Source organism: Ornithorhynchus anatinus, chromosome 7 (genome assembly GCF_004115215.2).
Source record: "Ornithorhynchus anatinus isolate Pmale09 chromosome 7, mOrnAna1.pri.v4, whole genome shotgun sequence".
NCBI classification, from domain to species: Eukaryota; Metazoa; Chordata; class Mammalia; order Monotremata; family Ornithorhynchidae; genus Ornithorhynchus; species Ornithorhynchus anatinus.
In genome coordinates, this window is record NC_041734.1 from 232,428 (window position 1) to 365,023 (window position 132,596).

Below are 132,596 nucleotides of genomic sequence, written 5' to 3' on the forward strand. Positions count from 1 at the left end.
TGCATTCATTTGAAGGTTTTCTGTCCGTGAGAGCTCTTAACCTTCCAGACCGGGTGATTTATTCGTTCATAGTGATATGTCAGGATTTGAATTATAGGAGTAATAACTTAACTTTTAATAAATGAGCAATATATTTCAAACTAGTTCTCGCAAAGGGCAATCAAAACGAGCAGCTCGAAGCTGACAGCAGGACGCTGCTTTCTCACCACCTCATAGCCACAGGCCACATGGCAGTTCGATTCCATTTGTAGGTGTTTTTACGCTACAGAAATCCTGGAAACTGTCAGCCAAGGATTAGTGGATTCAATCTTTTTGCACACACAGTGAAGTGGTGCAGAGAATTGAGAGGATTTGCACTCTCTCTGTTTCCCTCTCTCTGTCTTCCTCCTCCCCCTGCCCAAAATTGTTGACTGCATTCTTGGAGTGTCACAATATTCAGCACAGGAGACATCTATGATCCAATCCATAGGGTGCATTTCCCACAGACGAAAATGCAGTAACTCGGGTTGCGTATCAGAACCGGTCACCGTGATGCCGAGTCATTGTGTCTAAGTTGAAAATGACACCGGAAATCCCTCGCGCCCTCCCATCCCCCAGACCCTTCCGCCTTCCCTGAGCCTGGAGTCTTTCCTAAATACTGGGTGTCCCAATCAGGCCAACGATGTTTCAGTTTCCATCCAGGTCAACGTAGTTTCAGTGTCCACCCAGGGAAACATTAATGTGATCTCCAACCAAGGCTGACTGTTTCAGTCTCCATCCAGGCAGATATAGTTTTGGTCTCCAACCAGGTAGACGATGTTTGGGTCTCTAACCGGACCGATACTGTTTAAGTCTCCCTCCAAGCAGGTGTCATTTTGGTCTCCAACCAGCCAGACGTGGTTTCCGTCTTCATCCAGGCCGACGTCTCCATCTAGGCAGACGTTGTTTCGGTCCCATTTACAACTACAAAATGCCTGTGTTTGACACTGGCTCACGGAGAATTACCATTACTCTCTTTTAGTTTTTCTCTTTGAATCATTTAGCAGAAATAGCAGGAAAAATATTTCAGCTGCTTCATGAGCTACTGGTATGGTTTGACATTAGTTTTGCACACATTCTTCCCAGAGCATGTCGGTGGGAACCAGTGTGAACAGGGAAACAGAGGCACTGTTGCAATGGCAGGACCACAAGATGATAAGTATTTTGGGGAACTTTAGTCAACTCAGAATGTCAAGGTTTCGCCTGTAATACCACTTAGCCTCCTGGGCCATCCCTACCCTCACTGTTGTGCTCTTTGACACCGAATGCCCTAGTGATTTACATCTCCAGCCCTGACCTCTCTCTTTCCCTGCAATCTCGCATTTCCTCCTGCCTTCTAGACACGTATGTCCCGCCGACACCTTAAACACGAACTCCTTATCTTCGCACTCATCCCGTCTTTCCCACCACTGAAGACAACACCACTATCCTCCCTACCACACAACCCCGTAACCTTGGCATTGTCCTCAACTCATCTCTCGTATTCCACCCACGTATTCAATCTGTTACCAAACCCTGTTGGTTCTACCTTCACAACGTGGCTAAAATCCCCCCTTTCCTCTCCATCCAAAATGCTACCACGTTAATCCAAGCCATTATCTATCCAGCTTTGACTACTGCACCTGCCTCCTGACTGACCTCCCAGCCTCCTATCTCTCCCCATTCCGATCCAGACTTCACTCTGCCACATGAATCATTTATCAACAAAAACATACAGTTCATGTTGCCCAACTCCTCAAAAAACCCCCACTGGCTGGCCATCCACCTCCACATTAAACAGAAACTCCTTACCAATGGCTTTAAAACATTCAATCGGCTCACCCGACCCTACCTCATCTCATCAGTCTCCTACTATAACCTAACCTGAACACTCCATTCCTGTAGTATCAGCTTATTCTCTCTGAGCCCCGATCTCATCTATCTCACTGCCAACCCCTTTCCCACATTCTCCCCCTAACCTGGAACTTCCTCCCGGTCTATATACACCAGACCACCACTCCCTCCACCTTCAAAACATTACTAAGGTCACATCTCCTCCATGAGGCCTTCTCTAATAAACCCTCTTTTCCCTGGCTTGCTCTTTCTTCTGTGTCATCTATGTACTTCAATCTGTTCATTCATTCAGTCATAATAATAATAATAATGTTGGTATTTGTTAAGCGCTTACTATGTGCCGAGCACTGTTCTAAGCGCTGGGGTAGACATAGGGGAATCAGGTGGTCCCACGTGGGGCTCACAGTCTTAATCCCCATTTTACAGATGAGGGAACTGAGGCACAGAGAAGTTAACTGACTTGCCCACAGTCACACAGCCGACAAGTGGCAGAGCTGGGATTCGAACTCATGAGCCCTGACTCCAAAGCCCGTGCTCTTTCCACTGAGCCACGCTGTCATATTTACTGAGCACTCACTGTATGCAGAGCACTGTACTAAGCACTAGGAAGGCACAATACAGCAATAAAAAGAGACAATCCCTGCACACAGCGGACTCTGATATTCGCTCGACACCTACCCCACAGCACTTACCTTTAAATTATATATTATAAAGTATTTCTTTATTCATATTAATGTCTGTCTCTGCCTCTAGACTGTCAGCTCCTTATGGGTAGGGCACGTGTCTGCTAATTTTGCTGTACTGTACTCTCCCAAAGCTTAATACAGTGAACATAGTAAACGCACAATAAATACCATCAATTGATGGATCGATTGATTCTTTCAAGTGCGTGTTTCCTGCAGCCTGATGATTCTTGAACCTCCAGAAAGGTTCACCGATGTGAATCCCCCACCGGGATGGGCTTGTTCGACAGATGAATCCCCATTTGTCTGTCGGAATGCTTGTTCAACTCTGAGATGTGAGCGCCTCCAAATTACCGGCCTTCCAAGGGACCACGAGAACTCTGGGCCAAAAATGGAACTTCAAATTCTAAGGTCTGCAACATCTTGGATCCTCTGACAAAAGATGAGTCGGATGTAAGAATCAGCCAAGTCCTGAAGTGAGAATGTTCACTGAATGGTCTATTCGGTGGTTTTCCTGCCAGATTACTTGAAAATTCTGTTTTATCACATGAAATGTGTGGAGAGCAGTGCATCTGATAATTGTCGGAAAAACCACCAGGTTCAAAAGTGGCTTCTTCAGTAATAGACCCATTTATCGAATGATGCTGAGGGAGATGTCCACCCTGAGTGGGCTCTCCTGTGGCCAGGCACTGAGCCGCATCGAGAAGAAAAACGCAAGTGGGAGGGCTCGTGGCGGGAACCTGGGAGGTCCTGGCTGAGGTTGGAGGGACAAGCCCAGATCTCACTGCTGGACCCCTGCCTTGGACCCTCATTCACTACCTCGGTTGGGGCCAGGCCGGATGCTGGAATTTGAAGAATCTAAATTCTGGGAGCAGCCACATTCCAGCATCAGTTTCCCAAGCTGCAGAGGGCCCGATGGCATGGCTGGAAAAATCAAGGCTGTCCGTTATAACTCAGAAAGTCAACGCACCACCGCTCTCCCCATCTTCAAAACCCTACTAAAATCATATCTCCTCCAGGAAGCCTTCCTTGACTAATGACTAACTTCCCTCTTGACTGTAAGCTGGTCATGAGCAGGGAACATGTCTACCAACTCTGTTATATTAATAGTAATAATAATGATAATGATATTTGTTAAGCACTTATGTGCCAAGCACTGTTCTAAATGCTGGGGTAGATACAGGGTAATCAGGTTGTCCCACGTGGGGCTCACAGTCTTAATCCCCATTTTACAGATGAGGTAACTGAGGCGCAGAGAAGTTAAGTGACTTGCCTAAAGTCATACAGCTGATAAGTTGCAGAGGCAGGATTAGAACCTCTGATTCCCAAGCCCAAGCTCTTTCCACTAAGCCACGCTGCTTCTCTACATTGTCCTCTACCAAGTGCTTAGTACAGTGCTCTGCACGCAGTAAGTGCTCAGTAAATGCCATTGATTGATTGATTAAGTCTCGTTTCCCCACCCTGTTTGCCCTCCTTTCTGCGTGGCCTATGCACTTAGGTCTGTACCCCTTCGGCACTTTGATACTCCACCACTCCCAACCCCACGGTCAGTTAAGTCAGTCCATCTTATTTATTAAGCACTAACTGTGTGGAGAGCACTCTACTAGGCACTTGGGAGAGTACAATATCACACAGCACTTATGGCCATATCATTATTCTCTGCCGCTTCCTGTATCTGTAATTTCTTTCATGTCTGAATCCTCCACTAGATTGTCAGCTCCTTGAGAGCAGGCAGTGAGTCTACCAACTGTATTATATTTTACTCTCGGAAGCACTGTGTACAGTGCCCTGCACACAGTAAGGGTTCAGTGCATACACCGTTGATAGATTGATGAAGTCCTGCAGCACTACAGGGCCATAAATACTGCCTCAGACTTCTGTTTCCATAGGCAACTCACTGACCAACAACGATTGCGGTGATAGACGAGGAAGTCCAAAATCAGATCAAGAAAGCCAGGACATCCCGTGGTGGATGTTCAGACAGAGGGTGGGGACAGTGTGGCATCAAACTCCAGACCCGACTCAAGAGCTGGTAGTCATGGAGCACCCGGCCCGCCTCCACAGACGCCACTTCCGGCTCTTAAGCAGTTCCAGCAGTGTCTCTGAGGGTCAGAGCGCAGCATCAGATGACGGGACCGAATCCCCAGTGACCGGGCTGTAGCCTGACGTCAGTCCCGTGGCACTGAAGCTCTGCTCACCCCCTGCCACCAAGCTGCCGTGGGTGGGGCTCGTGAGAATGATTGACAGCAGGATACTCAGCTGCTCGAAGGAGAGCTGAAATTGAAAGCCAGGAAGGTAGAAAAAATGTTTTAAGGATACAGTCCATCAGTCAACGAGTCGATTTTATGGAGTGACCACCTACTGCACTCACTGTACTAAGTCCGCCTGGGAGAGCACAATACAGTAAATAGACACAGCCCCTGCCCTCGAGGAGCTTACAATCTAACCGGGGAGGTGGACACAAAAATAAATTTCAGAAAGAAGAAAGACGGAGAAGGGGATATGGGCATGAGTTAGCGCTTATGCTTCTTGTGGCCAGGGAACATTTCTACCAACCTTGTTTCATTGTACTCTCCTGAGAGCTTTGCAGAGTGCTCTGTGCATTGTAAGCAATCAATCAAACGAAATCTCAGGCAATGCCACAAAGCAGCTAAAAACCTGGAACCGAGGCTGGCACGTGGCCATCCGGACCGTGGCTGCCGTGCTGGAGCAGTAGCTCCGTCAGGGTCGGGAGACCAGGAGGCCAAAGCAGAAATGGTCCCGAGCACCACAAATGGTAAATACGCCAGCACAGCAAGGATGGGCCTGAGTGTGTATGTGTGTGAGTGTGTGTGCGCATGGGAGAGAGGGAAAGAGAGAGTTTGAGTGTGCAGTGTGGCCAGTATCTTGGGTCCCACATTGGCCTTCCCGACCTCAACCACGCACAGCCGTGGGCCTATTTAACCATCATTCATTCATTCAATTGTATTTATTGACCATTAACTGTGTGCAAAACACTTTACTATGTGCTTGGGAGAGCACGATATAACAATAAACAGACACATTTCCTGCCCACAACAAGCTCGCAGTCTAGAGAGGGAGAGAGGCATTAATATAAATAAATAAATAAATTCCAGCTATGTACATAAATGCTGTGGAGCTGAAAGTGGAGATGAATAAAAGGAGCAAGTCAGGGTGATACAGAAGGGAGAGGAAGAAGAGGAAAGGAAGGCTTAGTCAGGGAAGGCCTCTTTGAGGAGATGTGCCCTCAAAGAGGCTTTGAAGGTGGGGAGATTAATGCAGCGTGGCTCGGTGGAAAGAGCCCGGGCTTGGGAGTCAGAGGTCATGGGTTCGAATCGCAGCTCTGCCACCTGGCAGCTGTGTGACTGTGGGCAAGTCACTTCACTTCTCTGTGCCTCAGTTACCTCATCTGTAAAATGGGGATTAACTGTGAGCCTCAAGTGGGACAACCTGATTACCCTGTATCTACCCCAGCGCTTAGAACAGTGCTCTGCACATGGTAAGCGCTTAACAAATACCAACATTATTATTATATGAGGAGGGAGGGCATCCCAGGCTAGAGGCAGGATGTGGGCAAGAGGTTGGCGGCAAGATAGACAAGATCGAGGTACAGTGAGAAGGTTGGCATTACAGGAGCCAAGTGTGTGGGCTGGATTGTAGTAGGAGAGTAGCAAGGTGAGGTAGAAGAGGGCAAGGTGACTTCTCCGCCCCTGTCCTCTCCCCCTCCCTTCAGGCTCGCATCTCCTCCTGCCTCCGGGACGTCTCCACCTGGATGTCGGCCCGCCACCTAAAACTCAACATGAGCAAGACTGAGCTCCTCATCTTCCCTCCCAAGCCCGGTCCGCTCCCAGACTTCTCCATCACCGTGGATGGCACGACCATCCTTCCTGTCCTGCAGGCCCGCAATCTCGGTGTCATCCTTGACTCGTCCCTCTCGTTCACCCCACACATCCTATCCGTTACCGAGACCTGCCGGTTTCACCTCTACAATATCACCAAGATCCGCCCTTTCCTCTCCACCCAAACGGCTACCTTACTATTACGGGCTCTCGTTATATCCCGGCTAGACTACTGTGTCAGCCTTCTCTCTGACCTCCCTTCCTCCTCTCTCGCCCCGCTCCGGTCTATTCTTCACTCCGCTGCCCGGCTCATCTTCCCGCAGAAACGATCTGGGCATATCGCTCCCCTTCTTAAACAACTCCAGTGGTTGCCTATCGACCTCCACTCCAAACAAAAACTCCTCACTCTAGGCTTCAAGGCTCTCCATCACCTTGCCCCTTCCTACCTCTCCTCCCTTCTCTCTTTCTACCGCCCACCCCGCACGCTCCGCTCCTCTGCCGCCCACCTCCTCGCCGTCCCTCGGTCTCGCCTATCCCGCCGTCGACCCCCGGGTCACGTCCTCCCGCGGTCCTGGAACGCCCTCCCTCCTCACCTCCGCCAAACCGATTCTCTTTCCCTCTTCAAAACCTTACTTAAAAATCACCTCCTCCTAGAGGTGTTCCCAGACTGAGCTCCTCTTCCCCCTCTACTCCCTCCACCATCCCCCCTTTACCTCTCCGCAGCTAAAGCCTCATTTTCCCCTTTTCCCTCTGCTCCTCCACCTCTCCCTTCCCATCCCCACAGCACTGTACTCGTCCGCTCAACTGTATATATTTTCGTTACCCTATTTATTTTGTTAATGAATTGTACATCGCCTCGATTCTATTTAGTCGCCATCGGTTTTTACGAGATGTTCTTCCCCTTGACGCTGTTTAGTGCCATTGTTCTTGTCTGTCCGTCTCCCCCGATTAGACCGTAAGCCCGTCAAACGGCAGGGACTGTCTCTATCTGTTGCCGACTTGTTCATCCCAAGCGCTTAGTACAGTGCTCTGCACATAGTAAGCGCTCAATAAATACTATTGAATGAATGAATTCTCCGAGCACCAGGAACTGCTGGATAGGCCACTACAGGTGGTATGTCCACAAGAGTGTTTATCACTGCCCAACAGGTTCAGAGCGAGGCCAGGGTTGACCTCTGCCCATCCGTTGTCAGCTGGCTCGAGGGGAACTCTGCAGCTCCCTGCACCATGAGGCAGCCCAAGCTCCACCATGGGCCGGGGCTGGGTGGGGAAGGCGACGACAGGGGGCCGGGGCACCCACCCCCCCGCCGCTTCACGTGGTTGTGGCATGGAAAGGAAGGCCTGGGGCTCCTTGCGCAATCCTTTCATCTGCCAGCGGTTTCTCAAACTTGTTTTCAGCAAGCCCCGGGATGGGAAGGAATTGTGGTTTTCAGCAAATTCTAGGCAGCAGCCCGGTGGGTTTGTTCTTTTTGCTGTTGGCTTGGGTCAGAGTACAAAATCAAGCCTCTCGCTGTCTAGTGATGGTTTTAAAAGGCCTCAATATGCTGCCGGTGTCCATGTTGTGTGAGCTCCGGTTTAGCTGATATTGACTTTGTTGGCTGTTGGTGGGTTTGCTGAAGGGTGTGGGGTGGGGAGAATCAAGCTACTTTGATAAACTAAATTCTGCCAAGTCTCCGGAAGGGTGTGGCACTCCTTAGTTTTTCCCTTTTCTGTGTCGTGTGCCTTTTGGTACTGGGGAGAGGATAAGAGCATTGGGATACTGGTACCCAAAGTGTTAAAATGTGACTAGTGTGGGAGTGTTGAACAGAGCACAGGGCTGGGAGTCTAGAGACTTGGGTTCTAGTCCATGCTCCATCACTCACCTGCCTTGTGACCTTGGACAAGTCACTTCACTTTTCTGGACCTTGGGATCTCTGTCTGAACAATGGGGACAGGATCTCTGTACTCCCTCTTACCCTGGGAGCCCAGTGTAAGACAGGGACTTTGTCGGACCCAATTATTTTGTATCCAACTCAGCATATAGAGCAGTGCTTGACCCTTAGCACTGAATAGACTCTAAGTTCGTGTGGGCCTGGAATGTGTCTAACAACTCTCCCAAGCGTTTAGTTCTTTGGTCTGAACATATTAAATGATCAATAAATTCCACTGATGACCATTGATGGAGAATAAATACCATGAAACAAGACCAACAAACAAGCCTAGAATCCCAGCCTTTTCTTAAACTTGAAACCCATATATTCATTCATTCAATAGTATTTATTGAACGCTTACTATGTGCAGAGCACTGTACTAAGCGCTTGGGATGAATATACAAAATCAGATTCATTATACTGCACGTTCTCCCTGCTGGGTCAGTACATGGAGTGTTTTTCGGCCTGTTATGAAGCATCTTGTCCTTTGGAAGCTTACCCCAGCACAGCCACATCCGACATCTCTGCCTTTTCCCCGCCATATATGCTGTCAGATCTGTCGGCGTCTGCTTTCTGTCAGCGGCTGCCATGCCGGTGTCTGCCTGGGGCCCGGTGGTACGTGGGAGATGCCGGCAAGCTGCCGGCAAATGGACTGGGCTTTTTGCTCTTTTTTTCTGTCTCAATTTTCCTGGTCTGAACCCCGGAGGCGCACATTTCCCAATGCTCTCTAAATAGGGGAACGGGTCTGGCGGAAATGGAGCGTCGATGTCGGTTCTGGGAGTCCTTCGGGTTTGCCTCTGAATCCCTTTCCAGCTAAAGGGGGGGAATCTGGTCAATTAAGAGAAGCAAGCGAGCAAGCAGGCGATAGTATTCATTGAGCACACGCAGCATGCAGAGTGCTGAAGGAATACTTGTTTAAGCCAAGCATTCACCGTAAAACACATCACAAGGAATTGTTGTAGTAAACCAGTCAGTGAGAGAATTTGGTTAGCTTTGCATTTCAAATGCTGAAGCTTCGTAGGGATGTGGGCATGATTCCTGGAGAAGAATGCTAATGGAGAGCAGAAGCTATAAATATGAGTCGGGCCCGGAGGCCCGGAGAATGATTGCCAAAATAGCTGAACACAACAGCCATCGTTGTGGGCTGGGAACGTGTCTACAAGCTCTGTTGCATTGTGCTCTCCCAAGCGCTTAATACAGTGCTCTGCACCCAATAAGTGCTCAATAAATACCATTATTGATGGTGATGGTGATGAATATCCTTGCATTTTCAGGCTTGGATGATTTAAACCAAATAAAGAGATTCACATTATTTGGTTCTACTGGATGACAGTTGAATCCATTTACTTACAAGTAGTTGGTTGAATCGTGAACTGGAGGCCAAGTTTTAGCCCCAGAGAGCCCCGGTTACCTTAAATGGGGTGAGCGGGATAGGTCCAGAGCGGGGGATATAAAGAGAAAGGGAGAGAGGGGAAGAAAGAGGGAGAAGGGGAAAGAGGAGGGAAAGGAGGAAGGAGAGAGAGGAGACAAGGGGAAATGAGAAGAGGAGCAGATGGGTGAGAGGAAGTACTTACCCGTTCCTCCGTCACTTCTACTCAGTGGAGACAAGGCCTTGTTTGCCTGGGGTCTGCGCCACTGCTTCTATATGAGAATCGAGGCAGTATGGCCCAGTAGACAGAATATGAGGCTGAGAGGTAGGAGGCCCCAGTTCTAGTCTCAGCTCAGCTCCAGGCCTGCTCTGTGACCTTGGCTTGTTGCTTAACCCCTCTGAGCCTCAGTTTCTTCCTCTCCTGCTCTCCCTCCACTGTAGATGGTGGGACTGGGGCCGAGTCCGATCTGATTTTCAGTTCTTTCGCTTCGGGCAGTCTGACGGTGCCTCTCAGCTCAGACTGTCCTGAGCTGCGGGTGATCCAGGGGGGTTTGAATGCCGTTGGAGGTTCGGTGGCTGCCCAGGCAGACTGGAGTCGCCGTCACCTGGTCTGGTTCCAGCCGGGATCATCTCATCTGCCCCCGTGTCTTTCTATGAGAGTAAAGCGAGGTCAGATGTGTGTGTGGCAGCCATGCTGGAGGAAGGACCTATGGGAATCCTAAGAGTTTTTATTGGGGAACCCCCAGAGAACTCCTCTGGGGAGGCCAGAGCATACTAAAGCCACTGGCAACCAGATGAAGAATAGGGTGCCTAGTGATCATGAGAGCAATTTCCCAGATCAATCGATTGATTGATTGATACTTCATAAGTGTATACTATGTGCCAGGCACTGTACTAAGCACAAGTTGGGCCCAGTCCATGTTCCACACGGGGCTCATAGTCTTAATGCCCGTTTTACAGATGACCTAACTGAGGCTCAAAGAAGTGAAGTCACTTGCCCAAAGTCACACAGCAGACAGACAGCAGACCTGGGATCAGAACCCAGCTCCTTCTGACTCCCAGTCCTGTGCTGTAATAATAATAATGTTGGTATTTGTTAAGCGCTTACTATGTGCAGAGCACTGTTCTAAGCGCTGGGTTAGATACAGAGTAATCAGTTTGTCCCTCGTGAGGCTCACAATCTTAATCCCCTTTTTACAGATGAAGTAACTGAGGCATAAAGAAGTTAAGTAACTTGCCCACAATCACACAGCTGACAAGTGGCAGAGCGGGGATTCGAAGCCATGACCTCTGACTCCCAAGCCCGTGCTCTTTTCACTGAGCCACGCTGCTTCTGTAGCCACTAGGCCTCGTTGCTTTACTCTGGATAATAATTTTATGCAGCATCAATACAGCTTGTGCTTAGCCCAGAGCTAAGTACTCAGTAAACACTCTTAGTGACTACCCATGTGGTTATGGGATAGTGTGTCCAATTTGGGCCCAGAGAGCTGGTAAGAACAGAGACTATTCCTTTGGATCCCAGCCCTGCAGTAAGGAATTCAAAGATCCTGTCAGCCCCACAATCAGTTAGAGTTCATCCAGTTCCCCCCTCTTTTTACTCCCCGTGGAACCCAGGATCAAAGCAGAAAGTCTCAGCCAGCATTTTCACTGGCTCCAAGTTTTCTTGGTTTGGGATGTCAGCTTAAACTTTCTTTTGATGCTATTCACCAAGACTGTTTATCTCTAAAAGCAAATATTTGAACGGGATTCAGTGCCAGGCCCCCCGAGCCAGTCCTGTGACCCAAGAAGCCCTGAAGGACACCTCCCCAAGTCAGCATCTCCAGGCTCTCACATCCTGCCGAGTGAAGGAGTGGACCCCGCGGGGTCTTCAGTCACATGGTCCGAAGGGACCCAAACAATTACTCTTTCCTCCTTCAAAGACTTACTGAAGGCACATCTCCTCCAAGAGGCCTTCCCTAACTAAGCTCTCCTTTCCTCTTCTCCCACTCCCTTCTGCGTCGCCCCGACTTGCTCCCTTTATTCATCCTCCCTCCCAGCCCCACAGAACTAATGTCCATATCTGTAATTTTATTTATCCCCTCCAGACTGTAACCTCATGGGCAGGAAATGTGTCTGGTTTTTTTTTTATTATACTATACTCTCCCAGGCACTTAGTACAGTTCACCGCACAAAGTAAACCCTCAATAAATATGATTGACAGACTGACTGACTCTCAGAACACAAGCAAGGTGGTCATCCTAAATCTTCCTAATGGCACGGTGGACCTCAGGGAGTGGGATTCTTGGGCTCTGCAGGCTTCTCCCTTATCTGTACTCTGCACCGTGTAAGTGTGCTATGGGCAGGGAACTTGTCTACCGACTCTGCTGTACTGTCCTCTCCCTAGCTCTAGGTACAATGCTCTGCACACAGTGAACGCTCAGCGTGGCTCAGCGGAAAGAGCACGGGCTTGGGAGTCAGAAGGCATGGGTACTAATCCCGGATCCTCCACGTGTCAGCTGTGTGACTTTGAGCAAGTCATTTAACTTCTCTGGGCCTCAGTTCCCTCATCTGTAAAATGGGGATTAAAACTGTGAGCCCCACATGGGACAACCTGATCACCTTGATTCCCCACCCCAGCACTTAGACCAGTGCTTTGCACATAGTAAGCGCTTAACAAATACCATCATAATCATTATTATTAATAAGTACCATTGATTGATTGATTAAAGTGGGACGGGAAAGACTGACAACGTTGCCTGAGCCTCCAGTGGTGCAGCCAACCCCCAGACCTCGGCTCCATCAGGGTAGAGGAGTTCACCTCCTCCCCTTCCAGCATTCCTGGTAGGTCAGTGGAGCTGGACTTCACAGGCATAGCTAAAAAGTGGTCCCAAGGTACAAGTTTAGTAAACAGCTACTCTGGGATAGAGAAGCAGCACGGCCTTGAGGAAAGAGCCCGGGTTTGGGAGTCGGAGTCGTGTTCGGCAGCCGCTGGCCTGCCGCGTCACCTTGGGCAAGTTAGTTATCTTCTCTGTGCCTCAGTTACGTCAAATGTAAAATGGGGATTCAGTCCTACTCCCCCCTAATTAGATTGTGAGCCCAATGTGCAACAGGGACTGTGTCTGGCCTGATTAACTTGAATCTACCCCACCGCTTAGTTCAGTGCTTGACATGTAGTAAGCACTTAGCAAGTACCATAATTATTATCGTTATTATTATTATTATGCAAACCTGGGTCGTGGCTCTGGTCTGCCTCTGTATCCACCGAGGAGACCAATTCTTCAGAGCCGGCTAAAGCGGGCCTGGTTAGTGCTGTTGGTTAGCTGGGTGAAGGAAAACTGGCCAGATTGAAAAACCAGTTGGGAAGATGTGTCCGGCTTTGCAAAGACAGGGACGACGCCTCACGCTGGGATTGAGTAGGGCCGTGTATCTCAACTCTGTAAGACCTTCTGTAGAGAGAGAAGTTAAGAAAAGTCAGTGACTTGGAATGTCTCGTTCCCGTGGCTAAACACAGCCAGGGTCCCGTAACTGATTATTGCGTCTGAGCTTCACTACAATAAAGTTCCAGCTATGAACCAAGTTTATCTTAAGCAAATCACTGAATCTTGCACAGATTGGCACACATTCACGCCGAGAAGCAGAATGGCCTAGTGGAAAGAGCATGGGCCTAGAAGCCAGAGGATCTGGGTTCTAATCCTGACTCTGCCAATTGTTTGCTTGTGACTTTGGGCAAGCCACTTAACTTCTCTGTGCCTCAGTTTCCTCCGTTGTAAAATGGGGACAAAATACCTGTTCTCCCTCCTACTTAAACTTATGAGCTGACTGTGGGACAGAGACTGTACTTGGCCTGATTAACTTGTACCTACCCCAGCTCTTAGAACAGTAAATAATGAATGCCATAAAAAATGCCTAAGGACAAAAAAGAAATAGCCGGTCTGAAGATGAGCAAGCTTAAAAAATATAGAAGGCAGCTAGCCTCGGGGTGGAGAGTTCTCTGAGACTTTTATCCAGTTCCAAGGCCCTCAGTGCTTCATTAAAATGGCATCAAAGTTGACCTCCCAGTGTCGCCTGTTTAATTTTCAAAATAATATTTTCCTTTCAGAAGGCCCTCTGCACATTCTTTCTGCTCCCAGGGAGAGCCAAATTGCTGAAACAGCCCCCTGTTTACAGAATAAATTCCTCGACCCTTTTCTTACGGTGGATAGCAGACAGCCCACTCTTAGGCTCAGAGAATGGGTCAGAAACAAACTGAAAAACTGTCTGAGTAGATGTCAGGAGGACGGTGGGAGACGTCCTGAGGCAGATCCAGGGGCTCCCTGGCTTCCCCCAATCAGCAGTTTTCCATCCGAAGCAGCCTGGGAATCGGAAGGACCTGGGTTCTAATTCCGGCTCCAACACATGTCTGCTGCACAACCTTGGGTGAGTCGCTTCACTTCTCTGGGCCTCAGTTCCCTCATCTGTAAAACGGGGATTAAGACTGTGAACCCCATGGGGGACATGGATTGCGTCCAACCTGATTCGCTTGTATTTATCCCAGCGCTTAGTAAGGTGCCTGGCATATAGTAAGCTCTTAACAGATGCTATTAAAAAACAAAACCAAAAAAACCCCTTGCTTTTCATTAGAAACCCAGAATACATTTTCCTGGCATACAAAGCTCTCCCTCCCTCCCTGGTCTTTCCATTCCCTCAGCTTCTCCCAGGCCTGGTTATGTTTTAGTCTTTTGAGCAGGGAAACGACAAGAAAAAAACACTGCTGATTCAGAACACTGGGTGCTTTGCCTGGCAAAATCCACACTCTTGGTTTGTCAGCTTTTCATCACAGATGCTTCGACTGTTAGGGGCTTCTGCCTTTTCTTACAACAGATTTCTAAATGCATCTCTTTGTCTCAGTTCCTCTACAACTGGTTCGTCGCAGAAACATATATTTAGGACTAGGCTTTCCAAAAGCTGAATCTGAGTTTCTGTTGCAGGAAAAAAAAGCTTCTGAATGAAAACGGCCTTGATTCTACTGGAGGAGAGCGATGTTGCCCCAATCTTAGGGCCTAAGGGGAACCGTATGTCACAGTAGTCAGCGTGTGAGGTTGAGAAATGTCAATTTCACAAGTAATTCTGACCTGTTGTCTGTTTTCCTGCAAATGGAAATTCTGCAATGAAGCAGTGGACTAAGACACTTGGGCTGTTTTGAACGCCCATAAAGCAGCTGACCTGAAAAGGCCCAATTCTCAAAGTCTGCCCTATGCTCTCACCTGCCCGGTGGAGCAGAAGGTCAATACACATACCGAGCCACCCTCTCCGTCCACTGACCTCCTGCAGATTTATCCCGGTTCTGGTGGACCTCGGGGTTAACTGCTTTTCCTTCTGTTTTCTGTCTAGGGTAAGGAACTGACAGAGGGATCCATCTGGCCAGTCCACCTCAAAGAGTGACCTCCAGGTAATTATTTCTAGTGCACCGTCCACATGTTCCCTCCATCCCTGGTCCTGCTTTTGGCTCCTCCTCTGTCGCTCCTGGGAGAGGATGCTGCCGTGAGCTCAAGGTGGGCTGATCCAGGGGCGCTGAAGGTGTCCAGGTTAGGCCCTTGGCCTGTGGGTCCAACTGATTGATTGGGTGTTTGGTTGGTTGAGTAAAGCTTAGGAGCTCAAACATCATTGGAGCTCAGTGGTTCTCCTGGAAATTCCTTTGGTGGTGAAGGCAGAACATCTTGGAATGAGCCAGATTTATGGAAGAGGTACAAAAGAAAGCCTTTAAAGAAAGGCTATAGGGAATGTCGGGACTTTCGGGAAGCCAAAATCCTCTTGAGAGCTTCTGAAGCCCATCTTTTTTTTAAATGGTATTTGTTAAGTGGTTACTATGGGCCAGGTACCGTACTACGCGCCGGGGTAGATACAAGATAATCAGGATGGATACTATCCCTGTCTGACATAGGGCTCACAGTTTTAATCCCCATTTTACAGATGAGATAACTACGACCCAGAGAAGTGAGGTAACTTCCCCAAGGTCACACAGCAGACAAGTGGCGGAGCCGGGATTAGAGCCCAGGTCCTCTAACTCCCAGGCCTGTTCTCTTTCCATTAGGCCACACTACTTCTCACTCGTCTTCCACTTTCCACTCTATCAATCAATCATATCTATTGAGCGATTACTATGTGCAGAGCACTGTACTAAGCACTTGGGAGAGTACAGCAGAATTGGCAGACACATTCCCTGCCCATAAACATTTTTATAATCTAGAGGGGGAGATAGATATTAATATGAATAAAGAAGTAATTTATAATATATAATTCAAAGATCTGTTCACAAGTGCTGTGGGGCTGGTTGAGGGTGGTGGGAGGCGAATATCAAATACTCAAAGGTCATAGATGCTGCAGAAGGGAGAGCAAGCCAAGGAGAAGAGGGATTAATCGGGGAAGGCCCCTTGGAGAAGATGTGATCTTAATAATGCATTGAAGGAGAAGAGAGAAGGGTGGTCTGGTGTATATGGAGGGGGAGGGTGTTCCAGGTCAGGGAGAGAAGAGGACGTGGGAAAGGGATTGGCGGTGAGATAGATGAGATCAGGGCACAGTGAGTAAGCTGGACCTAGAAGAGTGGAGTGTGCAGGCTGGGCTGTAGTAGGAGATCATGAGGTGGGACGGAGTAGGAGATCCGTGAGGTGGGAGGGGGTGAGTTGATTGAGTGTTTTAAAGCCAATGATAAGGAGCTTCTGTTTGATAGGAAGGTGGATCATTAGCTAGGTGACACTTTTCTCTTTCACCCCTTGAGGTTCGGGGCGGTCAGGGAGGTGGCTCAGAGCAACACTACTGGCTGAGAGAACCCTCTTTCTGGACCTATTTTGGAGAAAAGGATCAAAATTATGGAACTGGAAAAATGACTTAGCTTGCCTTTCCCTGGAAGATTGAGAGGGTTTTCATGGATGAATTTCCTGGTTTCAGATGGGAATGGGATTATGCTAAACTAATGTACCCATAAATCATCCAAAGTTGATTTTACTTTGGCGAAAAGTTTAAGGTTGGCCCATGTTCCCACTAATATAGGGTCAGTCGAAACACAGAGAAGCCAGTCCTGTCCTCAGAGTTTCAGTTTTGATCGAGCTGAGTCGTGCTAGCAGAACTAGCCTTGGGGGCCAGGATCATGGCTTCCCCCTCTACTGGATTTTCCCAAATTCACAGTGAACAGTGTTCCACACAGCAGGCACTCAGTAATAATAATAATAATAATAACCATAATAATAAGCATGCAGATGTTGGTATTTATGAAGAGCTGACTGTGTGCTGAGCATGGTGCCAAGCCTTGGGGCCTATTAGAAAAAAACAGATCAGTCCCCGAGTCCCTGTCCCACATAGAAGGGATGGAGAAAGGGCATTTATTTTATCCCCATTTTTTAGATGAGGAAACTGAGGTACCAAGTGGTTCAATCAGTCAACTGTATTTTTTGAGCACTTACTATGTGCAGGGCACTGTACTAAGCACTTGGAGAGTACAAAATAACAGATACATTCCCTGCCCACAACGAACTTACAGTCTAGAGAGGACAGTTCAGTGACTTTCAAAAGGTCACACAGCAAGCCAGAGGAGGGGCCAGGACTAGAACTTGGGTCTCCTGACTCCCAGCGACGCTTCACTAAGCCACACTGTCCATAAATTCTACTATGGATTGAGTTCTGTTTCCCCCTTGGCATATTTTACTGATTCTGTTATTTAGGAGAGGGGTTTTCCAGGCTGTAGAGCAAAGTGGGTGAACTCTACCCTTAAGTTCTTTGATATTCACTCCTCCCTCAGCTCCAACTACACTTATGTACATATCCTTCGGTAATTTATGTTAATGTCTGCTTCCCCCTCTAGTCTGTAAGTTCCTTGTCGAAACCTATTCTAGCATATTATACTCTCCCAAGCACTTAGTACAGTGCTGTGCACACAGTAAGTGCTCAGTAAATGCCATTGATCAGTTGATTGACAGATTGATTGAGTATCAAGTCACCACTGACCCAAACCCACAATTGGGCTGTCTTTGACTCCTCTGTGGTGTGTTCAGATCCGAATACGGAGCTCTCTGGTGGTCTGGGCCTGCTCTGGTTCCACCGACTGTCTCTTAACTCGATCTCACTCCTCCCAGTGTCGGCATCGTGAGCAGAACTGAGTCCAAAAGCCCCTTCCCATTTCTATCCTGGAAATGAACTAAACACCAAGGAAAATGCCAACTAGTGAAAAGAACCTTGGAACGAAGGTTGAAGTTTCTGGGAGAGATCATGGAACCTTCACTCCCTCTCCCCGCACCATCCAGGTTTGCAAACCTCAAACGTCAAGACCCGGGTGGTCCTTTTCCACTAAAAGTAACCATGGAAGTGCTCCCCTTATTTGAAGGAAAGGGAGGAAAATATGATATTTGTTAAGTACTTTTTATGTATCAAGCACTGTTCTAACCACCGGGGTAGATGCAAGTTAATCAGGTAGAACACAGTCCCTGTCCCACATGGGGCTCACAGTCAAGTAGTGAGCAACTGTTCACATTCTTTTCACTGAAAGGATCTTAATGCCCTAGGAAATCTTCCCAGATGTAACCTTTCCTTTCAGACACGGGACTCTTTCCTCTTGGGGCTCAGCACGCTATTTCAGGGGTGTACTGAGGCTCCTGCTGAGCTTGGGTTTTGGGGACAAGGATTGTATCTGACCTGATTATCTTGTATCTACCCCAGTACTTAGTACAACGCTTGGAACATACTAAGTGCTTAACAAATACAAGGATTATCATTACTATCCCCAGAAGAATGCGTGGAACTGGTGCACAGAGGGGCAACCCAGGTGATCAAGAGAGGGAGCGGTGTCTGTATAAAGAGAGACTAACAAGTTTCAAATCTTCAGTCTGGGAAGCCTCTTTCAAATGCCTCCACCTAGCTTTCTTTGGGAAGCAGAAAATTTTGTTTTGCCTTTAAGACCACACTGCATTTTGGAGTTGAGTAATCATTCAACCAGAGTCTTACACATGCTGGATTGTATTGATTTTTGCTTTTAGATCAGTGGTTCCCAGAGGGACATGTTATTTATTCATTAAGCCAAGATGATGTCTGAAAAGGAACCACCACAGTGCAAACCTGTGGTTCTGTCTGATATCTTGAGAAGAGTAGGAATAATGGTATTTATGAAGAGCTTTCTGTGGACAAAGCACGGTACTAAGTGCTTTAAACAAATACACAGGTGAAAATTAGACATGGTCCCTGACCCTCAGGCGGATCCTGGCCTGAGACTATAAGGGAGGAGAGAGGGGACGGAAGACAGACACATCAGAAAGGATGAAACAATAAAAAGAGACCAACAGGTGAAAGACAAGGTCAGTGATCTCGACAAGAGGAGGGCTGGGGCACTGGAGTCGGGGAGCAGAGTTTCAGGCTCCTCATGGCTCAGAATGCAACCATCACAGTCGTGGAAGCTGCCCCAGCCCAGCCTTCCACCTCCTGGAAGACTGGAAGCTGAGAAGGCCGCAGCTCCTCAACCTGCACACTAGAGAAAGACGAGCTGGTGGGACCCGTTGGGGTGGGGGAGGGGTGTGTGTGTGTGTGTGTGTGTGTGAGAAAGAGAGAGAGAGAGAGAGAGAGAGAGAGAGAGAGAGAGAGAGAGAGAAATGAGGGGTAAGAGAGAACTGTCTCCCTCATAACAGGCCCCCACAGTTTGGGATAAGGCGGTTGGCTGAGGGTCCTGCGCTGCCAAGAGCTTTGTGAAGAAACCAGAAGTCACTGCTCCATCCCAAGCAGTAGCTTTACTCCACTTCCATAAGAACAAATGATGTCGTGGCTGGTGGCTCTCAGAGGTGACTGCTTCAGTCAGCAGCACTGACTGAAAAAGGTTCTACGTCTTTTTACCTGGACTCCCAGAACCGGAAATGTGGTCCAGAGCAGCCCTTTGGGTTCCAAGGTGACATCACTGATGGTGAAAGCCCGGCCATCTGAGAGCCCAGAGCAGAGCTGGGCACAGCTTTCCGGTCAGCTGGGCGTCCCTTCTCTGCCCCTCCTGAGGGATCAGCCCAGCTCTTCCCGCTCCACCGGCCGGGAGCAGTCGTCGGTCGAACCGGTTAATGAACTGTATCCACCAAAGTCTGCTGATGTGAAGGATGTTGCTAAGCGACCGAAATGGGGTAAATCTCTCCATCCTGAATTTACGGCTTTCATCTATCTCTAAAATCCTTAGAGGTTGAGGGAACTCTTCTACGATCGTTTTTTTTCCTTGACAGTAATGGAGCTGCGTAGCTCCGGCTTGTCTGGTTCAAACCAGTTCCGTTCATCTGTTGCTGCTGCTCTGCTAATGCAGCTCCAGACCCAATTATTCATTCCCAGAATCACGGTGGCAAGGAGGCCAACACTGGCCTTGAGAGTATCTGGTGCAAACAGACAGAAATCGTTTTATGGGATGCAAAGGGTAATGAATTAACTTAAAGGATGTGAGTGTAACTTCTGCTCCTGATTTGAAAAGATGAATAATGACCTTTGAGAAGTAGGAAGGTTCTATTTAGTCATTTCCGGCAAAGAAGTGAAATCTCATGTGTCATTAAAAAAAAGAAAGGGAAGACACTAAGATGTTAGGGTAAAGATTTAATTCTATTTATCCAGTTCTAATTTCAAGATAAGTTTTGTTCTTACCTTCTTCTGTAGTCATTCCCACCTAATTCTCAAAAATAAAACTTCAAATGAATAATATTCTGAACTTCAAATCTAAATGGGCAAATAGCAGTCAGCCCAGGAATGTCCCCTGTTGGGCGATATATTGTGGGGAGCAAAGGAGAGGGGAGAATGAGGGTGACTCCAGGAGCTGAACTTGGTTGCAAACTGGTCTAGAAGTGGGATGGGACACTGTCTCTCACTCAGCCCATTCAATCTATCACCAAATCCTGTCAGTCCTACCTTCGCAACATCGCTGTAATCCTGTCCATCCAAACTGCTACCATGCTGATCCAATCGCTCAACCTAACCCACCTTGATTACTGCATCTGTCCCTTTGCTGACTGCCCTGCCTCCTGTCTCTCCCCACTCCAGTCCATATTTCACTCTGCTGCCCAGATCAGTTTCCATAAAAAGTTCAGTCCATGTCTCCCCACTCCTCAAGAACCTCCAGTGGTTGCCCATCCACTTCCACATTCAATAAACTCCTTCCCATCGGCTTAAAGCACTCAATCAGCTCTTCCCTTCCTACTCAGTGATCCTCCTCAATGATCTCCTACTTCTCTCCTCTAGCACCAGCTTGCTCACTGGGCCCCAGTCTCATCTATCTCGCCACCACCTCCTTTTCTATGTCCTGCCTCTGCCCTGGAACTCTCTCTCATTCCACTTAGGCCAGGCCACCACTCACTCCACCTTCAAAGCCTTATTAAGATCACATCATCTCTACTCGGATGTCCTCCCATCACGTCAAGCTTAACATTTCTAAAACAGAACTTGTCTTCCCAACCAAACCCTGAACTCCCCCTGCACTTTCCCATCGTTGTAGAAGGCGCCTCCGTTCTTTCTGTCTCACAAGCCCGTAACCTTGGCGTTTTCCTTGACTTTTCTCTCTCATTCAACCCATCAGTAAAATCCTGTCAGTTACACCTTCACAACATTGCTAAAATCCACCCTTTCCTCTCCATCCAAATTGCTACCATATTAACCCAGGCAATTATCTTATCCTGCCTTAATTACTGCATCAGCCTCCTTGTTGATATCCTGTCTCTCCCCATTCTGGTCCACACTTCACTATACTGCCCAGATCATTTGCCTACAGAAATTTTAGACCATGTTTCCCTGCTCCTCAAGAAATTCCAGTGGTTGCCCATCCACCTCTGCATCAAACAAAAACTCCTCACTTAGGGCTTCAAACCACTCAATCAACTTGTCCCCTCCTACCTCACCTCATTAATCTCCTACTACAACCCAGCCCGCACCCTTCACCCCTCTAATGCTAACTTTCTCACTGCACTTCCATCTCTTCTATCTCGCCACCAACCTCTTGCCCACATTCTCCCCCTGGCCTGGAAAGCCCTCCTTCCTCATTTCCAACAGACAATAACTCTCCCCGCCTTCAAAGCCCTATGGAAGGCATGCCTTCTCCAAGAAGCCTTCCCTTACCAAGCCCTCCTATCCTTTTCTCCCATTCCCTTCTGTGTTGCCCTGACTTTCTCCCTTTATTCATTCCCCCCTTCCAGCCCCACAGCACTTATGTGCATATCTGTAATTTATTTATATATATTAAATGTCTTTCTCCCCCTCTAGACTGTAAGCTCGTTATGGGCAGGGAATGTATCTGCTTATTGTTATGTTGCACTCTCCCAAGCACTCAGAACAGTGCTCTGCACACAGTAAGTGCTCAATAAATGATGAATGAATTAATGAATCTCCTCCAAAAGGTTCTCGATTAAGCCTTCTTTTTCCCAACTCCTCCCCTCTGCATCATCTATGCACTTGGTTCTGTGACCTATGGTCATTTAGTATGCACCCCACCCTTAGCCCCACAGCACTTATGTACATCTCTCTAAATTGTATATTTATATTAACATTTGTCTCCCCTCTAGGTATTTTGGGCAGGGAACATGTCTACCAACTCTTGCACTGTACTCTCCCAAGCAATTTGAACAGTGCTCTGCATACGATAAGCACTTAATAAATACCACTGATTGATCTGTCATCTCTGGTTAATGATGTTTTCAGTCGATCGATCTAAGGTATTTACTGTGCATAGTGATTGTGAAAAGAGCACTGTACTAAATGCTTGGGAGAGTACAATAGAGTTAGTAGACACAATCCCAACCCTCAAGGAGTTTACAATTTAGTGGGGAAATCAGTCACTAAAATAAGTTACATGTAGGAAGAAGAAGGAAAAGGAGTTATTTTTATGATTAGGGCTTAAATAGTAGAGTTCTTAAAGCTGTGTCTACCAATTCTATCCTGTTATATTCTCCCAAGTGCTTATAGTATTCAGTAAGTACTTACTATGTGCAGAATACTGTACTGAATGCTTGGAAAGAATATACAGCATTCAGGAGGTTCAGTGCTCCACAGTAGGCATTCAGTAAATAGTACTGATTGATTGATTGATCAGATTAATTTCCTCCAAGAATTGAGAGGATTGTATATACTCTTTTGTAGATCCAAAACTGTCATCAACAATTAGAATTCAGTTGGTGAGGATACAGTTGTTTTCTACAGCAGGTGTGCCTGATTTCAGGTTTTCTTTGTTTCTTACTAAACTGCTTTAATCTATCTTACTAATAATCCAATGTTCAGTCGAACGATCGATGGTATATATTGAGTGCTAACTGTGTACAGAGCACTGTGTTAGGTGGTCGGTAGAGTACAAGAGAGTATATTCCTGCTCTCAGGGAGTTTACAATCTAAGCAGCAGGGTACAGAGCATGGGTCTAGAAGTCAAAAGGTCATGGGTCCCAGCTCTGGCATTTGTCTGCTGTGTGACCTTGTGCAAGTCATTTTACTTCTCTGGGCCTCAGTTATCTCATCTGTAAAATGGGAATTGAGACTATGAGCCTCACATGGGACAGGACCTGTGACCAACCTGATTTTCTTGCATCCACCCCAGTATTTAGTTCAGTGCTTGGCACATAGTAAGTGCTTAACAAATACCACAATTATTATTATTGTTATTATTATTATTGCTGTGCACAGAATACCGTACTAAGCACTTAGGACAGTACAATACTGTTGGTAGATATGACCCCTGCCCTCAAAGAGTTTACAATCTAGTGGAGGTGACAGACCTTACAATAAATTAACACTAGGGGAAACAACAGAGGATAAGATTATGTGCATAAGTGCTATGGAGCAAGTAGGGCCGGGATGAGTCTCTTAAAGCGTTGGAGAGTATGGACCCAAATGCATAAGTGAAACAAAAAGGAAGGAGGGAGAATAGGGTGGGTGGATGAGAGGCTAGTCAGAGAAGGCTTCCTGGAGGAGAGGTGATTTTAGTAGGGATTTGAAGATGGGGAGAGTGGTGGTCTGATGTGTATGAAGGGGTAAAGGGTGAGCAAGAGGCCAGTGGCTAGAGAGATGAGAACACAGCACAATGAGTAGGTTGGCTTGAATGAATGTGAGGAATGAATGTGAGGTGGGGAGTAGTGGAAGAGGAGTTAAAATAAATATGGGAGAGAGAGCTGGTCGAGAGATTTAAAGCCGATGGAGAAGAGTTTCTGTCGGATGCACAGATTGGAGGTTTCTGAGGAGTGGGAAGAGCAATTACAAAAAGTCACTTTTGGGGAAAATGATCTGGGCAGTAGAGTGAGATATGGCCTGGAGAGGAGAGAGGCTGGAGGCAGGAAGGTCAACAAGGCTGATGCAGTAATTGAGACAAGATAGCTAACAGTGATCCTGGGAAAATGGCTCTGCAGGGCAAAAAGACGAGGAGATTTTCAATCTGTCTCTAAAGTGCAATTTTGCCCGCCCCCTCTCCCATAGTGGGCGGAAGGAAGGGCAAGTGTCAGGGGCCCGTTTAACTAGCTAGTCACCAGTCCAAGTTGCCCAGGGCACACTTACTGCTGCCTTCTTTTCCGGACCCCAGAGCCCTGTGTCTGTGCTGTGTTGGAGGCTTCCCAGTTTTAATGGCCCGAGGAGACCCCCGGGGTTGGGTGGCCACCCAATCCAGGGTGGAAGGGAAGAAGGGAGGGAAGGGGTTCTGGATCTGGGGAGACAGCAGCTGTAGGCTTCCTGGCCTTCAGAGCTGGGTAAATCTCTCTCAGAACTTAGTAGGGGGACCGGAGTGGAGTTGGGGAGGGAGGCTGGGCGGGGGGGGGAATTCCAGCCTCGGAAAAGCCCGGCAATGAGTCACTGGAGTGGAGCAAAGGGGCTGTCGGTCAAACCTCTGGGCTTGGCTGCTCTCGGAAACCAGGGTTGCTTCCCCAAGATACCGGCTCGGGCACCAGGAGTACATCCTGCCCTGCTACTGTGGCTACCACTGCCGCTGCCACTGCTGGAGGGAAGACAGCAGTGACACTGCGTGGACTCCACGGGGGCAGCCGAAGGAGGCGCAGGCCAAGCCAGAGGCTCCGCAAGCCCCTGCCCGGTGACCCTTCTAGGGATAAGGCAGAAGGGCAAGAGAGGCAGTTTTACTCTATTTTGTTCTCAAAACACCTGAAAATCAGTTTTTAAAACTGAATTAGGGTATTTATTGAGCACTGTTCTAAACCCTGGGGTAGATATCAGTTAATCAAGTTGGCCTGTACTACTTAGGGCTCACAGTCTAAGTAGGGGGAGAACAAGCATGAATCCCCAATTTACAGATGAGGAAACTGAGGCTCAGAGAAGTGAAGTGACATGCCCAAGATGACAAAAGGGGCAGGTGGAAGGGTTAGAACCCAGGACCTCTGACTCCTAGGCCTGTGGTGTATCCATTTGGCCACGCTGCTTCCAACAATTAAGCCCATTCTCCCATTTGCCCACCTTTTTTTTCCCAATGGTTTTTGTTAGGTGCTTACTATGTGCCAGGCACTGTGCTAAGTGTTGGCATAGTTACAAGTTAATCAGGTTGGACACAGTCCCTGTCCCACACAAGGCTCACATTCTTAGTCCCTATTTTACAGATGAGGTAACTGAGGCCCAGAGAAGTGAATTGACTTGCCCGGGTCACATGGCAGACAAGTGTCAGAGCCGGAATTAGAACCCAGGTCCTGCTGACTTCCAGGTCTGTGCTCTGTTCACTAGGCCACGCTGCTTCTTTCAGGGCCAGATTTGCCGTGGCCTTATCTTCAGCCCCACTGAGGCCAGAAAGTTGGCCCAGTTTACCCTGTCCTGCCAGGCTGTAGACCCACTCAGCCCGGGGATCCATCGGGAAAGGGGATCCATCAGGAATTCGACTGACAAATGTATGGAGCTGTTTCTGCCACCCCAGAGCTGGCCTAGGGTTGTGGTGGCTTCAGGAGTGGGGGCCAAGTCCCCTGGGCTCAGAAGGGGGAGGGAGACGGGGAACGATGCTCCTGGGAATTTTCCCTCGGCCGGCCCGGGGCACCCCATAAACACCTCCTTTGGGAGGCCTTCCCTGATTTATCCATCTTGTTCTTGCCAACCGCCCCTGCAGCACTTCTGCATCACTTAAAGCTCTTGGATCATCACAAGACTGTGACCTCCCTCAAGGGATAGGGTGTGTGTCTAATTCCCACGTGTATTCTTTCCCAGTGTTTAGTATGGTGCTCTGTACACAGTAAGCACTTAAATATAATTACTGCTATTATTACTACAGCTGCCCCACACGTACATGCAAGTGCAGCTTTCCTCCAATTCGTTCCACTTGTGCATATATCTCCTGTCAGGCATCAGTCATCAGACCGGTCCTCAAGTCATCATCAGTCCGGGGCCTCCACGTCTCAGGACTGGGACTGGGGCAGAGGCCGCAACCTCAAAAATTGCACAAATGGAGGCTCAGCCCCTCCGGAGGTGGGGAGGAAGATAGAGGGGAAGATAACCAAAGTCTCCATCTCCCCATCTTCAAAGCCCTTCTTAAAAATCATAGCTCCTCCAGTAAGGCTTCCCTTATAAATCTTTCATCTTCCCACCATATTGTCCCTCCCTTCTGCATCACCTATTCATTTAGGTCTGTACCCACTAAGCATTTTAGTACTCACCCCAGCCCCACAGTACTTAAGTCTATATTCTTCTACTCTGTTGCTTCCCCTATCTGCAATTTATTTTAACGGCTCTCTCCTCCATAAGATCCTCGAGAGTGGGGAGTGAGTCTCCCACCAGTATTATACTCTCCCAAGGGTTTAGTACAGTGCTCTGCACAGAGTAAGGACTTGGTAAATGCCACTGATTGGTTGATTGCCAGAAGTAACAGCATCCCAAAGTGAATCTCTAGCAGCAATCTTGTCTCTACGAATCTTTTTTATCATTGTCAATTTTTCCCATTAAAATTTCAATGTCAAAATATTTCTGAATTTTCACATCATATTTTTAGTTAGGTGTAAGTTGAAACATTTGTGCAGTGTGGTATTTCTAGGCAGTAGTTATCAGATTATACAACTATGCCAAAATGAAAAACCTTGAAGGGGGTACAGGGTTCCCCCGTGATACAGCCATGATGTGTTCCTTGAAAATGTGGGTTCATCGTGAATAGCGGTATCATGGGCTGGTTTTCCCATAGACTTATATGAAATTAGTTAGGATCTGTTGCAGAACCAGCTGCAACTTGATAACCAGGCCCTTTAGGTAAGTAGAAATTCTACCTAACATCCCTCTACAGCCTCCTATCCCCTCATTCACTCCCCTGAAGGTGCTTTTCTCCACACCTTCCCCTGAACCCTGAGCCCCAAATTTAGCCCCTCTGTTTTCTCCTCACCCCCTCAGATTTTGAGGGGACTTTGTTCATAGCAAAGAGAAGCAGCGTGGCCTAATAGCGTGGCTTAGTGATTAGGGCATGGGCCTGGGAGTCAGAACGACCTGGGTTCTAATCCCGACTCTACCATATGTCTGCTGTGTGATGTTGGGCAAGTCACTTAACTTCTCTGGACCTCAGTTACCTCATCTGTAAAATGGGGATTAAGAGTGTGAGCTCCATGTGGGACAGAGACTCTGTCTAACCTGATTAACTTGTATCTAACCCCATGCTTAGAACAATGCTAGACACATAGTAAGCACTTAACAAGTACCACAATTATTATTAGTAGTAGTAGTAGAAAGAGTACAGGCTTGGGAGTCAGAGGATCTGGGTTTTAATCTTGGCTTACCGCATGTCTTTGGAGAAGTCACTTCACTTCTCTGGGGAAGCAGCGTGGCTCAGTGGAAAGAGCCTGGGCTTCGGAGTCAGAGGTCATGGGTTCAACTCCCAGCTCTGCCACTTGTCAGCTGTGTGACTGTGGGCAAGTCACTTAACTTCTCTGTGCCTCAGTTACCTCATCTGTAAAATGGGGATTAACTGTGAGCCTCACATGGGACAACCTGATTACCCTGTATCTACCCCAGTGCTTAGGACAGTGCTCTGCACATAGTAAGCGCTTAACAAATACCAACATTATTATCATTATTATTATTCTCTTTGCCTCTGTTTCCTCCTCCGTAAAATGGGGATTCAATGCCTGTCCTCCCTCCTACTTAGACTCTGAGCCCAATGTTGGGCAGGAACTGTTTCTGGCCTGATTAACTTGTATTTATCCCAGTGCTCAGAATAGTGCTTGACACATTAGTAAGTACCTAATACAGTAATAATAATTAAGTCACGTTGAAGCCCAGAGAGGGTAGGTGACTTGGTCAGCATCACAAAGCAAGCAAACCATAATTCAGTTTCCTCGTCTGTAAAGTGAGGATTAAATATTTGTTCTCCCTCTTCTTTAGACTGTGAGCCCCATATGGGCAGAGATTATGATCGCTTTGTCTCCACCTCAGAGCTGGGTATAAAGTAGGTATTTAACAAATATCACAATTATTATTATTATAACAAAAGCTGTTATTTCCGGGAAGTCACCCCACCCATCAATCAATCAATGTTTTTTATTGAGCGCTTACTGTGTGCAGAGCACTGTACTAAGCATTTGGGAGACTACGCTATAACAGAGTTGGCAGATGCATTCCGCCCACAATGAGTTTACAGTCTAGACTCTGTCCCTCCCTACCCCTCGCCTTCCCCCTTGTTCCTCCCCACCCCTTCCCACCTGGCAGCCCCAGCAGGGAGGAGCTAGGGTGGGGGGAAAGGAAGGGGAGGAGAGGAGGAGGATGATGGCATTGGCAGACATGCCCACAGCTACAGCTGTGACCTCCACTCACCCCAGTGTGTCTCCACCCCCATGCCCACTGCTGGCTCCAGAGTTGCAAGGGGCTGTTGGGGTGCAGGCCTGGTCAGGGCACCATCACAAGGAGAGAGAGTCAGTCCTAAATTCGGTGCCTGTCATGGGCGGGGGGGCAGTGGTAACGTGTTCAATCTGCTACATGTAACACCAGGGAAGGGTACCAGGGAGCGGACAGGCTGAGGTAGGGCAAAGGGAGAGGAGGGCAGGTCTGAGTTTAGGGTCGGTGAGGCAGAAAGGTGCTCCAGACAGGGGTGAGCAGCAAGGAGCGGGGACACAAAGGAGTTCCTTGCAGGGATTGACTGTAACACCGGAGTCTGAGGTAGGTCAGCAGACAGTTCTGCAGGTGGCACCAAACTGGACATATTGTCGGGGGGAATTCAGAACCTCTGGGACATATTCATCTTTGATCCTTTGCAATCCCACCAGATTAAGCCTGGCATCGAATAAATGTCTGAGTTTGTAATATACTGAATTAAAGGTAGCAATATTGTACACTGTATATATCATTATCAATAGTATGATCATGTATGCAGAGCATGGTATTAGGAGATAGCAATATGTGTAGTTATAGCTATATTTCGGGGGGAGAGAGAGAGAGAAAGTGCTTTCCCTTTGGTTATATACATACTAAATTAGACTTGGGGGAAGGAAAGCACCTCACAGGGTTGATTTAAGTAGCTTTAACTTTAGTCTTTGGAGGTTGACCATATTTGTTCAATTTCTAAAGCATGATCATACCAAACTAATAATAATACCTGTTAAATCCTTACTATATGGCAGACATTGTTCTATACGCCGGGATAGATAGAAAATAATCAGGTTGGACACTGTTCCCATAGCTTATCGGGCTCATATTCTAAGTGAGAGTGGGAACAGATCTTGAATTTCCATTTTACAGATGAGGAAATTGATGCAGAGAGAAATTAAGTAACTTACCCAAGGGCACACAGCAGGCAAATGGCGGAGCCGGATTAAGAATCCAGGTCCTCTGACTCGCAGGTCCAGGTCCCAGGACAAGGTTCTTTCCATTAGGCTACAGTGCTAGGCTTAGACAAAGCCTCGGGGCCTTCCATCTTTCAGGTAACTCTGGTTAGTTCTTTGGTTTGCTTTCATGGCCAACGGGTCATGATGTCTGAAGCCCGGGGCTCACCCTTCGTGCTCGCAAGGGGATGACCCTGCCCTACCACCACCAACACCAGACAATTTACTCCATTAGACTGTTGTTGAAACCTGTAAATCCTGCATATCCAAATTCTTAGTTAACAGTGATTAGTCTTTCCCTTCACTGTAGTCAACACCACAATCTCAAAGCCCGTAACTTTGACATTTTCTTTGACTTGTCTCACTAGCTCAACCTGCATATTCAATCTGCCACCAAATTCTGTTGATTTTTCATTCACAACATGACTAAAGCCCGCCTTTTCCTAGCCATCCAAATTGCTACTGAAGTAATCCAAGCACTTACCGTTCCCATCTTGACTACTGCATCAGCCTCCTCGCTGACCTCCCTGCCTCTTGTCTCTCCCCACTACAGTCCTTATGTCATTCTGCTGCCCGGATCATTTTTATAAATAACAGTTCAGTCCACATCTCCCCAGTCCTCGAGAATTTCTAGTGGATACTCATCCACTTCTGCATCAAACAGAAATTCCTTACCATGGGCTTTAAAGCACTCAATCAGCTCACCCCCTCCTACCTTACCTCACTTGTTTCCTACTACAACCCAACCTACTCAATGCACCTCGATCTCTTCTATTCAGTCATATTTATTGAGCGCTTACTATGTGCAGAGCACTATTCTATCTTGCCGCCAGCGCTTTACCCGTGTCCTTCCTCTGGCCTGGGACTCCCTCCCCGCTCCATATAGACAAACCATCGTTTTCCCCACCTTCAAAGCCGATTAAAATCCCATCTCTTCCCAAATGCCTTCGCCAACTATGCCCTCATTTCCCCTACTCTCTCTCCCTTCTGTGTCACCTGTCACATGGATTTGTCCCCTTTAAGCACTTGATATTCACCCCAACCTCAGCCCCACAGCCCTTATGTACTTATCTGTAATATATTTTAATGTCTCCCCTTCTAGAGCGGGGAACATGTGGCAAGGAACATGTCTACCAACTCTGTTGCATTGTACTCTCCCAGGTATTTATCACAGTGGTCTCAACACAGTAAGTGCTCAATAAATACCACTGGTTGACTGGTTGATCGATGGTCCCTAAAAGCCTTAGGAATGTTTTAATTTTCATTTTTACACATTCATATATTGGTTCTTTTCTGTTGAGAAAAGAGGTGAAAAGAGGACATTAGAGGGTGCCTTTAATTCCCAGACATCCTCCTTGTGATGACACAGTGCTCACATTTCAGAGAAGAAGTGCTCTCAAAGGATCAGTCGACATGGGCAACTGAGTTAATCAAGATAGGAAAAGGAGAGTCTCAAGGCTCGGATTAGGGTATCTCTGATACACACTGCTTCCGAAATTAGGTAAGGGTTTAGTCCCGAGAGAAGCCTGCCCAGGTGAGCGATAAATATAATGACAGGCTTCTGCTGAAATGACTTCTTGTGGTCTGTGAGCAGGAAGCTCGGTCTGTATGGCCCTGCACGGTTCACCCTCTCCCCAGTTAAATTAAGTCTGCAAAGCCGCCGGATGGGGACCCTAAACTTGAACTGATCCTCTTTGGGAACTCCCCAGCCCGCAAAATGAGCAGTTGGTAGCCTCAACTTGAACTGAACGTTCACTAGTGCTCTGCTGTCTCCCTTCCTTCCTCTCAGCTAGGTTTTATTTTTCTGTGTGTGGGTAAGGCTTTGGGTGATAGAGACAGAAAGACAGAGAGCTCGTTTTCAAACTGCATCGCCACACACCAACTCCTCTTACAATTGGAGTGCTATCCCTGCTTTTGACTTGGTTAGGTAAATTCAGCTCCAGGCTTTGCAACCCTGTAATTTATTGGAACTTCACAGCCTAATCCCAGTAATCGTATTTCGATAGCAAGGAGACTGGGACTTTAAAAACATGTCTGGTATATGTTAATAGTGTGTCACTGAGAAATGAAACAGCCAAACCGTACAGAAGTCCTGTTGGCCGTTGTATCTCTAGCTCCCTAAAACCTCCCCAGCCACTCGATAATAAAAGAAACCATTTTTCACAGAGCTGTTAAAAGTTCTGGGGAAAAAATTGAATTTTGCTTCTTTGAGTCACACACAGATGCTGTTATAAGCAAAAATGTGTATTGATTTTTGCAACCTTATTCGGCTGTTTTGAGCCCAGCAGTTTGTTGCTTTTGTTATATGTTGCCCTTCTAGGAAAACAAAACCTTCAGTCATTTGGGAGCAAAATGTTGTATCCCGTCAGCTTGTGATAAATTGTGGACCAAGTAGGGAATGATACCCTCAGCCTATAGCCACTCTCAACCCACACATTCAATCTGTCACCAAATCCTCTCGGTTCTACCCTCGCAAGATCTCTAGAGTACACTCTTTCCTCTCATCCAAACTGCAATCATGCTGGTCTAAGCACATATCATTTCCCATCTTGAATACTGCATCAGCTGCCTCCTCACTGGCCTTCTTGCCTCCTGTCTCTCCCATCTCCAGTCCTTACTTTGCTCTGCTGCCCAGACCATTTTTCTGAAAAACCGTTACGTCCACATTTTCCCACTCCTCAAAAACATCCGTCGGTTGCCCTTCCACCTCCACATCAGACAGAAACTTCTTACCATCGGCTCTTAAGCCCTCCATCAGCTCGCCCCCTCCTACCCTACATCGTTCATTTCCTACTGCAACCCAACCCACATATTTCACTCCTCTAACACCAACCTATTCTCTGTACCTCAGTCTTGTCTATGCTGCCACTGACCCCTTGCCCATGTTCTCCCTTGGGCCTGGAACTCCCTCCCACTACTTGTCTGACAGCCCACCGCTCTCTCCGCCTCAGAACCTCCTAAAAATCACATCTCCTCCAAGAGGACTTCCCTGCCTAAGCCCTTTATTTTCAGTATCAATCCTCCCCTCTGTGTTGACTATCTACTTGGCTGTGTACCCCTTATGCACTTTAAAACTCACCCCAGCTCCACAGTACTTAAGTAAATATTCTTATACTTTACTGTTTCCCCTGTCCATGTCTCTTTTAGCATCTGTCTCCCCCTGTAGACCGAAAGCTCCCTGTGGGCTGGGATCACATCTGCCAACTCTATTGTATCACACTTTTTCCCAAGCACTTAGTCCAGCGCTCTACACACAGTATGTGTTCAATAAATACCACTGATGGATTGGAGCCCAGTCTTGAAGAGTTACATCTCTCTTGTGGTGGTAACTATGTAACTGTAAGGAGCGACTATCAACCAATCAATCTGTAGTATTTATTGAGTTCCATCTCTGTGCAGGGCACTGTACTGAACCCTTGGGTGAGTTCGATAGAGTTAGTAGACACGATCCCTGCAGTCGAGGACATTATAGTCTACTTGTGCCAAGCACTGTCCTAAGCACTTGGGGAGCTTACAGTCTCCCTTAACAAACATGGGAACTCCCGAGAGCAGGGATGGAGAACCGGCCACGCTGCTGAGGGAGAGAGACGGGGATGGCAGAGTTAGAGCTTCCTAATCTCTGTGAAACCTCCTGCAGCAATATTCTAGCCGGAGACCGGACGGGAATCCGTGCCCAGACCAATCCTGCGGCTGCCGCACTGTGGCGACCGCACCGTCGCCACGGCCTCCACTTCCACTGCCACCCTGCCACCACCACCGAGAGGTGGAGAAGGATTAGGATGGAGTAGAGGCTGTTGGGTTTGGCAAGAGGGAGACCACTGGGGAAGTCTGATCCTGTGATTTAGAAAAATCTCACGGTCAGAGTAGAAATCTGAGAGAATCAGGATCCATTTCTCACGTTGCCAAGCCAACGGCAAACTAATCTTTGACCCCTGGACTAGCTCACTAACCTGCTTGTGAAAATGCTGGAAATCTATGGCTGGTTCACCCGAGAACAGGGAATTGATCCACGGTGATGACGGAGAAGGAGAAAGAGGGGGAGGAGGAGAAAGAGGAGGAAGAGGAGAACTTTAAAACAGCGACAGCTTTGTAAATAGCTGCTGCAGCTGCAAAGCAAACACAGGCTTCATGCAAGATGGAAGGAAAACTGCCAGACATTGATTGGCCTGTGTCTGCTCCCAGTCCTGAATGGCAGCAGCACGGAGGCCCCCACAGCCCTGATTGGAGTCAATCAATCAGTCAATCAGTTGTATTCATTGATACTTACCATGTGCAGAGCACTGTACTAAGTACTTGGGAGAGCACAATACAATAGAATTAGCAGACACATTCCCTGCCCACAGTGAGCTTACAGTCTAGAGGGGCAGACAGACATTAATATGAATAGTAATCATAGCAATAATAACAATAGCAATAAAATGAGGAGGAGCAGTGTGGCCTATTGGAAAGACCACAGACCTGGGTGCAAGTGGCCCTGGGTGTCAATGGACCTGGGCTCCAGTCCCAGTTCTGCCACTGACCTGCTGGGTAACTTTGGGCAAATAACTTCTCTGGCCTCAGTTTCCTCATCTATAAAATGGGGAGAAGATATCTGTTCTCTCCCCCTCGTATCCCATGTGGGCTAGGGCTAGGTATTTTCTATCTACCCCAGTGCTTAGCATATAGTAAACCCTGAATAGATACCAAAATATATAGGTTTATCCGCCAGACTCCTCCCTTTCTATGGGAAACTCCCCAGGGCAGGAATAGGCTCTAATTTGCTAAATTACAACCTGATCCCTAATTCACTTGGTGATTAGAAGACTTACTGACAAAGGAGAAAGAAGTTCTCTCTTCAGGACTAAAGGAATGTAGCTCTAGAAGTCACTGAAAGTTTCTACCTGGGAAGAAGCAGCAATATCTAGTGCATAGAGCAGGGACCTGGAAGACAGGAGGACCTGGGTTCTAATCATGACTCTGACACATGCCTGCTGTGTGACCTTGCGCAAGTCACTTCACTTCTCTGTGCCTCAGTTACCTCATCTGTAAAATGGGGATGAAGACTGTGAACCCCATGTGGGACAAGGACTGTGTCCAGCCTGAGTAACCTATATCTACCCCAGTGCTTAGTACAATGCCTGGCACATAGTAAGGGCTAAACAAATACTATAAAAAAAAAAAAAACAGAAGAAAACTTTCCCGCCCACTTCCCTCTCCTGCCCTCACCCTCCCTGCTGCCTCCAGCCTGGCTGGGAGCTGAGTGACACATGGACAGGAAACACATGACACATTCTGTCACTGCGCATCCGGGCATGAACTGGAACCACAACTGAGCCTGGACCGGGGCTGGCATGGGGGAACGCGCCAGTAGAGCCCGCTCTCCGGCCGGAACTGGGGACCAGCTCACCCACTTTCTCACCCTCCAAGCCTTGTCCATGGCCACGGATTGGAAAGGCAGTGTTCCGTCTCGTTCTATAAATGAAATGAGCCCACCCCCACACCCGCCTGGCAGGCTCACCGTGCTGGCTATTCACAGGACTCGGTATGTGCACGGTAACAAATGAGCCCGCCGGCTTCTCCCTCCCACCACTCAGGGCATCAGTGCTTCTTTCCCGAAAGAATCATAGGTAATTTTCCTTTAGCTGCTCCCTCTGTTAGACCCGCCAGGGCTGAGATCGAGTGGTCTGTAAGAGCCTTGGGGACACAGTCTGGGGCTGGAGCCTCTCCGGATCACAAAGGCAGCCGTTAGAGAGCAGGTTTGACCAGACCGGGATAGGAGGGAGAAGAGGCTGGGTGGCTGCCGGGTGTTTTCTGTCTTCTCTTCCAGCTAAGAAATATGAGTCTGGCACTGCTTGCAGGTGGCTGACAATTAGAACAGGCTTCCCTTGGCCACGATCTGATATTTCCTAGCACGCTTTCTGAGAACTGGATTACTTCCCCTTAAAAGGAAGCTCCTTCTCCATTATGCTCAAATTAACGAGCTTGTGTGACACTCAGGAACTCGACCCCGAGAAGGACAGCTAATATTTCCTTAAGCTTTTCTCTTCCCACTCATTGGGTAAATGGGAATTTATTTACAATAACAGGCTTCTCTTCCTCTCGTCCCAGAACCCACTGGACAAAGCATTCCAAGCCCAAGACTGGACTGTCCCTAGTTGTAAATTTGGTTCTGCTACTGATCTGCTATGGTTACCCAGAAAATCATTTGGTTTCAGCAGCCTCTCCGACGGTGAATGAAATTCATTACTTACACACAAAAGCATTGCAAGAAGCCGGGTTGCCTAATGGATAGAGCTCATGTCTGGGTGTCTGAAGGACCTTTCTAATCCTGGCTCCACCCCCATTGCTGTGTGACCTTGGGCAAGTCACTTCATTTCTCTAGGCTTCAGTTCCCTCTTCTGTAAAATGAGGATTAAGACTGTGAGCCCCATGTGAGACGTGGACTGGATCTAACCTGATTATCTCGTGTCTACCACAGTGCTTAGTGCAGTGCCTGGCACATAGTAAGTGCTTAACAAATACTATAAAACACACACACACACACACACCACCCCTCCTCCCTCTAATGCTCCCATCACCACCAAAGAAGTGTTAATGTCAAAGGGCCCCTGGTGGGGAAGTTAGCAGTTCCCTAAAATAAGGCCAGAAAAGCAGATTGTGTCCAAAGTGCTAAGAGAGATATTGTCAAGAAATCCTGCTTCAATGTGAGACCAAAACCAACCTCCTAAAGGCTGACTTGTGGCTGCACTTAGTCACTACCGATTCATTTGAATGACCGTGCATAGCGTACCTGATATTTAAGTGCACACTAAGGCTGCGCAGTAGACAGCTTGGGTGGAAAGGGAAATGACCGACATCACTCCGTCCTCTGGGGGGCACTCATGGAAAGGGGGAGAAAGAATAAAGTGGGGGCCGGCCTGCAGAGCGGGGGACCCCCCCAACCCCCACCTCCCTCCTAGCCACACCCCAGGCAATGAGCTCAATTCTGTTCACATAAGGAAAGTCAGATAACAGGGAAGAGCATCTTGGGGCTGACCCAGAGGTTGCCGGGTGCCTTGCATCAAAGACATTCTAATTTGCAGTAACTTTGTAGGATCCAGATGTTGTAGAAATGCAAATGCAAGGGAGGAGGGAAGGATTCCTCGGAAGGCACAGGGAAGCCAAACCTCACATGATTGTGGAATCCCAGGTGACAGTTGTGGGAGCCAACGTGACAGGCTGAGTCTTCTAGAATAGAAGATTCAGAAAAATCCCGCACCGAGAGTGATGAAGTAAGCACATCATCAGGACCGGGCAAGGTGGACTGCAGGGGGTTTTGGAGGGATCGTTGGTCTCTCCTTTCTTCATTCCCATACCCACTGGTGAAAATCTCACTGCCCACAATATCATCCTTGGAACCAGAGTCAATCAATCAATCGATCGTTAACAGTAGTGAAAAGGAGGAGGAGGAAGAGGAGGAGGATGGTATTAATGACTGTCATTTGACTGAGAACCTATGTGCACTCTGGCAATATTTCATTTATGCTGGATTAGACCCATTGGGTATGATGTGTTTATAATACAATAATGCTGTAGTAAAAGAAATAATGGTAACTGACAAGGTAATTCTCAAAGCTAAGTAAAAGGGAATCATCTTGCAACACTGGGCCCTTTAAAAGAAACCTATTTTAGGTCGCTAGTCAGAATCTTGCCATTTTTGCTTTCTTAAGAAGACAGGTGATTCAAATAACAAAGAGAGCTGTATGGTGTCCAAAATAAAGAAAAGCCATGAATGAATTGTCCGCAGGTGACCAAGAGTCACTGGGCAGGGCCTTTGACAGGCTTGGTCAGGAAACAAGCAAGATTCCCAAGTCAGGGAGGTACTGAAGCGAAGCAATGCCTGACCCTTCTCCGAGCCAACATCTGCGAAGAAAGCCCCCTTTGTTTCTCAAAAACCCCCCGTGAAATACTTGTGGTGGAAGGTCATCGGCTTTGACATAGGCTTTTCCGGAAAGCACTCTATCCTCCGGCAAACAGCGGGCCGCCCCCGAGAGATTGCGTTCTCGGGGGCTCCAGATGGGTGACTTCAGGCGCATTCTCCATGAATCACGTACTTTGTAGGAATTGAGATGGAGCAAAAAGAGGAAGCTGGCATGCCATTCGGTGCCTGAGCTAGTGGCCAGTGGTGGTGCAGTGCACATGCATTGTGTCAACTCCACGATGGCTCCTCGGGGGTTAGTGTGATACTCTACCTGAGACAACTCTCTCAGGCACATGTTTGTGCTTACACACAAACACTCTACATTACCACCACACACACACACACACACGTCAGAAAAATACATGAACTAACTTGGGGGAGAAAATATTTGTGTTTTGGGGATAATTAGCTCCTTTCAATTTATATTTAGAATTGGATACCCATGATTAGTCCACAGATTTGAGAGGAAACTGAAGTGTTCTGTTTTCCCACCATTGGCTCCCGTCCTGATTGGGCTATTCCCAGGGACCAGGGCAGGGTCGGACGTTGGAAGAGGGCTCTATGATTCTATTCATCCTCTGCTCTGACAGAGAAGACATTGTTCGTGCCCGGTTAACAGGCCGGGCCCCCAAATAAGGCAGCCATCTGTGCTCTGCATGCAGAGCTGGGAATTGGCAGAGGGAAGAAAAATCTCAAAATTTCAAGTCCGCGTTCCTAAAATGTATTTGAAACAACTTTTTGTTTTTTGAAGACGATCGTTCTTGTTGAAGTGAGAATGTTTGCCCTTCGGCGATATTTCTCTCAGGCCAAATTAAACGTATCGGGCGCGGTGTGTTCCTAAAGCAGTCCAGCAACAGCTAAAGAAATTGTGGTAACCGAATAGGGGATTCCCACTGGGAATATTACAACCCCAATATTTGTAACATGGGGTCCATTAAAATCACCAATTTATTTTTAGTTGAAAAGCAGCATGGCCTAGTGGAAAGAGCACAGGTCTAGGAGTCAGAAGGACCTGGGTTCTAATTCCAGTTCTGCTGTGTGACCTTGGACAAGACACTTCGTGTGTCTGTGCCTCAGTTCCGTCATCCATAAAATGGCGATTAAGGCTTGAGTCCCATGTGGTACATGGACTGTGTCCAACCTGATTACCTTGTGTCTAACTCGAGTGCTTAGTACAATGCCTGGCACACAGTAAGCACTTAACAAATGCCATTAAGAAAAAAATGCATAAAAACTTCCCTCCTGCTCCCTTTGATGGTCTGCCTAGTAGCGTAAATGAAGTTTCCTTCCCAAAATAGGCAGTTCCATCTATCCACGAACAAACAGGAAGGTAAGTACCCAGACTGAAGACTTTGAAAAACAAGGCACCAGAAAGGACTGAAATGAGCCCAACCTAATTATCTTGTATCCATCCCAGTGTTTAGTACAGTGCTTTTTTTTTTTAGTGGTATTTGTTGAGCTCTTTCTAGGTGCCAGGCCCTGTTCTAAGTTCTGGGGTAGATATAAGGTAATCAATATGGGACAAAGTCCCCATCCCACATGGCACTCTCAGGCTTAATCTCCATTGTTCAAATGAGGTAACTGAGGCACAGAGCAGTGCCACCGCTCTAGACTGTAAGCTCATTGTGGGCAGGGAACGTGTATGTTAACTGTTATATCGTACTCTCCCAAGTGCCTGGGACAATACCCTGCACACAGTAAGCACTCAATAAATATGACTGAATGAAGTAAAGTGACTTGCCCAAGGTCACACAGCAGAAAGTGGTGGAAGAGGAACTAGAACCCAGGTCCCTCTGACTCCCAGGCTCATGCTCTATCCACTAGACCATGCTGCTTCTTGTGCTATGCACATAGAAAGTACCTAATCAGTACCATAACAAATGGGAAAACTAAATACATTCCCCGGGTTAGGAAATTCACAGTACAGGTCAGGCCACGTGGCAAAGCGGCCTTGCTTCAAGTATTACTTCTTTGAAGCTTTTATCATTTCTATATTGCAGATAATATAAGCATCCTTTTATAATAATGTTGGTATTTGTTAAGTGTTTACTATGTAGAGAGCACTGTTCTAAGCGCTGGGGTAGATACAGGATGATCAGGTTGCCCCACATGAGGCTCACAGTTAATCCCCATTTTACATATGAGGTAACTGAGGCCCAGAGAAGTGAAGTGACTTGCCCACAGTCATACAGCTGACAAGCGGCAGAGTCGGGATTCGAATCCATGACCTCTGACTCCCAAGCCCGGGCTCTTTCCACTGAGCCACGCTGCGGATGAGTGGTATTTTAAACGGTCTGCTCATGTGAATTACGTTACCGACAAATATTTCTAGGCTGCAATGGCACCTTCTGCAAAGATCCGAACGGAGTCATTTGGAAAAAATCTTGTTCAATTTCTCTTTGTTTAAAAAGCAATTCACAGTTTTCTTGGATTTGCTTTTAAGTACTCGGTACATATCCTGGCCTCATTGTCAACTTTCTCATCACTCGGCCTTCCTCAGAGCCCGCCCCACTGGGCAGAGGGCCCGGAAGGCTCTTCTGCCCTCTTGGCATTGACGGCTTGATGAGCGGCAGAACTGGGACCCAACCATTCTGTAAGCAGAGCCGGCTGGGCCTGCAGCCATGAGAGCAGGGGTGGGTAGAGTGAGCATCCTTGCCAGCTGTGCTGTGCCCTGGCCTGCTATCCCAAAAACACTTGCATAGCTACTAAACACACTCAGACCAGCCCTCAGGAGTCATGCCAACGGCCAGGCCCCCTTGCCTCTCTGGCCTGAAGATAACTCTGCTGCTGCTGCTGCCCTGGACCCAGCCCCCACTTCCCTGCCATCCCACGGCAGCCAGAGAGTTTCCAGACCTAACCGCTCAGGGGAGGGATCAGGGGCAGCCTAGGGCCACCGGTAACCCCGGCCCTCGGCTATCAGAATCCAGCTTCCCAACTTCCTGAGGCTTCCGGGACCCTTGGTTATTATAGTGACCGATAAACCGAGCCCTTAGAAACCTTCTCGAAGGGAGGAGAGCTAGTGCCTTCCAGGGATTTCAGAACGGCATCACTGTGGGCTGCTGGAGTTGTAGATCCATGGCGGTTATCCCAGTGGATACGTGTGTGCTATTTGAGCACACCTAAGACACCACTGCAGGAGCAAAGTCTGGCCCGGGGCCACCTGCTCTGTGCCTTAGTAACCCAGGCTTTGGGATTTCAGAGGCGGAGCCCTGGGTGGGTACGGGCAGGAAAGCCAAGTCCAGAGAAACAAAGATCGATGCTGATGGAGGATCCCGGATGGGCACCCGTTTTACCATCCCAAAGAAGATCTTTCCCATTCCCGTTCCAGCTCCTGCTGGCCCTTTCCCATTCCAGCTCCTGCCGGCCCTTCAGCAGGAAGAATCCCTGGGCAGACAGAACCATTTGCTGTCAGACAAGTCAGCTTCCCCCCCGCTGGAGAGAGACATTAGTTTTTTTCATCCAGTTTTCTAACGTGATGCAATTCATCTAAATCTGACCAGATCGATGCTATTTAAAGGGACCACCAGCTCAGAGATACCTTTGTTTCTTTCACGGCCTTATCGTTCACGGAGTGGTGCAGCTGTGGAAACCAAATATTCCCTGTTGATGCACTTCTAATGTCAGGTAATGCCCTGGACTACCCGGAGGGATGGGGCTTCTATTTCAGCAGTGAAACAGTCAACAGTATTTAAAGCGCCCGGAAGAAAAGGCAACCTTCCGTGGTGCCTGTGGCATTAAACTGTCAGCAAATTCATTCAGCCATTTCTCTGAGCTCGTCACTGTCCGTTCTAAAAGACGATTTGCCGCCCAGATGGCGTCAGGGCTTGGCTCGGATTGGAGGCAGAGCAGAAAGGAGGGGGCTTCTGTAAGCCGGCTTTCTAAGTGAAATCGAATATCAGCTGTGTCCTGGAGAAGAAGCCCTTTGTGGAAGAGGCTGGAGAACGAATCTCTGTATGCCTGACCCCCCTGCTCCGACGCCAACACACACACACACACACCCACACACACACACCCACACACACAGTTAGAGGGAACAGCGCCGGTGTCTTTGAAATCACAAGGGACGAAGCTGTCAAGAGTGAAGGAGGACATCTTCCAGGCTGCCAGAGCCGGCCAGATAGCCCCTCCCCCACCCCGGTCCCTCAGAGAAACCAACCCCACGCGTAAACAGTATCCGCCATCTATGCCGCTCTAGGGCCGGGTTCTCGCACCAGGGTGGGACGCGGGTGAGAGGCAGAAAATTCACACTTCATTTCAGAAGATTCTGCTCCCACACAGATCTGAGAATGTTAAAAAACATTCAATCCTGCTTCGCTCCAGAGAGGAAAAACACCTTCTTCAGGGAAACACGGATTACACATGTTGGGTCGTGAAAAAAGCCCGATCCTGCCCGTGTCTGATCACGGGCAAGCTCTTCCCGGGTGTTTGCGTGCTCAGAACTAGTCCTCTGGTGGAGGCTTTGGGGGTAGGAATGGCTACGCCAAGGGAGCGGTGGGGTGGGGGGTGGGGGGCGGAGATTCTGTCACCTGTGGTTTCCGGGGTTTGGTAGCCATCTTGCTGCTTGGGTAATGGTGCGACTCGGGCTGCGGTCACAGGCCTCGGCCATCAGGGCCTTCGGAATCGGAAAGCTATATTCTCCTGGTTTCATCCGAAAACTGTCGATTCCAGATTCGGGGCGTGGGCTCCAACTGTCCTGCTGCCTGGTATGGAAGAACTTGCCAGAGGGTTCTCAGGGACTCCATCTTCCCCAACGGAAGCAATGATTCCAGGGGCCTGCAGGCTACCCGGAGGGTCTGAATCTGGGGAGGCAGTGGGGAAACAAGGACTTTGAAGGCAGAGATCGGCTTGGTAAGGGCGCCAGGGTCAGGCAGATGGACGGACTTGAGAGTCGGACAGAAGGATGCAAGGGTTGGACAGATGGATGGGCACCTTATCCCTCCTACCTCTCCTCGCTACTTTCCTACTACAGCCCAGCCTGCACACTTAGCTCCTCTAATGCTAACCTTCTCAATGTACCTCAGTCTTGTCTATCTTGCTGCCAACCGCTCACCCACAATCTAACAATAATAATAATAATAATAATAATGGTATTTGTTAAGCACTTACTATGTGCCAGGCACTGTACTAAGCACTGGGGTGGATATAAGCAAATCGAGTTGAACACAGTTCCTGTCCCACAAGGAGCTCACAGTCTCAATCCCCATTTTACAGATGAGGTAACTGAGGCACAGGGAAGTGAAGTGATTTACCCAAGGTCACACAGCAGACAAGTGGAGGATCTGGAATTGGAACCCAGATCCCTTGTGACTCCCAGGCCCATGCTTATAATAATGTTGGTATTTGTAAAGCGCTTACTATGTGCCGAGCACTGTTCTAAGCGCTGGGGTAGATACAGGGTAATCAGGTTGTCCCACATGAGGGTCACAGTCTTAATCTCCATTTTACAGATGAGGGAACTGAGGCACCTAGAAGTTAAGTGACTTGCCCACAGTCACACAGCTGACCAGTGGCAGAGCTGGGATAGTGGGTAGTGGGTAGTGCTCTACCCACTATGCCGTGCTGCTTCTCTAGACTCTAGCCTGGAATGCCTTCCGTCCTCAAATCCTACAATTTTTCCCCCCTTTCAAAGTCTTATTGAAGGCCCATCTCCTCCAAGAGGCCTTCCTTGACAAAGCCTTCCTTTCCTCTTCTCTCACTCCCTTCTGTGATACCCTGACTTGCTCCCTTTATTAATCCCCACTCCCAGCCCCTCAGCACTTATATCCATATTTGTGATTTATTTATTTCTATTAGTACCTCTCTCCACCTCTATAATGTAAGCTTATTGTGGGAAGGGAATGCATCTATTTATTGTTATACTGTACTCGCCCAAGCACTTAGAACAGTGCTCTACACACAGTAAGCCCTCATTAAATACAACTGAATGAATGAAAGCTAGACAGGTGAAAGGAGCATAGGTCACGCAGTTGGACAGATGCCAGAGATTGGACAGAGGGATGGGTGCCAGAGTTGAACCTATGGACGGTTCAAAGGTCAGACATAATAATAATAATTGTGGTATTTGTTAAGCGCTTACTGTTTGCCAGGCACAGTACTAACCGCTGGGGTAGATACAAGGTGATCGAGTTGGACACAGTCCCTGTCCCACATGGGTCTCACAATCATAATCCTCATTTTACAGATGAGGCAACTGAGGCCCAGAGAATTGAAATGACTTGCTCAAGGTGACAAAGCAGACAAGTGGCAGAGCAGGGATTAGAACCCACGTCCTCTGACTCTCAGGCCTGTGCTCTATCCACTAGCCCATGCTGCCTCCCATATGGATGCGAGATAGATGTGAGGGTCAGACGGACGGAACCCTGGTTGGAAAGATGGACGCTAGGGTTGGACGAGTACCAGGGTCGATCAGGAACGTGATTTGTCCTGCTTTCATCACCACAAATGGAGAACCCAGACGAGGTTTCCACGTGGCTACTTTTCTCTTACCAGCTGGAGTCTTGCTGCTCTCCTGGAGGCTCCACAGGCTGTTGTTCCTTCCTTTAAGGACAAGGCCCAGAGGGGAAGATGAAATAAGGGGAGGAAAACTATGGAGGAGGTAACCTTGCCTTAGGGTTAAACAGTATGTGTGTGTGTGAGAGAGAGAAAGAGAAAGAGAGCGCACGCGCACACAAAGTCTTGTTCCAAAGTGTTCTTGTTCCATCTCCTCCAAGAGGTCTTCCCTGACTATGCCCTCCTTTCCTCTTCCCCCACCCCCTTCTGTATCACCTTGACTTTCCCTCTTCATTCATCCCCCATCCCAGCCCCACAGGATTTATCTGTCCATATCTGTAATTCATTTATATATATTAATATCTGTCTCCCCCTCTAGACTGTGAGCTCACTGTGGGCAGGGAATGTGTCAGTTTATTCTTGCATTGTCCTCTCCCAAGCGCTTAGTACAGTGCTCTGCACATAGTAAGTGTTCACTAAACACAATTGAATGAATGAATGAAAATGACCTTTAGCACAGATTGCAGACTCCTGAAGGGTAGGAATCCCACTTCTGACATTTCCCAGAACCTCCTCCCTCTCACTCCAAGCAGTGACTGCTGATCCTGACTGGGGCCTGAGAAAGGGGGGTGCTTGAGGGAGAGCCCCCCTTCCACCTCCCATCCTGTGCCTCACCCCGTGCCCAGGTTACTGTGTACTAAGCACTTAAGGACTTACCCTGTGCTGAGCGCTGGGGTAGATACAATTAATCAGATCAGGAACAGACCCTTTCTTGGTGACAGGAAACCTGAAAAAAACACTATCAGTCTCTCCACTTGGCATAGCCCAGAGATCCACTTAGCTGAAAGAGTCTAGGGAAAAAAATCGATATTGTAACGGCAGTCATTGGCATTTGAGCACCTCTCTGTGGGTTTTCAGATAAGGTGCCCCTGACACCCAGACCCCAGGGCTTTAAGCTTTGCTGATTTCATGGGGAAGTGAGGTTTGAGAGGGTGAGTGGCACCATTCCAATTAGTCCAGGTGGCTGGGTGGAAAGTGTCAGCTTTAGAGTTCAACACTTAGAACAGGCTTACTTATGAAAAGATGCATAGGAAATTTTTGAGTTCCACTCAGGAAAATCATTCCTACTGAAGAAAATTGAGACAGACTATTGTAAGGGTGCCCATTCTGGCTGCCAGTTAATAAAAGGCTGCAGCTCTTGGGGTGAGGTTCTTCCCCCCCACCCCCACTGCCCACCCCCATTGCTGGAAAGGCCTTTGAATTATTTTGGGTGGTTTTGTGAGTTTTGACTTACTCTACTCCCACTCACTACTCTCCTACTACAACCCAGCCCGCACACTTCGCTCATCTAATGCCAACCTACTAACTGTACCTCGATCTCGTCTATCTCACCTGTGACCACTCACCCACATCCTGCCTCTGGTCTGGAACACCCTCCCTCTTCATATCTGACCAACAATTACTCTCCCCACGGTAGAAAGCCTTTTATTGAAGGCACATCTCCTCCAAGAGGCCTTCCCTGACTAAGTCTTCATTTCCTTTTATCCCACTCCCTTCTTGCTCCCTTTATTCACTCCCTCCAAGCTCCACAGCAGTTATGTCCTTATCCATAATTTATATTAATGCCTGTCTCCCCCTCTAGACTGTAAACTTGTTGTGGAAAGGGAAGGTGTCTCATATTGTTATATCATATTATCCCAAGTGCTCAGTACACTGCTCTGCACACAGTAAGCACCCAATAAATATGATTGATTAACTTACTTGTTGCCAAATTGTACATTCCAAGTGCTTAGTACAGTGCTCTGCACACAGTAAGCGCTCAATAAATACTACTGAATGAATGAATTTGGTAGAACACACAGCTCCCGTCCCTTAAAAGAGCCCCATTTCCAGGAACAGTCTGGAATTCCACTTAATGTGGACTTCAGAAGTGGCCAGAGATCAGAGATCAGACAGTTGGTGGCCACAGCCTCCCTCACAGCTCCTGGGGAGTGAAGTAAGGATCAAACGCCCAGACTCTGAGTTCCAATTCAGTTGCCTGCCTCCCCAGACTTAATCAATCAGTGGTCTTTATCGAACACCTACTACTGCGTTCATTTGGGAGAGAGGCCCAGAGAACCTAAGTGACTTAACTAAGGTCACACAGCTGGTATGTGGCAGCCAGTATTAGAAACCAGGTCATCTGATCCTAAGCCTATGCTCTTTCTACACACTCTACTGTGCTCTACCTTGTTCCCCTGGGTGCAGTGCATTATACTCAACATTTGGAACCCTCCAGTAGAGTTGCTAGACACAATCCCTTCCCTAAAGGACCCTACAATCAACTGAGTGCAGAGCACTATAGTAAGCACTTGGAAGAGTCCAGTAGAGTTAGTAGACCAATCCCTACCCTCAAGAAACTCACAGCCTACTGGGTGCAGAGCACTGTACTGAGCACATGGGAGAGTCCCATAGAATTATTGGACACAATCTTCGCTGTCAAGGAGCTGACTACATGTACAGCCTCCAAAACCCGTATCTCCCCAGGACGCTACTCCGAGATCAGCCCAGCTCTCCCGGCTTAAAGCCATGAACTTGGGAACAGCTACTAGCCAGATTGGTTACAGTGGGTGTGAGCCATAAAATCCCAAAATCAGTCCTGACCCTGGTAGTTGAACAAGGCCTAATGGATAGAGCACAGGCCTGGGAGTCAGAAGGACCTGGGTTCTAATGCCGGCTCTGCCATTTGCCTGCTGAGTGACCCCAGGTGAGTCACTTAACTTCTCTGTGCCTCAGTTACCTCATCTGTAAAATGAAGATTAAGGCTGTGACCCCATGTGGGACATGAATTGTGCCCAACCTGGTTAGCTTGTATCTATCCCAGTGGTTAGTACAGTGTCTGGCAAATAGTAAATGCTTAACAAATACCATAAAAAAAGCCTGCAGTTGGGAAGAAAAGCTTTAAAAATAGCGGCAGAAGAGCTCATCCTTCCCACATTTTTCTATGCTTGAGAATTTATTGTCAGACAATTAGGTAGTTTAGAGAAAACCAGCATGCAACCTCTGCATATAATTGCTAACAAAGAATTGGAAAGAAGCCCAAGGGTGTTTATTATTTAAACCAGTGAGCTGAGACAGTGAGGTCTACAATCTTCCCCTTCCTGGTGGCAATTAGAGAATTGGCTTTACTGTTGTCAGGGCAACTTGCAGGATCTTCCTCGATTTCTAGGATTTGGGAAAATCTTCCATCTCAGGTAATTATAAGGAAACCAATTGTCAGTTTATGCTCAAGGCCTCAGGTTTGTTGTATAGGAAATAATTAAATAGTGATCCTTTGCAAAATCCAGTTCCACTTTTCCATTTCCCAGATCATTCATTATGGATGCTTAATGGATGTCTAGACAGCGTCTTAATAGCATTTTAGGCAAATTAATGGCCAGTCCCTTTAATGGAAGCAAATTTTCATCTTTGTTAGGAGGATAAAATATGGATTTTACTCTTTGAAAGTGTTGGAAATGTTATTGTAATGTGGGGGAAAAGTCACCTCACGCTTCATTCATTGTTGCATGTGGGGAAGAATTTTGATGTACTTAATGGTCCTATTTCAGATTTGAAAGTTCAACCTTTTCAACTCTCTTTTTTTGGGGGTCTTCCAAAGTTGAAGTAAAAATGATCAGTTTTAATCAATCAATTAAAGGCACTTTCTGAGCACTTATTATGTGCAGAGCACTGTCCTAAGGGCTTGGGAAAGTATAATACAACAGAGTTGGTTGGCGTGGTCCCTGTCCACAAGGAGCTTTAATAATAATAATAATAATAATAATAATTCTGGTATTTGTTAAGTGCTTACTATGTGCCAGTCGCTATACTAAGCGCTGGGATGGATACGAGGAAATTGGGTTGGACACAGTCCTTGACCCTCATGAAGCTCACAGTCTTAATCCCCATTTTACAGATGAGATAACTGAGGCACAGAGAAGTGAAGTGACTTGCCCAAGGCTAGACAGCAGACAGGTGGCAGAGCCAGAATTAGAATCCATGACCTTCTGACTCCCAGGCCCGTGCTCTAGCCACTGTGCCATGCTTTAAAAGCACATCTATTCCAAGAGGCCTTCCCCGACTTAAGTCCTTATTTCATCCCACTCCCGCGTCACCCTTGTATTTGGATTTGCACCCTTTATTTACCCCTCCCTCATTCCCACAGCACTTATGTCCGTATCCATAATTTATTTATATAAGTTAATGTCTGTCTGTCTTCTCCTCTAGACTGTAAGCTCCTTGTGTGCAGGGAATGTGTTCACCAACCCTGTTGTATTGTACTCTCCCAAGCGCTTAATACAGTGCACTGCACACAATAAGAGCTCAGTAAATATGATTGCTTGTTAAGGAGTTTACAGTCTACAGGAGAGAAAGACATTAAAATAAATGACAGATGGGGAAATAGGAGGGTATAAGCATATTTACATAAGTGCTGAGCGGCTGACGTGAGTATAAAAGCATGTAAGGGGTAGACGGATGAGTGCATAGGCGACACGGAGAGGAAGGTGGATAGAGGAGATGAAGCTTAGTCAGGTAAGCCTCTTGCAGGAGATATGATCTTAGGAGGGTTTTGAAGGTGGGGAGAGTGGTGAACTGTCAGATGAAGGGGGAGGGACTTCCAGGCCAGAAGGATGACATGAGCAAAGGGTCAGTTGTGGGATAGATGAGACAGAGGTACAAAGAGTAGGTTGGGATTAGAGGAGTGAAGCTTGCAGACAGGGCTGTAGCAGATCAGTGAGGTAAAGTAGGAGGGGGCAAGGTGATTGAGGGCCTTAAAGCTGATGGTAAGGAGTATTTTTTTTTTGGATGAGGAGTTTCTCTTTCCTGCATCAAAAAGCAAGGGGTAACTGGGCCTCAGATTGGGGTTCAGTACAAAATCAGAAAAGCCCCCCCGTGAGTAAGCAGGGGGCATAGAATGGCAGCCGACTTGCCCAGCTCAGTCACCAGGAGCAGAGAGTGGGCAGATTACAGTCCTCTAGACAGTAAACTCATCTCTAGACTGTAAGCTCACTGTGGGCAGGGAATGTGTCGGTTTATTGTTATCTTATACTCTCCCAAGCACTCAGTACAGTGCTCTACAAACAGTAAGCGCTTAATAAATACAATTGAATGAATGAAGATTCATTCCTGCTCAGAACTATGGACATGTCACTCTAACTCCACTAAATCGAGAACTGGGCTTAAACCATCTGTGAGAGTGAGGGAATTTACTCAGCGGGGGCCCTGGGGGCCGAGCACTGTCCCGAGCATTTGTAAAAGCCAAACAAAAATATACAGCAAGTTCCCTGCCCATAGCGAGCTTCCCCTGGAATGTAGTGCTGGCGCCATGCCCCACCAGATCTAGAGAGGCAGAAAGTCTAGGTAGTCAACATTTGCGTTCTGTGCTGTTAGCGATGGGGGTCTTAAATAAACACGCCATATATTTTGATGGAAAATTAACATTTTGAGGGTGCGACTGAATCATTTAAATTTCCTTTTCCTAAATAAGTTTATTTGAGTACGGTAATGTTTATATTTTTGGAGCCTTCACCCTATTCTGGAGTGAAAATTTATCGAAAATTTCACGCAACCTGACTTTTCTTAAAGCACTGCAGCTGTTCCAATTCAGAAAAACTGTTACATTTATCTCTTTTCATTTTAATCAGTTGAGCAAATGCTTTCAAATGCAGCATTTTAACTAGCAAGCCATCTGCAGGAAGATTTTCCTATTATGTTTTATTAAAGAAATGGATTCATTTGCCGACAATTAAATACCCAAATCTGCCTGAATGAGTAATGTTACAGAATGTCATTTCCTTTCCCCACATGGTGGCCACAGAACCGACTGAGCTCCTTTTCAGATGGGGCTGGAAAGGCAGCCTCCCAATTGCGGGGCAGGGGCAGGGGCAGGGGAGGAGGCAGGGGCAGGGAATCGGGAACCGAAGCATCCGAGTGGACTCAGATGCCGGCCTGGCGGCCTGGGTCACCCAGGCTCCGAGAGATGGTTTTTCGTGAAAAATACCTTGTTTCTGCCAAGTTGGCACAGGGCAAGCCCATCGCCAACAGGTGGCTGGCACAGTGGTGGGTGAGTCATGCCCCCAGGGGGCCTGCCTGGAGCCTCGCACCCCGGCTCCGGGCCCCACGGCTGAGCTCAATCAATAAATCAGAGGCCTTTACTGAGAGCTTACTTTGTGCAGACCACTGTCCTAAGCACTAGAGAGAGGACAATACCCAGGAACCCTAGTGCCCACCAGCCCACTGATGGACCCAGGCCATTTCAGACCTGTCCAGCCCTCTCCCTGGTGCCGGGCAGGGGACCTTAGGACAATCTCCAAAGCGAGAGGGCAAGTGAGGCAGCATAACGACAACAATCTTAATAAAAATAATAGTACTAATGGTAATGGTCATAATAATAATAATAATAATAATAAGCAGCAAGGCCTAGAGGATAGTGCACAGACCAGGGAGATGGAAGGACCGTGGTTATAACCCCGTCTGCTGTGTGACTTTGGGCCAGTCACTTCTCTGGGCCTCAGTTATCTCATCTACAGACTCATTCTATGAGCCCCAAGTGGGATGAGGACTGTGTCCAACCTGACTAGCTTGAATCTACCCCGGCGCCTAGTACAGTGTCTGGCATATAGTAAGCTCTTATGAAATACCATGGAAAAGTAATTATAATGATAACAACTCTGGCATATGTTAAGCACTTACTATGTACTAGGCACTGCATTGAGCTCTGGGGTAGGTACAAAATAACCAGGTCCAACACAGTCCCTCTCCCACATGAGGCTCGCAGCCTGAGAAGGAGGGAGAACAGGAATTGAATCCCCATTTGATAGAGGAAGAAACTGAGGCCTAGAAAAGTTAGGTGACTTGCCCCTGGTCACACAGCAGGTAAGTGGCAAGGGTAAGAATCCAGATTTTCTGACTCCCAGACCCAGGGTCTTTAATGACCACAGCCACTGTCAATCCTTAGGGCTCCCAGGCCAATCAGGAGGCAGCACAACTTGACTGAAAGCATTCAGGAGGAATCAGGTGGGGTCCTATGACTCTGATTTCCCAGGCCCTGCCCCTGCTTGGAGTTCCATTGGCAGAGTCTCGGTGGGCTTCTCATTTTTGCCGGTTGTAACGTCTTCCCCGTGCAGCGTGGGAGGAGCCAGATTCAGGCTTTAAGTTTGGGAGTCTCCTGGGATGACATGGCATTTATCAGACTATCAGCCTCTTAGCGAAATTACCTTTCTCCACAATGTCCGTTGTTTTCTTGAGGAACAGGCAATCCAGACTCCGTCTTGAGGGAGAAGGCCTGATTTTCATTAGCTGCCAAGGGTTCCAACGTTGCATTAGTTTCAGTTCATTAGCTGTTATAATCACATTTTCTGGGTGGTATCGTATGGAAGAAATGGGGCTGGCAAATCAGTCCCTAGAGCCGCAGGCCCTTTTCCTCTCCTCCTTCACCGGGATGAAATAGGGAATTTGATTTCCCTTTCCCCGGCTGTAAAAAACAAGGCTGACTTCAGACCGAGGGCCCGGGAAGGAAACAACATCCCAGAATACTATTTGACTGACAATTCCGCTGTCAGCTCGCAGCGTGGGCAAAGAGGACGGTTCCATCTGTGGAACCGCCCCCTGGAGAGCGGGGTAAGCTAGTGGCCACTTATTTTGCCCGAGAAAAAATAAGGAGGGTGAAAGGAAGGCTCAGCAGGTAGACCCCCAAGATCAAATAAAGAGAAATTTTGTGTAAGAGAAGTCGAAGAGAGCGAGAAGAGATGAAATTTGGGGAGGACATTGGGTGCAGTTTCCATTATGCGTTTTCACCGTTCCCTGGCACCACTCCCAGAAGGCCCCTCTCCCAAGTGCCATTTTGCACCTGGGCCAGCACTGATCGCTGGTGATTGAGCCCAGTGGAGATTTTAATGTCAGTAGACTAAGCTACGCCAGGCATGGGCAGGTAACCAAGATGATGCCTAGTCCTGAAGGCCTGAGTTGGAGAGCTTGCCGTCCTTATAGATGGGTGGGGCTCAACACTCAATCTTTGTTGACTGACTCAATCAGTCAATCAAGAAGTAGCATGGTGTAGTGGAGAGAGCACGGGGCTGGAATCTGAAGGTCGTGGGTTCTAATTCTGGTTCCACAATTTGCTGTGTGACGTTGGGCAAGTCATTTCACTTCTCTGTGCCTCAGTTACCTCATCTGTAAAATGGGGATCAAAACTGTGAGCCCCACATGAGTCAGAGACTGTGTCCAACCTGATTTGCTTGTATCCACCCCAGTAGTTAGTAAAGTGCTTGACACAAAGTAAGTGCTTAACAAATTCCACAATTATTATTACTACCATTAATAGTAATAATCAGCCCTATTTATTGAACGCTTACTGTGTGCACAACACTGTACCAAGAGCTTGGAAGAGTACAACAAAATTGGCATTGGGTTTAGAGCAGCTGCCTGTGATGGTCCAGCAGGCCGGAGATGAAGCTGGGAAGGAAGTTGGATAAAACGGAACAAGGAAGACTGAGAAGCCAACAGCCTGTCTAGCACGTACCAGGCCCTGTGCTTTCCTCCAGCCCCCGGGGCCAAGCAGGATAAGTGCTCCTCCAGGCCAGGGGATACAGAGCCTTGCAGCCCCCTGTGAGCCTGGACAATTAGGGGTTTCCAGAGGAGATGGTCCATCTCTCTCTACTGGTCTAAGGAGAGCAGCTCCCAAACCTTGCCGACCTCCCACCCTCCCCTTACTCTCCCCACTCCAGTCCATACTTGGCTCTGCTGCCAGGATAATTTTTCTACAAAACATTCAGGACAGGTCTCCCCACTCCTCAAGAAACTCCAGTGGTTGCCCATCCACCTCCGCATCCAACTAAAACTTCTCACCATTGGCTTCTGTGCACTCAATCACCTTGCCCTCTCCAACCTCACCTTGCTGATTTCCTATCAGAACCCAGCCCACACACTTCACTCCTCTAATGCCAACCTTCTCGCTGTACCTCGATCTCATCTATCTCACCACCAACCACTCGCCCCGTCCTGCCTCTGACCTAGAACACCCTCCTTCCTCAAATCCTACTGGCAATTACTCTCCCCCATTCAAAGCCTTATTGAAAGCACATCTCTTCCAAGAGGGCTTCCCTAATTAAGCCCTCCTTTCCTCTTCTCCCACTCCTTTCTGCGTCCCCTTGACTTGCTCCCTTTTATTCATCCCCCTCCCAGCCCTTATGAACATATCCATAATTCATTTAATTATACTGTCTGTTTCCCCTTCTAGACCTTAAGTTCATTGTGGCCAGAGAATATGTCTATTTATCGTTATAGTGTACTCTTCCAAACGCTTGGTACAGTGCTCTGCACACAGTAAGATCTCAATAAATACAACCGAATGAATGAATGACTGAATCTGGGCCCTCAGTTCAGAGAGGAGAGAAAGTCCATGCTTTGGGCAGGCCCACAGATGTCAGCTCCAGTCCTGCATTTTCTCGGAGCAGCTGCCGCAGATCCGGATTTCCGGCTGCAGTCTCTTAGCCATGTGGTAATGGCAGCCCGGAGCAGCCACCGATACCCAACCGTGACCAACGGCCCTTTGCGATCCTGCCGGGGAACAGCTGATGGTTCCAAAGTCAGGGCGACGGATTGCTGGTCTCACCCTCTGCCCTTCCAGAGTCACTGAATCGGTGCCCGGGTTCAGCCGGGCTCTGGGGAAATGCCAAAATGCTGCTGCAGGTTCAATTCAACGGTGAAAGAATCGTGACTACTGCATGAGCCTCCCATGCTGATCTCCCTGCCTCCTGTCTCTCTCCACTCCATTCCATACTTCACTCCGCTGCCCGGGTCATTTTTCTACAAAAACCTTCAGTTCGGTGGTTGCCCATCCACCTCTGCATCAAACAGAAACCCCTTACCATCAGTTTTAAAGTGCTCAATCAGCTCACTCCCTCCTGCCTTACCCCACTGATCTGCTACTACAGCCCAGCCCACCCACTTGGCTCCTTCAGCACCAGTTTGCTCACTGTGCCTTGATATCGTCTATAATAATTTTGGTATTTGTTAAGCATTTGCCTTGTGCCGAGCACTGTTCTAAGCGCTGGGGTAGATACAGGGTAATCAGGTTGGACACAGTCCACATCCCACTTGGGGCTCATAGAATTAGTCCATAGATGAGATAACTGAGGCCCAGAGAAGTGAAATCATTGCTGATCTGATGCTGACTCACGCTGATGTCAGAGTCTGCCCCAGGAACCAAGCTGCCCCCTACTCAACCATCCAGGGCCAGGGAGAACGGTGGGAAATTGTTCTGCTCCGGGCTTCAAGTCATCCATCAATAGTATTTACTGGACACCTACTGTGTGCAGAGCACTGTGGAGAAGCAACATGGCTTAGGGGATAGATCATGGACCTTAGTACAGTGCTAAGTGCTTAGTACAGTGCTCTGCACTTAAAAGCGCTCAATAAATACTATTGAATGAGTGGACCTGGGAGTCAGAAGGTCATAGGTTCTAATCCCAGCTCCGCCAGATGTCTGCTGTGTGACTTTGGGCACGTCACTTCACTTCTCTGGGCGTCAGTTACCTCATCTGTAAAATGGGGATTAAGAGTGTGAGCCCTATGTGGGACAGAGACTGTGTCCAACTTGACTACCTTGTATCTTCTCCAGTATTAGAACAGTGCCTAGCACATACTAAGGCCTTTGGGAGGAGAAGTGTTTTTCATAAAGCTTTGAAGGTGGAGAGAATGATTGTCTGTGAGATTCATTCATTAAATTAAATTTATCAGCTGCTTACTATGTGCAGAGCATTGTACTAAGCACAGATGCAAGCTAATACAGAATCAAGCTAATAAGGTTGGAAACAGTCCACGTCCCACATGGGGCTCAAAGTTTTAATCCCCATTTTATAGATGAGGAAATTGGGGCACATAGAATAATAATAATAATAATAATGTTGGTATTTGTTAAGCGCTTACTATGTGCAGAGCACTGTTCTAAGCGCTGGGGTAAACACAGGGGAATCAGGTTGTCCCACATGGGGCTCACAGTCTTAATCCCCATTTTACAGATGAGGTAACTGAGGCACAGAGAGGTTAAGTGACTTGCCCACAGTCACACAGCTGACAAGTGGCAGAGCCGGGATTCGAAGCCATGACCTCTGACTCCAAAGCCCGTGCTCTTTCCACTGAGCCACGCATAGAAGTGAAGTGACGTGCTCAAGGTCATACAGCAGACAAGTCTTGGAGAGTTTCTAGAGTACTGGAAACTCTACCAGCCTTGACTACAGGAGGGAGAGTCCAGCAGAGGCATATCGTGGATTAGTGGAAATAGCCCGAGCCTGGAAGTCAGAGGACATGAGTTCTAATCCTGGCTCTGCCACTTGTCTGCTGTGCGGCCTTGGGCAAGTCAGTTAACTTCTCTGTGCCTCAGTTACCTCATCTGTAAAATGGGGATTAAGGCCCACGGAGGACAACCTGATTACCTTGCATCTGTCCCAGTGCTTAGAACAGTGCTTGGCACATAGTAAGCACTTAACAAATACCATTATTATTATTATAAAGTGGCAGAGCTGGGATTAGAACCCAGATCCTCTGATGTCCAGGCCCATGATCAGACTGTAAACCCATCAAACGGCAGGGACCATCTCTATCTGTTGCCGACTTGTTCATTCCAAGCGCTTAGTACAATGCTCTGCACATAGTAAGCGCTCAATAAATACTATTGAATGAATGATCTATCCACTAGGTCACACTGCTTCTCTTCAACCCACATATTTAATCTGTCACCAAATTCCATCAGTTCTACCTTCACAACTTGACAAAAATGTACCCTTTCCTTTCTATCCAAACTGCTACGGTGCTGATCCAAGCACTTATCATATCCTGTGTTGAGTATTGCATCAGCCTCTTCACTGACCTCTTTGCCTCCTGTCTTCCGCCTCTACTGTCCTTACTTCACTCTGCTGCCTGATCATTTTTCTGTGAAACCATTCAGTCCAGGTTCTCCCACTACTCAAGAACCTCCAATGGTTGCCCATCCACTTTTGCTGCAAACAGAAACTCATTGCGTGGGATTTAAAGCATTCACTTACCTTGCCCCCTCCTATCTTACCTCGATAATTTTCTACAACCCAACATGTTTACTTTGTTCCTCTAATTACAGTCTATTCACTGTATCTTGATCCTATCTCACCACTGACCTCTTGTCCACATCCTGCCTCTGACCTGGAACTCCCCCTTCGTATCTCTAGACTGTAAGCTTGTTGTGGGCAGGGAATGTGTCTGTTTATTGTTGTATGTACTCTACCAACTGCTTAGTAAAATGCTCTGAACATAGTAAGCACCCGATAAATACAATTGAATGAATGAATCGGACAGACAATCACTCTCCTCACCTTCAAAGCGTTATTAAAAACACTTCTCCTCCAAGGGGCCTTCCCTGAGTAAGCCCTCCATTCCCCTACTCCCTCTCCCTTCTGCGTTGCCCTTGCGCTTAGATTTGTACCCCTTAGTCACCCCACCCTCAGCCCCGCAGCACTTATCCATCATTTATTTATGTTCATGTGTCTTCCCCCTGAAACTGTAAACTCCATGTGGGCAGGGAATGTATCATCTAACTCTGTTATACTGTATTCATCCAAGCACTTAGTACAGACACACGATAAATGCTCAATAAATAAGATCCACTGATTGATTGAGAGAGATGAAAGGAGGCCCAGCAGCGAGGAGGTTATGTTTGGATGGGCCTCGATCTGCTTTCGGTGTCGGCCTCGGCTTCCTGAAGAAGGTAAAAGCGCCTGATCCGCTCCAAGTCCATTGTTGAGTAGATGACAGTGGTCAGCTGCAACACCTTCTTACAAATCAAATGGGTTGGGAGTGAGACCGTCTATTTCTTTCTGTTTTCTCCACCTCTTTGCTGTGGCTATTTCTCCGGAGGATTGAATGTAATGAAATCGGGCTCGTTTCTCCGCGTGGGGGAAATTGTGGATTATGCTGCCTCCATGTGGCCAGCACAGGCGCCTTTGAGGCCCTTTTTGAGGCCCACCAATTTTCTGCCATTTACGGGACGGCATCCACGAACCCGAAAACAGAATCATCAATCGGTCCGTAGCCCGTACTGAGCACCTACCGGTTGCAGCACACTGGATCCAGCGCTCGGGAGAGTACAAGAGAGTTAGAAGACACAGGCTCAGCCCTCAAGAAGTTCATGTAAAGAAAAATAGAAAGGAAATGTATTTCCATGGGAAAACCTCCTAGGTGGTAATGCTAGCGTGTACGGAGGATCCAGTGGGCGTAGTGCAGTCTACTAAACCCCTGGGAAATACAAAATGAGCAGGTGACGCATCCCCTGCCCACCAGAAGCTTCTGCTCTAATGAGGGAGTCAGACATAATATTTACGGTGCTTAAGGACTGGACAAGGTTGCCATGGATTCCTTCTCAAAGGCCCCTTTGAAGATAGAAGCCCTGTTTGGTGTCCCCAACATAAGGACAGCTGAATCCCCTCCGACCTAGGAAGCTGTCCCACTTCAGCATCCAGAAACCACTGGGAAACAGGGAGAAGAGAAACAGCATGGCCTAGTGGAAAGATCACAAACCTGGGAGTCAGAGGACCTGGGTTCTCATCCCACTTTCGCCACTTGTCTGCTCTGTGATCTTGGGCAAGTCATTTCACTTCTCTGGACCTAAATTACCTAATCTGTAAATTGGAGGTTAAGACCGTGAGCCCCTTGTGGAACAGGGACAGTGTCCAATCTGATTATTTTATATTTACCCTAGTGCTTAGAACAGTGATAGAAATATAGTAAATACTTAACAAATACCTTTTTTTTTTTAAAAAAAAAGGATGATTATATTGATTCTAGGAGCCAAGAGCCTGCACCACTATCTCTGATGGTGATTTTTCTCTCGCACACTCTGAGGGTTGAAAGGCATCCTTCATTCAGTTTTATTCTCCAGCTCTAGTGCTCCAATAAAATCGACAGCTTTCCCCTAGAGAATTTGTTTCCAATTAAAATCTCTTGGCAGGAAAGTGCTTTATTTTCTCTTATTTAAAGAGCCAACTGGCCTGTTTTCTTGTAAACTTAGCAATGGGCCCCGTACCATTAATAATGGCTCTTGGAGGCTGATTGATTTTGGTGGTTATCCTTCCATAAAAATATAACCCAACTAAGGCCTTTGCTGTGGTCTCGTTGATTAAACGGTCGGTCCAAAACACATCATTCGTTTGAAGAAGCCAGTTCTGTCTGATTGGCCAAAGCTGCACCCGCTTTTTAAGCAGGCGATACGGAGAATCATTTTCTGTGGTTACAATGTGTCACATTTCACAATACCCTTAAGCCTCCATTTTTTGGAGTTGTGATTTCCTGGAAAGTTAACGGCTCTTTAATGTTCAAGTATTTGTAAATGAGAGCCTTAAAAGAAACTTTGCTCTTCAACATTCGTTTTAATAGCTGTTAAAAATGCAAAGGCGTAAACTTCTGAGTCAGGGAAGAAGGTCAGTGGCGGAATTGAATGCAGGCTGGCCGAGAGGCACTCCTTCAACAGCCGTGTTTGTGGAAGAGTCCTCGGCTCCTTCCGTCTCCCACTTAGACCCTTCCAGGGAGAGGAGTTTGGGCCTGGTAAAAATGGACCAAACCGAGACTGCGGAAAGTTGAGGTGTGCTTTGTTTGGAAGCTAAGTTAGCTCGTTTGTCCATTTTTGTAGAGAAGCTGACAATTAACAGGCCCTTCCTGGGGCCCTGAATTTTTGCTGTCAGACTGTCCTGCCCATCGGGGGAGGGGAAAAAGTTTCCAGCAGGACTTTCAGAGAGTGTTGTTTCCTCTGTAGGTGGCTGTGGTGATTCTGCCCGATGTCCGCTCCTGTGAAGAGGTGACCCGCTTGCCCATATTGTGCCATGGGGCCCGCCGGCGGCTTGCTCAGCAGTGGACAAGTGCCCGTTGTGTTCTGGGGGAGCTTGGCCACTGTGGGCACTTTCCTCCTCCTCCTCACCTTCCTCCTCTTCCTCTGCTCCAGCTGTGACAGGTGAGAGAGGCTTCAGGAAATGCATTTTCACATTCCTCCAAGGAAAGGTGGTGACTTGTCTGGGCCGCTGTGGGAGCCAGGTAAGGGGCATTTATTGTGCTGAGGACATTGCACAGTTCGAGGCGCCTGGGGAAATGCCACAGGATCCCAGCTCATGGGCCTGGATGCATCTGGAGAGGAAGGCATGCCTCTTGGAAGCAGCCACCCAAAGCCCCGTGGCAGCCTTGACTCCCACCAAGGCTCCTTGCTGGGAAGAAGCTGGGTATGACAGTGAGCCAAAACTGCTTACTGTTTTTCCATCTGGTCACCGGTCTCGGTCAGTGGACTTGGTTGAGACCTGCAGGTGGTGTGCGGGTTGAACAACCTTTCTGGGTGAGCCTGCGTGGTCCTGGGGTGAGCCCTGGTGGTACCAAAGTGAGCCGGGGTGGTTCCAATGTGACCCGAGAGTGTCCCGGCTTAGCCAGGGTCATCCCGAGCGAGCCGAGGTGGTCCCAGGATGAGTTGGGGTGATCCTGGGTGAACCATAGTGATCATAGGGTGAGCCAAGGTGGTCCCAGGGTGAGCCGGGTTGGATGGTCTGTGTGGTTTTCTTGGCGGGGCAACATCTGTTAAACACGTTCTAGGGGTCCTGCCGTGGGGCTCGGCCTCAAGTGAAGTAAGGGTCCGGAGAAAGCCCCTGGACCTGCGGGAGTCTCTGTGGACGCCTGGCTTTGGGTCGTTAGAGGAATTAGGGTTTGGAGCGGGGAGAGTCACGATGGTGGAGGGGCTGTGTGGCAGGGGAGAGTGAGAGATGGATCGAGTTGGGCTTGTTGGATGGTCTATGGTAGGACACTGAGGGACAGTTCACAGAAGGGGAGTCGGGCTCTCGATGGTCCTGCTGGGGGTCACATGAGGAAGAATTAGGGGTGGAGAAGGGAAAGATAATAATAATTGTGGTATTTAAGCACTTAATATGGGTCAGGCAGCTTACTGAGGGCCGGGTAAGTACAAGCTAAGTGGATCAGAAACAGTCTCTGTCACACAGTGAGGTTTGTGGGCCAAATAAAAGGGGAGGACAGATAATGTGTCCCTTTTTACAGAAGAGGAAACTGAGTTACGAAAAAGTCAATAACTTCCCCAAGCTTATACAGCAGGCAAGTGGCAGAGCCAAGATGAGAACCCAAAGTCACTGACTCCCTGGCCGGCCGCTTTCCACTCAGACACAGTGCTCCGCTATCATCGTGTGAGTGCCTACAGGATGCAGAGTACTCCCCTGATTAGACTGTAAGCCGTCAAAGGGCAGGGACTGTCTCTGTTACCGATTTGTCCATTCCAAGCGCTTAGAACAGTGCTCTGCACATAGTAAGCGCTCAATAAATACTACTGAATGAATGAATGAATCCAAGGTGCACTGGGGTGGTCCCGAGCAATTCTAGAACTATAGCCAAGCTGGTCGCCGATGACCCTCCTTTATTCTCAGAGTGTTAATTTCTTCATCGATCCAAAGCCCCAGAAAGCTGGACTTGAGGAGCAGAGCGCTGGAGTAGATACAAACTAATCGGATTGATCATAGTCCGTGTACCCCATGGGGTTCCCAGACTTAATTCCCATTTTACAAATGAGGTAACTGAGGCACAGAGAAGTTAAGTGACTTACCCAAGGTCACACAATAGACATGTGGCAGAGCCAGGAGCAGAACCCAGCACAACCAAGCCCGGGCTCTTTCCACTAAGCCACGCTGCTTCTCTATGCTTCTTCTCCCCGAGGAGAATCTGGCTTCTGGAAGGCTTGCGGCCCTGGGGCAGCAACTGAGGGGAGACCTGGTTCCTCGAATGAAGGGTCAGAGTGGCTGAGGGTCAGCCTCACTTCCAGGCTGGTGAGTCAAAGTGGCCAGTTGGTCTGATATCAGTGGACAGCCTCTCCCCCAAGGCCGGCGGGTCAGAGTGCCAGCGGGGCCAGTGTCAGTGGGCAGCCTCTCCCCAGACTGGTGGGTCAGAGTGGCCAGCAAGGCCAGCATCAGCAGGCAGCCTCTCCCCAAGAACAGCAGGTCAGAGCAGCCATCGCGTCAGGTTTCAGCCAGCGGCTTCTCCCCGAGGCCAGAGCTTCGTTTAAAGGGAAGTGGAAACAGATCCGCAGATCATCATTTCGAACCAAAGCCGGGTCAGTGCTAGGGGCCGTTCCAGTGACCAGGCTGCCTCGTGCTCGGACTTTACTAACGGGGGCCTTTCCAGAACAGTGGGTGATAACATTCCTATCTTTAAATCCCAGAGAGAAGAAGCCCAAACAGAGCGGAGACCATGAGAATCTGATGAATGTGGTAAGGCTGTTATGATGTCGTCCGGAAAAGGGTGTGCAGTACTTACAGAAACCAGACTGACGGTCTGCACTATGCAGAGCACTGTGCTAGGTGCTGGGAAGAGGACAAGAGAGTTAGGAGACATGATCCCTGCCCTCAAGGAGCTCTCAGTTTGCTGTGTGGGGAGCACTGTTCTGAACTCCGGAAAGAGTGCAATAGAGTTAGGAATCATGATTCCTGCTCTCAAAGAGCCTGGACTCTATCAGTCAATAGTATTGAATGCTTACTTTGTGTAGAGCACTGTGTTGAGCATTTAGGAACGTAAAATAGAGGCAGTAGACATAAACCCTAACCTCAGTCAACTTTGGTATTTGTTAAGAACTTACTATATCTGGTTTAGATATAATACAATTAGATCAGACACAGTCCCTGCCCAACGTGGGGCTCCCAGTCCAAACCCTCAGTCAAGCAGTAGCATGTATTGAGCGCGTGCGTTGTGCAGAAAATTGTAGTAAGCATTTGAAAGAGTACAGTACAATAGAGTTGGTAGAAATGATTTCTGCCCTGATGGAGCTTACAGTCGATTGAAGACTGATCTGTTTTTTAAAATGGTATTTGTCAAGTGTTTACTGAATGCCAGACACTGTACTAAGTGCTGGAGTAGATACAAGCTAATCGGATTGATCATAGTCCGTGCACCCCATGGGGCTCGCAGACTTAATCCCCATTTTACAGATGAGGTAACTGAGGCACACAGAAGTTAAGTGACTTACCCAAGGTCACACAGCAGACAAGTGGCAGAGCCAGGAGCAGAACCCAGGTCCTTCTGACTCCCAGGGCTGTGCTCTGTCCACTAGGTCATGCTGCTTTTGTAATTAAATAGATTACAGAATAGGAGAAGCAACAGAGTATAAGGACCTAAGTGCCGTGGAGCTAGAGGGGGGCGTGAGTATCACACTGCTTAAGGGGTACAGACCCAAGTCCATTGGTGATGCAGAGGGAGCGGGAGTAGGGGAAATGAGAGCTTAGTCATGGAAGGCCTTTTGGAAGAAACATAATTTTAGTTGGACTTTGAAGATGGGAAGATTGATGGTCTGTGGTCTCTCATCTCAAGATGGTCTCAAGAGACTTACAGTTCACTGTGGACAGAGCACTGTACTGAGCGTTTGGGAGAGTTTTAATAGAGTTAGTAGACATGGTCTCCATCCTCATGATCGATAATATTGGCTGAGTGCCCGTTGTGGGCAGAGCACGGTACTAAGTACTTGGAGAATACAACAAAGCTAGAAGACATGATCCCTACCGTCAAGAAGCTTCCGGTCCAGCAGAGGGTGACCCTTGAGGATCCATCCATGAGTTTTCCAAGCCAACAAGAAACCATTTGGGAAGAGATTTGATGCTGGGTCAGACCCGGGTTTCCCTGACCCTGCAGAAAGTGGAGAGGAGAGGTAGAAATCACATACAAGTAACTCTGGAACCAACTGGTAAACTCCCCCGCCCAAATCCGACAGATCACAGCCCTCCCCACAGTCAAATCCCACCTGAGTCGATCGATGGTATTTATTGTGCACTTACTACGTGCAGAGCACTGTACTAAGCCCTTGAGAGAATACAACAGAGTTGGTAGACACATTACCTGCCCACAGAGAGTTTACAGTCTAGAGGGGGATAAAGACGTTAATATATTTAAATAATTTATAATATCTAATTTAAAAGTATGTACATAAATGCTGTGGGGGGGAGAGGTGAATATCAAATGCCAAAAGATTATAGATCCAAGTGCAGATCCTCCTCCGAGCTGCCTTCCCTGATTAACTTCCAGCTCCCCAAGCCCTATAATTCCATCCCCCTTCTCTGTCCCTTCATATATTTACTTACCCTCAGCCCACTATTCTCAATTATTTGCATTAATTACTCTGTTGATAATTTCAAGTCTGTCTCCCCGATTTGAGTGGAAGCTCCCTGTGGGCGGAGAATGTGTCACTTGGTGGTTTGGTTCTTGCAAAAGCTTAGTACGGTGCATTTCCCCCGACCCCATTGGTGCTCAGAAAACACTACACCTCTTACTTCTCCTGCCACTACTCTGTCTTCAGTGGTTTTTGTCCTGGTTTTGTCATTGTGTAGTCTTTATAACAAAGACCCAATGGTAGGCACCGTGATTGCCAAAAGACCAACTGAGCCTTGGGGGTGGAGAGCTGGTTGGGACTTGAAAACGAGTTGAGTTTGCTTTGGGGAAGTGTGTTGTGGGGGGGGGAAGAGAGAGAAAGAGAGAGAGAGAGAGAGAGAGTAGGTATTTCACAGATTTCAAGCCTGTTTCGTGGCTGGCTGTCTCCCAGTTGCAGTGAAACGCACTTCCCTCTCAGCAGCGTGCCTACGTGGCGCTAGAGCATAGAGGTTTCTGAACCTTTAGCAAAGCCTTAGCTGTGCTGACTGGTAAAGTAGACATTAAAGCCAGGGAATCCACAGACCTGTGCTGTAATCTTCAGCCCACCACTTCTCAGCTGTGGGATTTCAGGGAAATCACAATTTCTCTGGGAATTAGATTCCTTATGTATCAAATGGGGATTAAATACCTCTTCTCCCTCCTACTTAGATGGTGAGGCCCAAGTGAGACAGGGACTACATTTCATCTGATTGTATCGTATCTATCCCAGCACTAATTACGGTGCTTTGCCAATGGAAAGCACTGTACAGATACCGTTAATACACAAAACAAAGGAAAAATCCATCAGCATCTCCATCTGCCGGGGTGTTTCAGTTGGCCCTGCCGGGAGGCAGGATGGTTTGCATTAAAAGACCTCCTCAAGGGCTGTCAGTCCCGTGACCCTTGGTTGTCTTTGTTCTATATTCGGTCTCAGATCTTCCGTCTACAAAAAGGAGAGGCAGGTCTCCTCCGCAGCTGCTGCGGCAGTAGGCTGCGGCTGGGCGCTCTCTCGGTCCTTAGCCGGACTACAACTGTCATTGACTGATTCATTCAATCAATTGTATTTACTGTGCACTTGCTGCGTGCAGAGCACTGAACGCTTGGGAGAGTACGATATAACAATAAACAGACACATTCCCTGCCCACAAAAAGTTTACAATAAGAATAATAATTGTGGTATTTGTTAAGCACTTACTATGTGACAAGCACTGTTCTAAGCGCTGGAGTAGATTCAAGGTAATCAGGTTGGACACAGTCTGGACAGGGAGACAGGCATTAATATAAATAAATTACAGATATGGACATAAGTGCTTTGGGGCTGGGAGGGGGAATGAATAAAGGGATCAAGTCAGGACGAGGCAGAAGGGAGTGGGAGAAGAGGAAAGGAGGGCTTAGTCAGGGAAGGCCTCTTGGAGGAAATGTGCCTTCAAAAAATCTTTGAAAGGGGAGAGAGTCATCATCTGTCAGATTTGAGGAAGGAGGGCGTTTCAGGCCAGAGACAGGATGGGGGCGAGGAATCAGCAGCCAGATGGACGAGATCAAGGTACAGTGGGCCATGGCAGCCCTCGGCTGGGCTACGTCCGTCCTCGGCCAGGCTGCGGCGGCCCTCAGCCGGGCTGTGTTCATTTCTTTCAGCCTTCCGACAAGGGTCTGTTGAGCCACTCGGTGACAAGCCTGACGACAGACGCGGCGGCCAGCAGTGAGCCGAACGGGGGCCTCAGTAATGGCGACAGTGAGTGTGCGGCGCGGAGTCCTGAGATTGGGAGCGTGCCCCTCCCAGGGTGTTTTTGTACTTAAGTCGCCCGTAGCCAGTGACATCAGGAGATGCTCCATTGCCAACTCCAAGAGCCCTTGGGGGCTGGGGTTGGGGGTGCCTAGAGCTGGGACTGCCTTGGGGGTGGTATGGTGGGGGTGACATGGGATGGGGGGATTATCTGGGACAAGGCCCAGGAGAGGGAGTTAGTTGGGGAAGGAGGAACACAGGGTGTAGGATCAACTTCCTCTGGTGGATTCTCTACTACCTGCCAACTAAAGACCCTGGGGGAGAGCAATTTAGGGGCTTGATTTCAGATTAGGGCTTGGGCACCAAGCAGGAAAGGTAAGGTGGTGCAGATTGCATTTGAAAGACCTAGCAGTTCCATCTATTCTAAATGGAAAGTAAAATAAGACTCTTTAAGTCTTCATTTGCCAACCTGCAGCTCGGTGCTTCGAGGCAGCGAGAGAAATAACATCACTATCTGGTCGAGTAATCTCCCTCTTGACAGGCAAAGGATCTCTTGAATTTTCTCTTCCCTACCCCGGTTGTAGTCCTCTCAGAAGACAGCACCAAGGCCTACACGCTGCCTTACGAAGAAGTCCAAACCTCCGTTTCCGACCTGTTGGACTCGCAGGAAAGCGTGGGAAAATCCATCAAGTGCCATCAGAGCCGGGAATTACCCAGAATTCCTCCTAACGGCACGCTGGAGCCCATTCTCCCGCCTAGGACGGAGGCCAGGGAGCGGGGCCTTGGAACGGAAGGGCCGTACGAGGTCCTGAAAGTCAGCTGCTCCCAGGAAAACATGGTGGAAGACTGCTTGTATGAAACCGTGAAGGAAATCAAGGAGGCGGGAGCCTCGGCTGACGCGGACCCAAGCCACGGCGGCGGCCACCAGGAGGGGTCAGCGACCGCTGGCCGGGGCCTCCTGGGGTCTGTCTCAGAAGGCCAGACGGGGTCAGCCGAGTATGCCTCAGTGGACCGGAACAAGAAGGGCCGGCAGAGTCTGAGTGCAGAAAGCGTCCTCGGGGGTTTGGCGGATCTGGAGGAAGAGGCCCCGCCCCCGGTTCCTGTCAAACTCCTCGACGAGAACGAAAATGTCTGGGAGAAGGAAGACGAGAGATCAGCGGCTGTGAAGGAGGAGGAGGGAGAGGCCTCAGAGAGCCCCGTTGACACCAGCAAGGTAATAATAATAGTAATAAAACTGTGGTATTTAAGTGCTTACTACTGTGTGTCAGGCACTGTACTAAGCACTCGCATTCGCCCCGGGGAAATTCAAGCGAGTCTGGTTGGACACGGTCCCTGTCCCACATCGTGAGCTGTGAGCGCTTTGTGGCCAGGGAATGTTGTATTCTCCCAAGCGCTTAGTATAGTGCTTTGCACACAGTAAGCGCTTGATAAATACAAGTAAATGAATCGAATGGGCTCACAATCTTAATCCTCATTTTACAGATGAGGTAACTGAAACATAGAGAAGTGATTTGCCCGAGGTCACAGAGCAAACAAGTGGTGGAGCCAGGATAAGAACTGACTCCCAGGCCCATGTTCTGTGCTAAGGTTTTAAGTATCCCGGTGGTCCGTCTAACCAGTGGAGTTGCTTGCACGAGCCCAGGATCTGTTGAGAGCCCTGGCAGCCCAGGTTCTGGTCCCTTCAGGAGTTTGCCCTCGGTCAGACGCCCAACACCTCTTTCCCGAGAGTAAACTTTCACCTCCAAGGAGAGACTAGACTAGGCCACATTATATGCAGCATTTGAAAGAGTCACTATCTAGGCAGTGGGAAACGTCTCCGTTCAGTGTGAGCTCAGGAGAGAAACCCCACAAACATATGCAAGTTGCCCTTTGTCATTTACCCAGCTTTTGTGCTTGAAGTCATTTCTCTCCAAATGCCTCTTTACTGCTTTGAGATGCAGTTTTGCTCAGTTTACTAGAGGAAGAAAACACTTCTTTCATTCTCCTTTCTTAACCAGTCAGGACAGTAACCCTCTGAGAGACTACCTTCATTCCCTAAAAGAGACGAACCTCTTTGTTCTAGCCAATGGTAAAAAAAAGTTGTGAGTGGTGTCTCCCCTGGAACCAAGAAAGGTATTCCTCAAGGGCAGTCCTCCAGACAAAGATGTGCTCATAGCCTGCAGGGGCCTGTGATTCACTGAAGATGACCGCTTCTAATAATCATCAGGGGATAATCATTGTGGCATTTAAAAAGCGCTTACTATGTGTCAAGCACTGGTCTGAGCACTGGGGTACATGCAAGATAATAGGGTCGAATTCAGTCCCTGGCCCACCCGGGATTCACAGTCAAAGTGGGAGGGAGAAAAGGTGTTGAATTCCCATTTTACAGAAGAGGAAACAGCCAAGAGAAGTTGAATGACCTGCCCACAGTCACACAGCAGGCAAGCGGAGAAGCTGGGATTAGAACCCAGGTCTCCTAACCCCCAGGCCTGTGCTTTTTCCACTAGGCCACACTGCTTCTAAGAAGAAAGATGAAAGATCCCTCCCCCAGCAGACCAGAGAGAGTGTTTGTCAAATTGATTTCGACTGAATACACTTTCCCTTGGTCTCTGACGTAAGGCCAGGCTAGATCTCCCCAAGTCTGCTCTGAGCACGGGGTCCTGATTGGATGAAGCAACCCAAGCATCGAGAAACAATGTGGCCTAGTGGAAAGATCCCAGGCCTGGTTTCTAATCTCAGCTCTACCAATTGCTCTGCCTACGAGAAGCAGCACCGTCTAGTAGAAAGAGCACGGGCCTGGCGGTCAGACGACCTGAGTTCTCGGCCAATTGCTCTGACAATTGCTTGGGCAAGTCACCTGACTTCTCTGTGCCTCGGTTTCCTCAATTGTAAAATGGGGATTCAATACCTGTCCTCCCTCCTACTTAAGACTTTGAGCCCCATCCGGGACAGGGACTGTGTCTGATCTAATTAATTTGTACCTATCCCACTGCTTAGAGGTGTGTTTGACGCCTCCTAAGTGCTTAACAAGTTCCCATTAAAAAAAAAAATTGATCGAGTGATCAGGCCTCGATCAGATGTTGATTTGACTGCCGGTCATCGTTTCACATTTGGGGTCTGGCGCTGTCAAGGGCGACGCCTCTGGCTTCCGTGGAGATGCAGGGTGTTGAGCTGCCGTGGGAGGGATCGGTTGTGTGAGCAGAGTCCACGAAGCACCGCGGGATGTTTCCTGGCTTTGACGTGGCTGTTTTCTCTTCGCAGAGGCTCAGCTCGCTGTCTTACAAGTCTCGGGAAGATGATCCAGCCCTTACAGAGGAGGAGGTAGGTTTCTCATCTGGAATTTTCAGCAAGGCCCAGGAGGGCTAGAATTTCTTAGGTAAGCTCCACAGAATGCACACTCGACACTCCGAAACCCCCAGGAGAGGAGAGACCATTGAGCTGGAGCATACTCCGGCCGGGGTCTCGTCCTCCTCGAGCATTTTCCTGAGATGACGGGATGGGGCCGAGGTCAAAAACGGCCAGTTCTCCCTGGACACTGGTGGACTCAGAGCAGCAGAACCCTTGGCTGGCAGCATTTGGCCGGGACAGGCAGGCGACAGACCCATGGTCAGAGCCACATCCCGCACCCCCCGGCAATGTTCCGGCCACAGCACGGCCTGAGACGCATGCTGGCGAGAACCAACGGGGTTCGCTTGGTTCCCGTGGCCGTAAAATGCAGCGTTATTTAAGAAAAAATCATCCCGAGGTTCTGCTCGCCATCTGTGTCTCCACGTACTGAGCACAGTGCTCTACACAGAGTGAGCGCTCAGCAAGTTCCACTGATGGCTGGATTGACTATCCTGGCACTGTGATATGGCTGGAGGCTGAGGTTGACAGCCTCAGTTAGATCCCAGCAGCGCAAGCTTTGTTGCCAAGGGACCAAACAACCAACTGTCCTGACACGTGACCTTCACTCACTGGGTTGAAGGGATGCAAAAATTGATCGATGGAGCAGGCTTCGACGGGACAGCGTGGCAGGGATCTTGAAAGTCAGGGACTCTCTTGGAGGGAGAACTGACTGGGTAGGCCTTTTTTAAAAGAACAGTATTTATTTAGCACTTACTGTGTGCCAGGCACACAGAAGCAGCCTGGCTTAGTGGAAAGAGCCCAGGCTTGGGAGTCTGACTCTGCCACTTGTCAGCTGTTATGACTTTGGGCAAGACAATTAACATCTCTGTCCCTCAGTTACCTCCTCTGTAAAAGGGGGATTAAAACTGTGAGCCCCACGTGGGACAACCTGATAACCTTGTTTCTGTGAGCCCCACGTGGGACAACCTGATAACCTTGTACCCACCCCAGTGCTTAGAACAGTTCTTGTCCATAGTAAGTGCTTAACAAATACCATCATCATTACTAAGTGCTGAGGCAGATAACAAGATAAACGGAGTGGACACAGTCCATGTCCCACATGGGGCTTACAGTCTTAATCATTTTACAGATGAGGAAACTGAGGCACAAAGAAGTTAAAGTGAGTTGCCCAAGATCACCCAGCAGAGATTTGGCAGACCGCGATTAGAACCCAGGTCCTCTGACTCTCAGGCTGGGTCTCTTTCCACTAGGCCATGCCGCTTCTTCTGCTCACCCCTTCCGCCCATCACCCATGACAATCTCCTAAGGGGCCTTTCCTCAGTCATTTCCACCCCCGCTTCCCAAATGTCCCTGCCCCCGCCTTTCTTTCCTGCCCATAGCTGCAGGAAGACTTAGGGTGAGGGGAGGCAACTTCTTCTGACTTTAAAAACTCACCCTTCGCTTGCTCCTTCTAGATTTCGGCCATGTACTCTTCAGTGAACAAGCCAGGCCTGGCCAACCGCCTGGCCCCCGCCCCCTCCGTGGCCATCCAGGAAGTGGGGCCCCCGAGGTCCCCGTCGTCCTCAAATGACCTGTACGCCACGGTGACGGACTTTGAAAACCTCACCGATGGACAGGAGCCGCCCCCACCCCGGCGAGACAACGAGCCGGAGCCGGACTACGCGGCGATCCAGTCCCTGGGCCGGGACGAGGGCCGGGCCGGGCCGGGCCCAGAGCGCGGACGCCCCCTCCCCGCCCAGCCCGAGAGTGACTACGAGAGCATCGGGGACCTGCACCACGGCAAGGATTTCACCCGACTCTAGCGGCCGCGACCCTGGCCCGCAACCGCCAGTCTGCCGGCAAAAGGAGTTGGGTGCGGGGTAGGGACACGGTATGGGTACAGGGGAGGGGGAGGCAGAGGAAAGGGTCTGCCAGGGGATGCTCGAAGGCTGAAGAACTTGGTGGGGGCGGTGGTCGGTGACCATTTTTCAGGCCTTGCAAGAGAGAAGTTGTGCTCATACATACAGGCATCCATTCACATGCTCACACAGACCCATATGCGCGGGCAAACATATACACACACACCCCCATATACACACACGTGCAGACACACGCATGCACAGCGCTGGCCTGGGAGATGGATCACATCTATGACAGCACACGGAAAACAGTGAGTGGGGTCACAACCGGGTACGATGACCACTCTCTAGCAAACCGAACCAATCACCTGCCAAAAATCCGGCCTTCCACAAAGTAGTCGAGTCCTGCCCCATACCCCCTGCCCTCTGCCTGGAGCGAACAGCTTTCACCGATCACTCTAAGAGATTTCTCCTCTGAAACCGTCGCCTCTCGCCTCGAACCAGACTCTCGGGCCCCCAGAGAGCCCACGGGCCGCCCGTGGCGGAGGGACCCCGAGGGCCGGCCATGGCGGGGGGCACTCCGTGGGCTGTCAGGACTGGTGACCTCCCCAGGACTCGGGCAGCCGCTTCTTCCGCCAGGCCAGGCCACCCCCAGCACCTCTGGGCACTGGTGTCCAAAGCACTTGAATTCTCTTCTTGATTCTTTGATTTATTTTTCTAATCGAAGTTCTTCGGGATTTTTCAGTATTTTAAGAACCTCGTGGTACTGGTATTCACGCCTGTGTAGACAAAGAATTCTTTATGACTGGGAGGTGCCTGTTTCACACAAAGAGCCTGAAGCTACCCAGCGGTGGGGCCCGTGGGCTCAGCCACAGCCAGCCCTGCTGCCCAGCCACGCGAGCGCCCACCTGGGAGGGTGCCCAGCAGGCTCTGCTCCACCCGCTCGTCTGCAGAAGGTAATCTAGCTGGGCCACAGTGCAAACGTTTATTTTTGATGAGAGAAATCAAGAAGGCATTTCAGGTTTTCTGCCTCATTTCCAACAAGTCCCGATATCTGAAGGAACGTATAGGAACTTTCTTCGTTACATGTACAATCATCTTAAACCTCATTTTTAAGAACTTTACAAGTCCGAGGAGCCCACAGGCCGACTCGTCTGGGTTAGCTTGGCTCCCTTTTCTAACCAACTATGTCCCGCCGGGCACGCCTTAGTGATTGATCAGGGGCCAAGTGGTCCAAGAGGTACAGAAAGCACTGGGTCACTCACAAACATCTGGGGAAATAGTCGAGAATCATTCAGGGAAAATCAGCACAGAGGGGAGCGGGGGTGGGGAACGAGGCGGGTGACGGGGGGATGGGAGGGAGAGGGACAGGAAGTGGGGGGTTGCTCTAGCGGCCCCTGTATTCACCAGTGTCGTGAGCGCCTTCAACTGAGACTGCCGCACTCCTCAGTAAACACACAAGCGGAGATGATGATTCTGCATTAACTGCCGGCTGGGATTGATTTTCCTCCGAGCCCAAGAAAGCACAAGCCTGGGCTGGGGAGCCCTCATATCCCCCCAGAAGGGGCCACTTGGAGCCCGTGGCCTTTTCTGAGTGAAAAAGAAACTGAGTGGACTGGAGGGAGTGACGAGAATGCCCTCCCCCCCCCCCCATATCGTCTACCCTGGGCAGTGGGTTGGGGTCGGGGAGGGAGCATGGAGCTTGTGCCATTTCTGGACTGGCTACACTGGCATTGGGAGGAGGAGGTGGAAACTGCTCTTTCTGGGCCCAGTCTACACTGGGCAGCAAGTGAGGGATGGTCATGGAAACTGCATCTTTTCTGGGCTCTACTTACTTCAGATGGCGGGTGGGAAGGGGTCGAGGAATTACCATTTCTGGGCTCTGTCTACACTGGGTGGCAAGTTGCGGGGTGGGTCACAGTAACTGAGCCATTTTTGTGCTCCATCTACCCGAGGCGGTGGCAGTGGGAACTTCGCTGGCCCCGTGTTCTGTCTATGCTGGGTTATAGGCCGAGGGGGTCATGGAAACTGCGCCCATTTCTGGGCTCCATTTACACTGAGCGGAGGGTAGAGAGGTGAGGGAGAAGAATCTGCAGGGGAAAGAGGCCGAGGAGAGCAAACACCACCTGGGACTTGGCCTGCATCTCGGCCCCAGGGGCTGAGCGGGATTTCAGGTGAGAAGCACTGGCCATTCAGAAAAAGCAAATGGGGAAAAGGAAAGGGAAGGGTCTCCCGACCGGCGATGGGTTGAACTTCCCTGCGGAAGGAGGGAGTCCTCGGGCGGCTCCCATCCTTGAAGAAGGGAAGAAGGGGAGGCAGGTTAGGGCCCTCTGCCTGCCAGCCTCGGCTCTGAGGGACGGTCAGGGCCGACGGTGCCATCCGGATTACCGCCTCTGCCTGGAGGCGAGGGTGGCAGGGGCAGCCTTGGGGTGTGCAGCTGACCCAGCACAGGAACGGGGGTGGAGAAGAATGCCCCTCGACCCCAAGCCCACCCCCGGGAGGAGCCTCATGCAAGTGGGCTTTTAAAGGGGAGATCATTTAGTGGGAGGGCAAAATGGGTTAGTCAAGGTGAACCCGGAAAGAACCAGTGGTAGTGTTAGCACCTGGCAGGCCGAGGGGAGAATGAATAATAACGGCGAGTTAGCACCCCAGGAGTCTGCATCCGTCAAGGACAGGAGCAGGGACGAGATGGGCTCCGGGTACCCCGGTCGGTCCAGGACAGTAACGGTGATGAGATAGACCCCGGGCGACTGCATCCATCTAGGGCAGCAGCAGCGGTGAGCTAGGCCCTGGGCACCCATATCCGTCTAGGACAGTAACAGCAGCGAGATAGGCCCCGGGCGCCTGCGACGGTCCTGGATGGATTCTTTGATCATCTCTAATGAAACCATCATCAAAACAAAGGAGCTACTTGCCCATCCCTCCCGGCTCTCTGATAAAATAGAAACTGAGTTGTCTCCCCTTCTAGACTAAGAGCTCGTTGTGGGCAGGGAATGGGTCTGTTGTTATATTGTACTCATCCAAGCGCTTAATACAGTGCTTTGCACACAGTAAGTGCTCAATATATACGATTTAATGAATGAATGAACGAGTAGGGAGGCCTGGTAAACTTGGTTAGGAGGCTTTGTAGGATAAGGGGGCACAAGTCTTAGCTGCCCAGATGTGCACCTCCTGGATTATGCCGGGATGGTGGACTCTGACAGCTAGGGCCGGTGGGACGTTTTAATCAGGAAGGAGGTTTATTAAAAAAAAAAATTTTAAATGATGGTATTTGTTAAGCGCTTACTATGTGCCAAGCACTGTTCTAAGCCTTGGGATAGATACCAGGTAATTAGGTTGTCCCACGTGGGGCTCACTGTCTCAATCCCCATTTTACAGATGAAGTAACTGAGGCACAGAGAAGTTAAGTGACTTGTCCAAAGTCACACAGCCAAGTGGCAGGGTCGGGATTAGAACCCATGACTTCTGACTCCCAAGCCCGGACTCTTTCCACTAAGTCACGCTGCTTCCATCCCGGTGGGTGGCCCCCTCAGGAATTGCTATCATGCGAGACAATCTCCTGTTCCCCAAATGAGTCCGTGGAAATATAGCCCCATCCGTAGGAAGGCTGGAAGGCAGGGCACTGTTCTGGGCTGCCATCTGCTCCTGCTGGACTGTACTGACTTTAAAAGTGGTGTCCCCCAGGGGTTTGTCCCTCTGTTGAAATCAGGTCCCCTGAGGCCCGGGGGCAGACAATAATAATAATAATGTTGGTATTTGTTAAGCGCTTACTATTTGCAGAGCACCGTTCTAAGCGCTGGGGTAAATACAGGGTCATCAGGTCGTCCCACGTGAGGCTCACAGTTAATCCCCATTTTACAGATGAGGGAACTGAGGCACAGAGAAGTTAAGTGACTTGCCCACAGTCACACAGCTGACAAGTGGCAGAGCCGGGAGTCGAACTCATGACCTCTGACTCCGAAGCCCAGGCTCTTTTCCACTGAGCCACGCTGCTTCCCCAGACCTGCATGGGGGAAACGCGCCACAGCACTGTAGCATTGTAGCACTGTAGCATGTGCACACGACCATCTCCCCCGACACCCCAACGGCCCCGTCCAACAGCTCGCCCTACCTGACGGGGGCCCCCTGACTCTCCGATAGCATTCCGGCCGAGACCCGAGCGGAGAGCCGCTCTGGGGCAGGCTGGGGGCGAGGCTCGGGCCTGGCCACCAAGCAGAAACGGCCGCCCCCGCCTTGCCGAGTGGCAGATGGCTTACGTGAAAGGAAGGTGGCACTGAGGAACGGCATTGTATTGTGGTGTTTGACTCCCTTCCTTCCGAAGACCCGCTGCGTGGCTTCCTGACTTCCTTATCGTGCCGCCTAGGGTGAAGCTACCTTCGTTCGTGGTCCGCCGTCCCCTCCAGTGTCTCAGAAGGAGTGTTCGGCCTTGTTTTGTGTGAACAGCAATGGAAGTCTGCCAACCTCATCCCCTGCAAGAACCCAAAAGCACAATTTAGGTCGTAGAACAGTTCATCACAGCTAAGGGGAGCTGCTTCCAACCTCACCCTTTCCATGTGTCTTCTCCGAGCCGGCGGTCTTTTCGCCCAGTGGGAGCATCGGGAATTCCGGCAGTCCCTTTGCAGGAGAACGTGCGGCCACTTGAGGACCCAGGGCCCCAGGAGTTCCGATGGGGAAGTCTTTACGGTCGGGTCGCTGTGAACACGTTATCAATCAGGGCTCCTGGCCTCTGAGCTGGGATCCTGGTGGTCAGTGGATTTTGCTTTACTCAGTCCAGTTTTGGTAAAGAAATAAATAGTCCACCGCCCACCCCCACATCCAGTTCACTGAGCACACCCTGCTCACCGCCCCCTCCCAGGCCACCGTCCACACCGCCCAGGTCCGTCTCATTGCCCACACCCAGCCCACTGCCCACTCTCCGTTAAGTGCCCACCCTCGGGCCACAACCCACACCCAGCCCCACATCAGATCATCGACCATGCTGATCACTGCCCACACCCTGCTTGACACCCACCCTCAGGCCACAGACCAACAAGCAGACCACAGTCCACACCCAGCCCCTGCCCACTCATGCCTGTTGCCTACATGTAGACCACTGACCACATCCTGCCTGCCATCCACCCCATCCTACCCCCCGACACCCAGTCCACTGCCCACACCCAGCATACTTCTGGCATTTGATAAATGTTACTTAGACTCAGTGCCCCATGTGGGACAGGGACATAAACTGCATCTTCCCAAGCACTCAGTACAGTGCTTGGCACATAGTAGGTATTTAACAAATTCCACAATTACTAAACATCCCTCTGCTCTATGGCACGGTAAAATTTTCTTAAGTATTATCAGTCCAGCGATAGTAATGATCGAGCAGTTTCTGTGTTCAGAACACTGTACTAAGTGCTTAGTACGCTTGAGTTACTAGACACAATCCCTGCCTTCAAGGAGCATTCAATTTGCTGTATGCGAAGCACTTGGAGAGAGTACAGTAGAGTTAGACACAATCTGTGCCCTCAGGGAGCTTACAATCCATGTGCAGAGCACTGTTCTGAGCACTTGGGAAAGTTCAAGAGAGATCATTCAATCATATTTCTTGAGCACTGAGTGCAGAGCACTGTACTAAGCCTTTTGGGGAGCTCAGAATACTTAGCGGACCTGATCCCTGTACGCAGGGAGCTTACAATTGAGTGGGGGAGACAGACACTAAAAGGAGGAGAAGGAAAAATGGGTAGGTAAATAAATGCTTAAATGGAAGGTTGCATAAGTGGGAACATATCCAAGTGTCCTGGGAGGGATAAGGGTGCAGAAGCATCTAGTAGGAGCAGGAGGGCTGAGGTGAGAGGTGGGACTTGGGAATGTGACTGGGGCAGCAGGCAGATTCTTAAAGACCTACCAGTCAGGACTTCAGCTGAGATTGTAGATTGTAAGCTCGTTGTGGGCAAGGAAATGTGTCTGGTTTTTGTTATTAATAATAATAATAATGGTATTTAAGCACTTACTATGTGCCAAGCACTGTTCTTTTATTCTATTGTACTCTTCCAAGCACTTAGTACAGTCTCTGCAAATAGTAAGTGCTCAGTAAGTATGAATGACTGACTGAGAGTTTCCGAGTTTGAACCAATCCAATCGATTCCTCTTTTTCCTTCATGTGAATTTCTCCCATTCAGGAAGGGTCGAGCGGCTGATCCCCGCAAAAAAAGGCATGGGTAGTTTCCCAGGCCCTCGCCACCGCCTCGGGCTGGGGCGTGACCTCCCAGGAAGACTGGTCTCAGCGATGCCCCTTGCCCAGACCCCTCTGACCCTGCCCGGAAGTGTGGGGGGGGTGCCAATCTGAGACCCCCAAGGCAGGCTCAAGCGGACCCTGGGCTGGAAGCGGCTCGGTACAAAGGAAAAAGGAGGACATGGTGGAAGGTGGGGGTGACAGGACCGCTGCAGGGGGGCAGTTAGAATGATGTTATCCAAGACCGGCCGGGCCAGCGGGACTTCCTTAGGCCGCGTGGCTCCCGTCAACCAACCTGTCTTGGGCCTGGGCCTAGCTCGCCACGCGGCATCTGTTCTTTGAGACATTCTCTTGAAGCTTGAATCTCAGTCTGGGGGATGAGCTGGGGCGAGTCCTCTGCCCAGCACCCTGAAAGGAGCCAGTCGACTGCAGGGACACGCACCGGCTGACCACAGTCTCATGAGGAGCTATTGTTGTTGTTTTTCATGGTATTTGTTAAGTGCTTACTATGTGCGCTGTACTGAGCGCTGGGGAGATACAAGCTAATCAGGTTGGATACAGTCCATGTCCCCTGTGGGGACCCAGGTCTCGACTGGCCTGGAGGCCCTGAGCGGTGGCTTCCTCTGGTGTTTGAAAAGGGATGCTGCTGGGGGCTCCCGGCCAGAATGGGCTTGGACGAGCTTTCCCAAGGAGCTGGGCCCCGCCGAATCCACACTCAAGATCGTAGCCACAGCCACACCCGGTCTCCAGGGCACCCAGCTATCCCATGGCATTCCAGGCTGGGTTCAAAGAGCCGGTGATTGCCCTATCCCAGATATTTCTCGAGCCGTGACCTTGCCATTTCAGAGCAGCAGAAAGATGATGCTGGAAATTCCCTTCTGTTCCCTGGCTTTCGGTTCTCCACGCTGCACATTTCTATAGGTCGCCCTCTGACACGAAGCCAAGTCCACCGTGAAAAGGTGCTTGGGAGTTTGGGTCTAATTGGGTGGGCTGGTTATGTGTCTGCCTCCTCCAGGAGAATCCAGGCTTCTAAGGGGATGGGGAAACTTCCGGGACTCTTCCTGGGAAAGGTTAAAATCCAAGTCCCCAAGGCTCTTGGTGTCTTGGACAGCGAGGTGGCATCAGGCCCAGGTACCAGCCTACCGGAGCACCGGCACCATTCGGAGCCACTCCGGGGAGGGAACCTTGAATGATGTCACAGCCCCAAGGAGGTAGCTGGTGGAGGACGAGCCCCGGCCTCTGGAAGGGCCTTCCGGATGGACAGGCAGACGGATGGGCCATTCCCCCCGCCCTGCCCTCTTTTAACAGCATTCTTTTCCGTGGCAGCCGTGGAGAGAGCTGATGTAGCAACTGAACCCAGAAGCCATGTTCGCGTCGATACCCTTTCCAGCCGACCCGTGTCGATGGAAGAAATTAGACTCTTCTTCCTTTCAGGTGCAAGGCAAAATCCTATATCGTTTGCTCAGCGGAGGCCACGTAGCAGAAGCCGAGGATTGAGGACCACCTATTGGTCGTGTAACCTTGGGCAGGTCACTGAGGTCATCTGTGCCTCAACTTTCCCTTCTGTGAAACGGGGTTATGGATACCTTCCTCTTCCCCGCTCCAGAGAGTCAAGGAGAAGACCGCAAGGTAACGAGGGATGAACTTGTTTCGATCTCTGTGGGAGAAAGGTGCTATGTAAATCCGATTTTTTAACGAAGTAGTTACTAGTGATGACGTCTCGACTTCTACAAGCAGCAGCGCTACTGATGTTGCTCGTGGAGTTGATTTTTAACTTGTTAACTATTTCCCCATCATTCCATCATAAGTCCTTCACACGGTGGCCCATAAAGGACCGCCCCTTGTGAGCTGAACCAGGCGCCGTCTCCACCCATGTTTCTAATGAAAACGTCGCAATTGTGAAACTTCGTGAATGGCTGCAGTCTTCCCATCTTCCCAGTTCTAGTGTTCCCCCTCCTCACCTCCTGCTTGTCTCCGGGACAGTTACGTAGTTAGGTGGAAATGGCCGGGCTGTTGTAAGTGGAGAGCCTGTTTCCAAATGGCATCCGTCTCCGTTTTGTAAACCGAAATAAAGCTCAGTTTTGTACAAAGTCTGGTCTAAGCGTGATGGGGGTTGGCGGGGGAGAGAAAAACATGACCAGGGCCGTTCAGTCCCCAGAATGGCTCTGAAAGATGGGTTTCAGGGAGGTGTATTTGCCAGCCGGTGTGCCTAGTGCCACGAGAAGCAGCGTGGGGCAGTAGAAAGAGCACGGGCTTTGGAGTCAGGGCTCATGAGTTCGAATCCCAGCTCTGCCACTTGTCAGCTGTGTGACTGTGGGCAAGTCACTTCACTTCTCTGTGCCTCAGTTCCCTCATCTGTAAAATGGGGATTAAGACTGTGAGCCCCACGTGGGACAACCTGATTCCCCTGTGTTTACCCCAGCGCTTAGAACAGTGCTCTGCACATAGTAAGCGCTTAACAAATACCAACATTAATTAGTGGTTAGGGAAATGGGGGAGCAAGCAGACAACCTCCTGCCTTTTACCCACACTCTCCCTTGGTCACACACCCACGCTCAGCATTCCATCTGGGATGTTCACCCTTGGAAGTCTCACGCCTTCCTCCTGTGGGCTGGATCCTGTTGAGTTCCAGGTGAGTCTGGAGGAATTAGGCAGGGCACCGGTCTTTCCCAGAGATTAACCGTTCCAGGCCTCCCCTCAGGCCAGCATTGATGGCCCTAGGAGTCGCAAGGGCCTGGGTTCTAATCGGGGCACCGCCACTTGTCTGCTGTGTGACCTTGGGCAAGTCACTTAACTTCTCTGTGCCTCAATTCCCTCATCCATAAAATGGGGATGGACACTGTGAGCCCCACGTGGGCCAAGGCACTGTGTCCAATTCGATCTGCTTGTATCTACTACAGCGCTTAGATCGGTGTTTGACCCATAGTAAGTGCTTAGCAAATACCATCATCATCATTATTATTTTTGCCTCCCCACTGACTTTCTGCTCTGGACTGGGCCCATCCCAAGTGGTAACAGGAGCTCTTCTGGAGGGTAGGGTCCAGCTAACATCTTCCTTTGTTTCGAATGAGCAAGGCCAGTCCGCATTCCCACAGTCGCTCACACATGCATCCTCCGGGGCCTATGGGACGAGAGAGACTCCGGGAGCTATGCGGAAACACCCAACAGGGGAATTTTCCAGAAGCCAATTGTTCGGGAGCAGGTCAAACCCAGGAGGCATCTTCCAGGCCTCTGCTCTAAATCCTTTCTGCGCTCCTGTATTCCCAAGAACCCCGCAGATGGTACATCGGGGAGGCTGCTGGGCACCTGATGGAGGAAGGGAGGGAGAGCAAGAAGGAGAGTGTCCAGCTTCATCTCCCCCCGCCCCCACACCCCAACGTGGGACTGAAGTGGCATTGTGCAGCCGGGAACGCAGGAGAGGAATGAAGCACATAATAATAATAATTATGGTATTCGTTAGGTGCTTGTTATGTGCCAGGCACTGTACTAAGCACTGGGGTGGATACAAGCAAATCGGGTTGGACACTGTCTCTTGTTCCACGTGGGGCTCACAGTCTCAATCCCCATTTTACAAATGAGGTAACTGGGGCACAGAGAAGTTCATTCATTCAATCAATCATATTTATTAAGTGCTTACTGTGCGCAGAGTCCTGAACTAAGCGCTTGGGAAAGTGACTTGCCCAAGGTCATACAGCAGACAAGTGGCGGAGCCAGGATTAGAACCCATAACCTTCTGACTCCCAGGCCCGGGCTCTGTCCATTACACCATGCTGCTTCTCTGGGAAGAATGGTCCCGGCAGCCCCTCAGAGAAAAGCTGTAGGTTTGAGGGGACTTGGCAAAGTCAACCAATCAAAAGAATGCAGAGTTCCTACTCTGTGCAGAGCACTGTACTGAGCACTTGGGGGAGTAAAATGGTTAGTACACCTGATCCTTGCCCTCAAGGAGCTTACAGTTTAATGCAGCAGAGCATTGTACTAAGGGCTTGGGAGAGTACACTGAAGTACACTAGCAGACCCGATCCCTACCCTCAACGATCTTACAGCCTACTCCGTGCAGAGCACCGTAATGTGCACTTGATAGACTACCCTAGTGTTAGTAGACATGATCCCTGCCCTTAAGGAGTTTGCAGTCTACTCTGCGGAGTGCGGTAATGTGAAAGTGAGAGAGTATCACATAGAGCACGGACTTGGGAATCAGAAGAACCTGGGTTCTAATCCCGACTCTGCCACTTGTCAGTTGTGTAACCTGGGGCAAGTCACTTAACTTCCTGATTCCTCAGTTCCCTCATCTGTAAGATGGGAATTAAGACTGTGAGCCTTATGGGGGGCAGGGACTGTGTCCAACCTGATTAGCTCGTATTCATTCATTTGATTGTATTTATTAGGTGCTTACTGTGTGCAGAGTACTGTACTAAGCACTTGTACTAAGCAATTCAGCAATAGAGACAATCCCTGCCCACACCGGGCTTACTGTCTAGAAGGGAGGAGGCAGACATCAAAACAAATAAACAGGCAACTATATAAATAAATAGAATTATAGATATGTACATATATGTGGGCAAGTCACTTAACTTCTCTGTGCCTCAGTTACCTCATCTGTAAAATGGGGATGAAGACTGTGAGCCTCACGAGGGACAACCTGATTACCCTGTGTCTACCTCAGCGCTTAGAACAGTGCTCTGCATATAGTAAGCACTTAACAAATACCAACATTATTATTAGAGAAGCGGCGTGGGTCAGTGAAAAGAGCCCGGGCTTGGGAGTCAGAGGTCATGGGTTTGAATCCCGGCTCTGCCACTGGTCCGCTGTGTGACTGTGGGCAAGTCACTTCACTTCTCTGTGCCTCAGTTATCTCATCTGTAAAAAGGGGATTAACTGTGAGCCCCACGAGGGACAACCTGATTACCCTGTATCTACCCCAGTGCTTAGAACAGTGCTCTGCACATAGTAAGCGCTTAACAAATACCAACATTATTATACACAAGTGCTCCGGGTGGGGAGAGGGGATAGAGGAAAGGGAGCGAGGCGGGGCAACATGGTGGGGTGGGGGAGCTGAGGGAAAAAGGGGCTTAGTCTGGGAAGGCCTTTTGAAGGAGGTGAGCCTTCAGTAGGGCCTTGAAGGGGGGGAAGTGTGAATGTTTGGCGGATTTGAGGAGGGAGGGCGTTCCAGGCCAGAGGTAGGACGTGGGCCAGGGCGCGACGGCAAGACAGGCGAGAATGAGGCACAGTGAGAAGGTTAGCACCAGAGGAGCCGAGTGTGCAGACTGGGATGTAGAAGGAGAGAAGGGAGGTGAGGTAAGAAGGGACAAGGTGATGGAGAACTTTGAAGCCAACAGTGAGGAGTTTTTGATTGATATGCAAGTGGATAGGCAACCATTGGAGATTTTCGAGGAGGGTGGTGACATGCCCAGACGTTTCTGTAGAAAGATAATCTGGGTAGCAGAGTAAAGTATGGACTGGAGTGGGGAGAGACAGGAGGTTGGGAGGTCAGAAAGGAGGCTGATGCCGTAATCCAGTCGGGATAGGATGGGTGACTGTACTAATGTGGTAGCGATTTGGATGGAGAGGAAAGGACGGATCTTGGCAATGTTGTGAAGGTGAGACCGGCAGGCTTTGGTGATGGATTGGATACGTGGGGTGAATGAGAGAGTGGAGTCAAGGATGACACCGAGGTTGTAGGCTCGTGAGATGGGAAGGATGGTTGTGCCACCCACAGTGTTGAGAAGATCAGGGACCGGACAGGGTTTGGTAGGTAAGACAAGGAGCTCTGCCTTGGAAATGTTGAGTTTTAGGTGGCGGGGGAATAGCTAAAATAAGATACCCTGAAGGCAGGAGGAGATGCAAGCCTGGAGGCAGGGAAGGAGGGAGAGAGAACAGGGGAAGAGATATAGATTTGGGTGTCATCCACAAAGAGATGATAGTTGAAGCCATGGAAGCGAATGAGTTCTCCAAGGGAGTGAGTGTAGGTGGAGATTAGAAGGGGACCAAGAACTGAACCTTGAGAGACCCCCACAGTTAGGGGATGGGAGGGGGAGGAGGAGCTCAAGAAGGAGACTGAGAATGACCGGCCAGAGTGATGAGGAGAACCAGGAGAAGACGGAGTCAGTGAAGCCAAGGTTGGATAACTTGTTGAGGAGAAGGGGATGGTCCACAGTATCAAAGGCAGCTGAGAGGTTGAGAAGGAGTAGGTTGGAGTAGGAGCTGTTGTATTTGGCAAGAAGGAGGTCATCAGTGACCTTTGAGAGGGCAGTTTCAGTGGAGTGGAGGAGGCGGAAGCCAAACTGGAGGGGCTCCAGGAGAGAGTTGGAGGAGAGGAATTCGAGGCAACGAGTGTAGCTAACTTGCTCCAGGACTTGTATCTACCCCAGCACTTAGAACAGCACATACTAAGCGCTTAACAAATATCACAATTATTATTATTTCCCTCAAGGAGCTTAGTCTACTGTGTGCAGCATAATATAATGTGTGCTTGGGAGAGGTCAATAGCATCAGTAGACACAATCCCTGCCCTCAAGGAACTTACATCTCGTGTCTACAAAGCCCCGTACTAAATGCTTGGGAAAATACACTAGAGTCAGCTGACATGATCCCTGACCTTAAGGCGCTTACAGTCATGCCGAGTGTGGTAATGTGCACTTAGGAGAATGCAACAGAATTATTAGAGGGGATCTCTTCCCTCAAGAAGATTACAGTCTAGCAGGGGAGAGACCCATATAGAAGGAAGAAGGTAGAAGGAAGAGGGGCTTAACTAGCAAAGGGTGCTCATCGGCACTAACAGTCCAGGAGTGGGAAGCTATGAGTACAAACCTGCGGAACTGGGGAAAGCTTACTGGAGGAGGAGGGATTTCGGAAGGGCTTTGAAGGTGGAGAGATTGGTGGTCTGGCAGATTTAAAGGAAGCAGAAGGGTGCGTATGACATCATTAAATTATTAGTCATCATTAGAGAAGCAGCGCGGCCTAGTGGACAGAGTCTGGGCCTGGGAGTCAGAAGGACATGGGTTCTAAGTCCGGCTCTGCCACTTGTCCGCTACTGTGACCCTGGGCCAGCTTCTTAACTTCTCTGTGCCTCAGTTCCCTCATCTGTAAAATGGGGATTAAGACTATGAGCCGCAGGTGGGACAGGGACTGCATTCAATCTGATTAGCTTGTATCTACCCCAGCGCTTAGAACGGCGCTTGACGCAGAGGAAGCATTTAACAAATACCATTATTATTAACAATAATAATAATAATAATAATAAGTCCCGCTGTAGGCACACGGTAGACAGTGGAGAGGAGGAGGAAAGCAAGCACAGGAAATTATTCCCAATGAAAAGACCAAGCCAGAGCCTCAGAGGGGCACCAAGAAGGTGCAGACTGCAGAGGGGGTGACCAAGGTTCGCCAAGAGGCTTGAGAGAACGGGAGAGGGAAATGATAATAATAATTATGGTATCTGTTAAGCACTTGCTATGGGCCGGGCACTGTCCTAAGCTCTGGGGTAGATACAAGTCAATCGTGTTGGACACAGTCCCTGTCCTGCATAGATAGGGCTCACAGTCTTAGTACCTGATTTGCTTGTATCCACCTCAGCGTTTAGTACAGTCCCTGGCACATAGCAAGCGCTTAATGAATACCATAAATATTATTATTAGTCCCCATTTTACAGATAAGGTAACTGAGGCACAGAGAAGTGAAATGACTCCACGTGTCACACAGCAGACAAGTGGAGGAGCCGGCATTAGAACCCATGACCTTCAGACTCCCAGATCCAGGCTCTATCCATTACGCCATGCGACTGGTGTTGGAAGGGCCAGCATCCCAGCAGCCCAGACCTTTGTTCATCCCAATAAAGAGCCACCGAATTCCAGGAAAAAGCTGCCAAGTACAGCCTGCCTGGCGGGCACAAACCCCAAGACCAGGCCCAGGTCCAGCCCCGATCCCAGCCCCAACCCCAGCCCCGGGCTAGCCCTAGTCCAGAGCCTGAGCGAGCCAGCCGGGCGACCAGGAAAGAGGCAGACAGTGGGAGGAAATTATAGTGTCTTCTTCTCCAGGTCTGTAATTTACAAAGCAATGGGAACAATAGCAGAGTGAGCTTGCCAACTGGTTCCAAGACGACCTTGGATCGAGAAGGAGAGAGCTGGGGTACGGGGCGGGTGGCGGGTGGTGGGAGGGAACTGAGTCCTGTGTGCAGAACCTAGGGAGGTGGGATGAGGTGTGGGCGGGGGGTAGGGGGGAACAGTAATCACGCTTCTGCCCAGGCTTACTGTGCTGAAACAAACGGTGGCCAACAGGACAGATATCCAGTGCTCTCCCTAGAGTGCTCGTGGGAGAAGAGTCTTCAGTGCTCTCCCTAGAATGCTTGTGGGAGCATCCTGTACTGGGCTGTGAATATGTTGCTTCTTCATTCTGTTCTTATACTGTAACGGGGAGACAAACATAAAATTATTTACAACTAGAGTAGTCCAAATCAATATTTGAGTATACATTAGTGCTGGGGTTAGGTATAAATACATTTATAAATACTGGAGTTGGCTTAGGGTGTTGGTGAATTAATCAGGAAAGATTTGTTGGAGGGGGTGGGAGTCAAAGCCCTACTAAAATCATATCTCCTCCAAGAAGCCTTCCTTCCTCTTTATTTACCCAATTTGCTTCCCCTTCTGCGTCACCTATGCCCTTGGGTCCGTGCCCCTGAAGCACTCTGAAACTCCACCTCACCCCCAACTCCACGGCACTTACGTCCATATCCCTCTACTCTGATGCTTTCTCTATCTTTATTTTAATGTCCAACTCCCTGACTAGATTAGAGAAGCAGCATGGTTTAGGGCAAAGAGCACAGGCTTGGGCGTCGGAGGACGTGGGTTCTAATCCCCGCTCTGCCACTTGCCTGCTGTGTGACCTCGAGCAAGCCACCTAACTTCCTTGCAGTGACCTCATCTATAAAATGAGGATAAAGACTGTGAGCCCCACAAGGGACAATCTGATTACCGTGTATCTACCCTAGTGCTTAGAACAGTGCTTGGCACATAGTAAGCACTTAATAAACACCATCATTATTATTATTGTAAGTTCCTTGTATTGTGTCCTCTATTGTAATAAATCAATCAGTGGCAATTAATGAGCACTTATCGTGGGTAAAACAGCACTTGGGAGAGTATAATACAACAGAGTTGGTGGGCACGATCTCTGCCAACCAGGAGCTTTCAGTCTAGAGGGGAAAACAGACAATAAAATAAATTACGGGCCTGTAACGAGGTGCAGAGGGGCTGAGGGTGGGGTGAATATCAAGTGCTTAAATGGTACAGTTCAAGTGCAAGGGTGATGCAGAAAGTAGGAGTAGGGGAAATGAGGGCTTACAGGGAAGGCCTCTTGGAGGAGATGTGATTTTAATAAGCTTTGAAGGTGGGGAGAGTGATCTTCTGTTGGACAGGTGGGAGGAGGGAGATTCCAGGCCAGAGCGAGGACAAAGGTAAACTGTTAGCGGCGAGAGAGATGAGGTCGAGGTACAGTGAATAGGTCGGCATTAGAGGAGCAAAGTGTCAGGGCTGGGTTGAAGTAGGAAGCCAATGAGGTAAGATAGGAGTGTTTTAAAGCCGTTGGTAAGGAGTTCCTTTTTGATGTAGAGGTAGATGGGCAACCACTGGAGGTTCTTGAGGCGTGGGGAGATGTGGACTGAGCTTTTCTAAAAAAGATGATCCAGGTAGCACAGTGACATACGGATTGGAGTGGGGAGAGACAGGAGGCAGGGAGGTCAGTGAGGAGACTTGGGGCAGTAGTCAAGGCATGATGTGATAAGTGCTTGGATCAGCGTAATAGCAGTTTGGATGAAGAGGAAAGAATGGATTTTAGAGATGTTGTGAAGGAACAACCAAAATCGTTTGGTGAAGGATTTGAAAATGTGGGTTCAATGAGAGCGATGAGTCGCAGGTAACGCTAAGGTCATGAGCTAGTGAGACAGGAAGGACAGTGGTTTTGTCTACAGCAATGGGAAAGACGGTGGGAGGACAGGGTTTGCGGGGGAAGATAAGGATTTCTGTTTTGGATATGTTAAGTTTAAGGTATCAGCAGGACATCCAGGTGGAGATGTCCTGAAGGCGGGAGGAAGCGTGAGATTTCAGAGAAGGAGAGTAGTCAGGGTTGGAGAGGTCCATTTGGGAATCCTCCTCCTAGAGAGGGAAACTGAAGCCACGGGAGTGAACGAGTTCTCCAAGAGCTTGAATGAAGATGGAGAACAGGACTCAGAACTGAGCCTTGAGGGACTCCCACAGTTAGAGGGTGGGAGGCAGAGGAGGCCTCAAAGGACTCTGAGAAGGAATGGCAGAAACAAACGGAGAACCAGAAGAGGACAGTGTCGGCAAAGCCAAGGTTTGATCACATTTCCAAGAGAAGGGGGCAGTCTACATTGTCGAAGGCAGCTGAGGGGTCATGGAGGAGTAGGATGGAGTAGAGGCCGTCGTTGGATCTGGCAAGAAGGTCAGTTTCCATGGAAGCAGAAACCAGATTGGAGGGAGTCAAGGAGAGAATTAGAGGAGAGGAAGTGGAGGCAGTGGCTGCAGACAACTCACGCAAGGATTGGAGAGAAATGGTGGGAGGGAGATGGGGTGATAACTGGAGGGAGTCATGGGGTCAAAGGGTGGGTTTTATAGGATAGCAGGATGCGTAAGTATTCTTGAAAGCAGTGAGGAAGAATTTACTGGAGAGTGAACGGTTGAAGATGGGGGTCAGGAAGGGAAGAAGGGAGAGGGTAAACGTTTTGATGAAGTGCCATGGTAAGGGTACAGGGAGAGGGGGGCAGATTTTGAAAGGAGGTGGGAGATCTCCTCTTGAGAACTGGGAAGGAAAGGAGAGTCGAAGAGAGGACAGGAAGAAGGAGGGACCGGAAAGGAGCAGGGGAGATTTTAGGGAGATCGTGCCTAATGCTTTCAATTTAATCAATGAAGTACTTGGCAAGGTCATGAGATTGGTGGGGTTGGGGGACAGGGAATTGGAGAAGGGAGAAGAAAGTCTGAAACAACTGGTGCGAGCAAAACTCATGGGAGTCAATAAGAATGGAGAAGTATTATTGCCAGGAAGAGGAGAGGGCAGAGTTAAATAGATGAAGCTGAGTTACCAACTCTGTTGTATTGTAGTCTCCTAAGCACTTAGTATATGGTGTTCAGCACACACTAAGTGCTTGAAAAGTACCAGTGATGGATGAGAATGACCTGGTGTCTGGACCTCCTCCAGCAGTGTGGCCCCCTCCCTCGCACGCCCCAGCTTGTGTACAAGAGCTTGAGGGGAGAGAGAGTGTGTGCAGGGGCCTAAAGGTCCGACTTCCTCAAGGAACCCACGGACCTCAATGGCTGGTCCGTGTCTCCCCGCCCCTCCCCATCAATCCATGGTGTTTACTGAACAACTTTTCTATGGAGCGCGCTGTACTAAGCACTTGGGAGAATAAACAGAGTTGATTCATTCGTTCGGTCGTATTTATTGAGCACTTACTGTGTACAAAGCACCGTACTAAGCGCTTGGGAGAGTACAAGATAACAATAAACAGCCAATTTTCCTGTCCACGACGAGCTTACAGTATAGAGGGGCAGTTCTAAGTGCTTACTAAATGTGATTTATTCAAAGTCATATTAAAATTGCACCTCCTCCAAGAGGCCTTCCCCAATTAAGCCCTCATTGCCCCTACTCCCTCTCCCTTCTGTGTCAGTTATGCATTTGATGCACCCTCAGCCCCTAGCCACTTGGGTACATAATCCACCATTTATTTTAATGTCCGTCTCCACCTCTAGACCGTAAGCTCCTTGCGAACAGGGAGCACGCCTACCAACTCTGTAGTACTCTCCCAACCATTTAGTACAGTGCCCTGCGCACCGTGAGCGCTCAATAAATATCACCGATTGGGATCAGTTGACTGATTTCACTAGGCCACGGGATTGATGGAGGTTGAAGGCAGGGAGGGGCAGAAGGGAAGATGGGGTTTGAAGATGGAGAGGAAGAGGAGAGGTGGGAAAAAGAGGTGGGGGGTGGAAATATCTCCGGCTTGGAACTCCAAAGATAGTTCCCTCTTTCCCCCTTCAAGCCCTCCTGAATGCGCACCTTCTCCAGGGGCCTTCCCAGACTGAGCCCCACTTGTCCTCAGCTCCTGTCACCACAGCTCGCTCCCTTTGTTCTTTCCCCCGCCTCTCCACCCCACAGTGCTTATGTATAAATGTATCCATATCTATAATTCTATTTATTTATATTGATGCCTGTTTACTTAATAATGTTGGTATTTGTTAAGCGCCTACTAGGTGCGGGGCACCGTTCTAAGCGCTGGGGTAGATACGGGGTAATCAGGTCGTCCCACGTGAGGCTCACAGTTAATCCCCATTTTACAGATGAGGTCACTGAGGCCCAGCGAAGTTAAGTGACTTGCCCACAGTCACACAGCTGGCAAGTGGCAGAGCCGGGATTCGAACCCACGACCTCTGACTCCCAAGCCCGGGCTCTTCCCACTGAGCCATGCTGCTTCTCTACTTCATCATTGATGCCTGTTTACTTGTTTACTGATACTTGTTTTGATGTCTGTCTCCCCCTCCCACCTCTAGACCGTGAGCCCGTTGTGGGCAGGGATCGTCTCTCTCTATTGCTGAATCGTACTTTCCAAGCGCTTAGTCCAGTGCTCTGCACCCTGAAGGCGCTCAATAAATGTGATGGAATTCATGAATAAGGAAGGGGTGGAAGTGGGTGGGGGGGCAACATGAGAAGCAGCGTGGCTTAGGGGGAGGAGCAGTGTGTTTTAGAGGGGAGAGCCCGGGCTTGGGAGTCAGAGGTCGTGGGTTCTAATCCCGCTCCCGCCTCTTGTCTGTTGCATGACCTTGGGCAAGCCGCTTAATAATAATAATAATAATAATAACGGTGGCATTTGTTAAGCGCTTACTATGTGCAAAGCACCGTTCTAAGCGCTGGGGGGATACAAGGTGATCAGGTGGTCCCACGTGGGGCTCACGGTTTTTAATCCCCATTTTCCAGACGAGGGAACTGAGGCACCGAGAAGTGAAGTGAGTTGCCCGAAGTCACACGGCTGGCGAGCAACCCACGACCCCTGACTGCCAAGCCCGGGCGCTTCCCACTGAGCCACGCCGCTTCTCTGCTTCGCGTCTCTGGGCCTCGGTGACCTCATCTGGAAAATGGGGATGGGGAGTGTGGGCCCCACGTGGGGCGACCCGCTGCCCTTGGATCGACCCCGGCGCCCGGAGCAGGGTTTGGCAGAGAGTAAGCGCTTCCCCGACAGCGTCCTGCTTGTTATTCCGGAGGGGTGGCGGGCGGGGAGGGGGCGGGGAGGGAGGCAAGGGGGCGCGGTCTGGGGGGCGGGGGCGGGTCCCGCGTTGGGGGAAGGTTCGGGAGGAGCCGCCGGCCATCGGCCCGGATTCCGGCCCCCGACCCCGCGCCATGGCCCCCGCCAAGCCCCACAGGACCCCCGCCCCCGGGGCCCGCGGGCCCCCGGCCCCGGCCCAGGACCGGCCTGCAGGTCAGACGCCCCCCGCCCTCCGGGGGATGGGGGATGGGGGGGACGGGACGGGACGGGACCGGCCGGGGGGGGGGGGGGGGGGGTCCATCGGGGGGATCCATCGCGGGGAGCGGCGGAGGGAGGATCCGGGCGGTGGGGCCGGGCCGGGGTCCCCGGCGATGCGATGCGGGCCTGGGCTCGGAGGCCCCGCCGCGGGAGGGAGGGACGGAGGGAGGGCAGGAGGAGCGGCCTCCGGGGGGGGAGGGGAAGGGGAGCGGCCCCCTCCCGCCGGGTCGCCGGCGCCCGCCCCTCCGGGCCCGCTCCGCTCCGCTCCGCTCCGCCCCGCTCCTCCTGCGCATCAGGCCCAACGGCCCCGAGGCCCGGCCGGCCCCGGGGACACAGACAGGCAGCGAGGCCGGGGCGCTCCTCCCTCCACTGCGGGGGGTCTGTCTCCTCGCCCCCCCCCCCCCCGGGGTCTCCTGGATCCCGTCGGGGGTCTCCTCGGGCCGGCCGGGGGGTCTCCAGGATCCACCGGGGTCCCGTTGGCGGGCCTCTGGTAGCCTACCTGGGCTCTCCTGGGTCCCGCCGGGGGGGGGGCGGGGGGTCTCTGGTATCCCACCAGGGGTCTCCTGGGTCCACTGCGGGTCTCCTGGGTCCCTTTCGGAGGGTCTCTAGGTATCGCACCAGGAGTCTGCTGGGTCCACTGGGGGTCTCCTGGGTCCTGCCGGGGGTCTCTGGTATTCCACCGGGGGTCTGCTGGGTCCACTGGGGGTCTCCTGGGTCCTGCTGGGGATCTCTGGTATCCGACCGGTGGTCTCCTGGGTCCACTGGGGGCGTCTCCTGGGTCCCACTGGGTGTCTCTAGGGTCCGCCGGGGGGTCTCTTGGATCCCGCCAGGGAACTCCTGGGTCCACTGAGGGTCTCCTGGGACCCACCGGGGGTCTTCTAGATCCCGCCGGGGTTTCCTGGGTCCAGTGGGGGCCTCCTGGATCTTCTGGGGGTTTCCCGGGGCACACCACGGGTGGGACAGAAGGCCCCCAGGCAGGTTATTGTTAGCCCTATCAATGGGTGCCCCCCAGCCGGGATCCACACTGCCAGAGCCCGGATCTACGCTGCCCCCTGGGGCCGGGGTCAGATCCACCCTGCCCCCCCCCCGGGGCTTGGGTCAGATCCACTTTGCCCCCTGGGGCCTGGATCAGGTCCAGGCTGCCCTGTACCTGGGTCAGATCCACTCTGCCCACAGCCCGGGTTCACCCCCCCCCCCCCTCAGGCCAGGGTCCACATTCCCCAGGACCACACTGCCCACCTCCCGGGTCCCATTCCCCACATTCCAGCCCAGGTCTACACTGCGCCCAGCCTGGTGTTTATTGTTCCTGGAGCCTGAGTCTACGCTTCCCAGAACCGGGGTCCACACTGTCCAGAGCCTCAGCCCACACTGTTCACAGCCCAGATCCATACTGCCCAGAGCCCGGGACCACAATGTCCAGAGCCTCAGCCCACACTGTTCACAGCCCAGATCCACACTGCCCAGAGCCTGGGTCCACACTGCCCGGAGCCCAGGACCACGATGTCCAGAACGCTTCAGAAAGCCTGGGTGCCCCCAACAATGATGGGATGTCGGCCAGCCCGGACACTGCCGTGTGATCCCAGCTCTGCCACTTGTCAGCTGTGTGACTGTGGGCAAGTCACTTCACTTCTCTGTGCCTCAGTTCCCTCATCTGTAAAATGGGGATTAAGACTGTGAGCCCCACGTGGGACAACCTGATTCCCCTGTGTCTACCCCAGCGCTTAGAACAGTGCTCTGCACATAGTAAGCGCTTAACAAATACCAACATTATTATTATCTGAGCGAGCCGCTCTCCTGGCTGGGCGGGCAAGCAGGCAGGCGGCCCCAAGAAGCCCAGAAAGTCTGAAGCCAGAGGGGCTAGACTACTGAAGGAGAAATCACCATTTTTCGTAAATACAGCTTTCCGCCGAGCTGTTTGCTGCGGGTCTGGGGAGCACATTTCTTTTGCAGCCAGAAAGATTACATAAACATGCCCTGTCAAATTCTGAGCTTAAAAGATTTACAGAAAACAAAAACACTTATATTTGGAGGAAAAGCCTCAGCTCTATAGCTTGGGAACTGAAATGGGATACCACCTAGGCAAAAAACATGTATCAGAAGTAAAAATGCCTCATCAGATCAATTTATGCTGTTGATTGAGCACCTACCTTTTTTTTAAATGGTCTTTGTGAAGCGCTTACTATGTGCCAAGCACTATATTAAGCATTGGGGTTGATACAAGCTAATTAGGTTGGACACAATCGATGTCCCACATGGGGCTCACAGTCTTAATCCCCAATTTACAGATGAGGGAACTGAGGCACAGAGAAGTGAAGTGGCATGCCCAAACTCACACAACAGACAAGTGGTGAAGACGAGAAACAGCGTGGCTCAGTGGAAAGAGCACGTGGCTTGGGAGTCAGAGGTCATGGGTTCTGATCCCAGCTCTGCCACTTGTCAAATGTGTGACTTTGGACAAGTCACTTAGCTTCCCTGGGCCTCAGTTACCTCATCTGAAAATGGGGATGAAGACTGTGAGCCCAACGTGGGACAACCTGATCGCCTTGTATCACCACCCCCAGCGCTTAGAACAGTGCTGTGCATATAGGAAGCGCTTAACAAATACCAACATTATTATTATTATTATTATTATTAAGTGGTGGGGTCAGGATTAGAACCCAGGTTCTCTGACTCCCAGGACAGTGCTCTATTCACTAGGCTACTTCCAAAGTACTTGGGTGAGTTAAAAGAGATTTAGACACCGACTCTCCCTTTGGGGATCTTACCGTCTAGCTGTAAGACAGGCACTGAATTAAATTGTAGATTAAGGGAAACAATAGAGTATAAATAGAGGCACTGAAGTGCTTAGGGCCACAGTAGATTAGAAAAGCAGTGTGGGCCTTGTAGAAAGAGACCAGGCCTGGGAGTTAGAGGACCTCGGTTCTAATCCCAGTTTGCCACTTGTTTGCTCTGTGACCTCAGGCAAGTCACTTAACCTCTCTGCACCTCACTTCCCTCATCTGCAAAATGGGGACGCAATATCTATTTTCCCTCCTACTTAGACTTAATAATAATTTTGGCATTTGTTAAGTCTTTACTATGTGCCAAGCACCGTTCTAGGCGCTGGATTTGCTTAACTTGTATTTAGTACAGCGCTTGCCACAGAGTAAGCACTTTTCAAGTACCACAATGCTTATTAGAGTTGAGAAATGGCAGTTGAGGCTGTAAGGTATAATCAGAAGACATGACCCCCTGCCCTGAAGAGTTGACGATCTAATATGGAGGAGGAAAAAGTTTCATTTTAATCCAAACAATTGGTTTCTGAGATTATTTCACTTTTTGGATATTTTTGACCCCATAAATCCCTCAGTTCCACTTCCCACAGACTAAAAATTCCCCAAGGAACCACTGTTCATCGCCAGTCCTTCTGAAAGAGGGGCTCCAGGAAGATCTTCCCACAGAGAAGCAGCATGGTCTAGTGGATAGAGTACAGACCTGGGAGTCAGAAGGACCTGGGTTCTAATCTCCGCTCCACCACTTATCCGCTGAGTGACCTTGGACAAATCACTTCATTTCTCAGGCCTCAGTAACCTCACCTGGAAAATGGGGATTAAGACTGTGAGCCGCATGTTGGGACACAGAATGTCGGTCAGTCAGTCAATCGTATTTACTGAGCACTTACTGTGCGCAAAGCACTGTATTAAGCGCTGGGGAGAGTACAATATACCAGACACATTTCCTGCCCACAGAGTGTTTACTGTCTAGAGGGGGAGACGGACATTAATATAAATAAAATTCCCGATCGGTACATAATAGCTGGGGGGGCTACATAATAGCTGGGGGGCTCAGGGTGAGGGGGGATGAATACGAGGGAGCAAGTCAGGGTGATGCAGAAAAGAATGGGAGAAGAGGAAGTGTGTCTAACCTGATTAACTTCTATCTACCTCAGGATTGTCTCTATCTGTTGCCAAATTGAGAAGCAAATTAGAGAAGCAGCATGGCTCAGTGAAAAGAGCCCGGGCTTGGGAGTCAGAGGACATGGGTTTGAATCCCAGCTCTGCCACTTGTCAGCTGGGTGACTGTGGGCAAGTCACTTAACTTCTCTGTGCCTCAGTTCCCTCATCTCTAAAATGGGGATGAAGACTGTGAGCCTCACGTGGGACAACCTGATTACCCTGTATCTCCCCCAGCGCTTAGAACGGTGCTCTGCACATGGCACTTAACAAATACCAACATTATTAAATTGTACTTCCCAAGTGCTTTTGCAGAGTGCTCTGCACACAGTAGGAGCTCAGTAAACACGAATGAGTGAATGAATGAACTTAGTACAATACCTGGCACATAATTAGCATTTAACAAATACCATAAAAAAGGTCTGCTTTTTTGGGGCCTGAAATAAAAAAAAAAGAAAGAAAAATAAACTCCAGGTGCATAATTTGTGAGGGCTGGGGAAAAGAATGTCAGAGAGTCTCTCCTTGTGGAAGAACGAACTTTGTCCCCCTGGGCACCAAGGAGTTTACTCTGGCAACAGAAGATAATAATTTTCATCTGGACCTACACTTAGTATCGATGCTATGTGTGTTGCCCTGTCAGCCAACGCATGGACCATTCTTTTTGAAAACGACTGAGCACAGGTAATTTTGGAGGGTTGGGATGCATGTCACACTTAGCCATTCTTACATATGCCATTTACACTTCATAGTGATTTTATTATGAGACCCATCGCGATAATAGTGTACTTTTTGATCAGCTACTTCTGCTTTTTTATACAGTAGTTGTGGTATTTGTGAAATGCTTACTCTAGGCCTAGCACTGTACTAAACACTAGGGTAGATACTGTACAATCAGATGAGATACAGTCCCTTTCTAACATAGGGACAGGGACAGGGGAGGAAATAGAGGCATTTCATCCCCTTTTTACAGGTGAGCAAATTGAGGCACAGAGAAATAAAATGACTTTCCCAAGGTCACACATCAGGCAGATGATTGAGCCAGAAGTAGAACCCAGCTCTCCTGGCTCCCAGTCTCCTGTGCTCTTCCATTAAGCCAGGCTGCTTCTTTCCTGTGTTCTGTTACTATAATGTTGATTTTTTTTCCTTCACTTTGAAAAAACCACGTCTGGATTGCAAATGATGCACTAGGGCATTTCTTTCTGCACAGGCAGGGTAAAAGGTGCCACTCTTCAAAGTGATTCTACAAGCATCTTTGGTAGTTATAAGTAACAGGTTTTGCTTCAAGGAAGCAATTAGCATAGTTTAAAAACAGTTTTCTTTTTAAACAAAGAGCAAAAGAGTAGGGATCCCAAAGGCCCAATTCTGAATCCCCTTCTATTCTCCATCTATGCAGATGCAGTTTGGCCTAGTGGAAAGAGCACAGGCCTGGCATATTCAACCTGTCACCACATCCTTTCGGTTCAACTTTCAGAACACCACTAAATCTGCCTTTTCTTCTCCATCCTAACTGCTACCCTGTTAATCCAAACACTTGTCCTACCCCATCCTGATTACTGTATCAACCTCCTTGCCGACCTCCCTGCCTCCTCTCTCTCCCCACTCCAGTCCATATTTCACTCTGCTGCTTGGATCACCGTTTTTAAAAAAGTTCAGACCTCGTCTCCTCACCGGTAAAGAACCTCCAGTGGTTGCCCATCCACGTCATGGATGAGTCTTCAAAGCACTCAATCACCTTGCCCCCTCCAATCTTACTTCCCTCATTTCCTACTACAACCCTGCCACACGCTTCTCTCATTTATTCATTCATTCAATTATATTTATCGAGTGCTTACTGTGTGCAGAGCACTGTACTAAGCACTTGGAAAGTACAGTTCAGCAACAAGTAGACACAATCCCTGCCCAACAATAGGCTTACAGTCTAGAAATCTAATGCCGACCTACTCACTATTCTTCTATTTCCTTTATCTCTCCTCTGACCCCTCGCGCATGTCCTATATCTGGCCTGGAAGGGATCTTCTCTCTTTATTGCTGAATTGTAGTTTCCAAGTGCTTTGTCCAGTGCTCTGCACACAGTAAGCGCTCAATAAATACGATTGAATGAATGAATATCCCACAAACGATCACTCTCCCCACCTTCAAAGCTTTATTAAAATTACATCTTCTCCAAGAGGCCTTTCCTGACTAGGTCCTCATTTCCTCTTCTCCCACTCCCTTCTGCGTCAGCCTTGCACTTGAATTTGCACCTTTTATTCACCCCTCCCTTAACCCCACAGCATTTATGTATATATCTTTAATTGTATTTATTTATATTAATGTCTGTCTCCCCCTCTAAACTGTAAGCTCGTTGTGGGTAGGGAACGTGTCTACCAACTCCGTTATTTTGTACTCTCCCAAGTACTTAATACAGTGCTGTGCACACAGTAAACAATCTGTGTGACTGATTGATTGATTGGCAGCCCCTATAGAGGGCCTGGCTAATCCTAATCCCGGCTCTATCACTTATTTGCTGTGCAACCTTGGGCGAGTCACATAACTCTCTGTGCTTCAGTTCCGTGTTCTGCAAAATGAGGATTCAATACCTGCTTTCCCTACTATTTAGCCTGTAAACGCCATGTGGGTCCTGATGATCTTGTACCTGCCCCAGCACTTAGAAAAGTGCTGGTCACATAGTAAGCACATAACAAATGCCGCAATTATTATTATCATTTACACCCACTCCTTTTTACACGCACACTTAGCTCCCATGGCTTCAACTGCCATCTCTTAGCAAATGATTCCCAAAACTACATTTCCAGCCCTGACCTCTCTTCTCTGCAGACTCACATTTCCTTCTGCCTTCAGAGCATCTCTACTTGGATGTCCCGCTGACAGCTCAAACTTAACATGTCCCAAACAGAACGCCTTTTTTCCTACCCAAACCTCATCTTTCCCCTGACTCTCCCATCACTGAAGACCACTGTAGCACCACCATCCTCCTTGTCTCACAAGGACGTGACCTTGGCATTATCCACGACTCATCGCTTTCATTCAACCTACCTATTCAATCTGTCACCAAACCTGTGGGTATTATCCGCACACTATCACTAAAATCGGCCCTATCCTTTCCATCCAAACTGATGTGACGTTGATCCAAGCCCTTACATCCCGCCTTAACTATTGCCTCAGCCTCCTCGCTGACTTCCTTGCCTCCTATCTCTCTCCAGTCCTTCTTTCATTCAGCTGCCCAGATCATTTTCCTAAAAAAAAAGTTCAGTCCGTATATCCCCAGTCTTCAAAAACCTCCAGTAGTTGCCCACCCACCTCCTGAACAAACAGAAACTCCTTACCATTGGCTTTAAAGTGCTCAGTCAGTTCTCCCCGTCCCTTACCTTGTTGCAGCGTGGTCTGGTGGATAGAGCATGGGCCTGAGAGTCAGAAGGATGTGGGTTCTAATCCCGACTCCACCGCTTGTCTGCTGGTTGACTTTGGGCAAGTTACTTCACCTCAGTAACCTCATCTGTAAAATGGGGATCGAGACTGTGAGACCCATGTGGGAAAGGGACTGTGTCCAACCCAATTTACTTGTATCCACCTCAGTGCTTAGTATAGTGCTTGGCACATAGTAAACACTTAACAAATACTACAATTATTATTATTATTGTTATTATTATTACAGCCCAGCCAGCACATTTAGGGAACCTTGTCCCTGCCACCCCCCACCCCTTTCTTGCAGTGGTTCTCAGGTCTCCCTCCCTCCCTCACAGATCTTTCCCTGAAATCCCGAGGAACAGTATGGCCTAGTGGAAAGAGCATGGGCCTTGGAGTTAGACGTTCCAATCCCGGCTCCGCCACAAGTCTTGGGCAAGTCGATTCCCTTCTGTGGGCCTCAGTTACCTCATCTGTAAAATGGAGGTTAAGAGTATGAGCCCTATGTGGTCCAGAGACTGTGTCCAACCTGACTACCTTGTATCTCTCCCAGCGCTTAGAACCGTGCTTGGCACACAGTAGGTGCTTAACAAGTACCGTAATTATCAAAAGTGCTTGGCACATAGTAAGCGCTTAACAAATACCATTATTATTATTATTATTATAGGACCTGTGTTCCAATCCCCCCTCTGCCAAATGCTTGCTGTGTGACCTTGGGCAAGTCACTTAACTTCTCTATGCCTCAGTTTTCCTGTTCTCCCTCCTCCTTAGACTGTGAGCCCCATGCAGGACAGAGACTCCGTCCAACCTAATTAACGTGTATCTACTCCAGTGCTTAGAACAGTGTTTGACACATAGTAGGAGCTTAACCAATACCAAAAAAAAAAAAAATCTTGCTTGGGTCTCCTCCCTATCCCCACCTCAGTAACCCTGGTTCTAGCCTGCTCTGTGTCCCCTCCTTCATCTGAAAAACATCGCTCGTCACCAGCATAACCTCCAAGGGCAATGCATTTCTCCTACACCCTGTAGTAGTAATAGCCATTTAGTAGGTACCGAGTGCAAAGCACTGTATTAAGCACTGGACCCTTGCTTTCTAGACTTCTCATCACCTCTCACCCTCTTCCCTATCCACTCTTCTGCCACAGCCCAGCTCACCCTCTTTGCTCTTCCTTGTTGTCCCTCCTACTTGGACTGTGAGCCCGACGAGGGACAGGGATTGTGTCCAACCTGGTTGTCTTGTACCTACCTCAGTGCTTAATACAGTGCTTAGTAGGAAGCACTTAATAAATAAACTTATTGTAGGCAGGGAATGGTGTCTGCTAAGTCTGTTGTACTCTCCCAAGCGCTTAGTACAGTGTTCCATAAAGCAGTCAATAAATACCAGTGATTGATTGGTATCCCAAGTTCACCTTCTCACTGCACCTCCTGGTGACTCTCTTGCCTCTGGCTACTGCTCCCTTTCTCCACCTGCACGGAAAACCCGGCCTCTCCTTTTCTCCTACCCCATCTTCACCTCTTCCCCAAGGTTCACCATACTCCCCACCTTCGGTCAATCAGCACACCACACTCCCCACCTTCGGTCAATCAGCAGTATTTAGTGAGCACCCACTGTGTGCCGAGCACTGTACTAAGTACTTGGAAGAATTCAATAGAGTTAGTAGACCCAATCCCTGCCTTCGGTGAGGTTACAGTCTGTTGTGTACTGAGCACATGGGGGAGTACAATAGAGTTAGAAGATATGATCTCTGCCCTCAAGGAGCTTTCAGTGTACTGTGTGCAGAGTACTGTTCTGAGTGCTTGGGGGCATATCATAGAATTGGTAGACATGATTCCTGTCCACAAGGAGCGTATAGTCTGCCAAGGAAGACAAATATGTAATCATTTACAGGTAATAATTTACAGGAAGAGGAACTTGAATATTAGAGTGTGTAAATTGGTGTGTACAAAACCCAGAGATGATATTTGAGAGGATGTCAGCTGGGGAGAAGAAAAATTGATCAGGGAATCCATCACCTGGAGGAGGTGGGGTTCCTAAAGGGTTTTGAAATTGTGATCTGGTGACTTTGAAGGGGTGGTAGGTCAAGGCAGGAAGAAGCGTGCAGGCCAGGGGTCAGAGGTGAGAAACTGGGAAAGAGGGGAGCTTGGGAGGAGTGCAGCGTGGAGGGTGGAGTTGGGGGCCAGTGGAAGAAGAGAGCGGCTAGGCAAGAGGGGGAGAGCTGTTGGAGAGCCTTAAAGCCAACGGTCAGGACTTTCTGCTGGATAGATGGAGGAGTGGATCGTCCCAGGAGCTTGATGAGGCAGCAGGATGGGAGGGGGCCCTCCAGAGAAGCCGCTCCCTCATCACTCCCCTTTCAGGTCCTACCACCCTCTCAGCCACCTCAGCTATGTGTCTGCTACTGTAATTTCTTCTGGGTTTTATTTTTCTTCATCATGCAGGCACGCCCACTCTTTCATTGAATGCATATTGGCACTTGGTGTCTGCTTGACTCCCCCATTATGGAGGCAGGGAGTGAGCAGGAGGTGGGGCGGCTGGTCACAGCCAATTCCTCCCTTCCCAGAGAAAACTAGAAACAAGGGAAGCTGCTCTCAGTGTAAACCCAGTCCAAAGCCCAGCTTTACAAGAATTCTGTTCCCTTGCAAGCTCCCAGCCATTCTCGTGAAGAATAATGCTAGTGCCTGCAGTCTAATAAAAAATACCTCTATTATTATTATTAAGTGCAGACTAAGTGTCAGGCTCTGAACTAAATGCTGGGATAGATATAAGGTAATTTGGTTAGTCACAGATCCTGTCCCATGCTGGGCTCACAGTCTTAATCCCCATTTTACAGATGAGGTAACTGAGGCACAGAGAAGTCCAAAGTCACACAGCAGACACGTGGCAGAGCCAGGATTAGAACCCAGGTCCTCATGACTCCCTGGTCTGTCCTCTATTCACTAGGCCATGCTGCTTCTGCAAGCACTGTGCTAAGCCCTGAGGTTGTTACAATATAGTTAATTTGACCTTGGAGAGAGTCTTCGCTTCCATGCCCAGCATGAGCAGCTGCCTCCCTCCGGAGTACGGAGGAGAAGCAGCTGGCTGCTTGCCGCCCGGGGCACTGGGTTCCTCCCACCCAGCGGGTACGGGGATCCTCCCCCCTAAGGGCACCAGGCGGACATCCATGATCTCTGGGCCGACATCAACGTCCATTTTACTTTTTCGGCCCTTGATATTTGGAGTTGGTTTTTCAGATGAGAAAAATTTGATAAGATGAACATTTTTCTAACCACAGTCCGTCCGCCAGAGCGTGGCTTCCTTCCCCATCTCAGCGAGAACGTTGCTGGACAGCTGGTGGACATTCATTCATTCAGTTGAATTTATTGAGTACTTACTGTGTGCAGACCACTGTACTAAGCACTTGAGAGAGTATAATATAACAAAAACAGACACATTCCCTGCCCACACCAGCTTACAATCAAGAGAGGGTGACAGACGTTAATATATCTTCCATCCGTCCATCCCCTGTCCTCCTGGAACATGAGGTGGGGTCGGAAGGAGAGGTCTGAGCTTGCGTGAGGGTAAGATGGGACTTCTGGGTACGGTGAGGCGTTGGGGGAAGTGCAGGGATAGGTGCCAGTCGGGGCATGACTTCTCTGGCACGGGTGCTTTCAGGTAGGGATGGTGGGGAAAGTGGCCCGGGCGTTGTTGCTGTCTTGCAGAGGCTGGTGCCCCAGCCCCCAAGGACGCGTAGTTCCCAAAGCCCTGGTGGGGAAGGACAGAAGGGGGAATCCTCTAGATTGAAAGCACATTGTGGGCAGGGAATGTGTCTATTATATTGTTATACTGTACTCTCCCAAGCACTTATTTCAGTGCTCTGCACACAGTAAGAGCTCAATAAATATGATTGAATGAATGGGAGACCATCAGAGAAGGAACAGTGACTCAGGCCTGCACCCCCACCCACATCTGAGACAAGACCCCCTTGAGGGGGTAGGAGAAAGTGGGGTGTGAAATTGAAGTCTCGCCACTTCCAGAGAAGCAGCATGGCTTAGTGGGTCGAGCCCAGGCCTGGGAGTCAAAAGAGCCAAGGTTCTAATCCTGGCTCTGCCACTTGTCTGCTGGGTGACCTTGGGCAAGTCACTTCACTGTTGGCTTCAAAGCTCTCCATGACCTTTCCCACTCCTACCTCACCTCTCCCTTCTCTCCTTCTACATCCCCGTCTGCACACTCGGCTCCTCTGGTGCTAACCTTCTCACTGTGCCTCGTTCTCGCCTGACCCGCCCTCGACCCATGGCCCACATCCTACCTTTGGCCTGGAACGCCCTCCCTCCTCAAATCCGCCAAACAATCACACTTCCCCCTTCAGAGCCCTACTGTAGGCTCACCTCTTCCAGGAGGCCCTCCTTTTTCCTCAGCTCCCCCTCCCCTCCCCATCACCCCGACTCGCTCCCTTTGCTCTACCCCCCCAGCACTTGTGTATATATGTACATATCTATAACTCTATATTAATGCCTGTTTACTTGTTTTGATATGTATATATCTATAATTCTATTTATTTATATTGATGCTATTGATGCCTGTTTACTTGATTCAGTGTCTGTCTCCCCCTTCTAGACTGTGAGCCCGTTGTGGGCAGGGATTGTCTCTCTTCGTTGCTGAATTGAACTTTCCAAGCGCTTAGTACGGTGCTCTGCATACAGTAAGCACTCAATAAATGCTACTGAATGAATGAATGAACTTTTCCGGGCCTCAGTTACTGCACCTGTAAAATCGGGATTAAGAGGGTGAGCCCCCGTGTGGGACAGGGACTGTGACCAACCTGATTAACTTGTATCTACCGCAGTGCTTAGAGCAGCGTATAGTAGGCACTTAACAAGTACTATAATTATTTTTATTACCTCTATTTAACCTTTGGCAGCCTGATTCTCGCAGTGTGCTCCAACTCCCTGCAGCGCGTTGGTAGAAAGGATGATGTCTTGGAAGGGTACCAGTCCGTGATGCCACGGCGGGCTCTCCATGCTGAGTCTGCGGTGCTGGGCAGGCGTGTGGGCAGGCGGACGGGCAGGCAGGTGGTCTCCTCGGGCGGGAAGCAGCTGGGCCCCCCCGGGCCAGAGTCTCTGAACTGGCTTTCTCTCGCACCGGGCAGGCCGGCGGCACTAAGTGGGAAATGGCCTTCACGTCCCAACCGGAAGACCGAGAGCCGGGCGTCGGCCCAACGACTCCTCACCAGCAACCGCTCCTCTCGGCCATGGAGGGAGAAGCCAAAGCCGCCGACCCCAAAAGCCTCCACCGGCTGCACGACCATGACAGGGAGAAGCCCCGCTCCGTCTGCCTCCTCGAGCAGAAACGCAAAGTCGTGTCTTCAAACATCGACGTTCCCCCAGCGAGGTAAGCTGAGCCTTGGGAAAACTCTCCTCCGTCTGGAGAGAGGGAGAGCACAGATCCCCTGCGGTTTGGCCCTTCCTCCTCGGAGCGGAGGTAGCTTGAGAAGCAGAGGGTTTGTGTTTTCTGGTTTCAGGAGTGGCAGCAGGTGCGGCTGGGTGCTGAGATCCCCGGAAGGGCCTGGGGATGATGGTGAGACCTCCCTTCCTTCCTCTCACTGCTAGTCCTTTCCAGATTTGATCGCTGGAGCCCCCAGTGCTGCCAGAGTCTTGGACAGAAGCCATGAGGCTGATGTGGGAGAGGAGGAAAGGAAGGATGGCGTCATCCAACCGAGACACCCTTGGTGGCTGCTGGTTTGCTTTCCTTGAAATCACCAATGACCCTTGGCCAGGGTCATTCCATATCGAAAGGTTTTTTCGTGGCAACCACTGAATTTTGCATTATTCTCCACAAAGCCCATGTTTCTCGGTCCCCCCAGTTCTTCAGAGGTTAAAAAATTCCCTGCCATCGTCTTCCCGGCCTTAGTGACTCCCTGAGCGACCTCGTTGGGTCCAGCGTGTGTCCTTTCAGAGAGAGACCTCGGGCTGATGAATATTAGGGCCCTGGAAACTCCGGGTCTTCTCTCTCCCAAGTATGAAGGGGCTTTTCTTGAGCCGAGGGTCTGTCAGCCCCTGATCGACTAATGTGGGGAAAGAAGGCCCTTGGGAAGGCTCAGTAATCAGAGCCTCCCGGGACCCGACCGTGGTCGGGGGCAAAGAGGGGTTGACGGACCCCCTTTGAATGCTGCTGTAGCAGACCTCCAGGGGCACAGTCTGACCATCACTGGCATCGACCTTAGCACCTGTCAGTTGCTCCTCACTCTGTCACACTTGGGAGAGCTCTCCAAAAACCAGACATGCATTCCCTGCCCTCAGAGTGTTAATAATAATAATAATAATAATAATTGTGGTATTTGTTAAACACTTACTATGTGTCAGGCACTGTACCGAGCACTGGGATACTGACAAGGTAATTGGGTTGGACACAGTCCCTGTCCCACGTGGAGCTCACAGTCTTAATTCTCACTTTACAGATGAAAATTTTACAAGTGAGAGATAACTGAGGCAAAGAGAAGTTAAGTGATTTGCCCAAGGTCACACACCAGACAAATGGCAGAGCCGGAATTAGAACCCAGGACCTTCTGACTCCCAGGCCTGTACTCTATCCACTAGGCTACGCTGCTTCCCAGTTAAGGCTCTAAGGAACTCCAGAACACGCCCTCACCCCCAGTTTCCAGGATCAGTCGATCAATGGTATTTACTGAGCGCTCACTGTGTGCAGCGCACTGAACTAAGCACTTGGAAGAGTAGAGTATAACAGAGTTGGTAGACACGTTCCCTGCCCACAGCGAGCTTACAGTCTAGAGGACTGTGTAATGGCATGTAGAGGATTTCAAAACATCTAGAGGATGTGTGATGGCAAAGGAACGTGAGTTCGGACCCTAGGAGACCCCAGAGGATTCGCCTTCATCACTGTCTCAGACACCGCATGCCTCGGCCTATGAGAGTCAAAACCCCTTTCCAGGCACCCAACTGCCTGCCATCTCGGGCAGCCGCGAGAGTAGTTAGAGCCCTGCTCTTCTCCTTGTTAAAGACAAATGTTCTAGCTTTTGCCACTTAGTAGTAGTAGAGAAGCGGCGTGGCTCAGTGGAAAGAGCACGGGTCTGGGAGTCGGTGGACGTGGGTTCTAATCCCTGCTCTGCCACTTGTCTGCAGTGTGACCTTGTCTGCCGCTTAACTTCTCTGTGCCTCAGTTATCTCATCTGTAAAGTGGGAATTAAGACTGTGAGCCCCATGTGGGACAACCTGATTACCGTGTATCTACCCCAGCGCTCAGAACAGTGCTCGGCACATAGTAAACCCTTAGCAAATACCATAATCATTATTATGAATAATAACAACTACTGTGGTATCTGCTAAGCGCATACTATGTTCATGGTGAAAATAATATTATCAACTATGGTCACTGTTAAGCACTTACTATGAGCCGAGTGCTGTACTGAGCTCTGGGTCGATACAAGATAAGCAGGTCAGACAGAGTCCCTGTCAGGTATTTCATCCCCATTGTACAGATGAGGAAACAGACACAGAGAATTCAGGTGACTCACTGAAGGTCACACAGCAGGCTAGTGATGGCGCTGGGACTGGAACCCATGACCTCTGACTCCTAGGCCCATGCCCTTTCCACTAGGCCACACTGCTTCTGCAAGCACTGTGCTAAACCCTGGGGTTGATACAATGTATGCAGATTGGACACAATCCCTATCCCACATGGGGCTCACAGTCTAAGGGAGAGGGAGAGCAGGTATTTAATTCCCATTTTACAGGCGAAAAAAATGAGGTCCAGAGAAGCTGAGTGACTTGCCCAGAGTCACCCAACGAGCAAATGTGAGAGCCAAGATTAGAACCTAGTGCCTCTGTCTCCCAGGCCTGTGCTCTCTCCACTGGGCCACGCTGCTATTCAGTTGCTTCCTTACTTGTAATTTATTTTAATGTCAGTCTCATCTGTCAGACTGTAAGCTCCTTGAGGGCAGAGATCATGTCTACCAACTGTACTATACTCCCAAGCTCTTAGTGGAGTGCCCTGCCCAAAATCAGCACGCAGTAAGTACCTTTGATCGAATGATTCAGTGCTCCACAGACAGCAATCCCGCTAGTGGGTCGATGTAAAAAACCAAAGCCAAGAAGGCGGTACGAGTAAATCTTCATGGGAGGCCTGCCCAGGGCAGCCCGCGTCACAGAGTCCAGCCTCCCGGGGATAAGGGTGGGGACGAGAGCGGGGCCTTGGCCTCCAGAGGACCCTCAGCCACTGGAACTGTAGGAGTTAGGAAGCGTTGCCCGGAGAAGCATGGGAGCCTAGGGCTCGCTCCTCAGCTCCGTCTGATTTCTCGTTTTTGGAGGATTCCAAGCCTTAATTTGGTTGGATTCCACCCAAACAGCAATTACAATTTGATTATGCAAATCAGTAACTGTCTTCTAATTATAACCCTACAGTTGAAGGAAGCTATTAGCAAACCAGTTGCAACCAGGAAAGGGAAGAGAATCGGCCGAAAATTTTTCCCCACGTAACAGCGGCTGATGTGAATCTTGCAGATTGTTTTTGTAAGCATCGTTATCTCTCTCTCTCTCTCTTCCCTCTGTTGGGGAGCTGTCCTTCCATCAGTCAATCAGCAGTGTTTACTTAACAACTTCTGTGTGCAGGGCACTGTGCTGAGCGCTTAGGAGAGCATGCAATAGAAGTTGATCTCATTCAGTAGGAGGACATTCTGTAGGAACCATTACTATCCACGACTCTATTGCTGTTTCTGTGTCGGTCTCCCCTCTTAGAATGTCAGTCCCCACCTTGGTGAAGGGTGGAGGCCACGGATCTCGTGCCTCTGTCGTACTTTCCTAAGGGCTCACTACAGTGCAGTGCACTAGGTGGACGCTCAGTACATATCCCTGCTACTACTGCTTAAAATCCCTCTCTCTCAGAAATCCTTGGGATTTGGTAACACATGGGTAACCTACAAAGCCTCAGAGAAACCTCAGCTGAAAACTGGAAGCCATTTGCCAAGGACAGACCAGCATGGCGCCTTGCCATCAGAAAGGGAGCAGCCCCTTTTGAGAAACCCCTTCGCACACAAAGAGACAAGGGGACAAAGGAGAGGCAGTGTGGCCTAATGGATAGAGCATGGGCCTGGGAGTCAGAAGGACCTGGGTTCTAATCCTGATCCGTCTTGTGTCTTCTGTGTGACCTTGGGCAAGCCACTTCACTTCTCTGGGCCTCAGTTCCTTCACTGAAATGTGATAAAGACTGTGAGCTCCATGTGGGACAGGGACTGTGTGCCACCCGATTACCTTGTGTCTGCTCCATTGCTTAGTACAGTGCCTGGCACGTAGTAAACACTTAACAACCACCACAATTATTATCATTATCACTATTAGGAGAGAATGGCACCAGGCTGCTAACATTAAGCACATCATCACCACAAAGGGTGGCCTTTTGGTGTACTCATTGTGGGCAGGACTTTGGGTCCCATGTTAGCCTTTTCAGTCACACAGGGATTCGGTGGTGAACTTCACCTTCAGAGTGTGTGTATATGTGTGATTTGGTGTGGTGTGTGTGTGTTTGTGTATGGCAGGATTCCACCGTTACATTCTTTAAACATGCTGAAGAAGGAAATGAAAAAGGCACCCAGTGGCTGTCGTTCAGTGCCATTGCTGCCACTGCTCCGGAAAGGGACTCCGTGGGCACCAGCGGCCTGCGGACATGTGCTGTCATAGAGGGAAACTCACCGGTTTTGGTGCTTCTTTCCCAGAGAGACATCATCCGCTCTCACCTTCCGGGTCCTTTTGAGGGATAACCGTAGTGCGTTCCCGTTGGCCTCGAGCTGATCCTTAAGCTCCCATTCCAGTGATTTCCATTTTTGAATCAGACAAGTGAAACAACATGGTTAGTGGCAAGAGCACCGGACTGGGAATCAGAAGATCTGGGTTCTAATCCTGGCTTCATCTCTTACCTGTGGCGTGGCCTTGGCCACGTCGCTTAACTTCTCTGTGCCTCAGTTTCTTCATCTGTGAAATGGGGTCTAAATACCTGTTCTCTCACTCCCCCTTAGACTGGGAGCCCCATGTGTGACGAGCTGTGTCTGATCTGATTATGTTGTGTCTACCCCAGGGCCTAGCATAGGAAGCTTAACAAGTAAGCTCGGGCCATCGTAAATTTAAATACCAGTATTATTATTATCATCATCATCATTATTATTTTCCAGGCATGGGCTTTTCTGAAGACCTGCAGCTTTTGAAAAAAGGCTGTTTTTACCAAGTCATTTAAGTCCTTACTTCACACCCTCTCCATTCAGGTGTTCTAATACTTTCCTCTTCCCACTTGGTCGCTGCTGGGATCAGTGTCCACCGTTACTAGTGGTGATTTGGGTCCAGCACGGGAAAAGACCAGGGCCATGGGTCATGAGGCCCCGTGTGCCTGAGGGTGGCAGAGAACCCAGTTTGGGGCTTGCCGACCAGACACCACTCAAAAAATGGTGCCCCAGAGCACGGTGAGTGGGAGGTCACGGCCTAGTGGATGGAGCACAGGCCTGATAGAAGGACCTGAGTTCTAATCCTGGCTCCTCTACTTGTCTGCTGTGTGACCTTGGGGAAGTCACTTTATTTCTCTGAGCCTCAGTGACCTCATCTCTTAAATGGGGATTAAGACTGTGAGCCCCATGTGGAACAGGGACTGTGTCCAAACTGATTACCTTGTATCTACCCCCGCATTTAGAACAGTGCTTGACATATAGTAAGCGCTTAACAATTACTATCATCATCATTATTATTATTATCATTATTATTATTATTCCACAGGACAGGGTGAGACCATCGTGGGGCCGGGGTGAGGGCGTGGAGAGCTGAGGCAAGGCCACATCACTGCAATCCCCACCTGCCCCTTTCTCCCCAAGACCAGCCACCAGTCAAATGCTTTGCAGATGTCTCCTTCTGCCAGGGTGGGGTGGGGGAGGACAGGAGGCTTTTCCCCACCTAGAGATGGCAGGTGTTTGCCCTACTGACTAGGTTCTGCATGGTTGGATGCCAAACAGATCCAATCAGTAACTGAGCCACTGACTCCAACAGGGTAGCTTCTTACCACCAGAATTCCAACTTCCCCAGAAGACTCAAATGTATCTTTGAACTTTACTGGTGCAAGCCTTTCAGCGGAGAGCAAAACTCTATTTCCAACCCCGGAGAAGATACCTGATGTCACTTGTATCTCCTGCTGCTTAACCAGCCAGCGGTCCCGGTGGGGGTTCGGAGAAGATGAGGAGGCAGGGAACTCTGCTCTCGAGTCGATCTTCATCTTAACTAGTGAGCGCCGGGCCGCAGGGTACCACCGGTTCAGACCAAACGGACCTCCTCTCGTGCCCTGCAGGTCCAGAGACTCACAGGAGAAATACTATTTGGCACTGCAGTCCAGACACACTCAGGGAGCTTGTGGTCACTGTGATCTCAAATGCTTAAGGACCATTCCCGACTCCCCTCGATTCTCCAGGCTGGGGTCCGGCCCCCCAGGGCACGGACACCCTCCCTGCCCTGGCGTGCCAGCCTCTGGGACATGTGCAGCTGCCCAGCTCACCCCAGAATAGCAGCATCTGAGAGGCACAATCCCCCTTCCTTTCCCAGCGTGCCAGCTTCTGGCACGTGCGTGGCCTCCCATCCCAGTCTGGTCTGCCAGCCTCTGAAACTCTTGCCCATCCTGGCACGCCAGTCTCTGGGAGTCGCAGTTCCCCAACCCATTCCTCTGTGCCAGCCTCTGGGAGTCACGGTCGCCCATCCTGCCTCTGTGCGCCTGCCTCTGGGAGATGCAGGGCTCCTCGTGCAAAGCTGGCCCCGCTGCTTTGCGTCCTGCCTTTCCCCAGCCTGGCCTCTTCCCGGTCCCCGGGGCAGGAGCACAGCCAGTGCCCGGGAGGCAGAGTGGAGGCCCCAGAGAGGGGTTCACACCCCGGGCCCAGTGAGTTCCAGCAGAGCCCAGTGAGCGATGGGCACGGGGCGGCGACGGTGGGATGGCAGGGTGAGAACCGGGCTCCCCTCTGGCCCGCTGTCCCCCAGGCTGTGGACTTCTCGTCCACGGAGCCTTCACTGAACAGAGCGTGTGAGGCAGCGGTCACACCGTCCCGCCCCCGCACGGACCTCTCGGGTCTTAGTCGCCACCCACACGGCACAGAGGCAGACGATGCTCCCACCGCTCATCTCGGTGGGTTCGGCCGAACCGAGAGCTCCTCAGCCACCGCTCCCACTGCAGCCCCTGGGACCCAGCCCTCTCCAAAACGCTCAGTACAGTGCTCTGCGCACAGTAAGCGCTCAACCAATACTGTTGATTGGCTGACCTTGCACTGGTTCTTCCCGCAATAAACTTCAAATGGCCTCTCATGCTTCATCGGCTTTTCCTGAAGAGAGTCCCCGGATAAAATCCAGCGGAAGAACCTCCTTCCCTCCCGGGAGGCTCGGCGGACAGACGCTCACCCCCAGGCTGGATGGCGCAGGAACTCAGCTCGGGCTCCGGGCGGAAGACAATCGTGAGGTTTCGGTTTCTCCAGCTTGGAGCATGTAGCCTGTGAAAGCACAGCCACTTCCCCCTGGAGATGGTGGCCAACTGGGAAGAGATAGGATCTGTTCCCACTGGAATTTGGGATGGCACCATGTCGGGGGGGGGGGGGGTGCTTTGGCCCCCTGCTGCTTTGGCCAGCAAGAGAGGCTGGGCCAGGCCGGGCACATTTGCTCCTGTGCTCCCGGATGTCCTGTGGGTACTCACCAGGCCACGGCTCTGCCAGCCAGGGAGAGGAGAAGCCTGGCTCTGCCAGACACGGAGGTAGGGAAGCCTGGCTCTGCCAGCCAGGGGGAGGGGAAGCCCGGCTCCCAGAGGTGTGGCCTCTGGAGTGGGACTTAGTTTGGGGCATCTCCTTTCCCCAGGTCTGGAGGTTTCCCTGGGAAGTGCCCCCATACCCCTGGCAGAACAGTTTGGGGAGCAGATGCTCTTGGAGAGAGGAACAGCAGGCCCACTGGGATGGCCAACATGGTCCAGAGGCCCAGCTTTTCCCAAGCCAGGAGATGGGCTTTCCTTGTCCTTTACCAAAATCCCGAGAAACAACTATAGAGCTATCTGAAGGTGACACTTCTCCTCCTCATCCTCCCCGTCCCCCCACCCCACAACAAGCCCGGCTCTAAGCGGCCTCTCCCAGCTGGAGTTCAGAGCTGACCATTGCCGCTGGCTCAGGCCTGTGGCCCCAATCCCAGTCGGCAGGGCTTCCTCCTTCCCTCCCTCCACTTCCTCTGTCCCCATTTCCAGCTGGCCTGGCCCCCGTCCTGAGATGCCTGCCTTGGATTGAATCCCAAATCCTGGTGAAGCCCAGATCTCCATTCTGCCTCTCAACACTCAGAAAACCTGCTACCTGAAATCTTGGTACTCCCAAAATTGAGTTCTCCGGGAACACCTACCTCAGGCTCATTTGCCAATCATTTCTTGTGAACTCCACCGCCAACCTGCTCCCCACCCAACCTCTTGGCAGTCAGAGGGACAGGTGGTGCAGGCCGAGGGGCAAACGCTGAGGGCAGGGGGGCACACCGAGGTCCGAGGAGTGAAAGCCAAGGGGCAGGAGTTCCTGCAGCATTGCCAACGCATCCACACACTGTGGTTCTATTAATGACAGTAATAATAATGGTATTGGTTAAGCGCTTACTCTAGGCCAGGCAAGATACAAGATAAATGGGTCAGACACAGTCCCTGTCCCACATAGGGCTCAAACTCTTAATTCCCACATTTTACAGTCTTAATTCCCACATTTTACAGATGAGGTCACTGAGGCCCAGAGAGGTGAAGTGACTTGCCCAAGGTCACACAGCCAGCAGATGGCAGAGCCGGCATTAGAACCCAGGTCCTTCTGACTCCCAGGCCCATGCTGTAGCCACTCGGCCATGCTGCTTCTCAGTAGTCTGTCTCTGAACAAAATAATTCATGGTTTGACAGGAAATCCCGTAGCCCATTGTCAGGAGAAGAGCAGGCCTGACTCCAGAGCAGGTTGGGTGGAGGGTGGAAGGTGGAGGCCGGCCTCCAGTTCACAGGAAGAAATGATTTCCTGCTATGGGCAGCGTCCAGGGTGACGATCCCGACGGAGGGGCTCTCGCAGACCGGCCACGGCCCTGCCAACCCCACCGGCCCATCCTCAGAGCCCTGCAGGCCTCCGGGAAGCACCCAGAGCCCCGATTCCATCATTGTGAAAAACAAAGCCCGCCCCAGGGGGCAGCCGGATGTTGCCCTGGCCGTTGTTGACATGCCTGTCCTCCAGTCAGGGGGGTGGCCCAGGTCCGTGGGGCCACGGAGTCATAATAAATAATCACTGTGGTATATTTTTAGAGCTTACTATGGGCCAAACACTATACTGAACAGTGGGAAAAATGCAAGACGGTCAGGTCAGACAGACCGCATCCCACAGGGAACTCGCAGTCAAAGAGGAAGGACAACAGGTATTTAACCCTCTTTCATGGATGAGGAAGCCGAGGGTCAGAGAAGTCAAGTGACTTGCCCGAGGTCACACAGCAGGCAAGAGACAGAGCTGGAATTGGAACCCAGGTCCTCCAACTCCCAGGCCCTTCCCAGAGCAATAAACTCCATCCTGTCCAGCTGGTTTGGGTGGGAGGTGGAGGTTGGGCAGGGACGGGGGGAGGGGAGGGGTTGCCCATTGGGTCTCGTTGCCCACTGACTGGGTCAGTCGCCTTACCTTCATGTTAGTGCAGGGTCCTGGGTGAGTTGGCCGGAGTTAAGGGCTGCCACGTCGTCTTCGGGCCAGCGGCAAGGGCAGCATCCCGGTCACCTTTGACTCTCCTCCTCCTCCACCCTGTGTGCTGCAGGAAGTCCTCCCAAGAACTGGACATGGACCGAGTGACCGCAGCCATGGTGCTCACCAGTTTGTCCACCAGCCCTCTGGTCCGCAGCCCGCCCGTTCGACCCGGTGGTAAGCGGCCGGGTAGGGAGGGGTGGGTGCCAAGGTAGGTTCCCCCGGGGTATGTGGGAAGATGACTAATGCTGTGTGTGCGTGCATGCACGTGTACACGGAGCCCGTCCGCGGGGCTTCCGTGGCATCAGGGAACCAGCGGAACCATCTCCCTGACCGTGCTCCAGTGGAAGTTGAGGAATGTGTCTACCCTAGCAGCCTCCAGCACCCAGAACAGATGGAAGAGTTAGGGTCCCCATCTGTGTCCCAACAAAGACACCATACAGAGGGCTGCGCTGATCATCCCCTAGCCCAGTGCCAGCTTTCCCCGAGGGCCAGGTCGGGGTGTCTGGGCAGGTACCAGCCAGTCCCCCAGGTGCCCTTGGCACAAAGACTTATTCAGTCAGGGCCAGAGGGTTGGGTGGGCTGATCTCTGGCCAGGAGGGAGGTAAGGAGGCCACGTGCTGTTTGCCAATTCTGCACCTCTTCCAGGATGGGGACCGGGCACCTCCCCTTCCCTCTTCTCCTTGGGATCACAAGGATAACAGCGGGGAAGGGACTTGCCCATTCCCCAGGTCCGTGTTTGAATCTGCTGTTTGGAGTTCGGAAATGGCTGGCAAGCGAGTCTTGGCCTGACGGATTTGGCGGCACCGGGGTGCTATCTGAGGCCCCAGGCCGGTCGTGAGTGCGAAGGGCACTCTCAGCCTCCTGACCCGGTTCACGGCCGTCCCCAAGGGCACCCGCCCGATGGGCAGTGAGCAGCAGCAGCAGCAGGTGTTGACACCAGGCTCGTCTGTGTAATTTCCCAGAGGGTCTCTGCGGGTCGTGGAAAGAAGGAGGCTTCGTGCCTTCGAGCGCGAGCAGCAGCGGCTTCTGGAGCTGGAGCGTGCCCAGTGACCAGTCCAACCCGTCCACCCCATCGCCCCCGCTCTCTGCGGACAGCTTCAAGCCCTTCCGGACGCCCTTGCAGCCGGACGACGGCATCGACGAAACGGAAGCTAACGGCCTTCTCTTCGACGAGCCCATTCCCAGGAAAAGGAAGGTCAGCTCTTGCTTGCTGCCCCCTTTCCCTCCAAGAAATGTCTTCTGGTTCCCCCGTGGGCCAGCGAGCTGGGAGAGAGGGAACCCTCGGGGCCTCCGCAGAGCATAGCCTTGGGCGCTTTCAGTACGCACTCAGGGACACCTGGAGAGCGTGTACTCGGTGCCCCACAGAGCCCAGCCCTGAGTACCCAAAGAACAGGCCACTGGTGCCCTTACGGACCGCAACCCTGAGAACCCAGTGAGGGTTATTTAATTTTTTTGATATGGTATTTGTTAAGCCGCTTACTACGTGCCAGTAACTGTATTAAGCGGTGGGTAAAAACAAGCTCATCAGGTTGGGCACAGTTCATGTCCCACATAGGGCTTATCTTCTTAGTCCCCATGTACAGGCGAGGTAACCTAGGAACAGAGGAAGTGAAGTGACTTACCCAAGGTCACACAGCAGGCAAGTGACAGAATGGAGATTAGAAGCCAGGTCCTCTGACTCCCATGCCCGTGCTCCTTCCACTAGACCACGCTGCTTCTCAAGGTGGGAGGTGCAACCCAGCCCAGGGGAAGGAGCTCACTTTAGTTGTGGGAAGGCTAGAGTGGGCAAAGAGACACAGACAATTAGATCCAGGCGGATGGACAAATAAAATAGTCAACTTGAGAGAGCACTGAGAGGCCTGGAACTGGGGGGGGTGGGGAAAGGCCCCTTCCAGCGAGGTGTATGAAATCAGTTGGGAGGAGGGGGCTCCCAGAGGCTTCGAGGAAGGAGTGGCACCCTGCTTTCTCCAGCTCCAGGCACGCTTCTCCTTGGGTGGGGCTTAAAGCTGGCTCCGGCTCTTCCCGGAAGATAAGGGGGCCAGGTAGGCCGACTCCTCCCTCCCCTACTAGACAGAGACCCTCTTCACATCCTGGGCTACCCCTGGGGTCCAGGAGGAACAGGTTCTGTCGGCCCCGGGACCCCCATCCGGGTCGAAGGGTGCAAGGCCCCGTCCACGGGAATTGCTCACGCGACAGTAACGAAGGAGACGAGGCGCGTCCGGGCCCTGGTTAATCTTGTGGCCATTGCATTTGGCAGAACTCCATGAAGGTGGTGTTCAAGTGCCTGTGGAAAAACTGCGGGAAAGTCCTGAGCACTGCAGCCGGGATCCAGAAGCATATCCGGACCGTCCACCTAGGGTAAGGCAGCCCCCCACATTCGTCGGTCCATCCCCCGCCGCTCCACTCCCCGGGCCAGCGGGAACCTATCCCATCCCTCATCCCAGTGAGACGGTCTCCATCCGATCCGGTATCCTGACGACCATGCTCGGGGGAGCCCGATCCAGAGTCTGCTGGTCCCACCCTCCACAGAACCAGGTGGTTGTCTCTGGGGGAGAGAGGAGGGGCTTCCTCTGGGAAGGAACGGGACAGAGCCAAAGCCATCAGACACAGCAGCGTTGCTGGATGGGGAGAACTGGGGTCCTGCCGTAACTGCCCACTCTGTGTGTCAGCAGTTCTGCTCCCCCAGCCCCGCCTGGCCTGGCCTGGCCCAGTCCAGTTCTGCCCAGACCAGGGGCTTGTAAATAGGGTCGAAAGGAGGAGACCAGGCTGAGGGGGAAGAGGAAATGGCAGAACCATAAGAAGGTTTGCTGAGGGTGTTGATGGGCCCCTTGCCCTCAGTGACGGGCAACAGCGGGGAAAGGGGCTTCACCCTGAGCCAGAGGGAGCAGGTGGGGATGGCCGGGGGGGTCAAAGACTGAAACTGCAGTGTCTGTGCTCATGTGCAAGTGCGTGCGCACACACACACACACGTAATAAGAGTAATAGCGTTTGCTAAGCACTTACTATGAGTCAAGCACTGATCTAAGGGCTGGGATAGCTACAAGCTAATCTCGTTAGACCCTGTCCCACAGAAGGCTCACGGTCTTAATCCCCATTTTAAAGATGAGGGAACTGAGGCCCAGAGAAATGAAGGTCACACAGGGTCCTTCTGACTCCCAGGCCCGAGCTCTGTCCACTAGGCCATGGCCTCCCTCCCCGCCCCCTGCCTTAAGGAGAGAACAGGCATTATCCGACCAAGACGGGGCAGCGCATTACCTGCTTAGAGGCAGTGGGTTGGACCAGAGGGCCTTACATTCCTGTTCTGCTCTGCCATTTAAGAGCCGGTAGCTAGGTGATTTTTCGATGTCTGAAGGCAGCGGGGCAGGATCCATCCCAAGCATAGTTTCGGTGCAGCAGGAATGTTGAAAAAAATGGTTTTTGAGAGCATTGTTGGTTTGGCAAATCAGCAGAAGCCAGGAACGGGGAACCCGCCCCTTCTGCCCCGCCGTCCGCTGGAGTCCGTGCCTTCGTTCATCACGAGCCTGGAGCATGGCGGGGTCCCGCGCAGCCCAGCTGGGCAACCGCGGTGATTCGTGGGAGGGGGCCGGCCGGGCCCCGAGGGAGACCCGAGCCGCCCAGGGAACCCGAGGGCCCCTGAGCCGGGCAGAGCCAAGCGAGCACTTCCTCTACCCGTTCCATCCCAGGCGCGTGGGCGACTCGGATTACAGCGACGGCGAGGAGGATTTTTACTACACGGAGATCAAACTCAACACCGACTCAGTCACTGAGGGGCTCGGCAACCTTTCCCCGGCGTCCCCCTCCCCGCCCCTCGCGCCACCCCCTATCGTCTTCCCCGTCCCGGATGGGGGCCGGACCGCGCCCGCTGGCGGAAGGCCTGTTGCCAAGCCCGAGGAGACGAAACCGGGGACACCCCTGAGCCGTTCGGCTCCCAGCACCCTCTACCTCGTGCACACGGACCACGCCTACCAGGTAATAAATGGGGGTAAGGGGGCAGGGGGCGGACTGCGAGGAGGAGGAGGCTTAGGGATAAAGGGGGCTTTAACTCACCAATCCCCTCTTCCGACTTGACCCCAGGGGACTGGCTCTCCGGGGCATCCTAGAGGATGGGGAGCAGGTTTCAGCGGGAGGGAGAAGGAAGGATCCCGGCCCGCAGGAGGGGCGATGGCCCAGGTTCTCCGGGGAAGCTGGGCAGGAGGCCGGGAGGTGCCAGCCAGGGGCTGTGGGCCATCTCCCCTCCCGGACTCCCACCCTCGTTGATCACCCTGTCGGGTAGCCGGGGTTTCCAAGGTAGGAACTCACCTGTCGGCCCGGGGCACTTTCCTCCGCCTCCCAGCTCCCCCACCGGGGCTCCCGTTCACCGAGGCTGGTGGGGCTTCCCCAGGACTGGTGATTGTGCTCCTGAGGTTTGAACGGCAAACAGAAAACCCAAACTGCCTCCCCAGCTCAGCTAAGCTACCATCTTCTTGGTCGTGGATCTCACTGGGCTGTTTCTCGGCACGGTGGTGATGCTGGAGGTGGGAGAGGAGTTGGGGGTGCCCCGCATGGTGATGATTGCCTCTCACTTCCTTCCTTCTGGTCTCTCTCCATGTCTCTGTGCCCGTCTCCCGGCCGGAAATAGGCCTCGCCCCCAGTGAACATCCCTGGCCCGGCCAAGTTCACCCCCAATGGCGGCAGCTTCAGCATCTCTTGGCAGTCCCCCCCGGTTCCTTTCACGGGCATGCCGGTGAGCCGGGTGGGAGGGCGAGAGGGACGGGGCGGGTGGGCGGGCCAGCCGGAAAACGGGGTGACCTTTCTGGGCGGGCTGGGTCCTGACCTCTGGGAGTCTCCGGGAGCGGGGGAGTGAGATCCCATCCCGCCGTTCATGGGGAACAGATGACCTCTCCAAGATGCTTACCGTGTCCACTTCTGCACGAGGGAAGTTGTCTGGGGCCCTGGGCCGGGCTGGATACTCTTTCGAGGCCCGTCCTCAGACTTTCCCCGTCATACACGGCTCCTCTCCGCGCCCTCATCCGGACTCCCGCCCGTGGACCCGAGGCCCAGGCCGGGACCCAGAACAGCCACATCTTGGGAAGAGCCCTTTACGGGTATTGGGATCCAAACAAACAAAAACCCGACGGAGACCTTTCTGCGTGGCCTGGCCTGGCCTGGGCAAAAAGAAAGGAAATGTGTGTGGGAACAGACAAAGGGATTTAAGTATGACAGGAAGAGGACTAGGTTCGTGGCTTTAAATCATGACGGCCTGAAGAACCTCACAAGTACTGGGAGGCTGAACCGTTTCACCTAAACCAGGGGCGTCCTGATCGCCGCTCCCTCCTGACAAGCACAAGACCCCAGGAGGCTCACATCCCCCCACGTGCACGTCTGCGGGGGTCGGTGCCCTCTCCCGGAAAGATCTGAACATCAGCGGCGGTTCTCTGGGTTGGGACAACACGTGCCCGATCCAGGCAGGCTTGGATCGTCACGCGAACGTTTCCCAACGCCCCACGGGTCCAACCTGACCCGAACAACCCTCACCAGCCGGGACCCCTTTCCTTCCCTCCAGGACTCGGGCTTTGCCACCGCCCCCCGGCTTAGCCCCAAGGGGGTGAGAGTCACACACTGAGGCCCGGAACTCCCAATGCCCATTTGTGTTTCCTCATGCCTCGTAGGTGTCCCCCATGGTGGACAGTCGCCCGGCGGCCCAGGTCGAGCAGAGGCAGCACGTGCAGGCAATCCTATCCTCGCCGCCCAGAGGAGCGTTCAGCTTGAGGTACCGTCTGGCCTGGAGCAGCCACCCCATGCCCTGCCGATCCCCTCGCCCTCAATTCCTGTCCGAGTGGGAGACGCTGCGGTCCACACACGCACCTTGCACGTGCATACAAACGCACACCCACATCAGTCAATCATATTTTTTGAGCGCTTACAGTGTGCAGAGCACTGTACTACGTGCTTGGGAGAGAGTAGAAGCAGCGTGGCTCAGTGGAAAGAGCACGGGCTTGGGAGTCAGAGCTCATGGGTTCAAATCCCCGCTCAGCCGCTTGTCAGCTGTGTGTCTTTGGGCCAGTCACTTAACTTCTCTGTCCCTCAGTGACCTCATCTGTAAAATGGGGATTAAGGCTGTGAGCCCCACATGGGACAACCTGATTACCTTGTATCCTCCCCTGCGCTTAGAACAGTGCTTTGCACATACTAAGCGCTTAACAAATGCCATCATCATTATTATTACAATATACATCAAATAGACACATTCCCTGCCCACAATGGGAGGAGGCAGGGTTCTACCTTCAAAAAGCCCATATGTACACATGTGTGTGTGAGAGAGAGAGAGAGAGAGTGCGATCACGTAGGTTGACAAGAGGCTCTGCAACAGGATTTTCTTCTTTTTATCCCTGAGAGACGGCGGCAGCCCAGGGTTAGCACTGGAGTCATACAATCCCAACACCCGACCAGAACCGCCTACCTCCTGGGCTGGGGTGGTGGGAGGGGGAAAAACTGCCAGTGACCCGGACCCGCCCGCCTCTGTCTTCCAGGAAGCCGCGAGGGGAGGGCAGGAAGTGCCGGAAAGTGTACGGCACGGACAACCGGGACCTCTGGTGCACGGCCTGCCGCTGGAAGAAGGCCTGTCAACGCTTCACTGACTGAGAAGCTGACGGGACCCCCGACCCCTCCCCGGACCTCGCCCCGGACCCTGCCCCGGCCCACCGTGCCGGGTTCGGAAAAGGACTTGTTCTCTATGCCAAGTCCACAGAGCCAGCAGCACCTCAAACCCCCAAACAGCAGCAAAAAATCCTCCCCACCACCTAGGTCTCTCCCCAACGAAGGCAGCCCTCCCCCCGACTCCGGCTTCATCACTGCCACGGTGTGAACTACATCCGCAGCACGTGCAGGCGGGAGTGGGCCCTAGCCCCTCCGAGCCCCGCGAGCTTTGCTCCTCCCAGCCCTCATGGGCGGGGGACGCTGGGGGAATCTCGTTCTCGGTAGTGCCGGGGACCCTTCCCTTCCTTATGTTTCCCGAGGCTGCACCCGACGCACCCTGGCCTGCAGCCCCCAGCCACCTCTCGCCGATATCCGACTGGGCACAAGCAGGTAGCCCTCGGCCTGCCCCAAAGTCTCTGGGGCCCCTTCCCTGACAAGCCCCGGGCCCAGCAGGCCCCCTGGTAGTGTGGTGGTCTTGCCTGTGGGGATTGCCCTTCCAGGTCGCTCCGGAGGGCAGCAGCCACTCCGAACACACTCCCAGGGCTCTGTGCCCTCGGGACGGACGGACAAGAGAGGACACGGAGAAAGAAAACCCGGGGCATCCGATCACCATTCCTCCAGAGGGCGAACTGACGCTCCGAACCCCGGGAAGCCCCCGGGAGACTTGGCCGTCCAGAGGTCAGAGCCACATTTGCTGTCCCCGAGGTTAATCTCTTCTCCCCGAGCCAACAAAAGCCAGCACTGTACAGGAGGTGTGCTCAGGACTGAGTCACGCGGGCAGGAGTCACAGGGGCATGCTCAGGACCAACCAAGTCACGGGTCAGGGCTCACGGGGGCGCCGGGGGAGACTGTCCACCATGGGGTGTCACAGTGACGGCACCAAAGGAGTGGGGGTTGGGAGTCACCCAGGACCCACCAAGGGCTCGTTTCTTAGTCTGGCGAAGGAAATGAAGGCAGCTGGCCTAAGGCCATTCTCTGCCCATCCCACCTACCGATCCCACCCCCCCGTGTGATGTTCTTATGTTTTAGCCACAGTCTCCCCTGCCCCGCTGGACTCTTCTAGCCCCAGGGGGTGACAGTGCCTGGTATCAGCCTGCCTGGCCCATCGATCCAGCCTGCCCATCTGGGGCAAAGCCACGAAACTGCAGGGCTCAGCAAACACTGGCCACATGTTGGGCTAGCATGGAACTACCATCTAAAAGCTCTCTCCCACCTCCACACAACCCACACCAGCCCCGTCCACCCCTCCCCGCAAGACAGTCACTCCTTGACCTTGCCTGGCACCAGCCCTGGCCCAGCCATGGGAGGGCAAATGCCAATCTGAGAGTCAGGTCTATGGCCTGGGGCAGCTTGAGCCAGGCTCCCAAGAATCACTCCGGGGCCCCCGACTCATCTTCCCGGGCCAGGAAGCTCCTCTCCCTTGGACCTCCAGGTCATCCTGGCCCACCGTGACTGTCTCGCGAAGGTTTCATGTGGAAATCTCCCGGAGGGAAAAAAAATCAATATGGAATCAAGCAAGAAGGGGCATTTCCGGTAGCAGATCGGCAATGGATTTGTTGCAGTGACAGCAGGAACAGCAGTGCTGGTAAGAACTGGGCACCAGATGGAACCAGCATAGCCCCCGCCCCCCCGTCAGACCAAACGCAGATTTTTCATCCCTCCCCATTCTAGGGAAGTTTGCGGCCTCTCCCAGACCTCCCGGAAGACCACGCCGTGGGCAGTCCTGCGGTGGCAAAGCAGGGCCGGAGTGGACTTGCTTCCTCCTGCTTTGGCTCCCAGCCTGGATGTGTTCCCATTTGGCTCCCTGGCCACGGGCGGGTAGACCCGGCAGCGCCTCTCCGGGATGGCCCACGTACAGACAGGCTGCGAAGGTGCCAAACTTGGGGGAGGGTCTTCAGCTGCAGGAGCCTCTCGGGACTGACCCCAAAAACACACGACTGGATTGTGGGGGGTGGGGAACCCCCAGACCGGCAGGAGGCCACCAGACAGGCTCCCTCCCACAGATCCCCAGGGAGCAGAGGGGAAGATGGCACTGAGCATCCCTCCTCCTGATCTCCTCGCTTCCCCCTCCGCCCCCCGGCTTCTCAGAGTCCTGTCCTCCAGGGCACAGAGGGCACGGTCCTGCCACCCTCAGCCCCCCACCCGCTCGCATAGAGTCTCTTCTCCCTTGGTCCCTCCACAGAGACATTTCTTCCCCCTCCCCTCCCGAAAATATCTCGCGTCCTAACCAAAACCATCCCTTCCAACCCTCGTAAACGCAAACTCGTCTCACTTCCTCAGGGAGAGCGAGAGTGGGGCCGGCACGCTGGCCAAGGAAGAACAGGGTGAGGCCTGTTGGGGAACACACTGGGAGCCCAGAACGGAGCCAGTTGTCCAAGAAGAAGCAGCCAGCCAGTGGCGGTCCCAGACAGAAGCCTGAGGCTCTGCGGTATCCTCCCTCTCCTCCTCCAGCCACCCCCGAGGCGGACAGGCTGGAGCCAGGAAGAATTCCCTGGCAGTGGCTCCTCCTGCCAACTGCTCTCCTAGCCTCGAGCAGTCCATCCCTCTGCATACACACTGGCTGGTCCTCAGCCGGCAGTCCGGTCCCCGGGCTACCATGGAGCGACTCTCCCTGACCTCTGACCTCTCCACCCCAAGGAACCCCGGGGTGGGGGGAGGGGTGGGCCACCCAGAGAGGGCTGCCCTCCGTGATCGGGTTTTTTAGAGATTTACATTTTGCAAGACAATCTCACTTTTTGTAACTTTGCTGGCGGTCGTAGATTGAGAATGGTATTTGGAACATCAAAGCCGAAAATTAAATCTCCAAAAAACGCTAGGTAAATCGGTTTTCCTGATACAATTCCTGGGATGCCAGTTCATTCGGCCTGGGCCCCAGTTGGGTGGGCAGCAGGCCCAGAGACCCACTGGCTGAGTCTTCCAGGAGACAAAGGTCCGGGAACTGTAGGGAGCTTGTTGGGCACGGAAGGACCTGGCTTTCTTCCCGAAGCGGGCCGAGGCGTAGGCTCAGGACTTGCTGTACAGTGTCTTCTTAGACCAAGGGCTATCCTCCGAGGCGAGCTGCTCCGGCGAGGTCAGGTCTGAAGACACCGGACTCTTTACAGACAACCTTCTCTCTCGCTCGCTCACCCTCTTTCTTTCACACACATCGTGATCTTCCGAAACCAAAACCTGAGTGCACCCCCCACCATCCCCACAGCTGCCAGGCACCAGAGCCAGCCTTTATCAAGGGCGTGCCCCAGGCAGGAGGCGAGCTGCCCACCTGTGGGGTCAGAGAGAGCCTGCCCCACGGAGACTCGGACCTCTGGGCCACATGTGGACACCCGGAGAAGAAACTGTCATGGAGTGGCACCGTCCATCATCCCTGGCCCACAGCCAGCCCTCAATGGACCAGATCCTGAGATGCATTTCCTAAACATGGCCTCCCTCACCAAGCTGTGGCCCGATATATCTGGGAAATCCATGTCCGTGCCAACGTAAACCCACTGCCAGTGTCCGGAGTTGCAGACGGGGCACCTGGTCCACTGGGCAGAAAGGAGCCCAGGGAGGTTCACATTGCTGACCACACTGACCCCAGCTTTCCGGGAAATCCTCCTCTCCTCTCACATGATCAATCTCGGAGCCCAGCCCCGACGAGCGATGCAGTTATCAAACCATCTTCTCGCCCCTTCAGAGCCAATGAGTCATGGACCGTGATAGACCGGAATTCCTTTTCCAGCCGGATTAGGTGTCTTTCCTACAAGGCATCAGTTCCCAGAACCTCGGGCCAACTGGTCTTTCCACCTAGACCAGTAGGGAATTGCGGGGGGGGGGGGGGAGGGGAGAGGGGAAATCTCCCCACGATACCCGTGCTGCCCTGCCCTCACACCACGCCCAACCCAGTGACGCAGTATTTGCCGGTTGCTGGGTCAGAACCGAAAACGAACATGGGGGGTGGGTGGCGACCAGCGCGCATGGTGTCCTCCGGGGAACACAGCCCGTTTCAGGGAAGGCTGGGGGCTCTGGTCTTGTTCCCCTGAAAGGAAGCGTGAGCCGATCACCCTCCTGGAGCTCACCCTCCTGGACGGGGGTGGCCCATCCAACAGCTCTTAACTCTCCCCAGTGATCCAGCACAGACCCTGCAAACCCCTCCGACTCTCCCTTCTCCATCCCTGACTCTCCCCCAGTGATCCAGCAAGGACCATCCAACACCTCTGACCCTCAGTTTCCTAGCATGGACCAACCAAAGCCCCCAATTGTCCCCTCCATCCCCGACTCTCTCCAGGGACCCAACACTGACCATCCTACACATCTGACTCTACCCCCTGGGGCCCACCATCTGCCCGGATCCCTCTGGCTCACACTGCCTACCCTCTTCATGAAATTGTAGTGTTCAATCATGACCCCATCTCAGCCTCCTCCTCACCTTTTCAGCAGGTTCCGTGGAATACAGTACAGGGTCAATCCAACGTAACGTGGAAGAACTAGCCAACAGATGTCACTCGGTATCTTCAGCCATGTGACCCAGGGAGAGGTGGGTGGGGAGGCGGAGAATGGGACAACTGGATGAGGGGTAAAGGAAGGCTTGCACTACTTGTTTCCTGTCAATGTGAATTAAACTCTCATTAATTTTTGAAGTAGAACAATGGGCTTATTCCAGGCGTTAACCTTCATTCCCAACCCCGACTCCAGGGTCTAAATGTGGCTGAAATCCTACCCAAATGCCCGCTTCTGGGGCAAGGGAGGTGGGGATGGTCCCCTCGCTGCCATCGCTTCCATGGACTCCCAGCCTCGCTCAGTCGACGTCTCTGACCAGACCTGATAGAGTTTCCAGTCCGGGTTGAATAGACCTAAAATGGTGGCTTTCCGGCCTGTTTGTTCCTTGAAGCCACAGCCCAACACCACTAAACTTCCCACCTCACACTCCTGGCGGGAGCCCCGCAGCATGATGGGGAACAGAGCAGCAGCCCTCCTGCCCACCCCTGGGGGCTGCCTGCTCTCACAGACGAGACGTCGTCCGGTTGGGGATCCGAAGGGGCAGGAAGAAAGAGCAGGGCTCCCTGCTACTCTTTTCATATGTTCAATCGCATTTATTGAGCACTTACTGTGTGCAGAGCACTTTTCACTTTTCTGTACCTCAGTTCACTCATCTGCAAAATGGGGATTAAAGCTGTGAACACCACGTGGGACATGGACTGTGTCCAACCTGACTAGTTTGAATCTACTCCAGTACTTAGTATAATAATAATAATAATAATGTTGGTATTTGTTAAGCGCTTACTATGTGCAGAGCACTGTTCTAAGCGCTGGGGTAGACACAGGGGAATCAGGTTGCCCCACATGGGGCTCACAGTCTTCATCCTCATTTTACAGATGAGGTAACTGAGGCACAGAGAAGTTAAGTGACTTGCCCACAGTCACACAGCTGACAGGTGGCAGAGCTGGGATTCGAACTCATGAGCTCTGACTCCAAAGCCCAGGCTCTTTCCACTGAGCCACGCTGTATTATTATTAGTATAGTGCCTGGCACAGAGCAAGTGCTTCGTTCATTTATTCATTTATTCATTACTGTGTGCACAGCACCGTAGAAAGTGCATGGGAAAATAAATTACAACAATAAACAGTCACATTCCCTTCCCATAATGTGCTTACAGTCTGGGGGTGGGTAGAATATTTGTTAAGAACTTACTGTGTGCCAGGCACCATTCTAAGTGCTGGGATAGATACAAATAGTTGTGTTAGACACAGTCCCTGTCCCATAGAGGGTTTACAGTCTTAATCCCCACTTTACAGATGAGGGAACTGAGGCCCAGAGAAGTGAAGCGACTTGCCCAAGGTCACACAGCAGACAAGTGGCGCATCCGGGATTAGAACCCATGACCTCAGACACCCAGGCCCATACTCTATCCTCTAGGTCATGCTGCTTCTCTCACTTAAATTCCACGATTATGATTATTCTTCTTCTTACTAGGAACAGACCTCAAAATGACGCCAAGAGTGACTTGCCAGTGGCAGGCTGCCCACCTATTAGCCCCCACTCAAGATGACCAGACTTGCACAGTGGAAAAGAGGATGACTTTTACATTACGAGAGCCTTATTTGAACGGTCACGCCAAGCGTACCTAAACACAAGCACACGCTAAGCCGGAGCAATAAGACCGGGTGGATGAGAAGGAAGTGACCGACATCTCTCCGTCCTCTGGGTGGCCTGCGTGCAAACGACCCGGGGGAGGAAATATCAACCCGAATGCGGGAGGGCAGGTTTGTCTCTACGGGGCCTTCCTATCGATCAAACGTGTTGAGCATTTACTGCGTACGGAGCATTCAACTAATTCCTTCCAAGAGTCTAATACATTACAGAGCTGGTAGACCCCAACCCTGCTCTCAACAACCTCTATGGGGTTCTTTCTACAGGGTCATTCTTTGGGGGTGCTCTGCCAAGGGACAGGGGTCTGCTGGGAATTAACTCAACTCTATTCGTATAATGGGGGTCGCTTGCTGTCGGATAATAATAATAATAATGTTGGTATTTGTTAAGCGCTTACTATGTGACGAGCACTGTTCTAAGCGCTGGGGTAGATACAGGGGAATCAGGTCGTCCCACCTGAGGCTCACAGTTAATCCCCATTTTACAGATGAGGTAACTGAGGCACAGAGAAGTGAAGTGACTCGCCCACAGTCACACAGCTGACAAGTGTCAGAGCCGGGATTCGAACTCATGACCTCTGACTCCCAAGCCCGTGCTCTTTCCACTGAGCCACGCTGCTTCTCTAATAACTTCCATCTGCTCCTACCAAGTCCCCGAACACCACTGGGCTCACTTGAAAATGGGGAAAGGAATGTGGAGGCTTTTGGGGTCCTGGCGAACAGTAGTATTTTTCTTGTTTCCCCTCTATTAGACTGATAGCTCCTTGAGGGAAGGAGTTATTTCTTTTACCTCTGCTGCCCTGTCCTAAGACTCAACACAGCGCTCCTGCATACCTTGGGCGCCACTGCCATTGTCTGGTGGTACAGGAGGTGTGGGAAGAGATGCTAGAGATGCCCTCCTCGTCCCCCCCCACCCGCTTACCCAAACTCGGACGGACCCTCGGCCCCGCTGACCCTCGCGTATTATAATCAACATCACACCTCCCGCTGGCTTGCAGGGGTGGAGGGATGGGGACTGTGGACAGAGTCTCCCTGAGTAGCAGGTGGACAGGGGGCCAGAGTGCATCCTTCCCTCCTGTCCCCCCGGCCTCAGGCCCCTCCCCCAGCCCGTCTTCCCTTTCAATAAACACCCCCCCCCCACCCCCGCCTGTCAAACCCCATCCCTCTGGAGGGGTGTCCCACCCCAGAGGGTCCATAGCAGCGGTTCAGGGGTGAGGAAACAACCCCTCCCAGAGCTGGGAGGCAGTGGAGATTTAACTTGTCAGACTCAGACAGAAGCACAAGGGAACGTTGACGACATAATTTCCAATCACTGTCTCAGAGAATTAAACGTGGTTGAAACTCTCCCATTATCAGAACGCTCTCAGGTGAGATTTACAAATCATCTTTTGGTCATAGGGTTGAAGCCAGTTGAAAAAGATACACCACTTACACACAGCGCTCCACACACAGCCACACACGATCAACAGTGCTCTTTTTTCTATCGTATGTTTAAAGCCTAACTTTTGTTCCAGGCCCCGTACTAAGAACTGGGGTAGATACAAGCTAATCAGGTTGGACACAGTCTATGTCCCACATGGGGTTCACGGTCTTAATCCCCATTTTACAGATGAGGTAACCGAGGCACAGAGAAGTTAAAGCGATTTGCCTAAGATCACACAGCAGGCGGGTGGCAGAGCTGTAATTAGAACCTTCTGACTCCCAGGCCTGTGCTCTATGCACTAGACCGCACTGTTTCTCTTCCTGCTCTTCTCCGGGAGGCTGGCATTTTAAGGGGAAACCCCAGACAGGCCCTCTCCCCCTGGCTAGGAACCCACCCACAGGCTGCCCGGAAGGCAATTTCGAACCCCAAGTGGAAAGGACGGGGCCCTCCCTCAAACGGAAGTGCACAGATAAGGTGGGGCTGTGAATCTGATCCCCCGGGGGCCTCTCTGGCAGGAAGATAGGGCCGGGACTCTGCCAGCGTTTAATCCAGTGCTTACAGCTGCCGCTCCAGCGGAACTCCCTCAGTGGTGATTTGGAACGAGAATCACGCTAGGCTGAGCCCAACGGCCCGGAAGGCCCTTCGCCGAATCGGACGGCCTTTCCGCCGGCCCGAAGACGGGCCTTAGTCCAACCTCACAAAAGGAAGAGGGGCCTCCCCAACCCCGACCTACCCTGCGTGCGGCTGGCCTCCTCCCGGGTGCTCCGAGTCGGTCTTCAATGCCTCTCCACCGCCCAACGCCCACACGGCTCGCTGACAGCCCTTCGCCGGCCACCGCGAGAAAGACGTCCCGCCCGGAATTCTACGGGAACAGCTGGTTCTCACAGGACCAGAGGGGGACACCAACAGTAGATGCCACAATCCATCCAGAAGCCGGGTTTTCTGGGCCTCCAGCTTGCTGGAAGGTGATGCAATCCATCACCCGACACATCCGCAGGGGCGGGAGGCTCCCAGAGGACCCGGGCCGGCGTGCCCGCCCGGACGGACTTGTACCACGCGTCTTTCCCGGCCAAAAGGCCTCTCCCACTGGGCCAGCCGGCTCCTTTCCCGTGGCGCTGAGAGGCCGGCGTCGGCCTGGGCTTCGCCTCCCTGCTGGCAGATGCCCTTTCTCCTGGCTCGCCCATCCGGTCTCACGCCCCCATCCCTCCCCAGCCCTCACTTCATTGACCGTGGATGAGGGGTGATAGCACAAGGGCAAAAACAAATCGGACTAAAAGTTGGCAATGGAGAAAAATACCGAGTAGCTGAGAACTTCCACCACTTCCACCCCTACCCCCACCCGCTGTCTCCGGGGCTAACGTATACCCCGTGGCACCATTAGGATTGCATGTTAAAATCGTACAGCAATTAAGAAGCCAATTAGTCAGGATTTCCTTGGGTGGCCTGGGGCTAAGCAACATAGCGTCTCTGGCACCACAAGCCCAAATGTGTCATTTGGATGAACTGTGCCCCGAGCACTCTATTCTGGAAGGGAAGAAATCGCATATGCCTCCTTCACTTGGGCAGGCCCCGGGGCCAGCTCTTCATCCCTACGTCCACCCATCTCCTGCCACTCAACTCCCAGGCCCCGTGGGCATGGGCTCTGGCGGGCAGCTCCAGCGGACGAGTCTTCTGCCCAAAGCAACCGGGACCTCCAGTTGTTCCTGGGTGGCGGGGATGGCACCAGGGTGGGCGCCGCTAAAGGGGTTTCCAGGTGACCCACATTCTCAGGTTCCTCCCAAGGAACCATCCACGTGACATGGTGGGTGCCCATGCATACGCAAAGTACACACATGCAGATACATTCATTCATTCAATCGTATTTATTGAGCACTTACTGCGTGCAGAGCGATGTACTTAGAGCTTGGAATGTCCAATTTGGCAACAGATAGAGACTATCCATGCCCAACAATAAGCTGTCTAAAAGGGGGAGACAGCAAAACCAAACAAGCGAAGAGGCGACCTAGTCAATCGAGAAGCCGCATGGCCTAGTGGCTAGAACCCAGGTCTGGGAATCAAAGGGATTCGCGGCTCCGCCGCTTGCCTACGTGACCTGCGACAAGCCATTTCTCTGGGCTTCAGCTACCTCATCTGTAAAATGGGGATTGACACTTTGGCCCCATGTGAGACAGGGACTGTTGTCCACCCAGTGCTTGGCACTTAGTAAGCACTTAATAGCACAATTATCACCACAAGTGTACACACAGCGCACACATACTCTCAGCTCCCCTGTCAGAAATTCTTTCTTCCTTCAGGGCAGGTCCATCACCCGCTCTTCTTTCGGCAGCTCAGGACCCTCAAGCTGCCCGCGCTTGTTCGGGTCTGCCCTTGCCACCTCGGGGCATCTCCCCAGAGTCCTCTGCTCCTTAGCCAAATCAAGGGGGCAAGCAGTGCTTTAAAGCCCAAAGTAAGGAGTTTCTGTTTGATGTGGACCCGGATGAGCAACCACTGAAGGTTGTTGGAGTGAAGAAACACAAACAGAACCTCTAGACTGTAAGCTCATTATGGAATGTGACTGCTAATTCGGCTGCATTGTAATTGTACTCTCCCAACTGCTTAGTACAGTGTTCTGCATCTAATAAGTGCTCAATAAGATTTTTTTTTTTTTTAATGGAAAATGATATGGGCAGCAGAGTTAAGTACAGACTGGAGAAGGGAGGGACAGAAGGCAGGGGATTCGCTAAGGAGGCTGACGCTGTAATCAAAGGAGGCTATCCTAAGGGCTCGGTTCAGCATAGTAGCAGTTTGAATGGAGAGAAAAGAGTGGAGTTTAGTGGTGTTGTAAAGGTCGAACAGAGAGGATTTGATGACATTTAAATATGGGGGTTAAATGAGAGCAATGAGTGGAGGATGAAGTCAAGCTTATGGCCTTGTGAGACATGCAGGATGGTGGGGCCGTCTGCACCGATGGGAAAGGCAGGGATTTGGGAGGACAGGATTTGGGACAGGGGAGATGAGTTCTGTTTTGGACATCTTGAGTTTGAGGTGACAGGTGGATATCCAAGTAGAGATGTCCTGAAGGCAGGAGGAAACGTGACACTGCAGGAAAGGTCAGAGCTGGAGATGTAGATTTGCAAAGAGATGAGCCATGGGAGCCTATGAGTTCTCCGTGGGAATGGGTCTAGATGGAGAAGGGAACCCAGAACTGAGCCTTGAGGGGCACTCCAAGGTAGGCGGGGGAGGCAGAGGAGGAACCTGCAAGAGAGATTTAGAAGGCGCGCCCGGAGAGATAGGAAGAGAACCGGAGGGCAGCGTCAGTGAAGCCGAGGTTAGATGTCTAGACTGTAAGCTCGCTGCCATATTGTAGTCTCCCAAGCGCCTAGTACAGTGCTCTACACGGTAAGCTCTCAATCAATGATTGAGATAATGTTTCCAAGAGAAGACGGTGGGCCACAGTGTCCAAGGCAGTTGTACATGGAGTGAAGGGGGTGGAAGTCAGATGGGAGGGGCTCAAGGAGAGAATGTAGCAGCAGTTATCCAAATCTTTTCTCTCCTGAGTGGAGACAGGGCTGCTCACAACTCCGACAGCTCAGGCCCAAATTAGGAGGAGAACCCATTTTCACCGTTTACCGGGTGTGAGGCACCGTGCTAAGGGCACTACATTTCCCTTCGTTTTCAGGAACAGTATCTCGACTGAGAAATTCCCCCTTAAACCCATTTCCAGGCTAAGCTGATCAGATGATTTCCTGTTTTGGGGCGTGCTCAGAGGAAGTGGGTTTTCCCACTGCGGCCCCTGGCCACCCATCCCCCCCACCCCACCCCACCCCACAGTTGCGGCAGGTAGCTCCGGGCAGGGAAATCTGTGGCCGGTGCCCCGAGCTTTCACCGATCGGTAACGTGTGCGTCCTCATCCCTCCCTACCAAGAGCGACCCACCCCCCCTCCCCCACCACCCCCAAAGGTCCCCTGCGGCCGCACCACCGGACTGGCCTCGCCCTCTCCTCCACAGCCGGGGACCGTTGGGCGGCGACCGCCACCGTGGACTCTCCGCCATCCATATGTCCGAGCGAGCCAAGGTGACCCCTAGAACTCTGGCAGGCTCCAGCTCCGTGGTTTCCAAAAGGACAGCCCAGTCCAGATCTTCACTATTGAGTCGGAAAGGGTAAATAAATCCACAAAACAGAAAAGAATTTAGTGCTCACAAGTTTATATTTTTTAGGTTGGTATAGAATCTGGTGTATTTTCTCAATATAGCGACAGAACCTTTTTGGAAGTTTACAGACATGTCTCAAGACACTTTTACTAGCCGAGAGATTACATCGCAAGGTGGTCTTTCGCAAGCAACAGCATGTAGAAGGCAGTGTTCTCTGAGGCTTACACTGTTTAAAATGCTGACGCTCCTGTTCAGAGATCCCTCTCCCCTCCCCACCCTCCCCCAGGCCAGTTGTTATCTTAGTGGAGAACTCCCCGCAGGCCTGGGAGAGGGGCTTCTCCCCCCTCCCCACCCAACGCCCCCCCCCCCCGGCCCCCTCCCCCATAGGGGGCGGGAATAAGGAGGGCAGCTGTAGCTTGGGGAGAATTTCAGGCCACAGTGACTTGTGAAAGGACAGTGACAGGAATGCCACGTTAAGGATCGGGGTGACTGAATGGCACCGGGTGTGTGTTGTGGGGGGTGGGGGGATGGGGGGGAGGCAGCAGGGAGAATTCTCTTCCATCTGATTCTGATTCAGATCTGATCCTGTGGCCTGCGCAAGTTCAACGGTAACCCTGGGGACACCGGTCTAACCCCGATGCAAGACCCAGTGGTTCCCATCTCTTGCAGCCCAGAACCAGATGGTCGAGGACGGCGAGGGTGAGCAGGTGCCCCTCCCCTCACCCTGCTCCGCTTTCGCCAGGATGCCCTGAGAGCAGGCTCAAGGTGTGCTACCACTCCGGAAGGAGGAAAAAGTAAAAAAAAAAAAAAACAAAACCCACCATCTGCAGGGCCTTCGCTCAACCCAACTTCTTCCACAGACACTGAATTTCCAGGAGGGGAAAATATTAACCTGAGTTTGCAATGATTCCTCACTTAAATCTCCCAACTTCCCCCCTGTTCATGCCCCAGTAGTCACTTTAGCACGAGTGGGTGTACACATGAGCGCACACGTACACACACACATGCATACCCACATCACAATGCGCATACCTTTAGGCTCTCTTCCTTCCAGCTACCTCAAGTCTATTTTAGTGTCTGTCTTCCCCACTAGACTTTAAGCTCCTTGAGGGTGGGGACTGTGTGTTATCAACCCCCCACCCTCCACCCAAGCAGACAGCACTGTGCCCTGCACACAGTAGGCATGCAATACTTTTGGCTTACTGATTAATTGCACTGCCCTGGGCAACAATCACCCCAAACAAGGAATGAGGAGATCATTAATTGTCCCATGTTGTCACAGGTGGGCAGAGAGACAGACTCAGAACCGGAATTAGAGCCCCAGAAAGCAACACCGGGGGGGGGGGGGGGGGGTGACGGCCCCCCGGGCTGTGAGAGATAAGACTCCCATCCTCATCTGCCCCCACCTCCGACAAGATGCGAGAGAGAGTTTTGGACCGGGGGGCTGAGAAGACCCTACCCGTTGGGTTTCTGGGCTGAGAGTTCTCCCAAGCCCTCAGGTACTAAAATCCCACCGTGCAACCTGCCCCTCTGGCTGGGACAAGACAGGGCGCCTCGAACCATCCCAACCGTTCCATGGGGTCCTGTGTCTTGTCAAGTCAGAGCCAACTGGGCTCCGATGCCAAGCTTCTGGATTCTTAGCCCTATGTCCTAATGGTGGGTAGAGGTAAAACGGAGTTTAAACTAGGGCTGGGCTCGTCTGCCACACCCCACCTGCCTGCCCTGGGGTCCTCTGGTATGCTTAACCTCTTGATGAACTCTCCACTGCGCGCCCTCCCCCACCCCCACCACGTGGCCCCAGCCGGCCCCTGCACAGCACAGGGGTCTTCCTCCAGAGCCCTCAGGGTCGCCCTCACCATTGTCCTCCAGGACAGCGGACAGAAAGACGGCTCCCTGCGGATTAGGTGGCCGCCCAGTTCCCCGACCTTTAAGCAGGGGGCCGAGGGAGGCTCTCCGGGATCCCCGGCCCCAACCATCCCCTCCAGCCCACCGCGGGCGGCGGTACCCGGCCTCGCCCGAGGGCCTCCCCCTCCCCCAAAAGGCACCTGCCGGGCAGCAGCCCCCCCCCCCGTCAAGGACCCGGCCTCCCCAAGCCCGCAGTCATGTCCGGAGGATCCCGGCTTCCTCCGCTGCATAGCAAGTTAAATACAGGATCTATCTGTCAAAATAAAAACTCCGGCAAGAGACTTCGGCACTGAGTGTTGAAAAGCAAGTTTAGTCATCAGCACATAGAAAACGTAGCAAGTCTGTTCCCGTTATAAAAGGGGTTTACCTACAGCGAGGGCTTTTCCAGGCCGGAGCTAATAAATTCAGGAGTAGAAACGTTTTCCCTGGGGATTGCCCTTCTAAAAACAAACTTCAAAAAAGTATCAAACGTCAGATGAGCCAGAACGTAGGCCATCTGTCACAACGGAAGAGGCAGTGGGTTATCAGCGATGGACTATTTCTCATCCAGCGGTAACAAAGCGCCTACGTGCAACCTCGTGTTCCGGCTGGAACCCAAACAAAAGCACAACAATTCTGTAGTGTTGTACCAAGTGTATATTTCAATTTACTGTATGCAGTCTAACAACAAATTTGGTCAGAATTTACCAGATATACATAAATGATCGA

General features: G+C 51.0%; 2 protein-coding genes across 3 annotated transcripts; both read left to right on the plus strand.

Moving 5' to 3' along the window:
* Window positions 1-14,997: 14,997 nt before the first annotated feature.
* PAG1 (phosphoprotein membrane anchor with glycosphingolipid microdomains 1) lies at window positions 14,998-70,912 on the plus strand. Of its 2 annotated transcripts, XM_029069569.2 has the most exons (8): window positions 15,002-15,059; window positions 19,276-19,749; window positions 58,572-58,766; window positions 61,014-61,062; window positions 64,601-64,697; window positions 65,273-65,901; window positions 67,929-67,988; window positions 69,470-70,912. In XM_029069569.2, exons 3-8 carry the CDS (start codon window positions 58,639-58,641, stop codon window positions 69,815-69,817), a joined length of 1,311 nt encoding a protein of 436 aa, XP_028925402.1. In that variant the 5' UTR covers window positions 15,002-15,059; window positions 19,276-19,749; window positions 58,572-58,638; the 3' UTR covers window positions 69,818-70,912. The 2 variants fall into 2 exon arrangements, with proteins under 2 accessions (XP_028925401.1, XP_028925402.1); XM_029069568.2 differs by lacking the exon at window positions 19,276-19,749 and having other exon boundaries at window positions 14,998-15,059.
* Window positions 70,913-89,513: 18,601 nt separating this feature from the next.
* On the plus strand, window positions 89,514-122,919 carry ZNF704 (zinc finger protein 704). Its single transcript, XM_029068789.2, has 9 exons — window positions 89,514-89,541; window positions 102,047-102,288; window positions 111,702-111,805; window positions 112,594-112,826; window positions 113,889-113,989; window positions 115,315-115,600; window positions 116,250-116,354; window positions 117,280-117,380; window positions 118,141-122,919. The coding sequence occupies exons 2-9, from the start codon at window positions 102,068-102,070 to the stop codon at window positions 118,250-118,252; spliced, it is 1,263 nt and encodes a 420-aa protein (XP_028924622.1). The 5' UTR covers window positions 89,514-89,541; window positions 102,047-102,067; the 3' UTR covers window positions 118,253-122,919.
* The last annotated feature ends 9,677 nt before the right edge of the window (window positions 122,920-132,596 follow it).

What these genes read in the sequence shown, in the direction of transcription:
- PAG1 (XM_029069568.2), top strand. Translation starts at nt 58,639, where the DNA reads ATGGGGCCCGCCGGCGGCTTGCTCAGCAGTGGACAAGTGCCCGTTGTG. An exon ending in CTCTGCTCCAGCTGTGACAG is followed by an intron (nt 58,767 to 61,013) that starts GTGAGAGAGGCT and finishes TTTAAATCCCAG; the next exon opens with AGAGAAGAAGCCCAAACAGA. An exon ending in ATGAGAATCTGATGAATGTG is followed by an intron (nt 61,063 to 64,600) that starts GTAAGGCTGTTA and finishes CATTTCTTTCAG; the next exon opens with CCTTCCGACAAGGGTCTGTT.
- ZNF704 (XM_029068789.2), top strand. Translation starts at nt 102,068, where the DNA reads ATGGCCTTCACGTCCCAACCGGAAGACCGAGAGCCGGGCGTCGGCCCA. An exon ending in CCCGCCCGTTCGACCCGGTG is followed by an intron (nt 111,806 to 112,593) that starts GTAAGCGGCCGG and finishes GTAATTTCCCAG; the next exon opens with AGGGTCTCTGCGGGTCGTGG. An exon ending in ACACGGACCACGCCTACCAG is followed by an intron (nt 115,601 to 116,249) that starts GTAATAAATGGG and finishes GGCCGGAAATAG; the next exon opens with GCCTCGCCCCCAGTGAACAT.